This window comes from Apium graveolens, chromosome 4, assembly GCF_009905375.1.
Source record: "Apium graveolens cultivar Ventura chromosome 4, ASM990537v1, whole genome shotgun sequence".
Taxonomy (NCBI): domain Eukaryota; kingdom Viridiplantae; phylum Streptophyta; class Magnoliopsida; order Apiales; family Apiaceae; genus Apium; species Apium graveolens.
Genome location: NC_133650.1, coordinates 295,200,598 through 295,344,776, shown reverse-complemented (window position 1 = coordinate 295,344,776; position 144,179 = coordinate 295,200,598). Strand labels below are relative to the sequence as shown.

Sequence of the window (144,179 nt, the reverse complement as noted above, 5' to 3'; positions counted from 1 at the left end):
CATCCTTCCATGGATAAGTCAAGTCATATATCCCTGATAAGAGTGTCTTATTCAATCATTCCCACCTCGATAGTATATGCCTAATTTCACAATAATATATGTATTCAAAATGAGGTCAATCAATATGTCCTCCAAAAGATAACAACGGTTATCCGCTTTTCTTGCCTGATTCAGTAATGATAACAAGGATGTTCTAGAAGATATTGGTCGTGTTCAACACGAACCTTTTAGTTCTAACTGTCATTTACCTCTTTTATTTATCTCAACAGTCATCTCAATGTTGGGATATCTTTTATACCTGGCGTCTTCCTCTCTGGGTATCAAGTCACAGGTCTTACATACACTTCACCTTCTTAAAGGTCACTTCCTTCATCCCATTTTCCTAATTTCTTGTTATCATGTCTCCTCAGTCCATTCATTTTTTCCTTATTAATCCATCAGTCTACCTCAAAGTTTCATCAAATATTCCCAACTTAAAGGGGGTACAATATATATATCTCTTATGCCTTCAACCATCAACTTTAACTCATGGTGAAACACCCTCATCCTGATGATTACATACTTTTCTATTTGTATTGCTACGAGTCTTTAGGGTTTCCTCATACCCAACTCCCTTATCATTCTTCAAACTCTATTGCCTTTATATTCCTTTCCACTTCAGTTTTTTTTATTTACCTCTCTCTTACAATCATTTCACGAACCCACTAATTATTGACTTCAACCATCACGTCGTTCTGGGATTCTTGTCCTTCAGACGAATCTTGACAACTTTTACAATCTTACATTCATAATTTATCATACTCGTTCGCCTTTATTCTGGCTCTAAAGCTTTTACACTATCTCCATAACCTTGGGAATTACTTTCCCGAAAACAATTGACTGAACTTTAATCAGTTTATCATAACCTCTGGCTCCGTGCCTTCCTTGGCCTTTCACCAGCGGGTGGCCTCTCTCTTAGGAAGGTAAGTGATAAAAACAGTCTTTTGCGCTTCGTCAATCATTTAGAATCTCAAATGATTCCTATATTTCCTTTAGCCAGGCTCTTGCCTCGACTGGGTCAACCTGTTCTTTGGAACTCTGAGAGCTTAGTGACTTAAAGGTCCTGAAAGAATTTTCCACCGCATTGTTTCCTCAAGGTGGTGTTTGGGAATAAAAGTATAATTTTTGTTTAGGCAGGTCCATGAATTGTCCCATAGGAGTACCATCCCGGTTCTCCCTATCTTGCTCGACTTCTGTTTTCTCAGTATGAAATGTTTCATCCTTCTCCCATAATCAGGGTTATCTTATAAGTTAAAATCCTTGTTTTCCATTATGTTATGGGTTCTTTCTTTCTTGATGGTGACCTCCCTGGCTATCACATTCAGGGTTTGCCCTAAATCTTATTCCTCGAACTATGGCTTTCATCTAAGATCTCGTCCTTAAGCTCTTGAACGTTTGGAACCAAAATTCTGTAGGATTACCTCATTATTGCCTTATCATCTTTCTCTATATTAATCTCTTCTCCAGTCATTGGCTCTCTGCCTTCATTCATCACTTTTTCTTGGCATAATATGATTTTCTTTTCCAATAATTCGGGTTGCATTACAATCTCACACAGCTTTTCGGTACCAGCTCCGGTTACCTTCACTTCTATTTCCATTTTCTCGAAATCTCTTATCAACTCTCCCAAATACATTATCATCTTGAGTCTCTCCTTTCTACTAAGGAATTAGCCACCATATTGGCTTTCCCTGGATGATAAAGAATCTCATAATCGTAATCCTTAATTAGCTCTAACCACCTCCTCTGGTGCATGTTGAGCTCTTTCTGCATGAAAATGCACTAGAGCACTTATGGCTTGTGTAAATCTCGTACTTCTCTTCATACAAGTAGTGCCTCCAATCTTTAGGGCAAAACTATTGCCACGAGCCCAAGCTCATGGGTGGAAATATCAAATTTTATATTCCCTTAATTGTCTTGACGCATACGCGATTACCTTGTTGTGCTGTATAAGAAGCACCCTAATTCCTTATGCGAAGCGTCACTACACATAACAAAATCTCCTTTTCCATCCGGCAACGCCATCATAGGGGCCGTCACCAATCTTTGCTTCAGTTCTTAAAAGCTGTTCTCGCATTTCTCTGTCCATTCGAACTTCTCAGTCTTACGAGTAGCCGCGTTAAAGGGGCTACTATCTTTACAAACTTGAACGAACCTCCAGTAGTGACCGGCCAATCCTACCTCTGGTAGTCACCCTAACCATGGTCATCAATTCCTCAGTGGTCCTTTATTCATTCTTGTCAGGATCCTCCATGAGATCCTTCTCAGCAACAATCCCTTCTAGGACAACATCCTCAACCGCTACATCCTCAATATGAACATCATCCGGTCCCTTGTTAGGACGCTCTATCGGATCCACAATCTGATCTCCAATAAGTAATAAAACATCATCGCACTGTTGCTCCTCAACCTCAGGGTTCGGAGTCCCGCTACCATATACGATAACGAACTACGCTTCTATCACGATATTTATAAGGGTTCCCATAAGGGTTTTAACTGTCAGTACTACGTTAGGTAGTCCGACTATGAACTTGGCAAGAGTTCTTATTACCTTAGTGAACTTATTATTTTAACATCACATTATCTCTGAGGTTTATAACGCTTAGCTCTGATACCATTTCTGTAACACCCCCAAATCCGGGGTCGGGGATTCGGGTCGTCATGAGTTCCATTTCCCTTATCAATACTTAATCTTAACATTCAACCAACTACTACGTTCTGTGACCCCATAATATACACACACACACCACAAGTTATAGTCTCAGAGATGAATACCAAAAATAACACAAGTCATTTTATTCCACAATTACAAGTCATTACACCTCAAAAGGGTTTCTGAATAAATTTACATATTCTTTGCCATTATTACAATTCATAATATACATAAGTTTGGTACATCAAAAGTTGAAAGCCTAGCCTATTGGTAATTCCTACCTCAGCCACAACGGCATCAATGCCTACAGGAAATTGCGGAACATTTCCTATCCGCTCACGAATTGGGAGCTTGATCTTGTTCATCTTTTCTATCTGTTGTTGTGTGATGAAAGAAGAAAGCAAGGGTGAGCAACAATCCCACCAAAATAATATGTATAATAATTTACAATATATGAGCATACTCATAATACTCATGAAAGTCTTGGTCAAAAAGAAATGAACCAAGTTTGATCTCTTAATGCGACCAAGTCGCAAAATATTTAGTATATATGTATATATACTTTTCAAAATCTTAAAATCCTCTGCCATGTATAACATACACAGAGTTCCAATTTATAACTGTGTAAAAAATATCGTTGCAAGGTGATCTCATATATCTAACCTTGTCTCAACGTTTTTCTGAAAATCTTTGTCATGCATAAGATAATCATTAACCAGATATAAGTTGAAAAGGTGAAGTTACGAGATAATCCAATATACTTATATCTTTTCCGAATATTGCTTGAACTATCACCGTTCAAGGTATAATTAGTTTCAAAGTTCATCACATAGATGAGACTACAAGAAAAGACTTGAATAGATTCAATATTTGAAATATCATTATAAATAATGAAGTTACGAGATACTTCATTAAGTCCCGATATATATACACCTATATATATATATTTTATACACTCCTTGAAAACCTCTGTTATGAAAATTATAAACAGAGTTGCAATATCCAATGAATTTGGAAAGGAGAAAACCTTGGCATAAACCTGATATCTTGCTGATCAGGCAAAGATACCAATAGGTAACCTTTTCTACTAGTAGATGGACAAATTCCCCACTGGTCATCACCCTGGCCGCATTAGGACCTATGCTGGACTGCCACTCAGCCACTTACGCATTGATGGACTCCCACTGAGCCACTTACACTTTTATGGACGCCCACTGAGCCCATGTTGCTTATGCCGACTCAAATAGATGGACTTACTTCCCGAACGTTGGGCAAGTAATCGAAATGTTTTCTCAAAACAACAACCTTGTTGCGAATATAAAATACACCACAGATCTGGATCCCTCAGGTTTTGAGCGAGTATTTAAATCCCCTTCGAAAGGAAGATCTTAAATCAAAAAAATGAGTTTTGGGATCCGCTCTAACTTTTAAAAATCATTTTAAAGACTCGAAAACATTTTAAAGAATGTTTGGAGTAATGCTGATATTATGAAATAAATCAGTCCCGATATGTTGGAGAATATCTGAATATTATTATTTAAATAATATTCCCATAAAGGATAATCTCTATAAAAATAATTGAAGTAGAAGTTTTTTAAAAACTCATACTTGAAATGAATAATAAATAACCAAAGATATACTTATACGAAAGTACGATCTTTATTTGAATAATAAAAAATAAGTTTGATTATCAAAACATTATTCTTTAATAAAATAAAGAATATTATTTAATAAAATAAGCGGAGTCATAAGTCCTCGAATGAATATTCAAAATAATATTCATTAAATAAAATAAGCGGAGTCATAAGTGCTCGAATGAATATTCAAAATAATATTCATTAAAAAAATAAAGTTATCGAATAAACCTTATTCGATTAATAGTTTTGAAAAATATATCTATATATATACATATATATATATTATACTCGGGAACATCGACTCCCGGTTTAGAAAATGTTCACCTTTGGGTCCCCTATACTAAGGTTATACGCAACACTGCTTATCTCTAGCATAGGTATTATGCAACTTATAAGCAATTGAATCAACAATTAGATATCAAGATTATGAAACAGACATGCATATATACCATATCAGCATGCTCCAATATATCGCAAGATTTGCTAATAACAATCATGCACTTATCACAAGATAATGCATATACATATATTTACATCACAACAACAGTATAATGGGTAGAAAACTTGCCTGAGTGTTTCCGGATAGACTTAAGCTTAGAGTGGGTCCGATAACCTATGAACAATAACATAAGTCGGAATTAAACCCCGGTCGCTTAAGAAACTAGACTTTAACCAATTGAACCCTAACGTTCGCTTATGGTCACTTCTACGCTTAACGAATCACATAAGTCGTTCGAGTACCCTCGGCTCAACTATTTTTAATAAATTAACCATTAAGAATTTTAAGGCGATTCTTTCGCGAGTACCCTACCAACTTCCTAATCCACTTTACATAATTGTTTCATACTCCAATTATCATTTAAGGACCTTAACCAAGGTTTCAAAGTAAGGCGAGGGGTAATGGTTCGTTCACGAAATGCCGTTATTTAAAACGGTCGTTTCTCCTAAACCGTACATTGGATTCAAGTGAACCACATATCAAAACGAAGCTTGTAACATGAACTATCTAAAAATGGCAATGGTCAGAATCTTAAAGTGAGTTCACGGGTCCTGAAGTTAAGAACTAAAACAGTCTAAGGTAAATTGGGCATTACGACGGCTATGTTTACGCGATTACCAAAGTTTTAAACCATTCCAAACAACCACAATCCAACTCACAATCAACAATACACCCAACCCTCATCCAAACCTTACCACATCAGTCCCAACATCTCAAGATTTTCCAATTCATTCAACCCTAAACATGAACTACTAACTATACTTAAGTTTCATTAGCTATAAACAAGATTCAATCATCCAAATCACTACAAACACAACCAAACTTGAAACACACAAGCATCATGCTTCTCATATACTATAACAATCAAAATCACTCCTAAACATTCAAAGTAAAGCTTAGGGTTTGAAGTTTTTTATACCTTCTTGAAGCTTTTAATCAATGAAAGATCCTTGGAATGTCCATGGAAGCCTTGATCTATGCTTAAGCTACCTTGACCTTACAAATAAAATCAAGAATCAAAAGTTTGTTCTTAAAAGTTACTATTCACCCTAAACTAAAATGATTTATTTGAGCTATCAAACCTTGGATTCAAGCACTCAAACTACTTGCTCTTCTTAGTTATGAAATATAGGAGCTATAGAGACTAACCTCTTGATTTATGATGGAGTGAAGCTTGAGTTTTGAAATTTTCCTTCTTGTTTAAAGAAGAAAAGCCGAGGCAATGAAGGAGAAGAAGAAGAAATAGCTTCTTGATTTGTGTTTTGATGATTTGTGTGGTGTTTAGTTTGGTTACATGGAATTTACCATGGTGAAAATGTGTGGCTCACAATCAACCAACCAATCCTTCCCACTTATCATGCTTATGTCATCAAGCTTAGGTCATCTTGTTACACTTGTCTTCTTTTTGTTGGTGTGATGACATCATCATCCACTAACCTCTTTGATTAACCCTTAATTACTTGGCTAATGACCGCTTATCTGTTATACGGTTCGCTTAACTTTCATTCGCGTTTATCATTCGAGGGATCATATCCGGGATCTTATTACTTGGGTTCCCCTAAACCTTTCTCAATATTTTATATTCCTTTTATGATCCTCTCTTATAATCCTTGACTTTAAATCCTTTAAATCATGTTACCTTATACTCAATTCTTTCGATATCTGGTGGATTTTCGGAAAAAATCAAAGTGTTTGAATTTGGATTCTGACGATCTTTACATACACTTATTTACTTTATGGAATACAAATACGATCTTAGAATTTCCATAACAGTACTCCTATATAGTGTGGTCTGATAATTTTCCTTAATCAGCATCATCAGCAAAAGTTACTATTCATCAGGGTTTCAAAATTCCAAAAATTGGGGTTATTACACAAACTAAGAATAGAAGTTGTTCAAAGATTGTTTGATCAAATCAAGTTAAGTCTCTAGACTATTCTTGAAACCCAAAATATCAAGGTACATATACCTATCATCTTTAGAACATATGGTCCAACCGGATATCATTCTCCCATTAATGCAAAAGTATGGTCCCTTATTATTGTCAAATCTTTCTGACGAGCATATCCTTCAAACATCCTTTGAAGGTGCTCAATCATATCATATGCATCATTATGCTCTTGTTGCTTTTAAAGCTCGACACTCATAATTACAAGCATGAGATATGAAACATCAGTTCATAATTAATTTGCTTCTGGTAAGCATTTTGTTCAGCACATGTTTCATTCTCATCTAGAAGAAATAAAAGAGGGGTTTGAGTGACATCCTTGAACTTGAGGACAATCCTCAAGTTTCCATGTCAATTGAGGAAATTATTTTGAGTCAGCTTGTCCTTCTCAAGGACTATTACATAGAGAAGTTATTTGTGTTATTTGTCATTTGATATCTACAATAAGAAAGTGCATAATATGACTTAGTCTACAGATGATCATTAAATTATGTTCAAGTGATTATTCATATATATTTACACAATATATATCTCCCACTATTTTTATCAAATCAATAGCCATAACTATTAATTCGGAAAGAATATCTTATATATCCTTTCTAGTGAGCCGAGATCCATATTTCACCATGCGTTAGGTCAACTTTGGCTTTTCTCCTAAAATATGATTATTTAGGTAGACAACATTTGTCATTTATATCAATTGTATAACTCTTGGATAGCTTGGTGGAACAACATTTGTTCATATTTATCTAATAAATCTCGCCAAACTCTACGACTCTAAGTTCACAATCCTATTGTGGTAACTTAGTTAAGTCAAACTCAATATTCAAAAGTATCAATATACTTCAACACATCTCCCACGATAGATGGTAGTACTTCGCTTTGGCGAACCCACTACTTATCGATCTAGGGTTAACGCATTAGACTTATTGGAAGGCATCCGATCAACTTAATATTAACTCTAGGGTTTTATTAATTTTAAAAAGATCATGATCCCATCATAAAGATATTCCCAATTTTTCCTTGAATAAAATACTTCAAATCAATACTCGTCAATGGTTTACTTTCTAGGTAGTGGAGGAGTCACATCGGTCTCGCTTAAAACCCACAGCCTTACAAGTTTAATGAACCCGTTGTTGACAAAATCGCCCCATGTCAGAAATAAAGAAAATTTGTATTTTATTCCGTGTTTCATAAACACGAGAATCTCATAATCGTTTGTTCATTTTAAAATCTTGAGTCGTTGCAGATTTTATCATGTTTAGCAAGCATGGCATGAGTGTCGTATCTAATACATACATCCTTAATCTATAATTAAGCATACATCTTTATAAACTACTCTACATATACATTCATCATATGTGCATATATATGTAAAGTGCAATAAATAAGCGTGGTTGGTTATGGATTTATCCCATGTGATCTTCATTAAGCTAATGACAAAGATCTAGGTCAATCTAAGTTGAAAAATAAATACAAGCTAACTATGACATGTCTTCTTTCTTGTATTGCTTCCTTAGATGGCCTCCATGTGGGATTACCCTTGATCTTCAAATCCTCATGTCTTCATGTACATTACAAGAATGAAATACAAAAACTAATCTAATGAACTTACAAGAAGAACTCGAGTTACATTCGAGATTTAAAAATTACAAGATTAAACGACATGCAAGCCGTATTTAAAAAAACCAAAACCATTAACCTAAGGTCATAAGAAATAACCATCCACCATGCTCAATTAACACATAAGACCATGTTAAAACACATTATATGATCTTAACATATCATACCCATTATGATCTAATCATAAAAACAAAATATGGAAAAAATCAGAAAAATCATAATCAAATTCTGAAATTATTAAATCGATGATTACAGGATCTAAACGACGTCAAACGCCTTACAAATCATTCGATGATAAATTTAGCTATCAGTTTCGTTCAGACGCTCGATCATTTGCCAAAATCGGACACCAAGCCCAGATTTCAGCAAATCCGCTGCATCCGATTCAGAATCATATCAAATACGATTTATATAATAAGAATAAACATAAAACATGTTTATATCCGTATATATACAGATGATATAATCATCATATGATTATACAACTCTCATGAATATCATATATTCAAAACATATACATACATACGCTTATATAAATATAACAACATGTAAAACATACAAAATCACATATATAACAGTCATGGAATATTGTATACATGTTATCATCATAAAACCAATAAACACATAAATGAATTAAACATTTTTCGCAATTAGCTCTGATGCCATTGAAGGGTTTCGAGCACATAAACGCAATGGAAACAGTAATTAAAAATGTGAAAAATCAGAATTTTTGAAACCCACCGCAGGATCCATGCGAAAAATAGATATTTAATTTATAGATCAGATTTTTTACCTTAAGATGCTTTACAAATTGGTTGACTAATGGAGATCCAAGTCTTGTTCAATCACCATGCATCCCGGTCTCGCGATCTACGCTCTATCGGTATCCATATGAATGCTTGAACGCAAGGATTGAATGTGTACTAGCACAAACTTGTTTCTTCTTGCTCTCTCCATTTTCTCCCTTGGTGGCTAGGGTTTTAGTAAAAGTCTTGCATACAAAATCAGCCACACAAGAGATATTATATAGAGATTATAATAAGAATTATGACTCTTAACTAATTAGGAGTTATTATTAATTCGAAATTCCTATTTGTATAATAATTAAGTCACACTTAATTATTTAACAAATGAATTTCATAATTAATATTAGTGAATTCAAATATCAATATTTATCTAATTAATTAAGTCATACTTAATTACAATTATAAATAATTTGAATTACTTTAATATAATTTAAATCCAATTTAAATTAAATAATCCTTCAAGCATTCTTTGTGTGTGACCCTATAGGTTATTATTACGTTGGAAATGAATTTTAAATCTAATTTAAAATCGTAAACAATGAGTGGCATCTAGTAATACATCATTGCTACCTAAGTAATAATAATTAAATCGGTGATCGATTAAACCTTTCACGAATAATGTACAATGTAATATAATCCCTTTAACCAAATATTATAGACTAAACTACAGGCATGTAATGTGTCATCCTCATCATAGTTTAATCCAAGTTTTCTTGATCAATGGGTAGACTATCATATCAAATCAATATTTGAGCGTGGCCACGCATTTCATAGTCTAGCTCACACAAGAGGCCAATAATATCACTCCTAAAATAGGAGGGTTAAATCCCATCTAGATCATTCATATTTCTCATACGATTCATAATATACCCAATGTCCACTTTTATCATTACCCGATCAAGGATAACTTTTAAAGGAATCATTGTATATTAATTCTTGTATAGAAATATAATGACTTCAGGTCTAAGGACCATTACATTATTATCACTATGAGAATTACTTATTGTTAGAAAATTAGGATTTTAGAGCTTAATTTAATTATGTTCTTGATGTTAATCCTAAAATCTAATGATTGGAAATTGTTCAATGATATTTGAACTTAAATTTTCATGTATGGTTTTAAGAATTTTCTTAATGAAATCCATATGAAATGAGAGATGAAAGTAGCTTGGAAAAGCTTGGAAAATTTGAGAATGTTTGTCCCACATTGAAATAAATAAAGGGGGTTGTGTGCTTTATATGGTATTACCCACATGAGTAGTATACAACTACTAAGGTGTGTGATGGTCCATTGTGTTGTTGTGTGCTTCACGCGCACACACACACACACACGCGCGCCCCGCCCCGCACCGCACCGCACCGGACCGGGTCGGGTCGAAGGGCGATTTGGGCGAATGTCTCGGCGTCTCGCGTACGCGAGGCGACCTGGGCGAGGATTTTATTTATTTGAGAATTATTTTAATTCGAATTTATTTATCGGTGATTGGATTATTGGGCTGGGTTCTGAAATAGGCTAAGTAGTCTAAATATATTGACCCTGCAAATAATCTGATCTGTAACAAGTTCTGATATAAGAATCAGAACTGATGAATAAAATCAGAACTTAACAAGTTCTGATATCAGAATCAGAACTTAAGTACTGATGAGTCGAATCAAAACTTAAGTACTGATGAGTCGAATCAGAACTTAACTTAAGTTCTGATAATAATGTGGGTGTTAATGTGAAAAGCTGTTACAAATAATTTAAATTCAAAAGCTGTTCAGTTTTGATTTTTTTTTATTTATGAATTCAAAATCTGATCAGTTTTGATTTTTTCATTAATGGAGCAGTTTAATTCAGACATTAAGTGTGTGGACAGTTTCATTTTTCCTCTCCTATAAATAGAGGCTAAACTGAATGAATACTACACACTACATTCTCATCTCTTCTCTTCAACCTCTCTGCATTTCTCTCCCATAAGTCCTGAAGTGCTGATATTTTCCGGCGACTGAGGTGCTGGTCGAAGTGGAGGTTTTGTTGCTGCTGTTAACATAAACTCCGAGCTGTTTTATCCTGGTGGAGATATTGCGCACATCCCAAACGCAGCAGGTAGGGGGCAATAATCTCTTCAAGAGCAGCCAGGACTTCGAGCAAGGCCTGGTGACTCAGCTGTGATTATTTTCTTGGCATTTTGTATCTGTAAACCTTTATTTCAGTCACTGTTGAAAGCTATGGTTTCGGGTACATCTTTCTTTCTCTCTTCGTTATTTCAGTTACTGATTTTGTTTACCTGCATGTTTTGTTTTGTTAACTGTGGTCTTGGCCTAAACTTGTTAAATTCTTTATACACTTGCCTCTATGTTGCTATACTTGTTAGTGAGAAGAACAACATTCTTGAAGAGATTATTGGTTATTTAGAATTTAGCATAATGGTTAACGAAAGTGAGGTTATCGTTGGTGGTGGTAGCAGTTCGGGTGTAACTGCTGGGGCCATTGATTGGACCACCTATAGTTTCCCACAGGCTGTTGAACTAACCGGTTTACCGGAAAAATTCAACGGTGGCATTGGCTTTTCTCGCTGACAGAAAAGGATGAAGTTGTGGTTGACTATAAAGGGTCTGTGGCCGGTTGTGGAATATGAGAAACCAGTAGTGGATCAAGAGAAGGCTGACACAGTTAAGGATTTTACGAAGTGGGCTGAGAAGGATGGAGTGGCTAGAGCGGCCATTCTGGCGGCACTAACAAACACTTTGTTTGATGTCTATTCTTCTGATGCCTACTCTGCAAAACTCTTATGGGAGAAGCTGGACCAGACACATAATACTGACTCACAAGGTCTAGAAAAGTATTCTGTGGCAAGGTTCCTCGAGTTCAAGCTGGTGGACAATAAGTCCATGACTGAGCAGGTGCATGAGTTCGAGATGATAGTGCATGCTTTGAAGGAGTCTGGAATGAATCTCCCGGAGAAGTTCAAGGTGATGAGTGTGATTGAAAAGCTCCCGAAGTCTTGGGAAGAGTTCTCTCTCTCCCTGAAAAGACAGAAATGAGAGATCACCTGGACCAACCTTATGCTGGACATCTCGGTGCAAGAACAACACAAGTCCAAACAGGGACATGTGATGCCAACTGAACACGGTACCTCGAAGGTAAACATAGCAACTGTAGGACAAAAGAGGAAGGCTTTTGCTAAGAAAGCTAATAGTAATAAACCTAAGAGTGACAAGGCCAAGGCCAAGAAACCCAAGGCAAACAAACCATGCTGGTCTTGTGGGCAGGTTGGGCACTGGAGTAAGGACTGCCCTACGAAGAAAGCGAAGAAAACCGAGGTAGCACAAGCAAATGTTGTGCTTGGAACCGCAAGTGGGCCTGTAGTGAACATGGTTGTTGGTGAGGCTACGGCTTCTGAAACCAACGTTGACCGGTATGTATCCTACAACCCTGTGATATTTTCTACCTATCTGTCAAATGAATGGTTGATAGATACTGGAGCTAATGTACATATTTGTGCTGATATTAGTTCATTTGTATCTTATCAACAGAGTCATAGCCTGACTGTGAAGATGGGGAATGCTAGTGCTGCTCAAGTACATGGAGTTGGAAACGTGGATCTGAAGTTCCCTTCAGGACGTATTCTATCTCTGACGAGAGTGCATCATGTTCCCGATATGCGTAGAAATATAATAAGTGGAAGCTGTTTAGTTTCTAGTGGTTTTGAAATTTCGTTCAAGTGTAATAAAGTAGTTCTTATTCACACTGGTACATTCTTTGGCAAGGGTTACTTGTCAAATGGTTTATTTGTTATTAATGCGGATCCCGTTTTGGGAAGTTTGAATAATAATGTTATTCCTACTGTTAATTGTATTGAATCCTCAAATATATGGCATGCTAGACTAGGTCATTTAAACTTTGGTGCTCTTAAGAACATGACGAACTTAGAGTTGATTCCAAAATATACCATAGAAAAGAATTCTAAATGTCAAGTATGTGTGTCTGCTAAACAGATAAGGAAACCTTTTCATAACGTTGTTAGGGATTCAGACTTGTTAGATTTAGTACACACTGATATTTGTGAATTTGGTGGTGTGTTGACCAAGGACCAGTTTAGATACTTCATTACTTTTATAGATGATAGTAGTAGATATTGTTATGTTTATTTACTTAGACATAAGGATGAAGCACTTAGTAAATTCATTATATATAAAACTGAAGTAGAAAAACAAACTAGTAAGTTACTTAAAAGATTGAGATCTGATAGAGGTGGTGAGTATACGAGTAATGCTTTTAATGAATTTTGTGCAAACAATGGTATAGTTCATGAAGTTACTCCACCATACACACCTGAGTCTAATGGGGTTGCTGAGCGAAAGAACAGAACATTTAAAGATATGATTAATAGTATGCTTATTAACTCTGGATTGCCTAAATACATGTGGGGAGAGGCTCTAAATACGGCTTGCCATATTTTGAATAGAGTCCCTCTGAAACACATGGATAAAACACCCTTGGAGTTATGGAAAGGTAGGATGACTAGTCTTAAGTATCTTCGTGTGTGGGGGTGCCTTGCTAAGGTGCTTGTTCCTGAACACAAGAGAAAGAAACTAGGTCCAAAGACTGTTGACTGTATCTTTCTGGGCTATCTTGAAACCACTACAGCTATGAGATTTTTAGTGTTAAAATCTGACATAGATGGTATAGTGGCAAACACGATAGTTGAATTTCGAGATGCAACATTCTTTGAGGATGTCTACCCTATGAAGACTGGAATACCTGAAACGACTTCTGAGGAAGATCCTACTCACACATCAAGTTCTATTCCTGATCATGTGGAAAAGATGACAAATGTGGGGGCGGAACCTAGTAGTAGCTCTATTCTTAAGGAATTAGAGGAACCAAGGAGAAGTAAGCGTGCAAAAGTAGTCAAGGATTTTGGAGGTGATTTCATCACTTACAATATCGAGGACGAACCTTTAACTTTCCGGCAAGCTATGGATTCTTCTGAGTCAAGGCACTGGAAGGGCGCTATCAAGAGTGAAATTGATTCTATTGTTTCCAATGGAACATGGGAGTTGGTTGATCTCCCTCCTGGGTGTTCTACTATTGGGTGCAAATGGGTCTTTAAAAGGAAGTTGAACCCTGACGGCTCAATAGATAAGTATAAAGCTAGACTGGTAGCTAAGGGTTTTAAGCAAAAGGAAGGAATTGATTATTTTGATACATACTCTCCGGTTGCAAGAATGGTAACAATCCGAATGCTTATAGCATTGGCTTCAGTCCATGGTCTTATCATTCATCAGATGGATGTAAAGACGGCTTTTCTTCATGGTGAACTTGAGGAAGAGATTTATATGGATCAGCCTGATGGATTTGTTGTATCAGGCAATGAAAGGAAAGTATGTAAGTTGATCAAGTCCATCTATGGCTTGAAACAAGCTCCCAGAGATTGGCATAAAAAAGTTTGATGAAACTATATTACCTTTCAGTTATAAGATTAATGAAAGTGATAAGTGTGTCTACACTAAAGTTAAAGGTAATGAGTGTGTTATCTTGTGCCTATATGTGGATGATATTTTACTGTTTGGAACCAATATTGAGATTATTAACGAGACTAAAGAATTCTTGAAAAGGCATTTTGAAATGAAGGATATGGGTGAGGCAAGTGTGATTCTTGGAATCAAATTGATTCAGTCCACTGAAGGAATAACCTTGAGTCAATCTCATTATATAGAGAAATCTATACTTGAGAAATATGGTTATTCACAGTGTAGAATCGCTAGTACACCTTATGATTCGAAAGTTGCCCTTGTCAAGAATACTTCAGGAGTGCCTGTGTCTCAGTTAAGGTATTCTCAGATTATTGGGAGCTTGCAGTATCTTGCTAACTGTACTAGACCAGATATTTCATATTCTGTGTCTAAATTGGCGAGATATACAAGCTGTCCAAACAGAACTCATTGGGATGCTCTTGATAGAGTACTTAGATATCTAAAAGGCACAATGTACCTTAGTTTACACTACAGGAGATTTCCTGGTGTGCTTGAAGGGTACAGTGATGCAAGTTGGATAGCTAAGAAGTCTGGTTCCAATGGAGTGACTGGATACGTGTTCACCTTGGCTGGTGGAGCAATATCCTGGAAGTCAAGCAGACAGACTATTGTTACTCGGTCTACTTTTGAGGCTGAGTTGTGTGCACTTGATGCCACAGGGACGGAGGCTGAATGGTTACACGGACTTATGTCTGCAATACCTGTAGTAAGCAGACCGCTCCCTGCTATTGCTATTCACTGTGATAGTCGAACAACTATCGACAAGATTAACAGTAAAAAGCATAATGCTAAAACTAAGAGACACATCCAAGTTAGACTCAAGTCTATAAGGGGTTTAGTGACTGATAGGATCATAGCTATAGAGTTCATAGGAACTCAGAATAATATAGCTGATCCTCTTACTAAAGGACTGGAACCTGCAGTGGCCCTTAAGTCAAGGTTGGGGATGGGATTGTCAACCCATCATAATTCATCAACAGTGGGAACCCAATACACATGAGAGGAGATCCCTCGAAGTGTATTCAATGGGTAATAACAAGCTGTAAGGATGAGTTGGTAGTACCTTTGCTACATAGATGATACTATAGTATCTGAGTCTATCCCCTGTAAACCTAGAAGGTACTGACACTGCCAGAAAAGCAAGAGTGTTAAAACTCTGAATGGGATTAAGTCATTTGACGAGATAGAGGCAGTATATCTCTGGAGATGCCCAGCTAAGCGAATGTAATTGTGTGGTCGCAATTAGAGGATAGGGTTAATCCTTGAAGCATTCGACGAACAGGATCGAGACATGACCATTAATGTCTCAAAGCCGTAGATTGGCACCATAACCTTTGACTTGTCGTCGTCTATGGAATATGGTTATACTAAACGGATTAAGATTCAAGGTGAAACATTCCATCTGAGTCCGATAGCCATTGAAGTAGAGGAATTAGGAGGGTTCAAACCCGGAAGGGTACCGACTCTGAAAAACAAGTCATGATGGGAAATTGATCACATTTCTGTATGGATTTGTGGGGGATTGTTAGAAAATTAGGATTTTAGAGCTTAATTTAATTATGTTCTTGATGTTAATCCTAAAATCTAATGATTGGAAATTGTTCAATGATATTTGAACTTAAATTTTCATGTATGATTTTAAGAATTTTCTTAATGAAATCCATATGAAATGAGAGATGAAAGTAGCTTGGAAAAGCTTGGAAAATTTGAGAATGTTTGTCCCACATTGAAATAAATAAAGGGGGTTGTGTGCTTTATATAGTATTACCCACATGAGTAGTATACAACTACTAAGGTGTGTGATGGTCCATTGTGTTGTTGTGTGCTTCACGCGCGCACACACACACACACACACACGCGCGCCCCGCCCCGCACCGCACCGCACCGGACCGGGTCGGGTCGAAGGGCGATTTGGGCGAATGTCTTGGCGTCTCGCGTACGCGAGGCGACCTGGGCGAGGATTTTATTTATTTGAGAATTATTTTAATTCGAATTTATTTATCGGTGATTGGATTATTGGGCTGGGTTCTGAAATAGGCTAAGTAGTCTAAATATATTGAACCTGCAAATAATCTGATCTGTAACAAGTTCTGATATAAGAATCAGAACTTAAGAACTGATGAATAAAATCAGAACTTAACAAGTTCTGATATCAGAATCAGAACTTAAGTACTGATGAGTCGAATCAAAACTTAAGTACTGATGAGTGGAATCAGAACTTAACTTAAGTTCTGATAATAATGTGGGTGTTAATGTGAAAAGCTGTTACAAATAATTTAAATTCAAAAGCTGTTCAGTTTTGATTTTTTTTTATTTATGAATTCAAAATCTGATCAGTTTTGATTTTTTCATTAATGGAGCAGTTTAATTCAGACATTAAGTGTGTGGACAGTTTCATTTTTCCTCTCCTATAAATAGAGGCTAAACTGAATGAATACTACACACTACATTCTCATCTCTTCTCTTCAACCTCTCTGCATTTCTCTCCCATAAGTCCTGAAGTGCTGATATTTTCCGGCGACTGAGGTGCTGGTCGAAGTGGAGGTTTTGTTGCTGCTGTTAACATAAACTCCGAGCTGTTTTATCCTGGTGGAGATATTGCGCACATCCCAAACGCAGCAGGTAGGGGGCAATAATCTCTTCAAGAGCAGCCAGGACTTCGAGCAAGGCCTGGTGACTCAGCTGTGATTATTTTCTTGGCATTTTGTATCTGTAAACCTTTATTTCAGTCACTGTTGAAAGCTATGGTTTCGGGTACATCTTTCTTTCTCTCTTCGTTATTTCAGTTACTGATTTTGTTTACCTGCATGTTTTGTTTTGTTAACTGTGGTCTTGGCCTAAACTTGTTAAATTCTTTATACACTTGCCTCTATGTTGCTATACTTGTTAGTGAGAAGAACAACACTTATGACATAACAGACATGTAGAATCTCACATTGGGTCTGTCCAGCACCATGTACATTTATATATGCCTATGTTTTTTACTTTAGTATCACTATACCCATGATCAATGAGATGTGATCATCAGTCAACAAACACATCAGTATTAATACATTATTATTGTCTCTTAATAATAATACTCGACTAGGGACCTTTAGGAATATTGATACTATTCTCATAATCTCATTTCTAAGTCACGTACTTAGAGATATAGAATTGCATATCATATTCCAAGGATATTTATTAATCTAACATTTATATCGCAGTAAATTAAGAATTAATAAATTATAAAGGGAATAATCGATAGAACATAAACATTAATAATCTAAATGTATTAAACTAAAACATCATAGTTTTGTCTCTAGGGCACAAACACTAACAGGTTATGCATGATGGCCCCGGAAGTTTAGCCAATAACCCCTTAAGGTCTGAGAAGAGAACACAGGAAAAAATAAATTAAAGCATAATCACTAATTTGTGGTATATGGTTGAGTTGCCTACTTGATTGATCCAAAAAACTTGAAATTTCTATCATGCTCCTGTTACCCTCATGTTTAAAACCTCGCACTTGAATCAAAACATCAAATTATCCAGTCACCTAAACATCATCGGTTACAAAACGTAAATTGTCTAATTAAATGTTTCACTTAGAAAAATATAATTTTAAAAATATTGTCATTTTAACATTGTGTGAAAATCTAACCAAGGGGGATTCCTTTGGCTAGATGCATGAAATAATTGAAACTTCTAAAATTTAGAAAAATGCATAATTCCAAAATTTTAACCCAAGTTTTGAAATAGGGTGTTTGTAACACCCCCAATTCCGGGGTCGGGGATTCGGGTTGTCACGGTCTTAATTTCCATTCATTACACTTTACTTTTATTTATTAAACAATTGCACACTGTGAACCCACAATAATACTCAATCCACAACATGTTATAGTCTCAGAGATGAAATCTGAAAAACATTACAAGTCATATTATCCACAACTTATAAGTTATTACACCTCAAAATGGTTTATGAATAAAATTTACATGTTCTTTGCAATTATAACAATTCATAGATATACATAAGTCCGGTACATCAAAAGTTGAAAGCCTAGCTATAGCGGCATCAATGCCTACAGGAAACTGCGGAACATTTCCTATCTGCTCGCGAATTGGGAGCTTGGTCTTGTTCATCTTGTCTAGCTGTTGTTGTGTGATGAAATAATAAAGCAAGGGTAAGCAAAATAACATGTATAATAATTAACAATATATGAGCATTCCCATAGTACTCATGAAAGTCTTGGTCAAGCAGAAATGAACCAAGTTTGATATCTTAACGCGATGAAGTCGCAAAATATTCAGTACATTTATATATATACTTTTCAAAATCTTTGAAATCCTCTGTCATGCATAATATACACAGAGTTCTGGTTTATAACTGTATAAAAATATTGTTGCAAGGTGTTCACATATACTAGATAATCTTTGTCATGCATAAGATAATCATTTACTAGATATAAGTTGAAAAGATGAAGTTACAGGATACTCCAATATACTTATATCTTTTCCGAATACTACTTGAACTACCATCGTTCAAGGTATAATCAGCTTCAAACGTTCATCACATAGATGAGACTACAAGATAAGACTTGAATAGAATCAATCTTTGAAATATCATTTAGAAGAAATGAAGTTACGAGATACTTCATTATGTCCATATATATCTGAATGTATATATATATATATGTCTCTTTCATACACTCCTTGAAAACTTCTGTTATGAAAAGTACAAACAGAGTTGTATTTCCCAATAATTTGGAATGAGGAAAACTTTGGCATAAACCCGATATCTTGTTGATCAGAAATATACCAACTAAGTCACTTTCTCTACTAGTAGATGGATAATTCCTCGCCGGTCATCATCTTGGCGGCATTAGGACCTTGTGCTAGACTGTTACCCGACCACTCACGCATTGATGGGCTATCACCCAGCCTCTTACACCTTGATAGACCGTACCCCGGCCTGTCACTTATGCCGAATCATTTAGATGGACTTACTTCCCGAATATTGGGAAAGTAATCAAAAGCTCTTTTATCAAATCAGCAACTTCGTTGAGAACAAAAATACACCACGGAGCTGGATCCCTGAGGTTTTTGAGCGAGTATTTAAGTCCCCTTCGAAAGGAGGATCTTAAATTTGAAAAAGAGTTTTGGGATCCGCTCTAACTTTTATAAATATTTTGAAGACTCGAAACATTTTTGAAAATGTTTGAAGTAAGGATGATTTAATAAAATAAATCAGTTCCGATATATTAGAAAATATCTGAATATTATTATTTAAATAATATTCCCATAAAGAATAGTCTTTATAAAAGTAAATGAAGTAGAAATTTTGAAACTCATACTTGAAACGAATAATAAATAACAAAAAATATACTTATGCGAAAGTAAGATATTTATTTGAATAATCAAAAATAAAGTTTGATTATTATTCAAAACTATCGAATATACCTTATTCGATTAATAGTTATAGAAAACTGTATAAATATACTCGGGAATCTCGCCTACCGATTTTAGGAAAATGTTGAACTTTGGGTACCCTACACTAAGGGTATACGCAAATAATGCTTATCTCTAGCATAGGTATTATGCATTTATAATCAATTGAATCGATAATGAAATATCAAGATTTTGAAACAGGCATGCATATATATATATAAATATCAACATGCTTTAATATATCACAAGATTTCCTAACAACAATCATGCACTTATCTCAAGATAATGCATATATATATATATATATTTACATCACAACAACAGTATACGGGTAGATAACTTGCTTGAGCGATCTGGGGTGGAAATAGGTCTAGGATGAGTCTGGTAACCTATAAACAACATATAAGCCAGAATTAATCCACGGTCGCTTAAGGAACTAGACTTTATCCATTTAGACCCTAACGTTCATTTTTACGCTTAACGATTTACATTAATCGCTCATGTACCCTCGACTCCACCATTTTTATAAAATTAACCGTTAAATGTTTTAAGGAGACTCTTTCGTGAGGACTTTACCAACTCTATAATCCACTTTACATAAATGTTTCGTAATCAAATTAGTCCTTTAAGAGCCTTAAACAAGGTCACGAAGTTACGCAAGGGGTAAGGGTTTGTTCGCGAAACGTCGTTACTTAAAATGGGCATTTCCCCTAAACCGTAAATCGGATCTAAGCGAAACACATATCAAAACGAAACTTACAACATGATATAGCTAAACAAGGCAATGGTAAGGTTTAACAGTTGGGGTTTCGAGTCCGAATGTTACTCATAAAATAGGGGATTGAAAAATCGGACATTATAACTTTATGTTCACTATGATTCCAAGATTTTCAATCTTTGACATCCATTTAAATAACAACCCAATTATCATCAACTCTAGTTTGTCTTCAAAAATATCTCAGGAACATCATCTAATACTCAGTTTTCATCAATTCAAGATTCCCACTATTAAAACATGCTTAATTATGGTTCGAGGTAATAGATTTAAGCATACATATACTAAAACATAACTATCATCAACCCCAATAATAAACATCAAGCTAAACTAAGAGGTATACCTTCCTTGGATCCCTGAACACACTGAAAAGAGCTTGTAATCCTCGAGAGAGCCTTGATCTATGTTAATCATGTTCAAACTTGCAAAGGAGTTCAAGAAAAAGTTAGAACTTTCGAAGTTACTATTAGTATGCTTGAAAGAACTTGAAAAATTAGGGCCTTACCATGTTTATCTGGACGAGACATGTGAACAAGAGTTGTGGTCCATCTCAATAACTTTCCAACAAGTTATAGAACACAATATGTGAGTGAGAATCGAAGGAGATAGAGCAGTTTGAAGTTGTTGTCTCTGATTTGTCTGAGAGCAAAGTGATGAGGGAGAAATGAAATGCTTTTTGTTTGTGTTTTGTGAAATGTGTGGTGAATTAGCCTTGGTTAAAATTTGAAAGGAAATTCGCGGGGTCGATATAATGTCATCAAACTATCGTCCAGGCTAAACAAAATTATATTATTGATCCAATTTTAAATAAAAAATTATAAAAACTACATATAGTTAGTTGGATTTGAAAAATCGGGCTAAAATAAAATAATAAATATTATTGATCCCGCTAAAAATATTATATTATTGGACTGGAATATCACAAAATAAAAATTTGAAATGAAATTCGTGGGGTCGTCAAACTAAACCAAAATAATACATATTATGCATTCGGTCTAAAATAAAATAATAATCACCCTGGGCTAAAGTTCTATACTTTTATATTAAACATGAAATAATGAAAGTTTGGTTGATAGTCGGTCTGGTCACCGTAATTATAGTAATATTTAAAATAAAACACTCTCACCAATAGGTAAATATTCATAATTATAATATGTCTAATGCTTTTCGGTAAAATAAAATTATATATAAAATTTACTCGGCTGAGATAAACAAAATTATACTTTTGATCCAATTTTAAATAAAAATTAAAAAAATTATATATAGTTACTTGGATTTGTAATATCAGGCTAAATAAAATATTAAATAATATTGATCCCGCTAAAAGTAATATATTATTGGACCATACTATAAAAAAATTGAAAGGAAATTCGTGGGGTCGATATAATCTCATCAAACTACCGGACGGGCTAAACGAAATTATATTATTGATCCAATTTAAAATAAAAAAAATTAAAAAAACTACATATAGTTAGTTGGATTTGAAGAATCGAGCTAAAATAAAATAATAAATATTATTGATGCCGCTAAAAACATTATATTATTGGACCGGACTATTATAAAATAAAAATTTGAAAGGCAATTTGTGGGGTCGTCAAACTAAACCAAAATAATACATATCATCCATTCGGTCTAAAATAAAATAATAATCACCATGGGCTAAACTAAAATTAAACAAAATAGTAAGTATAATTAGCTGGATTTGGTTGATATAATGGGTCTCAACCTAACATAATTTTTTTACGATTGACATATAAAATTTTAGCATTGATTCGGGTTTAAACATGTTAAACTAACATAAATCGGAATATAGTTAGTTGGATTTGGTACTATTAATCTCAGCTAAAATTTATCTTTTAATTAAATATAATAATCTTTCGTAAACACACCTATAAATATCAATAAAAATATAAATTTCAGTCATTACATTATTTATTAAAACTGTAGTATCACTAACTTATACACATATGTGTATATTAATAAGTATTATCAAATTATATTATTAAAATTTCAAATAAATAAGTTTCATACTTAAAATTTTTATTTCAAATTAAATTTAAAAAAATTATGTAATATTAAAAATAATCCGTGCATCACACGGGATTTAAGCTAGTATAAATTATTAAAAAAATTAAAAATCTGATGGACACCATAAGTAATTAACAAAGTAAATGTTAGATTAGTATTAAACCGTCGCCAATGAATGCAGACCTGCTTAACCTAAGTTCATTTTGATTTATATTAAATTCGATCCAAATCAAAAGTAAAGTTCATACTCGAATTTGTAAGATACTCTTAATATCACTATGAGGTTAAGAACATAAATTTTTACGAAAAAGGCCACAAATCTCACAATTTCAATTGAGAAGGCCTAAAACATCACAAACTAGGAAGAAGGCCCAAACTAACACAGAGAAACGTCAAAAAAATATGCGTTTATGTAAATTGACCAATTTAGCCTCGACAGTTATATACACCCTATAATTGTACATTTTACTGAATAGATAAACAACTGGGAGTTCTAATAGGGGGTGTTCGAGAAAAAATTAGGGTTCTTCGATTCAACAAATCTTGTATAATCTATCATGGAAATTCTTGTATGTGTTTTAATTTCTCTTATACATTTATCTATATACATACATATATTGTTGTGTTCATTGTTTGATAACTAAACTGCTTCATTCATGTGTTTTATTAGCTGTTATCTTCATTTTTTAAGTGTTTTACAATAAGAAATATTAATGATTTGTTGTTTAGTAATTCATATATTGTATGTCTGATTGTATTAATGTGTGTTTGTGATTGAAATAAATAGATGCAGAAATTAGATAACCTCGTAAAAATCATTCAATGGAATATATTTAAGTAAATTTTTCTACTTGCGATTGTTTGCATAATTTTGATATTCAGTGTAGTCTTCTTTTCGGAATATCAATTAGATACATCTTCGTAACATATTACAGCTTTGCGTAATCATTTTACAACCCTGACTTAAATTTTGTATAGCAGGTATAACTATTAGATACATAAAATTATAAAATGAATTAAGATGGGAACAATGCACTGCCATATTAAGATGATTTTTAGTTTCATAGTTAATTATACCTGGAACAATGTAATACATAATGCTTGTATATTTGTAGCCATACCACTCTTCTGTATGAATTTATCAGAGCTCTCTAGTTGCATGTATGGTTTCAACACCTTCCTATGTGTGAAATAATTCATATGTCACATTTTCCTACTATGCATATCATATCATACATGGCATTGATAACAGCTAACGTTCTGCATAATTTATATGTTCAATAATGTATTGCGCCATTTATGTATTTATGAATATAATATATATCCATTTCAATTTTATTTAGGATATGGATCCTTGAAAGGCATATATCATATCCTATTTGTATATTCGAGGATTTAACTCAACTCAAATAAGAATGTAACAAGTAAATAGTGGATCTACCGTCAAAAAGATCTCACAAAGTAACATCTGTCAGAGGATTCAGAAACAAGGTTCATCTACAGACTTGAGGAATTAATTCACTGGAAGAAGTTCAAGATATTGATCAAGCCTCAGCGATACAAATCAAGATTATGGATTTAATCAAGTGACAGAGTTCTTGTCAGGGTATCAGAGAATTACAAGGATTTAATCTGAAGAAAATCAAGTTATCAAAGTCAAGACATGAAGAAACATCACGAAAGTTAGTCACTCATGAACCAGACAGTACATCGAGTGTCAACATTGAAGTGGTGGAATTGATTCATAATTCACAGTGATTTTCAGAAGATTTTCAGAAGAATGGTTGCTGTTGAAGAGTAGTATTAATTCTCTATTAATTAATTAAGTCATATAGTTTAATTAAGAAAATAAATTATATCTGCAAAGATAAATTTATTTATTAATTAAATTAATTGATTAATTAATTCTGAATTAATATTAGGAATTTTCAGAATTGATTTTGAATTTATATTCAATATTAAAATCAGCATGACAATTAATTGAACTGGTATGACAATCAGATTGTCATACCGAAAGTCATACCAGCTCAAATAGATTGTCATACCGAAAGTTCTACTAGTTTAACAGATTGTCATGCTAGTTCAATCAATTGTCTTACCGATAGTCTTGCCAGTTCAATCAATTGTCTTGCCGATAGTCTTTCCAGTTCATTCAATTGTCTTGCCGATTCTCTCGCCAGTTCAGTTGATTCTGTTGATTGAATATAAAAAAAAAGCAGCAGATTCATTTCATCCATCCAACAGAATACAAGTCAACCAACCAAGAACAAAAAGAAAAGAAGCAGATAATATTTCATTTTCATCTGCAAACTTCAAGATCATCATTTCTAGTTTTAAAGTTAAATCCAAACAACTAGAAATCATTCTCTTGTTCTTGTGTAACTATCTAGCGGATCAAAATCCCTAGAACTTAATCTCAAATTGCGTTTAGCATTTGAATCTTTTTATTGCAAAAATAGAAAAAGTTCATGTCGAATTTATTCTAGATTTGTGATAATTAATTTGAGATTAAACCCTTGTAATCGATACCGTTGTTGTAACACCTTTCAAGTTTAATAATATTTTTATTTAACTTGAATTTTGTTTCAATTTTTTATTCCGCACTAAATTCGATTATTCGGTATTGTTTGTATTCAACCCCCCTTCTACAAACACATTGGGACCTAACAATTGGTATCAGAGCCTTCTGATTAACGAACAAATCAAGATCCTAGACTTTTGTGAGTTTTCAACTCCTTGAATTTTTATTTTTTCAAAAATTCATAATGACTTCACAAAAAGTTGAAACCATTAAAATTCCACTATTTAATAAAGAAAATTATATCATGTGGAAGAAGAAGATGCTCTTGTTTTTACAAGTTGCAAATCCCAAATATATGAACTTGTTAAAGAAGGGTCCAAAAACTCCGATGGTTATTGAACCAGAGGTGATAGTAGATGATGTTGTGATTACCAAAGCTAGAACCTATCCAAAAAAGCCTGAGGATTTTTCTCCTGCTGAAAAAGAAGAAGCCTCCTTGGATGCCAACCTTCAGTTAATTTTAGTTGATTCCCTCGATCCCTTGATGAACAGACATGTGATGAACTGTAAAAATTCCAAACACATCTGGGAAACTATTGAGGTACTTAATGAAGGTACAGAGGAAGTTAGGGAGAACAAGTTGGAGATCCTAACCTCTGAGTATGAACATTTTAAATCCAATCCAGGAGAAGGAATTACTGAAGTGTTTGAGAGGTACAATGCATTGATCAACAACCTGAACATAAATGGAAAATATTATTCAATCATGGAGGTCAACAAAAAGTTCCTTTTAACACTGCCAACTCATCTTGAACATAGAATCACTGCCATAAGAGAAGCTAGAGATCTGAGTGAGATTTCTTTGGATAGTGTCTATGGTGTGTTAAAAACCTATGAGTTGGAGCAGATTCAGCAGAAGGAAGTCTACGGGAAAGATAGAATGGTCAACACATCTACTGCTCTTGTAGCTGAAGGTCAACAACAACAATAATCTCAACAGTCGGAGAGAATGGTACAGTTTTCCAAGGCTGAGGAAAATGTGTTAGTAGCAGAATATGATCCTCCTACTACAAATCAATCCAGTGATGATTTTTATTCCTTGGAAGAGCTAGAGCAATTGGAAGATGAGTCAATGGCTCAGATTGTCAAGAGATTCTCCAATGTCAGATTCAAGAGAAATCCCAAGTTCAAGTACAAGTCCAACTACAACAGATTCCATACAGATGGATCTTCATACTCTAACACCAGTAGTGGTGGATACAAAACAGGGATGGTTGATCGGAGCACCATTAGATGCTATAACTGCAATGAGTTGGGACACTTTGCCACAGAATGTAGGAAGCCAAAGCAAGTAAGGAAGAACTCTTATGATTCAAATCAGAAGAGTAACTCTGAAAGGGCTTACCTGGCAAAGGGAAGAAGTTGGGATGATACTGATAGTGAAGATGAAGAAGATGAGAATCTTGCTCTTATGGCTATTGATGGAAAAGCTTCATCGTCAAGAAAAGAGGTAAAATTTACTGATGCTGAATTAGTTTATCATCTAGGAGGTTCCTTAGATTGTGCTCGTCGTGATAATGAATTGTTAAGTCAGCAGATCAAAGACCTTGAGAAAGAGGTCAATGAATTAAGACTTGTGCACATTAATCAAGACAAGTTAAAAGAACAAGTATCTTTTCTATAGAATAGAGTTAACTGTTATAGGCAACTCGAAACTATTCTCAAAGACAAGATCACCGGTCTTGAGAATAAGGTTAGAGCCTACTTCAATTCTTGTTCAAAGGCTAAAGAGTTCTACATTAAGAAAGTTGTTAATCAAACATCTGGAATAGGTTATGATTACAATGCTGCTATTGGAGAATTAGGCATAAACTCCCCTCCTCATGTATGTGCTAAAGGTAGGGAAGTACCACATGTGCTTAAGGGTGTTGATGAACCCCTATATAAAAGATCAATTGCTGAATCATTTGATACGACCTCCTCTATTATTCAAGAAAAAATTCGTGCTGAAGATCTTGCTAATGAGAAGGTTGTTTCCAAGTCAAGTGTGTCAAAAGTTCCAGTCAAAGTTGTGAAAGCAACTGAGACTAACTCAGACACACATGAGTTGGATAACAAAACTGCCATGTCTACCATGCATAATTTGCCTGTTGTTAATCCCTCTCATAAAGCATGTGGTGTTGCTAATTATATATCTTGTGCTTTTAATTTGATGTATGCTTATTTTAATGGTAAGCATGTTTCTAGTGATAATACTACTCCTCGTCAGCATGTGAATAATAGGAAGCATGATAGGTCTAAGACTTCTAGTCCTTCTTGAAGGATTTTTAGCAAATAAACGCAGCGAAAATATAAATTTAATCTTAAAAAAAACCGAAACCCTCCGCAGGATCCATGCGAAAAAATAATATTTAATTCGTAGTTCAGTGTGTTTACCTTAAGAAGTTTTACGTTAATGGAAAGATGGAGGTCTTTAATAGCGATCCAAGAACGATGAACGGAGATTCTTAGCAGCTGCTTCTCAAGTGTGAAGCACTCCACCGGTATCCACCAAGAAAATGATGTAATGGAGAAGGAGGAGGTGGAGAGAATTAGGGTTTTATAAATCTTTTTGGTTGAGGCAAAAATAGGGTTTATAATAGTATATTTATAGGCAAAATTTTCAGCTGAAAATTTTCCCATAAAATATTATTATTATTAACCCTTTATTATTCTCATTAATAATTAAAACACCTTTTAATTATTAATCCTTTTTCTAAACACTTTAGAAATAATTCTCTCTCTTGATTTAATTTCCAAAAATTAAATTCTTAATTAATAATATTAAGAACCTTTTCTTAATTAATTTATAATCAATTAAATCTCATATAATCAATTATTATATTTTCCAATTAATTATTTATTTCATAAATAAATAATTATCAGCCATTATTAATTAATTCCTCCACCATTAAATTATTCTCTTTTATGGTGTGACCCTGTAGGTTCAATATTAAGCCGGTAGTAGAAATAAATAATAATAAAACTATTTTATCATTATTTATATAAATTCTTTAATTCATTAAATATGATTAATTAATTAATCATATTTATTCTACATCGTGAGGGATACTTCTCAGCATATCGCGACTATCCGGATAATACGAATTCACTGCTTAGAATACCAAAAACCTATTCAGTGAGTAGTTACCGTACAATTAATTCCTTCTACCCTGCAATGTCATGATTAAATACAAGGTATGGAACTTGTGTCAAGCCTATCTTATTTAATCACTTGCTTTCCCATTCACAATGCTTAGTTCTATTTAATGTAAATTAGAAACTCCTTTCTAATTTCATTCACTCTGGCCAGAGATTCCTGAACTAACATAAGTGGATCAGCATTGAACATTCTCTTCCTTCATTGGAAGGGGTAGATCCTTTATTGATCATACACCATCTTCGTGTACAAATTCCTATACCCAGTAGAGCCCTTATAATTGTCTCTGGAGACTAAGAACTAAACCAAAGCATAGTTCAGTGTACACAAGATGACTATGATGACCTCAAGTCTAAGGATACTTGTACAACTATCACTATGTGAACAACTGTTGACACATGAGTGAACTCCATCAGTTGTTCAGCTGTGTGAGTCATGTTCAGTGAACTTATTCTATAATAAGCACCTACATACTAGCTATAGTGGCACCACACAAATGTCTATGAGAACAGACATCCTTCATAATGAAGCAAGCATAGTATGTACCGATCTTTGCGGATTACTAATTACCAGTTAGTAATCCTATGACCAGGAACTATTTAAGTTTAGAGTTATCATCTTTTAGGTCTTATTATTATGATCTAATCACAATCCATAAAAAGCTTTACTCTAAACTATGATATATCTTATTTAAACATTTAAATAGATAGAGTCCGCAATAAAAAAAAAAACAAGTCTTTTATTAATATCAATGAAATCAAAACAGATTACATAAAAGTTATTCCTAAATCATCATACATGATTGGACTTAGGACATATCTCTTTCAATCTCCCACTTGTATTAAAGCCAATCACTCTGGTATCTAATACCCATCTTGTCTTTATGACGATCAAAGTGACTTTGAGAAAGTGGCTTTGTGGGTGGGTCTGCTACATTGTTATGTGTGTCAACTCTCTTGACGTCTCCTCTTTCAATACAATACAAGAAATGTTACGGCGCTCCCACTAACTCTTTTGTAGACACATGGTTCATCTATGTTTTTGATAAAACCAAACTCTTTGATTGTCTCATCAAAACGGATGTTCCATCTACGAGAAGCTTGCCTTAAACCATATATGGTTCGCAGCAGCTTACACACTATGTGTTCATTTCCCTTGGAAAGAAAACCCTCTGGCTATGTCATATACACTTCCTCCTCAAGTTCCCCATTGAGAAAGGCCGTTTTCACGGCCATTTGCTAGATCTCATAGTCGTAGTAAGCAGCAATCGCAAGCAAAATCCGAATTGATTTTAACAGGGCTAGAGGCGAAAAAGTTCCATCAAAGCCAATCCCTTGCCTTTGTTTGAATCCTTTTGCCACGAGCCTGGCCTTATAGGTCTCCACCTGGCCATCTGCTCCAATCTTTCTTTTGTATACCCACTTGCACCCAATAGGCTTAACACAATCAGGCGCCTCAACTAGAGTCTATACTTGGTTGGTATACATAGATTCCATTTCGGATTTCATGGCACTATGCCATTTCTCTGAGTCAACACTACTCATAGCCTCATTATAGGTCACAGGGTCATCATCATCAATGATTGACAACTCATTGTCATTCTCAATGACAAGGCCATAATACCTCTCAGGTTGGCGAGACACTCTCCCTGTCCTACGAATGGGTTGTTCCACAGAAGGTTGTTCAGTCTGAACAGGTGTTTCCACTTGATCCGTAGTAGTTTGTGCTTCTTGAACTTCATCAAGTTCAATTTTGCTCCCACTGTTTCCTTCAAGGATAAACTCCTTTTCCAAGAAGGTAGCATGTCTGGATTCAAACACCCGATGATCGGTGTACAAGTAATACCCCAAAGTCTCTTTAGGATATCCCACAAAATTATATTTTACGGATCGAGATTCCAGCTTATCTGGGTCAACTTTCTTGACATAAGTTGGACATCCCCAAATCTTAACGTGTTTAAGACTCAGTTTCCTTTCTTTCCATATCTCATATGGTGTTTGAGGAACATATTTGGAAGGCACCTTATTCAGTAAATATGTTGAGGTTTCCAATGCATAACCCCATAGGAATACTGGAAGATTCGTATAGCTCATCATGGACCGAACCATGTCTAACAAATTTCAGTTTCTCCTTTCAGATACCCCATTTAACTGTGGAGTATATGGAGGAGTCCACTGGGAGACTATACCGTTTTCTTTGAGATAATCTAGAAACTCTCCATTCAAGTATTCACCGCCTCGATCTGATCGAAGAGTTATAATACTGTGTTTGGTTTGTTTCTTTACTTCATATTTATATTCTTTGAACCTTTCAAAGGCTTCAGACTTGTGTTTCATCAAATACACATATCCGAATCTAAATCTATCATCTATGAAAGTAATGAAGTACGAAAATCCACCCAAGGCTTGCGTAGACATTGGTCCACATACATCTGTGTGTACCAATCCTAGCAAATCTGCAGCCCTCTCTCCGTGTCCACTAAATGGAGATTTGGTCATTTTACCCAATAGACAAGACTCGCATGTAGGATATGATTCAAAATCAAAGGGGTCAAGTAACCCTTCCTTATGCAATGTCCGCAGTCTATTTTCACTAATATGACCTAGCCTACAGTGCCATAAATAGGTCAGATTTTCATCATCTCGTTTTCTTTTATTAGTTTGTTCAATCTGAAGTAAATCAAGCTCTACATCACATACATACAGACCATTATTTAAAATGCCACGTCCAAAAAGAACATTATCTCTAAGGATAGAATATTCATTATTCTTAATAATAAATGAAAAACCATCCACATCCAATATAGGAATAGAAATAATATTCCTCACAATAGAGGGAATGTAATAACAATTATTCAAAATAATAGTCTTGCCCGTAGGCATATGTAAACTAAATGATCCTACAGATATGGCCGCAACCCTTGCTCCATTGCCCCATACGTAGAATCACCTCATCTTTTTCAAGAGTCCTACTTCCCTTTAGTCCTTGCAACGAATTGCAAATATGAGAACCACAGGCGGTATATAATACCCAAGTAGAAATTTGACTTAGTGACATATTAACTTCGATCATGAACATACCTGAATTAGAAGCGGTAGTCTCACTACCCTTCTTCTTCTTCAATTCTGCAAGGTAAACCTTACAGTTCCTCTTCAAGTGCCCCACCTTGTTACAGTAAAAGCAAACAGCTTTGCTCTTGGGGTCTTCAGTTTTTGGTGGAACCGGCTTTTTCTCACCTACTTTCTTCTTCTTGGAAGGGTTCTTCTTCCTTTTCTTAGGATTGGAACCTTCACCAATTAGAAGAACATAACTCTTCTTAGGGGGGGAAATTCGATTCCACGGTCTTCAACATGTTGTGGAGTTCAGGCAGGCTGACATCCAGCTTATTCATGTGAAAGTTCACAACAAACTGCGAGAACGAACTCGGAAGTGATTGCAAGACCAAGTCTTGGCTCAGCTCCCCATCCATGGCAAAACCAAGTTGTCCAAGACGTTCAATCAAATTGATCATCTTAAGTACATGGTCATTCACAGATGATCCCTCAGACATCCTACAACCGAACAACTGCTTCGATATCTCATATTGAGCTGTCCTCCCTGCGACATCATACAACTCTTGTGGATGCATAAGGATAGTGTGAGCATCCATATGCTCATGTTGCTTCTGTAGCTCAATGTTCATTGAAGCTAGCATGATGCATTGAGCAACATTTGCATCATCTATCCACTTACGATACACAACATGTTCATCATTATGTGCATCGCTAGCAGGTTCAGTAGGCTTAGGTGAGTCAAGCACATATTCCAGCTTCTCAACCCTGAGACCAATTCTCAAGTTTCGAAGCCAGTCGGAAAAATTAGGACCAGTCAACTTATGAGCATCTAGTATACCCCGGAGTGATAGTGCAGAAGACATGACGAATATAGTAAATCTGTAAATGATAAACACATAACAACACTTAGCAAATATTTAATTTTATTTCAAAATACTATATGAATCGGGTCTTTATTAATAAGTGTCTTCCACTAGTTTATCTAATTTTTCCAACCCCCTAAGTGAAAATTAAGCATTCATAATGCTAGTGGGAATAGGGATCCTACATTCCATCACACAACCTCGGCTGTGGCACAAAACGTCATGTGATGTTCAATAGGCAGACAACTCTTGTCAATTACATCTTATGTTATTCCCTAATATAAGTTTAGCCTCTTGAATAATTGAGTCACGGCTGTGGCACCACAAACTCAATATTCTAAGTCAAGTTTAACCCAATATTTCGTACAATTGAATCAGTCTCCAACGGCCCACGGCTGTAGCACGTACCGACATTTAGATTCTAATTCAATGTACACATCTCTATGTAATAGACAGGTATTTCTTATTTCGAAATCAAAGCCCTCGGCTGTAGCACAAAACGACAATGATTTAAAAATAAGAACCACTTTCTACCATGTTGGAAGGCTATGACCGACACAAGCCCGTTGTGTCATTGGCCAATTACTACTTGATATTATGTAATTTTAAAGGGATTATATTACGTTACAATCATAATCATATTATAAAGAGATTCTTCCTTTTAAATTAAATATTCCAAATCAATAATCGATAATTAGATGATCCCAGATCGGGTGGAGCATTGTCAAGAGGCGTCACTTAATAACCCTTTCTTACAGATAGAAATCTGTTGTTGACAGAATCATCCTTTCTCTCAATATTGAAAATTCATATTCAATTACGTGTTTCATAAACACAAGAATCTCATGATCGTATTCATAATATTTATTGTTAAGGCAAGAAACGATTCCTATTTTAGATTTTGTAGAGCACGCCTTATATTAATTTAAGTTCACCTAAATCTATCATCGCATGGTAAACATAGGCATATATCTCATATATAAAATTAAATAAACAAGTAAATGTAAAGTGCAATAAAGTAAATGTGTTGGGTTATGGCCCCATCCTATGTGATCTTTATCAAGCTCATGATAAAGATCAAGGTCAATCTAATATGGTGATGGAAATAAATACAACTACTTATTACATAAGTCTTCTTCTTTGTTTAGACTTCTTGTATGCCTCATCTTCTTCTTTGTATCACCTCCATTGGATAGCCTTCTTGAGTCTTCAATTACATTACATAGATTGAAAGTAAAACTAATCTAATGAACTTACAAGAATAACTCGAGTTACATTCGAGATTTATAATCACAAAGATTGACGACATGCAAGTCGTATTTAAAACCAAAACCAAAACCATTACACTAAGGTTGAAAGGCCATAACCATCCACCATGCTCATATAACACATAAAAGCATGTTAAAACACATAATCTGATCTTAACATATCATATTATCCATGATTTAATTATAAAAAGAAAATATGATAAAAATCAGAATCAAATCAGAAAAACAAGAATCACTGTTTACGGGTAGTAAACGACGTCAAACGCCTTACGGACGAGTCGTTGATAGCTTTAGCTATCAGTTTTGTTCAGACACTCGTTTACCTATGGAATAGGGTATTCGTTTGCGTAAATTGGATACCAGACCCAAATTTCAGCAAATCTGCAGCAGCCAATTCAGAATCCGTATCTAATATGATTATCATAATTAGAACAAACATAAATCATGTATATATCAGTATATATATACAGATTACATAATCATCTTATGATTATATAACTCACATGAATATCATATATTCAAAACCATACATATATAAGCATATTATATCAACATCAAATCATGGTGAATCACGTACATGCTCATATATCGAAAACAGTTAAACACATAAACGAATTAAAAACTTTTCACAAGTAGCTCTGATGCCATTGAAGGGTTTTTAGCACATAAACGCAGCGAAAATGTAAATTTAATCTTAAAAAAAACCGAAACCCTCTGCAGGATCCATGCGAAAAATAATATTTAATTAGTAGTTCAGTGTGTTTACCTTAAGAAACTTTACGTTAATGGAAAAATGGAGGTCTTTAATAGCGATCCAAGAACGATGAACGGAGATCCTTAGCAGCTGCTCCTCAAGTGTGAAGCACTCCACCGGTATCCACCAAGAAAACGATGTAATGGAGAAGGAGGAGGTGGAGAGAATTAGGGTTTTGTAAATCTTTTTGGTTGAGGCAAAAATAGGGTTTATAATAGTATATTTATAGGCAAAATTTTCAGCTAAAAATTTTTCCATAAAATATTATTATTATTAACCCTTTATTATTCTCATTAATAATTAAAACACCTTTTAATTATTAATCCTTTTTCTAAACACTTTAGAAATAATTCTCTCTCTTGATTTAATTTCCAAAAATTAAATTCTTAATTAATAATATTAAAAACCTTTTCTTAATTAATTTATAATCAATTATATCTCATTTAATCAATTATTAAATTTTCCAATTAATTATTTATTTCACAAATAAATAATTATCAGCCATTATTAATTAATTCCTCCACCATTAAATCATTCTCTTTATGGTGTGACCCTGTAGGTTCAATATTAAGTCGGTAGTAGAAATAAATAATAATAAAACTATTTTATCATTATTTATATAAATTCTCTAATTCATTAAATATGATTAATTAATTAATCATATTTATTCTACATCGTGAGGGATACTTCTCAGCATATCGTGACTATCCGGATAATACGAATTCACTGCTTAGAATACTAAGAACCTATTCAGTGAGTAGTTACCGTACAATTAATTCCTTCTATCCTGCAATGTCACGATTAAATACAAGGCATGGAACTTGTGTCAAGCCTATCTTATTTAATCACTTGTTTTTCCATTCACTATGCTTAGTTCTATTTAATGTAAATTAGAAACTCCTTTCTAATTTCATTCACTCTGGCCAGAGATTCCTGAACGAACATAAGTGGATCAGCATTGAACATTCCCTTCCTTCACTGGAAGGGGTAGATCCTTTATTGATCATACACTATCTTCGTGTACAAATTCCTATACCCAGTAGAGCCCTTATAATTGTCTCTGGAGACTAAGAACTAAACCAAAGCATAGTTCAGTGTACACAAGATGACTATGATGACCTCAAGTCTAAGGATACTTGTACAACTATCACTATGTGAACAACTGCTGACACGTGAGTGAACTCCATCAGTTGTTTAGCTGTGTGAGTCATGTTCAGTGAACTTATTCTATAATAAGCACCTACATACTAGCTATAGTGTCACCACACAAATGTCTATGAGAATAGACATCCGTCATAATGAAGCAAGCATAGTATGTACCGATCTTTGCGGATTACTAATTACCAGTTAGTAATCCTACGACCAGGAACTATTTAAGTTTAGAGTTATCATCTTTTAGGTCTCATTATTAAGATCTCATCACAATCCATAAAAAGATTTACTCTAAACTATGGTATATCTTATTTAAACATTTAAATAGATAGAGCCCGCAATAAAAAATAAAACAAGTCTTTTATTAATATCAATGAAATCAAAACAGATTACATAAAAGTTATTCCTAAATCATCATACATGATTGGACTTAGGACATATCTCTTTCACTTCTAAGGCTAGAAATGAGACATTTGTGCCTAAGTCTAAACAGAAATTTGTTAAGGTTGTTTACAAGGTCAAATGTTAAGTCATTGAGAAAGTTGAGACCATTAAAGTTAAGAATGTTGTTTTGCCTGACAAAGGTCAATTCTACAAGTATGATGGGCCCAACCAAGTTTGGGTTCCGAAGAAGGTCTAATCCATTTGAAGTGCAGGGCAGTAAACAGGTGGAACCGGTAGTGTGGATTCTTGACAGTGGATCGTCAAGACATATGACCGGAGATAGAGCCCTGCTATCAAATATGGTTGAGAAAGCTGGCCCACTGGTTACCTTTGGAGAAAACAGCAAAGGTTTATCTGAGGGATATGGCTGTTTGCAAGCTGAAAATGTTATCATTGTAAATTTGTATATTGTGCTAGGTTATTATCAGGAAGCAGTATCTAACATATAGCACCAGTGACGAGACTTGAGAATATTACGACATATCAGGCACCTGATGCACATTACACTTGGAATTGGACTCTAGTAAGATGTGTACAAGTGTACTCCTGGTTGGTGAGTCAAAAGAGGAAGTCAATGCACCACAGTTCATGGACTTTACAGTTGCAGATATATTGGACTATGCAATCTCTTCTTCACAATCTCACTTCAGGTTGGTATGAACTAGTGTACTACTCAAGCAATCGTCAAGAACATGGTATGACACTCTAACTGAAGTTACAGTTTAATATGAACTAGTAGAGTCGTCATATTAATAACTCTCTTATTACTAGGCACAAATATATTATTTTATATGTCCAGTGAGTTTTAGGAGAAAATCAAACTTCTTTCTACATTAGTGATTTCTTATTTCATTAAAAAATTTTGAAATCACTAGTGTACATCATTTCTCTCAAAAGATTAAATGTATAATTTTCATTCCTTATAGATCTTAAGTACATTTTATCTCTATATTGCCATATATTCTGTGATACAGGTTCAGTCTCCAATGGCTTTCTTTCATTGACAATCATAAGGTTGAAAACCCACAACTTCTATCCCAGACTGTAAAGACAAACACAAAATCAGAACCAACCAACACTCTCTTACCACTAAAATAAAGTATGAGTGAGCGTGAGGGAGATAGTGCCATAGTGCACCACATAAGGAAGGTTCTGAAGTCAACCCAGCAGCTCTGTTTCCTACAAAGATGAGTAGTATTTAAACCAAGACAACTGCTAGCCCCCATACATCTTCTCAAAAAGATGTAATGGTTGAAAATGCTCAAAAACAGTTACTAGATTCATTCTCTCAAAAGGGTGTGTCTATTGAAATTTGCTTGTCGTCCAGGGTCTCCGATGTAGTGTCACCACCTCAAACATAAACAATTCTTGATGCATAAGGAAAGGTTACACACACAAAGGATGAGTTAATGGAAACAAGAGTTTCGACCATTTTAAGGTCAGATTCGATTGTTCAAGGTTCTTTCATGGACCAATTGCCTTTACAGGTGTTAGGAGAGGATACTGATCTAAAATCCATATGTCAGTGGTCAGTGTCTACCTCCCCAGGCTTATATCCCCTGGATGCATCTGCGGATAGTGGATCTGACATAGGAGCAGATCGGCAACTTGTTGACAATGATTCAGATATTACCTGATGAGTCACAAGGAAATGTCTTCACAGACATTAGAAGGGAAATTTCATCTTTATGCTAAATTCGTTGGATCATTGTTTACCTTCCCAGAATTCAAATCTGGAACCCTAAAAGGGAAGCTAGCAACTTGTAGATTATGACTCAGATTCATCTAACGAGTTTAACAAGGATGGGGATTTGCGAACTCCCATTGCACCACTTGTGACCTCCTTAAGGATGGCTAAGGTGATTTTCCTTGCAGGTACAGCTGAATGATGGAGCTATGAGAGGAGTGATACACTTCTGAGAATGAGTGTAAACACGAGTGAAGAGAAGAGTGAAACACATGTGAGGTACATTAAACAGAATCACACACTCACAGTGAGGAAGAAAGAGAAACTACTTGTTATTTCTTTTCCAACCAAGTGAAATATGAGAACTCCTTCAGACAACGGCATACATTCCTTCTCTAAGGGGGAGATAAAAGCTTAAGTAATAGTTTGGAGGATTCCTCAACTAAGGGGGAGAAATAGTAGGGAGGAAGAAAAAGATCCTACATATGTACACTACACTACACCATTGTTGTTTGTAACTACAGATCCTATTGTACGGGAGAGGTGGTAAATACAAGGTGATTTCCTAGTAAGGGAAGAAGCTGTTTTCCAAAAGGGGAGTACCATTGGTTTTTATCTGCGGATCCTATTGTACGGGAGATGTGGTAAAGAAGGTGATCTTCTTTAAGAAGTTGATTCTCATAGGGGGAGAAGCAAGAGAGATATGCGCTTCTCAACAGGAAATGTGGTTGTACAAAAGAAGATGAAACTACTTGAAGATATGTTCAGTCTAGAGGAACATCTATTTGGAATCTGGAAAATGTTAAATGTTATCCAGAACTTTTCTGCTATTTACTTTGCATTTCTGTTTATATCTTTTTCTTATTTGTTAGTTGAGTTATCCTCTAGGTATTTGTTGTTATTGTCTAACAAACAAATAGGGGGAGATTGAAAGGCATATGTCATAGCCTATTTATATATTCGAGTATTTAACTCAACTCAAATAAGAATGTAACACGTAAATAGTGGATCTACCGTCAAAAAGATCTCACAAAGTAACATCTATCAGAGGATTCAGAAATAAGGTTCATCTACAGACTTGAGGAATTAATTCACTGGAAGAAGTTCAAGATATTGATCAAGCCTCAGTGATACAAATCAAGATTGTGGATTTAATCAAGTGACAGAGATCTTGTCAGGGTATCAGAGAATTACAAGGATTTAATCTGAAGCAAATCAAGTTATCAAAGTCAAGACATGAAGAAACGTCACAAAAGTTAGTCACTCATGAACCAGATAGTACATCGAGTGTTAACATTGAAATGGTGGAATTGATTCATAATTGACAGTGATTTTCAGAAGATTTTTAGAAGAATGGTTGTTGTTGAAGAGTAGTATTAATTCTCTATTAATTAATTAAGTCATATAGTTTAATTAAAAAAATAAATTATATCTGCAAAGATAAATTTATTTATTAATTAAATTAATTGATTAATTAATTCTGAATTAATATTAGGAATTTTCAGAATTGATTTTGAATTTATATTCAATATTAATTCACCATGACAATCAATTGAACTGGTATGACAATCAGATTGTCATACCGAAAGTCATACCAGCTCAAATATATTGTCATACCGAAAGTTCTACTAGTTCAACAGATTGTCATGCTAGTTCAATCAATTGTCTTGCCAATAGTCTTGCCAGTTCAATCAATTGTTTTGCCGATAGTCTTGCCAGTTCATTCAATTGTCTTGCCGATTGTCTCGCCAGTTCAGTTGATTCTGTTGATTGAATATAAAAAAAAGCAGCAGATTCATTTCATCCATCCAACAGAATACAAGTCAACCAACCAAGAACAAAAAGAAAAGAAGCAGAAAATATTTCATTTTCATCTGCAAACTTCAAGATCATCATTTCTAGTTTTAAAGTTAAATCCAAACAACTAGAAATCATTCTCTTGTTCTTGTGTAACTATCTAGCGGATCAAAATCCCTAGAACTTAATCTCAAATTACGTTTAGCATTTGAATCTTTTTATTGCAAAAATAGAAAAAGTTCATGTCGAATTTATTCTAGATTTGTGATAATTAATTTGAGATTAAACCCTTGTAATTGATACCGTTGTTGTAACACCTTTCAAGTTTAATAATATTTTTATTTAACTTAAATTTTGTTTCAATTTTTTATTCCGCACTAAATTCGATTATTCGGTATTGTTTGTATTCAATCCCCCCTTCTACAAACACATTGGGACCTAACAATCCTGGACCTCGTGATCCTGGTCTCCTGCATTTACAGTCTGAGCATAGATCTACAGAGGTTTGGAGACTCGATGGTGGTAATGCTCAGCGATGTCGTCGTTCCAATCCAAATAAGGCTCGACTTCCTGAATTACACCGTAATATGCTTCCATTATTACTATCAACTGGTTTCTATAGAATTGCAAGGGTTTCTTCCCTACAACTGGATTGGGGTATCATTTCAGCCTTGGTAGAAAGATGGCGACCATAAACTCATACTTTTCATCTACCAGTGGGAGAGTGTTCTATCACACTTTAGGATGTTGGAGTTCTTACAGGCTTGGCTGTTGACGGTGATCTTGTTATTGGTGCCACTCTTAGTGCTGATGAGGCGTGGCCTAATATTGTTGGATCAATTTTCGGACATTTTCCTCCAAGCGATCGATTTAATGGTAGTAGGTTGCAACTGAGTTGGTTTAACATTTTTATTCCAAAGAAGTTGGGCCCATCTGATGAAGAAATTAGATATTATACTAGATCATATTTGTTACAGCTGATTGTGGGTTCAATGTTTATATATCATTCTGGGGGTCTAGTACATTGTATGTGGATACATCTTCGGGATCTCAATGTGTGTGGTAAGTATGCTTGGGGTGCTGTTGTTCTTGTTTTCCTATACAGAGGGTTGTGAAAATGTTGCAAGTTAGATAGAGATGAGATGGCTGGTTGTTTGAGATTGCTTCAACTATGGGCTTGGGAGCGATTTCCAACTATAACACCATTACGTACTAACCATTCTTTGGTTGATGATCAGTTTTGGGCTGGACAGCTTGTTTGCCCACTTGGATTGAGGTAATTAATTTTATTTAGCTACTTTTAGTTATCTGATTTGTCTAGTAAATATTGTAGTTTGCTATTTTCGTTTAAAGTTTATATTGCACTGTAATTTGGTTTATTTTTTTATGATAACTTTTATATTATATTTTATGTTTTGTGTAGGTGGCTTGCACGTCCTTCTTTTTTCAGAGAAGAATGGACGTACTCTTCCTGTCTATCGGGTAATTTTGGATGATATCGGGTCATCACATTTTATATGAAATCCTTACCTTGTAAATTTCTTGGACTCCCTACCTGTCTATTATTTGAGCGGGAGAAAAATATGGCGCTATTGTGACCGCTAATTTGTATTTTCATTGTGGAACCTCATCAGCCTAATAGAGTTTTGAGGCAGTTTGGAATGTTTCAGCATATTCCAGATAATCCTGAATATTCGAGTGACCTGCATAGATTGACATTACAAGGTAATGTATATGTCAATTGGGTCCAAAAGCATCAACCATCTATTGATGTTTGGATATCTCGATTGAATAATATTTGCAAGTCAGATATGATTGATGGTGCTAGTGAAGATGTTGAGTATTATAATTGGTATATTCACAGGACTCGGAGATTTCATTCTCGGATTGGTGCACTTCACGTCTATGTTGTAAGTATTATTTAAACTCTATCCCTTTTCTTTAAACTCTTCCAATAAGAACACAAGTTTTAAATGTTATTATGACCTGTCATTCTGGTGCATGTTGGTTTGTGGGTTTTAGTGAGCCTGATAAAGGTCATTAGCATTCAACATATGTGATGTCATAGACGAAATATATACTTTATGTTATAGGAACCTTTGTTTAAAAGAAATTGACTTGCAGTTCTGTAACAACCAAATCCCGTATTTGCTTGTCAGCCCAAGGAACACAAATCATTTCTCATTAAACAAATCAGTTGATTTATCTAATAAATAATATGAAGCTTTAATATGTCATTTCCCCTTATTAGGAGTCCCATCTTTGTCCTAAATTAAAGTTTATGTATTGTGTTAACATCGTAGTTTATTTAGAAGTTGGACCTGTTTGGGCATCTTATATATATATATATATATATATATATTCGGAGAGAAGTTGTAGCAGGTGTGGAAGTATTATTGCACGCTAAGTGGTACAAGAAAAGCAAACTGATCTGAAATTACTATGACTTTTATGGGTATAATATACTTATAGATCAATCTATGTTCTAAATCAAAATGGTTGACAGGCTTTGATTAGAACTACACCACTTGAACCCGCTAAGATATGAACAAAATAAGTACTCAATCTAATACAGCTTGCTACTATTGGGCAATAAGGGAACATGCTTTCAGTGGCCTCCATTATCTGGCTTCTGACTGTTTGAATAATGTGTATATCTTACTCAACGCATATATATTCCGAGACAAGTTGTGGAAGAGTAATGGGTATGAAAATATTACTGTTACACGGAGTTGTATAGAATTATATCCAAAAAGAGAAAAGCACATTGAGCCGAAATTAGTATACACATAAAGCTTAGTCCATACTCTAAATTAAAATGATTGGGATTCGGTTGAAATAGTAAATTTGCATTTATTCTCTTCACTGCTCATACCTGCAAATATATTAACAAAACAAGTACACAATAGGTAATAAGGTGATGTGCTTTAAGTGACCTCTATCTTCCATTCATCCTATTGCCTTTCATGGTTCTGCCTCTATTTATATCAATACATCATTCTGACTCTACTATATTGATTATTCTAATCTCCAGTTATCCTTTCTGTGTTGCTGCATCTCTTTTCAGTTTATGGGTGGTTGATTATGACAGTCGTTTAACTAGTTTATTTTCAGTTTACGTTCTGTCTTATACATTTTTTATCATGTATTCTAAATGCAATATTAAACTAAATAGAATTATTTGAGAAACTAATATAAAGTATTGGTTTCTTCTCAGGGAGAATTATTCAAATCTATAGCAAGACGTACTGACAATGTACTACCAGAGGTCAACGAATTAGCTACTCTCAGATGGCATAATGTTCAACAACGTTCGGATCATGGGTTTTTTGAGGCTTTACCACTGGAAGAACGCCGGGATAAAGAAAAAGTTGCAAGAAAGGTTCCTGGTCGACGCCCTAAACAGGGCGGTCATGGTGGAGGTCATGGAGGTGTGCATTCGGTCCGACATCGAGTAGCTGGTGAGGCTACTATTGATGTAGTTGTACCAACAGCTTTAGGGGATGATGAATATGATCCTGATGAAGCGGTATTTGGAGATAATCAGCCAAATCTTGAGGAAGAAACTGATGGTCAAAATATAAGCGCTTCTCAATTAGCTGCAGAGCCACCTCATTGTAATCAAGGAGATTTGTTATATCCTATCCAACATCATGTTCAACAGCCAGCTAATTATTGTCCAAGCTTTAATCTCGGCCTAACACCTGGTGGTTCATTACTGCCTACGCATGATGATGTTCAAGAAATTTAAGAACCTGCTCAGCCGGATGTTATTCAGCATGTTTAGAAGCCAACTGATTATTGTCCAACTTTTAATCTTGGCCTCACACCCAGTGGTTCATTAATTCCTACACAAGATGATGTTCAAGAAGTTCAAGAACTTGCTCAGCTGGATGTTGTTCAACATGTCCAGCAATCAACTGATTATTGTCCAAGCTTTAATATTGGCCTAACACCCGGTGGTTCATTACTGTCTACGCAGGACGTTGTTGAAGAGCTTGTTCAACATGAGGTAATTTATTATGACCCTCTAGTGAATTTATTTAATGTAACTATCTGTATAAAGTGGCTCTAGCATGATATATTTATAATCCCTTGTTTTTTTGTCATGTAAATTGGCAATCTGATCAGCATGTTGAAGAATTTGTTCAGCAGGCTGTTAATGCAAATGTTCTAGGCGCAACCCCAGATAATGATGGTATCTCCTCGCAACCTACTATTTCACCAGATGTCACGGAGGCACAACTCTTTATTTTTGTGAATCAAACACCTGTTTCTGCAATATTTGGTCAGACTTATGAGTTAAGGCGTTCCAAAAAGGTGAAAAAAGCCCAAATGTGCTATTGATGGTCACAAATGCGTAAAGCATTATTGATCTAGTACGTCACTTTTATTAATATTGATCATTGTATAAATCTTAATTTATTCATTTTTGATTTAGTTTTATTCTTGTTTAATATTTTTTTTCCTTTTTTGCAGCATCTTAGTGGTTTTGCTGCTTTTGGAGCGCGGACATGTTTTGACGCTCAACCCTCGGAAATCTTTTCCTTTGAACTAGTTGTATTTCTGATTGAACTAGTTATCATTCTGATGGTTTAAAAAATTATAATAGTTGGAGACATTATTCTGATGGTTTTTATGGTGTTAATTTGTGATTGTTTCCACTGTTAAAGGATTTATTTTTTGGATATTTGTATGGTCTACAACAATCTTGTTTTTGTTTAGTTTTTGTTGTGTGAATCAATTGGTTGTTATGTAATTGTATTTGTTAAACAGGGTAGTTTACAAAATAATATTATCCCAAAACAAACTGAAAAGGAAACACTATTTTTACATGCGTTTTTGTCTCCAGTGCATATTTAGGATTCATTATACCCTTCTAAACGTCGGCTTTTTATGCGCTGATGCATAAAACATAATTCTTAAATGCATTTTCCTGCGCAAACGCAAACGTTACCTACGTTTCCTGTTTAGACAGACTGTGTTAATTAGCCTACACTCTGTATCACTTTTGCAAAACCGTAACTTATTTAATCTAATTTCACAACAATATAATGACAGTATAGACATTATCTAATATACAAAGACTATAAATAGGCATAAAATTTGCAAATTTGCAAATTACAAAGTTCAGAATAACATTCTAAAAATTTTATAGTGGTTCCAATTCTTTCAAATATATAACATCATTCGTTCCAATTCTTCCGAATATAGATAACAATATCATTCATAATAATTTAAACTTTAAATAAAAATTCAAGGAGCCGAGTTGGTTTTCTTTCCCCGTGGCGCTTGAAAATCCATTTCATTTCTAAACCTTGTTGATATCCTTCTCCCCTTCTTCTTTTAAATATCCCCATCATGAACAAGCTTTGGAAAACTAATTGTCATTGGCCAACGTGGATCACCCTTGTTAGGAAATTAGTTCAAACATAACACTATAAACTTTTGAGACATTTTCCAACTTAAAACAATTGTCAACAAGATTATTATGTCTCATTTTCACATATATGCAACAAGCTATGACATGAGAATAAGGGATATGATAGTTTTGCCACTTTCCACATGTACAAGTATATTCATGTATGCGAATAGTATGGTCATTTTCTCCCTTTAGTCCATCTTTTTTGTAGTTACTTGAAATAGCCACGTGTCACGATCAAATAATTTAACTTGATGTCCACTTGAACGCACTATAGCACGTTTCAATTTCATGGTTACAAACTTGGTGAAAATACCTTCATTGAGAGATTGTGTTGCTATCTCCACACGCCTTGCATTAAAATAATGAACGACCTTTTCAAACAATGATATAACTAAAGAAGTGATAGAAAGATTTCTTGCATCAATTATTGCATTGTTCCAACTCTCGGCGTGGTTTGTGGTCATGATTCCAAACATTTTCCCCATCATGTGCTAGACTCCACTTCTCCAAAGCTTTGTCTTCAAACCATTCTATTGTCCCTGGCTCTATTGCAACTAATTAGTTCCTGAATAATTCTAATTTTTTGGTTGCACTTGAGAAGCCAATTTAATCAAATCTTTCTTCAATCCCTTCTTCCTATGTGCATTAACGAGGTTTGTAGCGAGGTGCCTGATACAGAATCTGTGGTGGTCAAGGGGCTCACACCATCCAGTTTGTTGCATAAATGCCATGATCCCAACATGCCTTTCAGAAATGATACAAATACAATGCCTCCTACCTGCTACAAATTTCCTCACTCGATCCATGAACCACCCCCAACTAGATAAGTTCTCAGCTTCCACAATCGCAAATGCCAATGGGAGAATGTGACCGAAGCCGTCTACAGCCGTGGCACTCAAAAGTACACCGGGATACAATGCTCAAATCTATCAATACATGGTTTAAAAGCCCAAAACACTCTCTTGAATGTCATCACCTGTTGAAAAATGTAAATTACATTCATTAGTCATTAGTTAAATTATGAGGGTTAAATATATCATTTTTGGATTTTAGAAGATATGTACACCGATTTAGAGTTTAGAGGCCCTAAACCCTATAGCCTAAACCCTATTAGATTCTAGGATTTAGGGCTTTACGCCCTAAACCCTAGGAACTGAAACGAATGATTTAATATTTTTTCTTTTAGGGTTTAACAATTAACTTCTAGGGTTCAATATATTATTTTTTGATTTTAGAAGATAGGTACACCGATTGAACATTATAAAGAGTAAAATTTACTTGAGTGCATTATAAGGTGTGAAAACCACTTGCATATTAACACCAAAGCATTAAATAAATTCAAAAAATATACCTCTCCCATCTCATCCTCTTTGAAGTCCCAATTAGTCTTTGTACCAATGTTGAATGATTGTAGTGCTTCCATTAAATGTGGAAGGTCACTATATGACCCTTCCCAAGATTCATGAACATCTTCAATAACTAGCTTATTTGCGTTTCTAATCTTTTTTTCTATTTGGATGGTATCCAAATATATCTTTGGCCGTTGATAATAGTACCTTTTTCTTGATGTTTGGATCGGCAAGTATTTGAGCTCTAATCGCTTCGGCAATGTTCGAAGATTTCAAATTAGAATGATCTTGTGTGATAGTTGTGTTCATACATGTGTGTGCACTTGAAGTCTCCATTATCTTAAAATGATTATGCACACTACGCTTTCTAGCCTTCAACTTCCAATTACAACCACTTTACTTCATTTTACAACAAACATGCCAATTTAGAGGGTCGGATCTTGTCATTGAAATTTCTTGATGGTTCCGGATATGAAATTGCCTTACCACACGTGCCAACTCCTTTTTCGATTTAAATACCATTCTTTTCCTCAATTCCATTGGTATCATAACATCATCTCCACTTTTTAAAATAGAATCATCAATAGAAGTTAACATTTTTGAGCTACTAGAACTTTGGAATGATGATTTTTCACTTGATGCCCTACTCTCAACAATTGCATCAACTTCCAAACATCGACTAGAACTCGATTCGCCTACTCGCTCAACAAAATTATTTTCAAAAGTAACCCCAACACGTGGATTTTCAATCGAATTTTTTTCGAACCAATTAATAACTTTTCCACATAAAATTCCACAAACAATGAATTTCCCTTTAAAACCATTACTCCAAACATCAATTCTACATCTTCATCATCATCAATTGGTATAATGCCAAATTTCAAATCATCCGAATTTTTAAATCTATATTTCAATTTCAAACCATATTTATCTCTATTGATTTTAAGTTTCGAGAATAAAACATCACATAAATCATCATATTTCATACCAATATTAAGCTTAACATGCTTCCAACAAGCTTATCATAAATAACACCATCTAATTGAGTTTTTAGAATATTACCATCAATGCATATCCATCCAAGTACGGAACTTGTTGAATCGGTTGCCATCCTCAAACCCTTGCTTTAATATAAAAGATAAAATCAAATAAATTGATAGGAGTTTGATACATTATGGAATTGGGGGGCAAAAAGTTTTTCGGGGAGAAAGAAGCAGAAGAGTTTTAGCAGAACAGTTTTCCAAAGAGCAAAAGCGGGTTATATTTTGTAAGACACAAACGCAGTAAACATATGTGTTTTCTGTGTAACGCATTTTTCAAGTCCGTTGACAAATGTTTAATTAAAAGTTTTTATGTTAAATTGATAACATATATAATGAATGCGTTTTGAGTGTAACACAATTTTTCTCTTCGTTTAAAGCCACAGTTATTTTAAATGTGTTCTGTCATTTTAAGAGTAACGAACATATTATATGCGTTTGCATATAAATTATATTAACTTTCCAGGAAACGCAAAAAATACATGCGTTGTCTTTTCGAAAATGGAATCACAAAAAAACAGAGATAAAAAAACACATAGATAACGCAAAAAATAAATGTGTTATCTTGGAAAAATCCAAAACGTAAAAAATAATTACGTTTCTGTGTGATAAAAAAGGCCATTATTCGCACATGTGAGATTTTGGGCATTTCCTTTGAATAGTGTGATACTAAGGGCCATCATTTAATTTATATGTACCACCACACATTAAATCATCCTATTATCAAGTTGCATTATTGTATTCATATTTTTAATCATCATCAATGATCCTCTAAATTAAATAGGGCAAATACACCAACTAAAATTGGATTAAACACCCGTACAAATTAGGCAAGCTATGAATCACTTGCACTTGTATTAATGTACTTTCAAGCAGAAGTTATATTAAGTGACGAGATTATATAGTAGAGCAAGAAGTAGAACATAAGTGTTATCTATTTTTTCAGTTATTTGTTTTGAAAATTTTGTATTTGAACATGTTTATAATTTTTTTTAATTTTCTTCAAAAACAATTTTAAAAAACAGTTAAAATAAACTTGCCCTTAATTTTGTATGGAATTTCTTACTCTGGATTTTGCTATTTAACTTGCCGAATGTTCTGAAAAGTGAAAATCCCTCTTTACTCTTTAGTCTTTAGACAACCCTTGCTAGATGCCTTCCCAGTCAAAAACACGCGGTTAGAGACTCAAAGTTAGGTCGGTTCGGTCAATTGTGATAATGACAAATATACCCCTTATTATCTCAAAATAAAGTGAACAAGCACCATCCTCTCACTTTCCTTCCAAATCACGATAATACCCCTGGAACACTTCTCCATTGCTTCTTCGAAAAAGACAAACCTTTGCTAACAACTAAACAGTTGTCTCCATAGTCCACGCTCTTTCTCCGAAACCCAACTGCACTTTCCTTTTTCATCAACTCTTCTATATATAGATACATACATTCTTTCACAATACTCATTCAATCTTCACTTCTATCTCTACTTTCTTAAATCTTCAACTACAAAACATACAAGTCTTTGTTTATATAATGGCAGCAACAAATAGTGCAACACAGTTCGAAGATTCTTTACCTATCATGGCTGAAAAGCTTGGTGGGGATGGTTTGATTGGAGAGTTATGTAATGGGTTTCAGTTATTAATGGACGCTGACAAAGGTGTCATCACTTTTGAGAGTCTCAAGCGAAACGCTGTCGTTTTGGGCTTGCAAGACTTTAATGATGAGGACTTGATGAGTATGTTGAAAGAAGGTGATTTTGATGGTGATGGTGCTTTGAATCAGATGGAGTTTTGTGTTCTTATGTTTAGATTAAGCCCTGATCTTATGGAGCAATCTCAGTTTTTATTAGAAGATGCTCTTCAACAAGAATTTAGTCAGTTTTATTGATTCTTATGACCTTGTAACATTTTTTGTTGTTGATAATATTGAAGATTAATGGAGTTTATCGAATGCTATGCGCACAAATTTATATCGATTCTTTGGCTGCTTCATTGCTTATAACTTAAGTTATTGCCGCTTTTTTATTAACTAAAAATTTCCTTGATTAAAAATCGAAACCATTCCTGACAAAAAATATCGAAACAACTTTGTAATTGTGTTACATCAAGCAGGATTGTTTGTCGGGGAGGCAAGATTTATATAGCTCCTTTATTCTTGCGATTTCTGTAATTTCTCTTGTATGATTGTATGTTATGATGAGACATTTTGCAGCTGCAAATAAAACACCTATTAACTTGAATGAGATCGTAAAAATCTAAGGTATGTCTTTTAACACCTGGAATTATGTTCTTTTAACAGCGGATTTAGGAATACAATTTGTGTTGCCCGTGACGTGAATCGGTGATGTACTCATGTTCATTGGCGGAGAGGAGTGTACTAAGAGACACTAAGGAGTATTTAACGATATTTTAAAAAAGATATGTTTTTCTTGTACTTTTAAGCCAAGTTTAACACAAAAAAATGCAAAAAGAAAGTTAAACACGTGAAGTCCGGGGCACCGATTCTAATTTTTTGTGTTAAATAATTTAAAATTTGCTGGTATTGTACAGAAAAAAATAATAATTAATTTTTAAAATATTGACTCTGTCAATACTCGTGTCACTGGCATATACATTACAATTATATACTCTCTCCTTCCTATCTGTGATGCTTGACTTTTTGCGGTTAAATTGATCAATTTTTGACTGAAAATTACATATAGTACATAATTGAAAAAAATCATAAAAATTATATCATTAGAAATTACACATAATCTACTTTAATACGTATTTTTCGGTTTTTCAAAATAATGAAAAATTAATGTTTAATTTATGATCAAAATTGAGTCAATTTGACCATAAAAAATCAAATATAACAGATAAATTGGGACGGAGGAAGTATTCTTTATTTGTCATCTTCGTGATTAAACGGTTTTTAACAACATCATTATCTTAAGAATTTTGAATTATAAAAGCACTAAACACACAGGTATGAAGATACTATTAACCCCCACGTGGTATAGAAGACAGAATATGAATTTGGAAAGGATTTGAACTCTAACCAGTAACCGTATTCTATTAAACATATTTTTATCAAATGTGGTATAGGATCTTCGACCCGGCAACTACGAAGTTGACACATGTTTTATGCATAGTGTCCCGCAATCGCGAGTGGCGACTCAGCCATTTAAGCTCCATTTTGCCATTCTCTCAGCCAAACAAATGGGACATACATATTTTAAATATTGCTTATTTCATTTACTCTGGTTTACAGTGTGCATTTGATCTCAAAATACTTAAAAAGTGTATCATAAGTCAAGAGTAGATTTCAAAGTAAAGGTTGTCAAACACCACCACCACCGCGCCCCACCCTCTGACGAGCATTGTTTTGCAGAAATTTTAGAATAATATTTATAAAAAGAATAATAAAAAAGTATTAAAACTTGATAAAGATTAAGTATTAAAATTGGAATTGATTTACGGGCCTAAAATTTGGATCAGACTTGAAATCAAATAACTTGTAGGTTAATAATTAGGATTTTGCAATATTATAAATACGTCATATTCGTTTTCCTTATTTTTATTATCAAAATTTATAGGAATTTTATATATATAACTCCGCAGTCTGGTAAAATTCCTAAAAAATTCATTCTAATTCCGAATTTGTTAATTCTAGACTTTTCATAAAGGTTTTTTCGTTCTTTACACCTTTCTTATTTTGAGTTTCCCAAGAAAATTTTCTCGTCTCGACCCTTCCCAAAATACTAACCACAATTGACATGACGGACTACAACATCATCCCGGACATGGGCGAAGAACGGCAAAGATGTAGAAGCAAAAAAAGCGGCATACAAGAAAGCGAGAATAAAATATAAAAACGCGGACCAACGAAAGAAGTCCTCTGATAAACAACTAGATATCGGGCACTAAAATATTTTCAACAGTGAAATGCTAAACATCATCTTAGACTCAAAAGGAAGATTAAGGGAATTGAACCCCTATGTCTTCGAATCTTCATTTTCAAAAAGATTTGAGGCTAATTAAATGCAATGACACATCAATCACTTCAGTTTAATTCCTTTGATGGACTCCTAGACCCGGAAGTGCATCAGAACTACTTTGTTCAATTGGCCTTTCACTATGAATACAATAACCTCACAAGGCGTCGATTGTTCATCGCGACCTTTTGAGGAGACGCACAACGATGGTTTTGTCGCTTGTCCGCTAGATCGATCGACTCCTGACATGATTTCCGAAAACTCTTCCTCACCAAATTCTTAGTCTACCAAGTGCATGAGGTACATAATGTCTTCTTGAAAACCGTAACTCAGTATAATGAAAAATCCTCTCAAGCATTTATCTACTTGTTCAAAAAAAACGGGCGACAGAGTTGTATGTGTAAACGAGACTTAAGCACTTGTCCATCTCATGAAGGGTCTGAATCCGTATGAATGTGAGAAATATATGTTCAAACTCATGAAAGTGTAGTCTACCATCTTAGTAAAAGCATACGATTTGGCATCGGAAACAATCAACAAAATGGAATCACTCAATGTCCTTAAACAATCAATAACTCCGCCATCTCAACTGTAACTGTACTTTCAAAGAGAAAGGATGATGACTTACCAAAGAACAACTCCTTCTAAGTTCTAATAACTTAAAGGCCCCCACCACCGCCAACTCCTAAATTGGAACCAATAGTGTTAGAAAAAGATAGATTTGGTCTACCAAACACTCCAATAAGCGAAAAACCTCCCATATTCCATCACATTAAACAAAATAAAGAGCAAGTGGTTCTGCATCCCACCTTCTCCGATGCATACGACATTAAGACAAACTATTTGTTGTGCATATGTTGCGTGCTTGATGATTTCATGAACAAAATACATTAGTAAATTTTACTTAGTGAAATAATGTAGCACTCGACAGATAAGAATTATAGTCCCGACGGATAACTCATATAGTCCCGACGGATGATGACATATTATCCATCGAGTGAGTAGCTTATGTAATAATGAGTCTGTAGCACATTTCTGCATACACCTATGTATAGATTCTGTAGTAGCATATAAGTCATGTTGACTTTAACTAGATATGCAGAATAGGTTGATTAATTGTACATAGATGATGTCTTGTAATTCTGCATAAATGAAATGAAATCAAGTGCCAAAATAGATACCGACGGATGATTAACAAAGCCATCGACGGATGATCAAATGGCTATCAACGGATGATCAATATAGCAATCAACAGATGATCAATAAATCCATCAACGGATGATCATAAACTCGACGGATGATCATGTACTCATTGGATAAAGAATTCAAATATCCGTTGACAGTGACAACATAGTCACATGCGTCGAAGTGTATGCAAATGGAATGAGGAAGCCTATTAACTGGGTAATAGAGAACAAAGTAGCAAAGTATTAGACTCGATGGTTTTTATGATGATCCTGTCTTTTGATTTTGTAATCTTGGTAATATATAAATCAAGAAGTAGCAAATAGAAATAGAAATTTGGGAACACAACAAGAGCAACATTTGTAAGCAGAATTATAAGCATTTCTCTATATTCTCAGTAGTTCAATATTTGTAAGCAGCTGTGAGCATTCTTGCACACAGGGTTCTCTCGATATATAATATATATCTCTGGTGGAATCATTCAAATCCACCAGAAAGTTTTTAAAGACTCTTATTTTTAATTACTTGTATTTTGATTCACTTAAGTTTTATTCCGCATTGTGCTAATCAATACACTTATATTTATATTTGAGTTAGAACATTTTATTTCAAGAAAAAGTTTCAAGAATTCCATTCAACCCCCCTTCTGTAATTCTTGTCATATTGTTAAGGGACTAACAATTGGTATCAGAGTAAGCTCTTAACTTACAAAGAGTTTAAAGATCAAAACAATACAGCAAGATGAGCAAGAAGGATGTTGGAGTCAAGATCCCTTTTCTGGATAATGATAATTACCATCATTGGAAGGTAAAGATGCATCTTCATATGCTTTCTCAAGATGAAGCCTATGTGGACTGCATAGAAATAGGCCCTCATGTTCCAATGAGAGCTGCAACAGGAAACGAGCCATCAGTTCCCAAGCCAAGGCATGAATGGTCTGATCCTGACATTGAACAAGTCAGGAAGGATAAAAAGGCCATGAATATCCTGTTTAATAGAGTTGATGGAGATATGTTTGACAACATTATCAACTGCAAAACTGCCAAGGAAGTTTGGGATAAAATACAGATCATCTGTGATGGCACTGAGCAAGTTAGAGAAAACAAGATGCAGCTCCTGATTAAGCAATATGAGCATTTCCATAATGAAGAAAGTGAGTCTCTCACTGACATCTTTAGTAGGTTTCAGAAACTACTAAATGCTCTAAAGTTGCATGGAAGGGTCTATCAAACTAAAGATTCCAATATGAAATTCCTTAGATCTCTTCCAAAGGAATGGAAACCAATGACAGTCTCATTAAGAAACTCACAAGATTATAAGGAGTTTACTTTGGAGAGACTGTATGACATCCTGAAAAACTATGAGCTTGAAATAGAGCATGATGAAAGGATGGAGAGAGGAAAGAAGAAAGGAGGATCCATTGCACTAGTTGTTGAGTTGGAAAAGGAGAAGGTAGTGAAGATGGAAACTGTTGAATCAACTTCAAGGGTCTGTGAGAACAAGGGCAAGGGGCTTGCAATAGAAAGTGAAGATTCATTGAGCCAAGATGACATGGAGGACATTGATGAGCACCTAGATTTTCTTTCCAGGAGATTTTCCAAGCTCAAGTTCAAGAAGAATTTTGGAGCAGCCAAGCCAAATAGAAACATGGTGGATAAATCAAAATTCAAATGTTTCAAATGTGGCTTGGCAGGGCATTTTGCCAATAAGTGTAGGAAGTCAGATTCCAGTAAGAAAAAGTTTGAGTCTGTGAATTATAAGCAAAAATACTTTGATCTACTCAAGCAAAAGGAAAGGGCTTTTATTACACAAGAAAATGACTGGGCAGCAGATGGTCTGGATGAAGATGAAGATGTCAGCTATGTCAATCTAGCCCTAATGGCCAAGTCTGATGAGACAGAAATAAGTTCCTCAAGCAATCAGGTAATTACAACAAACCTTGCATATTTATCTAAAGCTGGGTGTAATGATGCCATTAATGACATGTCTACAGAGTTATATCATTTGCGTGTTACACTTAAGTCTCTTACTAAAGAAAATGCTAAAATCAAAGAAAACAATTTATTTTTAAGTGAGAGGAATAATGTGCTTGAGTCTCAGTTTATTGATTTTGAGAAATTAAAAATTGAGTGTAAGATTGCCAAGGAGGAATTAACTGAGTCCTTAAAAAGGAAGAAATTTTGAAGAAGCAGCTTGAGCGTGAACAAGAGGTGATTAAGGCATGGAAAATATCCAGGGATGTCCATGCTCAAATCACCAAAGTTCAAGGAATCGAGTCCTTCTGTGATGAAGCCTGGAAAAAGAACAAAGAGAAACTAGAACTTAATTTGGTAGATGGACTGCTAACAGATGTAGACTCGACGGATGATGAGGATCATCAGTCGGATAACAAAAAGTGTTATCCGTCGAATGATGAAAATCATCATCCGTCGGCTGTGAGCAAGCCCATCAGTAAAGCCAAACTAGTTAAGCTGAATGAGAAGTATGGGTCTGTTTCCAAGAACTTTGTTTCAGGAGAATCAAGTCAAGTTAAGAAAGGGAAAAAGGCTAATGTTGGTCACATGACTGTCAAACAATTAAGTGATAGACTTGAAAAGATTAAGGTAAGAACAGAGACTAAAAAGAAAAACAATAGGAATGGTAAAGTAGGGATTAACAAACACAATAACTACACACCTGATAAATATGCTCCTAGAAAAATCTGTGTCAAGTGTGGTAGTGTAAATCATCTGTCTGTTAATTACAAATCTGCCATGCCTACTTCCATGTCTGTGCAACCTCAATTTCCTAACATGAATGTGAAACGCATATGTCATAGCCTACTTGTTTATTCGAGTATTTAACTCAACTCAAATAAGAATGTAATAAGTAAATAGTGGATCTATCATCAGAGAGATCTCACAAAGTAACATCTGTCAAAGAATAAAGAAACATTGTTCATCTGCAGACTTGAAGATTCACTGGAAGAAGTTCAAGAATTTGATCATGCCTCAGTGATATAAATCAAGATCGTGGATTTAATCAAGTGACAGAGATCTCGTCAAGGTATCATTTATTACAAGGATTCAATCAGAACAACAAAGTCAAGACATGAAGAAACGTCACGAAAGTTAGTCACTCATGAACCAGACAGTACATCGAGTGTCAGCATTGAAGTGGCGGAATTGATTCATAAGTCTCAGTGACTTTCAGAAGATTGTCAGAAGAATGGATGCTGCTCAGGGTTAGTATTAATTCTCTATTAATTAATTAAGTCATATAATTTAATTAAGAAAATAAATTATATCTGTAAGGATTAATTTATTGATTAATTGAATTAAATTGATTAATTAATTTAGAATTAATATTAAGGATTTTCAGAATTTTAATTGGTTAAAATCTGTTTTAATTCTAAAAAGACAACTGATTGTACTAGTATGACAATCGGTATGACAATTGATAGTCATACCGAAAGTCATGCTAATTCAGTTGATTGTCTTGATAGAATTATTATTTAGATTAAAATCACTTATTAATTCAGTAAAACAATTTCATTTGAACTAATATGACAATCGGTATGACAATCAATAGTCATACCGAAAGTCTTGCTAGTTCATTTTAATTGTCTTGCTAGCTCTAAAAATTGTCACACCGAAAGTATTATTGGACAAAGGATTGTCATACCAGTTCATGAATCTCGGCTGTGTTGATTAAAAAGCAGCAGAAGCATCCAATTAACTAACACACATACAGAGAGCAATCAAACAGAAGCCAAGAACAAAAAGAGAACAAGCAGCCAAATATTTCATCTTATCTGCTAATTCAAGATTACAATTTCTAGCTTGTAAAGTTAAATCCAATCAACTAGAAATCACTCTCTTGTTCTTGTGTATCAATCTAGCGGATTAAAATCCCTAGAACTTAATCTCAAATCGCATTTAGCATTTGATCTTTTAATTACAAAAATAGAAAAAGTTCATGTCGAATTTATTCTAGATTTGTAATAATTGATTTGAGATTAATCCCTTGTAACCGATACCGTAGTTGTAACACCTTTCAAGTTTAATAAAAGTTTTATTTAACTTGAATTTTGTTTCACAATTTTATTCCGCATTTTATTCGACTAAACGGTATTGTTTGCATTCAACCCCCCCTTCTACAAACAAATTGGGACCTAACAGAATGCCATGCCTCCCATGCCTGTCAACGCTATGTCTACACAGAACATGAATGTACAGTTTGCTAATATGCCATTTGCACCTAATCCTTATTATGCTGCATATAGTATGCCACAAATGCCATTTAGCATGCCTTACTGGAATAACATGTTTACACACAGCATGCCATTTCCTGTTAGTCATAATATGCATGATAATTCTGTTGCAATGAATGGTTTCAAAGGCCCAACTCAAATGACTAAGGATAAATCTGAAATTCCTAAGCCAAATGAGATAAAGCCTAAGAAATACTAAAAGAAAGCTAACAAGGCAGGACCCAAGGAAACTTGGGTACCAAAATCAACTTGATTTGATTTTGATGTGTACAGGGAAACAGAAAGAATCTTTGGTACTTGGATAGTGGTTGTTCAAGACACATGACTGGTGATTCTACCCTGCTCACAGAGTTTAAGGAGAGAGCTGGCCCAAGTATTACTTTTGGAGATGACAGCAAGGGTTATACTGTGGGATATGGCTTGATTTCAAAGGACAATATCATCATTGAGGAGGTTGCTTTAGTGGAAGGTCTCAAACACAATCTGTTGAGTATCAGCCAGCTTTGTGATAAAGGCAACTCAGTAACCTTCAATTCAGAAGCCTGTGTTGTGACTAATAAAAGAAGCAACAAAGTGGTTCTCACTGGTGTGAGAAAAGGAAATGTGTACCTAGCTGATTTCAACTCATCTAATGCAGAATCTGTAACTTGTCTTCTCAGTAAAGCAAGTCAGGATGAAAGTTGGCTATGGCACAAGAAGCTATCCCATTTAAACTTCAAGACCATGAATGAGCTAGTAAAGAAAGAACTGGTCAGAGGCATTCCCCTAGTGGAATTTTCTAAGGATGGACTGTGTGATGCCTACCAAAAGGGGAAGCAGATTAAAGCATCATTCAGGAAGAAACTTGATTCAACAATTGAAGAGCCTTTGCAACTGCTTCACATGGATTTGTTTGGACCAGTCAATGTATTGTCAATCTCAAGGAAAAGATTTTGCCTAGTAATTGTAGATGATTTCTCAAAGTACTCTTGGACATATTTCCTAAAGTCTAAAGATGAGGCTAGTGAAATCATCATCAATCACATAAAGCAAGTCAATAATCATCCTGATTTCAAGGTTAGAAGAATCAGGAGTGACAATGGAACTGAGTTCAAGAATTCTGTCATGAGAGCATTTTGTGAGGAAAATAGGATTCTGCATGAGTTCTCAGCAGCAAGGACTCCACAACAGAATGAAGTAGTGGAAAGGAAGAACAGATCACTTATTGAAGCTGCAAGGACAATGCTCGAAGAATCTAAGTTACCAACATATTTCTGGGTTGAAGCTGTAAATACTGCATGTTACACTCAGAATATTTCTCTGGTTAATCAAGCAAGATGCATGACTCCCTATCAATTGTTCAAGAACAAGAAGCCAACTCTAAACTTTCTTCATGTCTTTGGCTGCAAATGCTATATTCTGAGAAATCAAACTGATCAAAATGGGAAGTTTGATGCTAAAGCAGATGAAGAAATTTTTGTTGGATATGCTGTTGGTAAAGCATATAGAGTCTATAATCTGAGAACCAACATTGTTGTGGAATCAATACATGTTGTGTTTGATGATAAAAAGATTGAAGGACTGAAATATGGAGATTACCATGAGAGCCTCAAATTCGACAATGTGGAGATGGTTAGTGATGACAGTGATGATGAAAGTGATCAAGAGAATGTATCTGAGGATAATGCAGATAAATCTACAACCAATGAAGCACAAAACTCAACATCTATCGAGTTGTATAATGCTTCATCCGTCGGAAGGCAATCTGCGTTATCCGTCGGGAGACAACCAGCTTTATCCGTCGGTACTAAAAATTCACCATCCGTCGGGTTATCAAAAGGAGCAGGGAGTCAAGATAGATCACCTATAGAAAGTTCCCATTTCTCAAATCAAAGATCCACAAACTCAGGGGGAGTTTCTAACAATCAAAACTCAATCACACATCAAGACAACAATGAGGTTTCTTCATCTAGAGCTAATCTACCTCAACAAAGGAAATGGACAAAAGATCACCCCTTTGAGCTTATTATTGGTGATGTTTCTTCTAGATTTTAAATAAGAAGAGCAACTCAGGAAGAATGTCTATACAACAGCTTTCTTTCCAAGGAAGAACCAAAGAAGGTAGAAGAAGCTTTGCTGGATCCTGATTGGATTTTAGCTATGCAGGAGGAGCTAAACCAATTTGAAAGGAATAATGTATGGAAGCTGGTGCCCAAGCCTAAAGGAAAGAATCCAATAGACACCAAGTGGGTATTCAGAAACAAGATGGATAAAAATGGCATAGTTATCAGGAACAAAGCTAGATTGGTTGCTAAGGGCTATAGTCAGCAAGAAGGAATAGATTTTGATGAAACATTTGCTCCTGTTGCAAGACTTGAAGCCATCAGAATCTTCTTACACTATGCAGCCCATGCCAATTTCAAAGTCTATCAAATGGAAGTTAAAAGTGTCTTTCTGAATGGAGATTTGGAGGAAGAAGTTTATGTCAGTCAACCTCCTGGTTTTGAAGATCCAAATTTTCCAGAATATGTCTATTATCTTTTGAAAGCACTTTATGGACTGAAGCAAGCACCTAGAGCCTGTTATGACACTTTATCATAGTTCTTTTTGGAAAATCACTTCACAAGAGGTACTGTAGATAAAACTTTATTTTTCAGAAATGTTAATGGCTCTAGTATACTTGTTCAAATTTATGTAGATGATATTATTTTTGGCTCTACAGATGAGAAACTTTGCAAAAAGTTTGCCAAATTGATGCAAACTAAGTATGAAATGAGTATGATGGGAGAACTAACTTACTTTCTTGGTTTACAAGTTAAGTAAGTTAGTGATGGAATATTCATTGGTCAAACTAAATATATTTTTGATCTTTTAAAGAAGTTTGATCTAATGGATTGCACATCTGCAAAAACTCCCATGGCCACTGCAACTAAGCTTGAATTAAACACTACTGAAAAGTCTGTGGATATTTCAAGTTATAGAGGCATGGTTGGCTCACTTCTATACTTAACAGCTAGTAGGCCAGATATAATGTTTGCTACATTTTTATGTGCTAGATTTCAGGCTGATCCTAGAGAATCTCACTTAATAGCTATCAAGAGAATTTTCAGATATCTCAAGGGAACACCAAACCTTGGCATTTGGTACCCTAGAGATTCTGGTTTTGATCTAACTGGTTATTCAGATGCAGATTATGCAGGTTGTAGAATTGATAGAAAGAGTATAACAGGAATCTGTCAATTTCTAGGAAACAAGCTTGTGTCCTGGTTCAGTAAAAAGCAAAATTCAGTTTCTACTTCTACAGCTGAAGCTGAATATATTGCTGCTGGCAGTTGCTGTGCACAGATTTTATGGATGAGAAATCAATTGCTAGACTATAGTTTGCAAGTTGAGAGGATTCCTATTTTCTGTGATAACACAAGTACAATTGCCATCACTGAAAATCCAGTACAACATTCAAGGACAAAGCACATAGATATCAAGTACCATTTCATAAGGGAACATGTAATGAATGGTACTGTGGAACTACATTTTGTTCCCAGTGAGAAGCAGCTTGCAGATATATTTACCAAGCCACTGGATGAATCCACCTTTTCAAGGTTGGTAAGTGAGTTAGGTATGCTTAATTATTCTTAAATCTATCTGAGTTAATTTGCAAGTTGAAATGCAGCCAGAAATTTAATTGATTTTTCAGTCTTGGATGAAATTTTGGCTAAGTCGAAATTTACATCTCGACAGATGACCATTATCCATCGAGTTTGGTCATCCGTCGAAATATAATTTGCTAATAAAAATTAATTACTTTTATGGAATATTTTATATTTCGACGGATAACAGTTTACCCTCATCCGTCAAATTGTCTTAATCTCAGCCGTTAATTTCCTGAACATTATCCATCGAGTATACTTATAGTTTGTAAGCATTACACGACGGATAATGGATGGAATTTTTACAGTTTATTTTTAAACAGCTATTTTAGGCAATTTCTATTGGTTACTTTATTTTACTTTATTATTTTTATCAGTTATTTTTGAGATAGTATAAAAACTTATTTCTTTGCAATTGCTTTTCTTTTATCATTCTCAATTCAACTGCTCTAATTTCATTCTCTCTCAAAGCACTTACTCTCTTTCTCTCCAAGCTCTTATTCTCTAACAATGGCACCTGTTGTAAAGATTATGTCTCAAACTGGGTTCATTTATGAGAAGAACAATTTCACTGCATTAGTAAACAAGGGTATTCAACAATCAGATGACTATCACAAGATGATGGACTTTGTGAAGAATTGCAAGCTCAATTATGCCATGCTGGAATCACCCACAATCTTCTGTGAAGTTGTTGAAGAGATGTGGATCACTGCTACCTACAACTCTACAGATAAGACCATCACTCTAACCATTAAAGGTAAAGAATTCTGTATAAATAGTAATATGATAGAAGCATGTTTCAAAATTCCTGATAACAATGTGACTTCACCACACACTGACACTGATATTATCAATATGCTCAATTCCATGCACTATGCACTTCCTACTTCTAAACTGAGTGATATTAGAAGAATGGGTCTTAGGAAAGAGTGGAGTTTCTTGTGTGATGTAGTTACAAAGGTTTTCTCAGGAAAGATCAGTAATTTTGATTCAGTGAATATTTCCATGCTTAACATGCTATACATGCTAGTTCAGATAAATTTTATAATTTCAGTGACCTTGTCTTGTTTGAGTTAGGTTTTAAATTAGGGGAGTTAAATAAAAGAGGTAAAAATATGTATTATGCTAGATTTCTTATGTTATTAGCTAACCACCTCTGTGAAGAGATTGTGCTTGAGAACCCTAACAACAAACTGGATTGTTGGGTTCAAGAGAGAAGGCTCATTGCAGATTTGAACAGGGCCAATCATCACAAGGATGTGCCAATGTTCTACTTTCCTGTAATGCAAGCACCTCAGGTAAGTGAGGTAAGTTCATCCATCCCTACAACTATTCCAACCTCCACACTTTCTTTGAGTTCAAGAGTAGCTATGGCAACTGTGCCAATGACCAAACAGTTGCCTACCAAAGCTGCCAAACCTAATATTATTTCAAAATCCAAATCAAAGAAAACCCCCTCTGGTATCTCCCAAAAGATGCCAGTTGAAAAATCCACTAAAGCCAAAGAGGGGAGTGTGAAGGAGGGTAAGTTAGGTGAGGGAAGGGGTGAACATAAAAGAAACCTGTTAGGTCCCAATGTGTTTGTAGAAGGGGGGGGGTTGAATACAAACTATACTGAATAATTGAATTAAATGCGGAATAAAAATGTGAAACAAAATTCAAGTTAAATAAAAATATTATTAAACTTGAAAGGTGTTACAACAACTGTATCGATTACAAGGAATTAATCTCAGATTAATTATCACAAATCTAGAATAAATTTGACATGAACTTTTTCTATTTTTGCAATAAAAAGATTCAAATGCTAAACGCAATTTGAGATTAAGTTCTAGGGATTTTGATCCGCTAGATAGTTACACAAGAACAAGAGAATAATTTCTAGTTGATTGGATTTAACTTTATAAACTAGAAATTATGATCTTGAAGTATGCAGATGAAGGATGAAATATTGTCTTCTTTTTCTTTTCTGCTGTGTTCTTGTTTTTGACTTGTGTTCTATGTGAATGATAGTCTGCTGCTTCTTCTTTTCTTTTTAAATCAATCAACAGACTCTCATTGAACTGGCAAGACAATCCTGAGATCAGCAAGACAATCGGTAGGACTATTGATTGTACTAGCAAGACAATCTGATTGAACTAGAAAGACTTTCGGTGAGACAATCAGTTGAACTAGCAAGACAATCTCCTTCCCAGTAGAACTTTCGGTATGACTATTGAAATGACTTAGCATGACAATCGGTATGACAATCCAGATTGTCATGCTAGTTCATTTTCAATTGTCTTGCTGATTTAAGACTGTTTTTAATCCAATTAAACTTCTGAAAATTCTTAATATTAATTCTGAATTAATTAATCAATTAATTCAATTAATAAATAAATTAATCTTTGCAGATATAATTTATTTTCTTAATTAAATTATATGACTTAATTAATTAATAGAGAATTAACACTAATCCTGAGCAGCAATCATTCTTCTGAAAATTTTCTGAAAATCACTGAAAATTATGAATCATTTCCACCACTTCAACGTTGACACTCGATATACTGTCTGGTTCATGAGTGACTAACTTCCGTGACGTTTCTTCATGTCTTGACTTATAACTAGGGGCCAAGTGATGAAATTGACATCCGTAACTTGGAAGTGCCTCAGGTTTTGTATCTAGAAGCTCCACCAACTCAAATCACTCCACCAACAACACCAATTCTAGATGCTAATTTTAATGAAGATATTCCTTCTACACCAATTCTGAATCTGGATGATGAAAATCAGAATTTAGGTGGGCATCAAGGTTTGGCTGTTGATCAGAACTTAGTTGGAGATCAGCACTTAGAGGATGATGTTGAAGTCTCAATAGCCTCTCATACTGTTCTTTTATCAGAGGATGCTGATGATGCTGATTCTATAAGTTCTGATGATGCTAATATTAAACTTACTGGTGAAGCTGCTGTCAATGTAGATGTTGATGCAGTTGGTCCATCAGGACATACACCTCAACAAACTGTTCATAAAGCTGACTTAGTCAAGAAGTTTGTTACAGGGGAAGCAGTATTACCTTGGAGTGAAACTCCCAGAGGAAGGGAGTGGACTAAGGAATGGAACAAAGTTACTTTTGTTCCTTCTTCAACTATACTTGCTGAGCACTTGGCAAAAGCTGATGAGATGCTAGTCAATGATGATTTCAAGACACAGCTAAGAGTTACTGCACTTAGTACAAGACACCTTCAAGGTCAACAATCTGTAACTCAGAACAAGGTGGAGAAAATTCAAGAATCTATCAATCAGCAAGATATGGTTGCCAAGCTGGACAAGAAAAGGTTTTTCAAACGTACTTTTGACAGAATTGAGTACATTGAGAAAACCCAAGAGAAGCAACAATCTCAGTTTGATGAAATTTTGAAGAATCAAGCTTCTCATCAAAATCAACTCAATGAGATCCAATCCTCAGTGGAATTGCTTCTCTCTCTTCTTTTACCTGCTGATGCCAAAAAGGGGGAGAAAGTAATTAAGTCTAAATGCAAAACTGTTAAGACACTGAAGGGAAAGGATGATGAAAAAGATGACCAGGGAAACTCTAAAATGGGTGGAGGTCATGGTCAAGGTAAAGGTCTTTCATCAAGCAAAACTGGAACTACAAGTCGACGAACAAGTTCTGATACTGGGAGAAAAATAAGTTCTGATACTGGTAAAGGGATAAGTTCTGATGAACATCTGAAACTTGATGAGGAAATTTCAAGACAGTTATTTCTGAAAGAAAATCCAGGAATGGACTTTGAGAGTCTAAAGGAAGAAGAAGCTAGACTTAAGTTAGAAAAAGTCAACTCCAAATCTAAAGCTTTTGTTGGTGAAAATAAACTTCCTAAGGCTAAAGGCATTGTGATAAAAGAAAGGACAAATCCTGAGGCAACCAAGGCCAAATCACAAATGGAGATAGATCCAAGGTCCAAGGGCAAGGAAAAAGTTGATGAACCTGTAAAGGTTTATGTGCCATTTATGGATGAAGAAATATCTGATGAATATGCTAGTCTTACTCTGATACAAAGGAAGATTTCTCAAACAACCTCTGACATGGCTCAAGTTATTCAGAGTCAAGATATAGTAAGTTCTGATATGACAATGAAGCAAGCAACCTCTGTCATAGCTCAAGTTGGCTTGATATTAGAATATAAGGAAAAGGAAACCTCTGACATTATTCATGTTAAACCTTCAAAGTTACTCCTACCAGGATTCACCAAAGCTAAACAGACTCAACCTTTGAAGACTGTAATAAGTGGTTTCGAAGCAAGAGTGGTTACCGGAAAAGAAGCAAGAGATAAATCTAGATTGGGTAGTGCTGATGAAAGAAGAATACAGAACACAACCAATGATCCAACTTCTTTATGTGAACCAGGTGTTGGAGCAACTCCTGAAAGATTGAATCAGCTTGAATCTGTACAGATGGTTTACCATACCTTCTTGAAAGAACACATCTTGTTATATTTTATGACAGATGGAAGGGTATACCATATTAGGCAGAATGCTATACCACTGAAGTATTATGAGGAACTAGAACATGTTCTATTCTTACTTCAAGTGAAGAACAGATTAATAGATAGTGCTGTAAATTATTTGAAGACTCAAATTCAGAGACAAAAGAAGCTTTATTCTGTAAATTCTGAAAGCACATACTGTCCCAAGTACAGAGATCACAAGGGTGATATTGTCGAGATGAAGCCTAACTCTGCTAAGATTATAACTACCTTTCTGGGTTATAAAGCTGTGGAATTCAATCTTGAGTCTGATAAGGCATATTTGATCAGACTAGATCAGGACATAAGAAAAGCTAGAATAAATGATCTCAGGGCTGCTATCTTTCAAATTGGTGAAGATACAGTTGAATTGAAGAATGCTAAAAGGAAGATGGTTAATGAACTTGAATATGCTGAGAGATGTTTGTTAAAGAACTATCTCAGAAAAAATCCTGATATCAAAGAGATCAGTAATTGAAGCCAAGTCAAAGATCTACAAATGATTAAATTCTGATGTGTATACAGACTGAAGCTGTTATCAGACCTTGAGGATGGTAAAGCTACAAGGACTGTAAGTTGTAGTTATCTAGTCAAATTTTCATGCATTTGTACTTAATGTTTTTGACATCATCAAATATCTGTTAAACTTGTATATTATGCTAATTTACAAGTTGGGGGAGATTGTTAGATATATTTGATAATGTCATGACTAATATGATTTGTGTTTAGTTTTCAGATCTTACTTAATAGGACAAATCAGTACTTAATTGAAAATCAGCATTTATACTGAAGTCAGAACTTAAGTTGTCAGAACTTAAGTTATCAGGAGATATTTATCAGAAGATAATATCAGGACTTAAGGAGACTTTCAGATAAGGAAGGCGGCTGATTGAAAGGAAAGAAGATCAAGATAAACGCAAGAAGAAATATGCATGAAGAAGGAATTCTATGAAGAATAGAATACTTGGAAGAAAAGATAACTAGTTGATATATTTTAGGAAGCGGAATTATATTCCATATAAATTAGAGACTATCTTGTAATTGTGTAGTATATAAACACAGACATAGGGTTTACACTATATGTGTTATCATAATCGAAGTTATTATTTATTGTAACCCTAGCAGCTCTCGTGATAATTTGTTCATCACTGAGAGAGGACAGTTCCATATTGTAACAGAGTTTAATAAAGCTTGTTTTCTGTTACTTGTGTTCTTTAATTCGAGTTGATTGTGATAAACACTGTATTCAACCCCCTTCTACAGTGTGTGTGACCTAACACACCTTTTTCAGAATTTTGTTGAATTGGGCAGGGGCAAAACTGGAAATTTAGTAATATACTTTATTAAAATAAATTTTTCTTTTTCAAATACTATTTAAATTTGAAGTTTTTTTTATACCAACTGTTGGTTATAGGCCCAACAGGGCCCATCGAACGAAGGCCCAATATGAGATTAAGCTACTGGGCCGAAGGACCTTTAGGCCCGCGAGACGAAGGCCCACGGAAGTCCCAGACCAAGGCTCACCCTTATTCCAGACCGTTGGAAAGAACAAGGGATATAACGCCCCCTTTTCACTCCCTCCATAATGATAAGTAATGGACGAGCAGTTATGGCAGAATTGGATATAAAAACCCTTGAAAAGTAAGACAAAGGAGACACACACATTCTCGCATACACTCTGCTTTTCTTGTATTATTACCACACCCTTACAACCAGATTCTTATTCTCACATCGGAGGTGAATCGGGGGTACAAACCCTCGCATTCTCTTCACTTTCAGGTATCAGCCGAAGCCACCTTCAAGGTACCGAAGCCTGTTCAAGCTTCCGAAGGAATCTGGACGTAACATTTGGCGCCGTCTGTGGGAATACGAGAGTTACAAGATGAGAACGAGAACATGACAGAAATAATTCATGAACATTCACCGCTGCCTGGTTTTACCGACAAAGGACAACTATCCTCCCTAGTGGACGAGGACGGGGTCATCACATTGACTCCTGAAGAAGAGGCCTTGCTCCTAAAGATCCGGGCAGAAAAGGCCGCGGAGAAGGGCAAGGCCAAAATGGATCAAGTTGAAAAAGAAGCGGAAGCGCGAGCGAATAAAAGAGAGGCTGATGCGCTCCGGCTAAAGGCCCTACAACTCCAAAGGGAGGAGATTGAACTGCAAGAACAAGCCTTGCGCGAAGCAATGCGGGCCGATAAGCATGGTAGAATGAATAAGGATAGAAGAGAACGTCGGGTACATGACGAAGAAGATGAGTCAGACTCTAATTCGCATTCCTGAAGGAAAAGGACCAAGCAACCCTTTTCTTCTGATTCGGATGAGGAGCCCGACGGATCCAGCCTCAGGCTCAATCGCCTAGAGAAGGCCCTGTTCGGTGATAGAAGGCCCGATCGAGAACCGGTCATGATACAAGAAATTGAGAAGTACCGACCCCCCGGGCGAAGAGAGGCAATTCCCTAAGATGAGCGAGTTCAATGGAAAAGGAGACCCCGAGGACCACTGCGAAAAATATGAACTCCTGATGGTTGGGATTGGTCACAATGATATTATGTTGTGCAAAATATTCAAGACTTATCTCAAGGGGTCAGCTTCGATGTGGTATAAATCCCTCAAGCCCCGGTCTATTGGGTCCTACGATCAGTTGAAGATGAAGTTTTTGAAGTACTACTCCCATCTATGCCGAAAGGCGAAGGATACTGAAGTCCTGGTCCACTGCAGACAAAGGGAGAACGAATAGCTGGGGGATTATCTCGCCCGGTTCAAGGAAGAAGCTGGGATGGTCACTAATCTGGACAAAATCAAAGCAATGGGCTTCCTAACGGCGGGGCTGGACCCCTATAAAGGTAAAAAGCTGCTCTCATCTCTTTACGATTTTCCCCTGAAATCCCTGAATAATATATATGTAAGAGGCGAGAACATTCGCCGAAAGATGGAAAGTATTGGGGGGTATAAAGATTCAAGAAGGGACGACCGATCAAAGCGAGCCGACAGATATGATGGCTCAAGATCGGGATCTGACCGAAGGGATAGTAGGAAAGAAGGAAGGAAAGAAATGGATCATGGGGCCGAACGGCGACGAGATAGAGATTCGACCGTATTCACCCCTTTGAATGCGCCGATCTCCAAGATTCTCCATGAGATCAAGGGCAAACCAGGATTCGTCTGCCCCGCCAAAATGAAGGTCCCAAACCACAAGAAGAACCCTGATAAATACTGTGACTATCACAGGGACAAGGGGCATAACACCGATGAGTGCTATCATCTCAAAAAGCTCATTGAGCGCATGATCAAAGACGGTGAGCTTAATCAGTTCGTCCGAGATCTAAGAGATAGGTTGGGGCCGAAGGAGAACCAAGAGGAGGAAGTAGAGGCCGAGGAGCCAGAGCGAAGGGACAGGATAAGGGGCGAAGTAAAAACTATATTTGGGGGTAGCATCATGGACAAGGATAGCAAGACAACAAAGAAGAAGTATGCCCGACAAGTGTACAATTGGTATCAGTTCGGACAGGCAAAGGTTCATATGCCCATGACCTTCAGCACTGAGGACTATGAGGATGTCATTCGCCCGTACGAGGAACCTCTAATCATCAATCCTATCATCGGGAAAAATAAGATATGGAAGGTAATGGTGGATACAGGCAGCTCGGCCAACATACTGTTCCACGAAACCTATTGTAAGATGAACTTGGCTGGAGAGCAACTAGAGCCCTGCAACGAGGCTCCCCTTTATGCCATTGGAGGGCATCCCATTCAGTTCGAAGGGATAATTACTCTACCGGTCCTCCTAGGTAAATTGTCGTATACCGCCGAGAAGCTGGTAAAGTTCTATGTAGTTCGGATCGAAAGCCCGTACAATACAATATTTGGCAGACCCTTCTTATCAACCTTTGAAGCGGTGGAGTCTATACCCCATCTTAAACTCAAGTTCCCCACTGAGAAAGGGGTAGGAGAAATGAGAGGCGATCAGAAAACCGCCCGAATCATAATGCTGGAAGATCTTGAAAAGGATCAGGAATATGAAGGACCGGATGGAACCGGAAAGAGAAAGCGGGCTGAGTCCGAGCCCAGCGGAAGCCGATAAATATTGAACATTGAGTTGGAGAAATTTGGGGCCGATCTCTCGAGCCCGATTGCCGAACCCGCGGAAACCGAAGAAGTGGAATTGTACGCGGGCCATTCGGGAAAGATGGTTCGGATTGAAAAAATATGGGTGCAGATCTGAAGACGAAGGTAATAGCTGTCATTCGGTAATATCATGACGTGTTCGCCTGGGGGCCGGAAGACATGCCCAGATTGGACCCCAAGACGGCAAAGCACTGCTTGAATGTGCAGCCCGAGGCCAAACCGGTGAAGCAGAAGAAGAGAACATTTATAGTCGAACGACAGAAGGTCATAGAGGCCGGAGTGGAAAAATTGTTGGAAGCCAAATTTATCGAAGAAATTGAATATCCCGACTGGCTAGCCAATGTGATGGTTGTCAAGAAGTCAAATGGGAAGTGGCAGGATGTGCGTGGATTACACGGATCTCAATAAAGCCTGTCCGAAGGATCACTATCCCTTGCCCAACATCGACCAACTGATAGACGCCACGGCAGGATATGAGGTACTTAGTTTTTTGGATGCTTTTTTCTGGTTATCATCAAATTTCTATGAATGATGAGGATGTGCCCAAGACAGCGTTCATAACTCCGAAGGGGACTTATGCTTACATTAAGATGCCCTTCGGACTGAAGAACGCTGGAGCCACATTCCAGCGAATGGTGAACAAGGTCTTTAAAGAGCAGATCGGAAGGAACATGGAGGCATATGTGGATGATATGATTGTAAAATCACTGTTCCAAGATCATGCCGAAGACTTAAAAGAATGCTTCGAAACGCTCCGAGAGAACAAAATGAGAATCAGTCCGAACAAATGTACCTTCGGAGTCTCTAGTGGAAAGTTTCTTGGTTATATGGTCAGTGCCCGGGGGATAGAGGCGAATCCAGAGAAAATCGAGGCAGTCATCAATATGGAACCTCCCAAATGCATCAGAGACATCTAGAAATTGACAGGCCGGCTCGCCGCGCTTCAGCGTTTCATTTCCCGGTCAACCGAGAAGGCACTCCCCTTCTTCTCCGTGCTCAAAGGGACAAAGAATTTTGAATGGGGGCCTGAATCTCAAAGGGCATTCGAAGAAGTAAAAGAATATCTTACAAAGGCATCACTCTTAATGAGGCCTGATCCGAAGGAAACCCTTCAGCTTTATCTAGCCATGCCCGACAGAACTCTGGGGGAGATACTTGTAAAAAACTACGAGAGAAATCAGCATCCCGTGTTCTACGTGTCCCATATCCTCAAGGATGTAGAGACAAGGCACCCCAATTTTGAAAAATTCGCATATGGGTTGGTTATGGCCTCCCGAAAATTGCGATATTATTTCCAAGGCCGAATGATTCAAATTTTTACCAGCCAACCTCTGAAGAAGATTTTAACAAGGCCTGAAGCCTCTGGAAGAGTCGTAACATGGTCCATCGAACTCGGGGAATTTGATCTCGAGTACGTCCCCCGAACGACAATTAAGGCTCAGGCTTTGGCCGACTTCATGGTTGAATGCACATTCTCGGGTCCGCAGGATCTTTCACCCGACGCACAACTAATCCGGATCCCAGGGAAGTGGAAACTTTTTGTAGATGGGTCGTTAGCAGGAAAAAAGTGTGGGGCCGGCTTAATTCTCTCCAGCCCCAAAGGATTCGAGATATGCCAAGCCATAAGATTTGACTTTCCTTTGACGAACAACGAAGCCGAGTACGAGGCGCTCCTCGCAGGGATGGAGCTGGCCCGAAGCCTTGAGGCGAAGCATCTAAGGGCCTTCAGCGACTCCATGCTGGTTGTGAAACACTTCACGGGGGAATATGAGCAAAGAGATCCCCGAATGAAAGCCTATGCTGCCAAGGTACGAGATGTTTCTTTATCATTTGAAACCTTTGAACTAAGTCAAATTGGCAGAGAAAATAATGCTAGGGCAGACACCCTTTCCAGGCTAGCTTCGGCCGAGACACAGAACCTAACTAGTTTTATTTACCTCACCGAAGCCAAGACGCCTTCGATCGAGAAGAAAGAATGTCTGGAGATTCACCAGGGGAACGATTGGATGACCCCCCTCAGGAGCTTTCTGGAGAAAGGCATTCTACCTCCAGACCGAAGAGAAGCGCTAAAAATTAAATATAGAGCATCGAGCTACACAATCATTAATGGGTGGATGTATCGCCGGTCAGTCAGTCAGCCCCTTCTGTGATGTTTAAACACCGAAGAACAGTGACAGGCTCTGGAGGCGGTGCATGAGGGAATTTGCGGCGAGCACCTGGCTGGTCGGTCCCTCGTCTTTAAAATTCTCCGACAGGGATTCTTCTGGCCCACTCTAAAGGCCGACGCCAGCAACTATGCAAAAAGGTGTGTGCAGTGCCAGCTGTTAGCCATTGTCCTAAAACAGCCCCCAGAAGAGATGACTTTGGTACTAAGTCCCATTCCGTTCGCCGTATGGGCCGTGGATATCGTGGGCATTCTCCCAAAAAGCACGAGGCAAACAAAATACTGCATAATTGCCCTCGACTATGCATCTCTGACAATAGGACCCAGTTTATTGGAAACAAATTTTGTAAGTTCCTGCACCACTTCGGAATTGAACAGAAGTTTAGCTCAGTCGCCCACCCGCAAGGAAATGGGGCGGTGGAAGCGGCGAATAAAGTAATCTTTCAAGGAATCAAGAAGAGGCTGGGAGAAGCTAAAGGAAGATGGGCGGAAGAACTCCCTTGGATTTTATGGGCCTACCGAACGACCCCTAGGACATCAACGGGAGAAACTCCCTTTAGAATGGCCTATGGAACCGAAGCCCTAGTTCCAGTCGAAGTAGGCTTGGAATCATATCGAACTGAGACCTACAATGTAGAAACTAATAGCTTCGGGCTGAGGGCAAATGTAGACTTATTGGAGGAGGAAAGAGAAGCCGCCCACCAAAGAAATATGAAATACTTGCTACAAGCGGCACAACATTATGACTCCAATGTCAAGAAGAGGTCCTTCGGAGTCGGAGACCTAGTCCTAAGGGAGCTAGCCGCATCTATGCCAGCCAAACAGGGAAAGCTTCAACCTAACTGGGAGGGGCCCTATAAGGTGATCGAGGTCGTTCGTCCCGGAACATACAAGCTTGAAACCCTATCGGGCAAAGCAATTAAAAACACTTGGCACGCCAGCCGCCTTCGGAAATTTTATCAATAAGAAACTTCTTTAAAGTTAGTAGTTAAATTCTATATGAAGAATTAAGCAATTCGATTATAAATAAAGATGCATTTTCTGTCACATTTCTTTACTTACCAAAGTCGCGGCCGCATGAGTATTATCTGAGGGAGATCCCGAAGAAGATAAACTCTTCGGCCGCCGCCCTTGTCTAATTTGTTAACGAAGCATGTAACATAAGAGGCAATCACCTAAAACTTAAACATCCTTCACTACACTATTATAATTCAATTCACACATGGCAAACACGAGTTAAGGGCCTTAAGGGGCAATCCTAAAATAATGCCCTATCCTTCGTCTTTCCCTTGTTCGTGCGGTATTAAAGAACGCCGAAGGAAACCCTGTCCAGGGGCAATCTTAGAAAGGGACACGCTCTCTCGGCCTCAATCACGATTGTATCTACCAAAGAATACAAAATAAAGACGACCTGGTCCACGGGCAATCCCGAAGAAGACCAGCTGAAACTTCTTACTGACCGAACGAACAATGACATGCTGGTCCAAGGGCAATCACTGAACGATCAGCATCCCTGTTCCTTCGGATAAGAGTAGCAGAAGCATTAACAGCCCGAAGTCCCCTTCGGCCTTTAACCCTTGGAGCCATAGAGGGTAGTAAGGCATTATTAAAATTGCTAAGGCAAAAGCCGAAGATGCGATTCATTTTATTAAAATTGTTGAAATTGCTAAGGCAAAAGCCGAAGATGCGATTCATTTTATTAAACTTAAAATTGCTAAGGCAAAAGCCGAAGACACGATTCATTTTATTAAAATTGTTAAGGCAAATGAAGCCGAAGATACAATTCATTTTATCAAACTTAAAACTGTTAAAGCAGAATGATAAGGCCGAAGAGGCGATTCATTTTATTAAAATTGTTAAGGCAAACGAAGCCGAAGATACAATTACTAAAATCGTTGAAAAAAAAACAATGCTGACGAAAGATGAAAGATGCATTAAAATATAAAAGACCGAAGGCTAGTTAAATTACAAAAGCTCGAAGGCAGAAGTACCAATTATAAAAAATAAAATTACAAGTCAAAAAGTTGAACGAAGAAAGCCTCTGCAAGAGTTGGGTATGACCATGGAAACACCAACGGCAAACTTCGCAACAAGATCATTTTCCGTCATATCAAGCACCTCAGTGCTGAAAGCTTAGGCCTGAGGATCTTCATCCGAGAGCTCTTCGTCTTCACCGGAGGAGACATGAGGGGCTTCAATTGCTGGCCGTCCGATAGGATCCTCCAGGCTGTCGTCCAACAACTGCTTATAGTCCCAGTTCAGGTCGTGGGCCTTCTCCAGGACATAGTCTGCGCCGAACTGGAAGCAGCGCTCCTCCGTACAGTCCAGCTGCTTCTGCTTCTTCCGAAGCTCCTTTCAGGACCTCTTCAGCTGGACGTTCCGGTGGGAGATCCTCCGGTTCGCCTTCTCCAATTCATTCTCCAGCCACTTGTCCTCCTTCAGAACGGTGGCCTCGCCGTCCAGGACCTCGTTCTGGGCTTTCACCCTTACAAGTTCCTCCTCGGCCGCCGTGGCCCTCCTCTCCAGCTCCTTCACCTCGGCCATCTGAGTCTCCATATCCTGAACTTTGTCCTCCACGGCTGCGGCCCAAGGAACAGCCTGCAAAAAAGACAAGACAAAAGCATTACTAAAAGGTGCCGAAGGAAAAAAGACGAGCAAAAGAAAAAAATGGAGAAAAATTAAAAATATACCAGGGACAGGAAGGACAGAAGCTCCGTACAGGCCTCGGTAGCAGAGGCCGAAGCGAAGGTCGGAAGATCAACCAGAAGCTGGAGGCCATGGCACAAGTCCGAAGCCACCTCCTTTGTGGATTGCCGGGCCGTGGCCATAGAAGATAGGAACGCACGATCCCCTCCTGGTTCCGGGTCCGCTTGAAAGGGTTCCCCTCTCCCATATACTCCAGATCGTCCCCTTCCTCGGCCTCAAAAGCCGCACGAGATTGGCGGGGCGGCGAAGCCCTCTCGGTCTGAGCCCTCTCCCCCGTCTCCTCCGAAGGATCCGGCGTAGCCCTCTGTTCGGCGGCCTTCTTCGCCGCCTCCTCGGCAGCCCTCTTCTCCGCCGCCCTGACCTTTTTCCTCTCAATCAAAGCCTCTCTTGAAGACACTGAAATGTAAAAAGGAAGCAAGTCAGTCCAAGCATATATAACCGAATGCATAACAAGGACAAACAATTATACAGGTGATGGAACAAAACTAATGAAAGAAAAAATGAAGGAAGAAGTTTTGTTACCCCCACCCCACAAGCTGAAGAGCCAGTCCTTGTCCCGAAACTCTTCGGGACCCAACTTCTTCACACAGACGTCCACCAACGCCGTGTAATTCTCCTTCTCCTCCAAGGTCAGGCTCGATATAAGAAGCAGCGATGGATTCACATCGCGCCAAACCGACATGGCAGCCAACCGCGGACCACTCACATAACACCAATGAGTGTGAGTGGCTTTGTTGCTCGAGTTGGTCGCCGTCCAATCAGGTCGCCTTGCTCGCCGAGCGATGGTGTAAAAACCGGGACTATTCGGGTTCTTCCGAAAGTCATAATGATACCAGAATAGACGAGTGTTGGGTGCGATCCCGGCGTGGAGGCATCTGTTCTGGAAACAGTTAATATGGATGACCCCATTTGGGTCCATCTTTCCGAGGGCGATGCCCATCTGGAAGAAAAGATGCTTTATTAGCTTCAACGGGGGCACCCTTCGGCCACACTTAAAGGCCGCTTCCGAAATCCCTACGGCGCAGCCTCCGTATCCCTCCGGCACCCCGGGAGTATCGTAGATCCTTTTGTCCTCCCTCGGCGCATACAGCCAACAAGACCCCCGAGGGACGGAATAATCATCGTACATCTGAATCACGCGCCCCTTCGACAGCTCTAATCGATTGTTGGCCGCCGGATAGTCAGCGGCCGAACCAAAAAGGGCCCGCCACGTTCGCTCGGGGTGAATAGAAGACGTTCCCGCCAAGCTGTTCGACAAGGGGTCCCAAGAATCTGGAGGGCGGTTCGCGCGGTCCATGTCCCTGTATTCGGAAATAGAGAGACATTAGTCCATGTACTCGGATTAGCAGACAGAAGAGAAAAAATAAAAAACCGAGTACATGTCCCAGGACCGAACGAACAAAAAACCCGGAGGTGGTTTCCGAAGGTTGTTCCTGGGGCAAGCGAGCCCGAAGGGTGTTCTTGCCCACAAAGAACCCTTCACAAGTATCTCAAACTCTGGGCCACATGTTTACGCCCTGGGTCGGCTCCCGAATGACGTTCTAAAACCAAGAAACCCTGAAGGACGTTCTTGTCCAGAAAACGCCTCACATGCCATCTTTAAACATGTGGGGCCCCTCAAATTGGTAAAACCCAGACAAATTCCTATTACCTACCCAGAAATACCCAGCAACTGGAAAACCCCAAAACATGCAACAAAATACATTTCAGTCCCAGTTACATCCCTAAACCCAGTGCCACAGGAGCCGCATGCAAAGCCTAGTAAACTCCAAAAACCCGCATGCAAAATAAAAGTAATGCTCAAAAGCAAAAGAAAACTTACTAATTTGAAGATGCTCCTGGACTGTAATGGGGTGATCTGGAAAAACGGAGTTGATGTTACCCGTAATTAGAAAGCTCGCCGGAGTTTGTTGCTGTGTAGAGAAAATAAAAATGGTGAAAGGAAAGGCACAAATGAGCTTTATATAGGCGTCCAAAATGAATTTGGAAAGGCGACGTTTGGGGGTTTTTAAAATAGACGTTCCAGATTAAAACGGTTGAGATTCAACGGCTGAGATTGAGCCATGGAACGACGTGCCAACAGCTGTCGCGTTAATGCACTACAAGTTCCTACCAGCTTGCCACGTGTACGATCGAAGATCGAGGCGGAACTGAAGCAGTCGCCCTAGGGTTTCTCCTCCCCAATATGGGCCGAGATAGGTGTCCGTCGGCCGGCCCGAAGGCCCAACTGAAGGACAGAGACATGTTGGTTATAGGCCCAACATGGCCCATCGAACGAAGGCCCAATATGAGATTAAGCTACTGGGCCAAAGGACCTTTAGGCCAGCGAGACGAAGGCCCACGGAAGTCCCAGACCAAGGCCCACCCTTCTTCCATACCGTTGGAAAGAATAAGGGACATAACGCCCCCTTTTCACTCCCCCCATAATGATAAGTAACGGACGAGCAGTCATTGCAGAATTGGGTATAAAAACCCTTGAAAAGTAAGACAAAGGAGACACACACATTCTCGCATACACTCTACTTTTCTTGTATTATTACCACACCCTTACAACCAGATTTTTATTCTCACACCGGAGGTGAATCGGGGGTACAAACCCTCGCATTCTCTTCACTTTCAGGTATCAGCCGAAGCCACCTTCAAGGTACCGAAGCCTGTTCAAGATTCCGAAAGAATCTGGACGTAACACCAACTATAAAATAATAAAATTTTTAATGCTATTAATTTCAATTTTGATTTTCATTTTTGTAGTATTAATTTCAAAATGTTACAACTCTACTACAAATAAATTTAAATATATATTCAAAACTAATTATTAAAATTGTTGTATTAGAATTATAAAATATTAGCATTAATACTATAAAATGAAAATCAAAACTGAAATTACTAGTATTATTTAAAAATTTAAATTTTAAAATTTTGTATTGAAATTTAATTTTTAGTATTATTTGATGTAAATTTTAGTTTATTTATTTTTTTTGCTGAATTTTCGATTTTGCCCTAGATCAAGTCAAGGAAATTATAAAAAAGGGTGCATAATAAACGTCAAAAAAAAAATAAGTGAAGAGTGCAATCTATTTTTATCAAACTTTTAGTTTATATTTATTTTTTCATTAAAATTGAGCAATACAAAGTGCAATTACTCTAAAAATATATATGAAGAATATATGACAACAAACAAATAAGGCGGCAGATTAACATGTGACGGGAAGAATTCTTGTTGCTCTATAGACTCTATTGGTAAACTATTCTTTTTCTCCTCCCAGGTATATGCTGGACGGTCTGATGTATGAATTATGATCATTAACTAAATTTTATTCTACTTTTTACAAGAATTTTCATTCTTTTTTTTTGCTCAATAATATTTATTCTTTTTAATATGTGCTAGCAGGAAAAATTAGCAAATAGAGTACACATGTGAGTTTTACATCGAAAAATAATTTAAATGTTACATTTTATTACAACTATTTTTTTAAATATGATGAAACTAATATAAATCTGTATACAATCAAGTTATAAAAGTGGAAGGTGAACGGCTAAACACTTGAATTGAAAATCCTAAATTAGCTAACATATTCAGCCTGAGCTTACCGTCTTTACATTTTTATTTAGGATATTAATTTAAATAAAATAGTATTAGATGTACAGAATTTTGTATAAAATATTTATATATAATGACATAATTTTTGATATGTAATATTTTAATTAATTTTGTTAATATAAATATATGGGACCATTCCAATTAAAACTTATATAAAAAATTTTGTACAACCATACACCAAACATTAGCAATTTCCATCATGAATTCCTGATCTGAGTTCGGACACCATTTAGCGGATACCTTTCTGTACCTAAACCTTAATTAACAACTATTAACCCTTAAAACAGCCGTCAGAATGCAGCAATCATTTCCATTAAATTAGTCAATCATAGTTTAAAAAAAACCCACATGATCTACACGAGGATCTAGTATTCAACGGCAAGAAAAAAAAAATATTTTACTTGCACACCGTTCACAACTTTTGTCGTCCTAATTACTTATTTCACACAGTAAATTTACACTTTTTCACCTTTCTTCGTACCTTCGATATAAAGCTACTTGCTACTTCCGTACTCAACTTCTCTACTACTTTATCTCTAGAGTTGAAACACAAACACAAAATCTAACATATAAAAACATAAAATATCTAAACACACAGAACTGATCTGAATAAACATGAAGAAGCTCACATCTGTTCTATTCATTTCATCTCTAGCAACAATATGTTGTGCACTCGATGACACCATGACTGCAACTCAAAGTTTAAAAGATGGTGACACTATTGTTTCATCTGGTGGAATATTTGAGCTGGGATTTTTCAAACCAGGTGAATCCAAGAATCGATATCTGGGTATTTGGTACAAGACAGTTTCTGTACAAACTGTTGTTTGGGTTGCTAATAGAGAGGCTGGAGTCAACGATACTACTAGTGTTCTAAAGTTGACTAGTTTAGGAACACTTAATCTCCATAACAGTACTAGTGGTTTCATCATTTGGTCTTCTGATAACAAAAGGTTAGGTGTTAATCCTGTATTGCAGCTTTTCGATAATGGGAATTTAGTTGTGAGGGAGGAAAATGATAATAGCCCTGATCATTATTTGTGGCAGAGTTTTGATTATCCTACTGATACGCATTTGCCTGGAATGAAACTTGGGATGGATTTAAGAAGTGGTTTTGAGAGGTTTCTTAGTTCTTGGAAGAGTAATGATGATCCAGCACCGGGAGTTTATAATTATCACTTGGATCCTGCTGGATATCCGCATCTTGTTTTGAGGAATGTTAAGACTGAAATGTATCAAACAGGGCCATGGAATGGTGCTCGGTTTACTGGAAGGCCGAAGACGAGTAATAATAGAATTTATAACCATAGTTTGATTTATACGAAAGAGGAGGTTTATTACACGTTTGAGTTGCTTAAAAGCTCGGTTTTCTCAAGGTTTGTGTTGAGTCAAAGCGGGGAAGGGCAGCGTTGGACATGGGTTGATAGGAACCAAAGATGGGAGCTTTTCTTGAAACTACCGACTGATAATTGTGATGCGTTTAAACGCTGCGGTGCTTATGGTATTTGTAACATTGATAGTGGTCCTATTTGTGGTTGTTTGGATAAATTTGTGCCTAGAAATGGAGATGATTGGGTGAAAGCAGATTGGTCTAGTGGATGTGTTAGGGGGAAACCGCTGAATTGCAAAAAGGGTGATGGTTTTAAAATGTATTCTCGCGTTAAAGTACCAGATACAGATTCGTCCTTGTTTAATGACAGCATGGATCTTCTGGAATGTGAAACAGCCTGTTTGAAGAACTGCTCTTGTATGGCCTATTCAATTCTGGACATTAAAGGTGATGGAAGAGGGTGTTTGCAATGGTATGGGGATTTGATCGATATTAGAGAACTCTCTGGAGGAGGTCAAGATTTGTACGTAAGGGTAGCCTTCTCAGATTCAGGTAACAATATTTTGAAAAATATGTTGCCTTTTAAACATAATGATCAAGAAAATTAGTACTCTAATGTCCTATGTACCATTTCCAAATTTAGATTCTTTTGCTTTGCTGTGATCACTGAAATCCTTTAGGCTTCTTATGGTTAATTCTACTGATATCTGTTTAGATGAATCTAAAGGGAAACATGGAAGTAAACTACTGATTATCATAGCGGTGTTGGTGCCATCAGTTTTAGTGTTTCTAATTCTGGCATTTTGTCTGTGGAAGAAGAGAAATAACACACTGCTGACGAGACCAAAAGGTAAATGAATCAACTAGTTTTGTTGTAAAGTTGTGTAATTATACACATATCATTGTCATCTACATGAATCCCCTGATAAATTTGTTGTCTTAGGGAGTCTGGAAAGCAATTCCACAAAAGAATTCAATTCCGAGAGCCACAAAGAAGACCTAGATCTACCCTTCTTTCGCTTATCCACCCTAGCTGAGGCTACAAACCACTTTGCAATCAGTAACAAGCTCGGACAAGGTGGATTCGGGCCAGTTTTTAAGGTAACTTTCAAGTTGTTTTGTAGACTGCACTGATGACTGACGTATTCATGTAATGTTGATCACTTATTCATGTGATGTGATTTTAACATGAACATGCTTCTCATTTAGTTAGTGAACCAGCTGAGCCATTAACTTCCTTTTCTATCATTGTAGACTTGTAGTCTTGTTTACATGGACAGGGTAATTGATTTCATCACACTTGTCTTCAGAGGAAAGTGTTTGATTTCACAAATGAGAATATTGTACTGGTCACTACACGAATACAAGCCAAATTAATCTGACTATTATAAAAGCCATGTAATTTGTTGTGGAGGTTCAATAGAAACATCTTACACTTTTTCTATGCACATTACTCTCAGGGAGTATTGCAAGATGGACAAGAGATAGCCGTGAAGTGTCTTTCAGAAACTTCCAAGCAAGGAATCAGTGAGTTTATGAATGAAGTGAAATGTATTGCAAAACTTCAACATCGGAATCTTGTAAGGCTGTTAGGATATTGTGTTCAAGGGGAAGAGAAGATGTTAATCTATGAATACATGCCTAACAAAAGCTTGGACTGGCACATATTTGGTTTGGCTCTATACCATTTTATCTACTTCGCCTGCAAAAATGCAACGACAGTACATCCTATATATAATCCTCTGACATCAAATCTTGCTGTCAACAGATGAAAAACAAAGCATGTTTCTTGACTGGCCACGACGTTTCCACATTATTGATGGAATTGCTCGTGGCCTTCTGTATCTTCATCAAGATTCCCGACTAAGAATTATCCACAGAGATCTCAAAGCAGGCAATATACTGCTAGACAAAGACATGAACCCAAAAATTTCAGATTTTGGCCTGGCTAGAAGTTTTAGAGAAAATGAGAATGAGGCAAACACAAACAGAGTCGTCGGTACATAGTAAGTAGATATTATATATACCTTTTGACATATTTTAGTGATTGGTGCTAATTTTGTGATGCTTGGACGACATTATGTTGCAGTGGCTACATGCCCCCAGAGTATGCAGTAGATGGACTTTTTTCTGTGAAATCAGATGTCTTTAGCTTCGGAGTTTTAGTATTGGAAATTGTCAGTGGCAGAAGAAACCGAGGATTCATTCATAGAGACCACCGGCATAATCTACTTGGGCATGTAAGTTATTCCATGTTTACAATCGTTGACTCCGATCGATCATGCATCCACCGTTTTTCTTAAGAATTTGTTTGACAGTATTTGACTCCACAATACTGTTCAGGCATGGAGATTACATCAAGAAGGCAGGTCTATTGAACTAATCGAAGAAGAAATAATTCAGGACTCATGCTATATACAAGAAGTCCTACGATCAATTCATATTGGTCTTTTGTGTGTGCAACAATCTCCTGACGATAGGCCAAACATGTCATCAGTGGTTCTTATGCTCGGTAGTGAGGGGGAATTGCCAATGCCTACACAACCTGGTTTTTTTACAGAAAGAAATATAGCCGAAAGTGAATATTTCTCGAGTACACGTCCGAATTATTCAGCTGAAGCCACCACAAGCACACTGTTAGAAGGTCGATAGAACATAATGCAGAGATTGTAGGAGGAAATTTGTCATTCAACTTAGCTAGGGTACTGCTTCTATTCTTCGTTTGAATTCCAGGTTCTAACCAATTTCATGTACACGGGAAACTTTGTCATTTAACATTTTGATGATCGTACATAAATTCAATTCAGTATAAAATATATAATAAAAGAATAAAATTGTACATAGTGTCCTCTTTTAAATGTGGATTTCATGCTCCTCAGGTTGACCTCGGTTAATTACAACGCCACATCGTATTTAAACTACAAAATCTAAGATCTCATGTAATTCCCTTGTGGTCAAGCTTGGAGCTTTTTTCTCTTTAACAGATACTTCAGATTAGCACGTTAGCAAGGATTGAAGAAATCAATTTCAAGTTTTTAAACCTCCACCACAAGATGAAAATGTTATTTTTGCTAAGTTTGGTAAACAGAATGTACAGAGTTTAATGGGGGAAGGACATGGAAATTTCAAGTCAAGCAGAAATATAATCGGAGATGTCACAACTGATTGAGAGGTGTGTGCTAAATGCTAAAAGTATGTCACTCTGAGAACCTTAAAAATATTCGACGTGCAGAGTAAGTCTTTTAATACAAGAAAGACTTGAACATTTCGTAAGATGGAAACTCATGTCGATATTCCAAATGATGATGGAAACGTGTGTGGTACTAACATGCACATACATAACCTCAACGGCTGGGTAGGAAAGTTATATTTTAAAACAAAGATTTGTTTTTTAAAATACATGCTCTTCAATTCTCAGTGAGCAACTCACAAAATATTGCAAAGTTCATGGAAGGCTGCAGTTTTACAAATTTTTTGATTTATTTGTTATTCTGCAGTTTCTTGTTCCATGTTTCATTAAACTCTCAAGTAGCAGCGCCAGCAGCTATAGACATTATAAAAGCCAACCAAATACTTAGAGATGGAAGCACTATTGTTTCATCTGGTGGCCATTTCGAGCTTGGTTTCGTTAGTGTGGGAAGTTCCACCAATCAATACGTGGGCATATGGTATAAGAAGATATCGCAAAAGACAATTGTGTGGATTGCCAACAGAGAAACTCCTCTTAGTGCTACATCTGGTCTCCTAAAACTTAACAGCAACGGAAATCTTGTCATTCTCAATGCTTCTGATGATGTAGTTTGGTCATCAAACTCCTCGACATCTCTGAATGATCCTGTGTTGCAGCTGTTGGATTCTGGAAATCTTGTCATTAGAGATGGCACTGACAGTGACCCTGATCATTTCCTCTGGCAAAGTTTTGATAAACCTGGAAATACTCAATTACCGGGTGCTAAGATTGGGTGGAATTTTGAAACCGGGTTCGAAAGATATCTCACTTCTTGGAAAAATGAGGATGATCCATCTCCAGGTATATACACAAATCGTGTTACTCGTAATGGATTTCCACAGCTTATCGTACGTAAAGGTTCTGATATATTTACACGAGGTGGGTCTTGGAATGGTGTTCGATTTTCTGGCACGCCTAACTTCAATCCCAACCAAATCTTTACGTCCGATTTTGTTTCTAACGATAAGGAGTTGTATTACCGTTATGAAGTTGTTAATAGTTCTGTCGTTATGAGGAAGATAGTGAATTCATTTGGCTATATACAAAGATTGGTCTGGATTGAAAAAACTCAAACTTGGCAGATTTATTTTTCTGCTCCGATAGATAATTGTGATCGTTACGGGGTATGTGGAGCTTATGGGAGCTGTAACGTTAACGATTCTCCTGTATGCAAGTGCTTTAATGGATTTCAGCCAAAAGATAAAAAAGAATGGGATGCTACAGATTGGTCTAGTGGATGTGCAAGAAAAGTTCCATTGAGTTGTGCGAATGGAGAGGGATTTGTGAAACACTCGGGGTTGAAATTACCAGATACTCAGCGTTCTTGGTTTGATACTAATATGGCCTTGATGAATGTAAGAGAGCATGCTTGAAAAATTGCTCGTGTACAGCTTATGCTAATACAGATGTAAGAGGCCGCGGAAGCGGATGCTTGTTATGGTTTAATGAGCTTATTGATATTACAGATGGGAAAGAAAGTGGGCAAGACCTTTACATAGGAATGGTTGCATCTGAATTAGGTAAAATCATTTGTCTTCATTTACTACTGAAGTCAATAGTACTTTTAACATATTTGATTTGAGATAGCTAGTGAACTGATAATACTTTCTGGCTTAATATGAAGAAAAAAATGGGGATCAAAGTTATGGTTCATATGTACAGTAGGTTGACTATAACAGTGATGTGTGATAATCCCATATCACCCCGGGACCTTCTCCTTGTAGGGCCCGAACTCAAACTCCTTTTTAGGCTGTGACGACGGCCGTGTGCGGTGTAGCTGTAGGGTGGGAACCTACAAAACAGAACCGGAGGGGGGTGGCGTCCCCGCGGCACCTCCGGCGTGAGGATGAGAAAGGGTTTTGAGAAGAAGAAGGGCAAAGTTGGGATTATGCAGATATGTTTGTGTGGAGTACGTGTGTGCATGTAAGTATATGTGGGAGAGAGAGAGTATATCAGCTTGTAACCTGTAACCTTCCTTCTGTTCTACCTTTTATAGGCCTCCTACTAGGGTTTAGGGGTTTGTCCCTTTTCATCTGAACCGTAGGTTGGCCTTTTGGACTGTAGGGCATCTGGACGCCTGGGATGCGTCAGAGTACTATCGGATCCGGACCGTAGGAACGTCCTTGATCCCGGGTACCTGGACGGTGGTGATGTTGCCACGTGTCCTGGGCTCCTCAAGGTCAACGCTGAATGCGTCAGAGTACTATCAGATCCAGACCGTAGGAACGTTCTGGATCCCGGGAACCTGGACGGTGGTGATGCCGCCACGTGTCCTGGGATCTTATGTTTGGGCCCTGGGCCTCTCCAATTGGGTCTGACTTATTATGGGCTATCATTTGCCCCCCACTCCCTTATGCGGGTTTATCCGGATGGGGGAGTAGAGTAATTGCCTTTGTGTTGCGGCGCCTTTGCAAAGCTTGGGGGTTGTTTGATTCGCTGCCCCCTAACCCGGGGTCAAATGGGGATGAGACTCCGGGGTTAACTTGGTTAGTCATTTGATTTTAGTTCAAGGTGGGATTCCTTGAAATACTTTGGAAAATTTTGGGGGTTTGATTTGTTGCCCCCTAACCCCGGGGTCAAATTGGGCTGAGACTCCGGGGTTGACTTGGTTAGTAATTTAATTTTAGTTCAAGGTGGGATTCCTTGAAATACTTTGGAAAATTTTGGGGGTTTGATTTGTTGCCCCCTAACCCCGGGGTCAAATTGGGCTGAGACTCCGGGGTTGACTTGGTGGGATTCCTTGAAATACTTAGAAAGGTTTTGGGGCTTTGATTTGTTTTGCTGCCCCCTAACCCCGGGGTCAAATGGGGATGAGGCTCCGGGGTTGACTTGGTTAGTCATTTGATTTTAGTTCAAGGTGGGATTCCTTGAAATACTTTGGAAAATTTTGGGGGTTTGATTTGTTGCCCCCTAACCCCGGGGTCAAATTGGGCTGAGACTCCGGGGTTGACTTGGTTAGTCATTTGATTTTAGTTCAAGGTTGGATTCCTTAAAATACTTTGGAAAATTTTGGGGGTTTGATTTGTTGCCCCCTAACCCCGGGGTCAAATTGGGATGAGACTCCGGGGTTGACTTGGTTAGTCATTTGATTTTGGATTTGAATTTTGGGCACGGTTTGGTGGGCAAGTACACTCCTGACATTTGATTTGACCGGGGCTCTGAAAAGTTGTTGCTGAGAATCCGGGATGTCAGACGACTGTTGGGATTCTAGCTGGGGTCAAAGATATACACGTTTTATTCGTATCTTTTGAGTGTACAGTTTTTAATTTCCTCCCCTTTTTTGCCTAAAAAGACGCGCCGTGACATGATTGTGGTAGTGGTAATAACTGCTGCAGTTATTAATCTGTCGCCAATCAATTGGTGCCACGTGGCCCCGACGGTTTCTTTAACCCAAAAACCGCTCACATCTTCTTTCTTCCTTCTATAAATACCACCCTCTCCTTTTCTTTTTTCATTTACGCAAACACTTCTGCATAGAGAGATAAGAGCATTTTACAGAGGTTTTTGGAGCATTCGGTGTTGAAGCCGCATTTCCTTCTCCTGCTACTTTGTAAGCATCTTGATTTCTCACCTCTCTCCTTTACTTCTTTTCCATTCGTTATCTCCATGCATGTAACCATGTTGTGAGAGTTTTGCTTCGCTCTTTCATATTCCTTGTTCGAATTTCATGACTGTCTTGTTCATTCGACCTTTAATCTCTGTAGTTTGTAGATTTTGCATGGCCTTTGCAATGGTTTTGTGCTTGATTTGCGTATTTAACACGGATTTTGGTAGTATTGTATGCGAATAAGTGGGTTTTTGTAGTGTAAATAGTTGTAGAGCCCGGGGCGTGTTCTTGTTATATGCTTTTTGTTATATATGTATGTATATGTTGTAGATCTTATTTTTGGGGTAAGATACGTACATGATTTGTTTCTAAACTTGTTCTGTTTTTTGTCTTGTTTTATTGTTGGGTTCGGGTTTGGCATTGACTCCGGGGTGCGTTTACATAGACACGTGTAGTATATGCCAGGTAGTCGTTTTAAGCGTATTGCTACTCTTAGGAATCGGTATCCCGAGCGTCCTGTCGGGTTAGGTGAACTTAACTCCTTCTACCCCTCTTCCTCTTCCAGCTGCAGTTCAGTAGAAATGCCTCCCCGGGTTGACCCGCCTCAACAAGTTTTAGCTCAGACCCTAGTATTAGGTCCCGGGAGTACCTTATCGAATTCGGATGGGTCGTGGGAGGATGTAGATGAATATTTTGTCCAGTGCCGAGTGAACCCCAAGCCCATGAGCTTTTATTACAGAGATTTATCCGAGGCATATGGGGGCCCGGATGGTTTGGGAGGCCGGGAGCCTTATAATGAGGATGAGATGGATAGGAAGTTCTTCACCGCCCCGGGTACTAGGTATGAGTGTGGGGCAGTTCATAGAGAGGTTCAGGAGAAATACACAGACGCCGAGGTAGATGGTGCCCTTAGGCTTGCCTTTAACCTTGATGACACATACCAGTGGAGATGGCCTGAGGAGCATGAAAGGGTATACCACCGACCGGAGGGGGGATGGGTTGGAATTCCACTTGAGCATCTCCGGGGCATACGCCTCGGATTACATCAGTTCACCAAATCCCTATGTCGGGATGTTTATGGTATCCCTTTTACTCAGCTAGCCCCGAACTCGGTGAAATGGATCAGCTGGTTTTTAGCTTGCTGTCATACCAAAAATTACCTCCCCACCTTCAAACTTTTTCATCATATTTTTAAAATTAAGAGATCCACCGCTCGGCCGATTTACGAGTTCATGTTTAGGATAGAGGATTGTGGGTATCCCTCTGATAAGATGGTGCTCCCGATTAGTATGTTGACGTCGCTTAAGGGATGGCACCGGGAGTTCATTTTTGTCCGGAGTGGGGATCTGGAGTTCATGCCACTCCATAAACTTGAAATTAAAACAGATAGGTTTCCGGTCCAGCGGCTCGGGCAAGCAGCTCTCGCGATGGTTTATGCCTTCTGTGGGGCACTTGGAACGCAGTGAACCCGGGACTATTTTACTAGCAATGAGAACATGCATGCTGCCGGATGTAAGTCTATTGCCTTTGTTTTATTTTGATGCTGTATCTTTTATTGATTGCTTGTATCCGGGACTGATATCTTGTTGTTTTCCTTTTCAGGTATTCCGAAGTTGATTCCCTACCCCCCAAATATGTCTGCCCAACTTAAAGATCTGTCGGCCAAGCTGCGAAGGACTGGGGGAATGACTAGCGTGGATGTTGGGAAGAAGAAGGTTGTAGAGGGTGATGATGCGGCCCGGAAGATGGCGCCGTCTCGCCCGGGGAGGACAACAATCGTGATCGACGAGCCCCGGTCCGAAGACGTGCAGCAGGGGGATGTGATAAGAGTTCCAGTACCTCGAAAGAGGAAGGGTGCCCCTCCGAGTTCCGGGGATAAAAGTGGCGATGTTTCTGAGGGACCGGTTTCAAAGAAGGCTGCTATTGATCTGGCTCCGGACACTCCAGAGACTCTGAAGGCCCTGCTTGCTAGTTTTTCCCCGGAGGCTCGCCGGAGGGAGTTGTTTGAGAATTATGCCAGCACGGCGGAGAGGAAGAAATACAGGAAGGAGCCCCTCGACGACTTCCTGGTCGGGCTTCAGGAGGATATCACTGCTGTAAGCCTTTTTCTTATTTGCCTTCTTCTTTGCTCTTGTATTTGTGTTGCCTAATCACGATCTATAATGTTTTCAGGCTAACTCCCGGGTTGCTGGACTAGTTTGTATAACCCGGAGCCTTCAGGCGAAGGCTGATGCTGCCGAAGTTTACCAAGTTGAATCCGAGCGGCTAACCCGGGAGATTCAGGAGTTGAAGGAGGCCAGTGCAAGGGAGGCTGCTGCTCATAAGAAGATTATAGATGAGATCCGGGAGAGGCAGGACCGGGCTGAGGCTTCTGTCCGGGAGATGAGGGCTGAAAATCAGAAGTTGAAAGATGATCTTGCCGCCCGGCCCACCCCCGAGGAGGTTCTGGCAGGGTTCCGGGGGACTCCCGCGTATTTCGAAGAGCTGAATGACAAAGCGCTGGAGAAGATCCAGATCTGCTGGAATGTTGCTTCGAAGTATCTCGGCGAGGAGCCTCAAGGTACAATAGACGTCTCCCTGGAGAAGTATATAGAAGAGGAGACCCGATTGGAGCAGGAAAAGGAAGCTGTCCGGGAAATGGAGTCTGGTGTTGGGACGTCCAGCAATGTTCCCTTCTTCTTCGGGTCGCCACTTGCTGAGCAGCCTCCCCTACCAGAGGGCAATCCGGAGCAGCCTCCTTCGCCTCCCGCCGACTCTGCCGCTAAAGCTTAAAGATTCTGCCATGTCTTGGCATGTAATTTTTATTTCCTTATTTTTAGTTTGAGCAATTTCGAACTGAGCCTTTTGGCTTTTTTAACTTGTCTGTAATCTGAATGATTTCGATTTGCCCCCCGGGGTGTGGTTCCCCGGGGTAGTTTAACATGATTGTGCTTTTCTTTCTTTCCTTATTGATTTGTTAGGAAATTTTTTGGAGTACGCATGGGTTGTGTTTCTGCGGACCCCGGGTTGGGGTAAAAATATTTGACTTTGAGAAATTTTATAAGTACTAATGGGTTGAGTTTTTATAGGACCCCGGGCAGGGGTAAATCTCCATTTCATAAAAAAATTCAAAGTACACATGGGCTGTGTTTTTGCAGACCCCGGGTTGGGGTAAAAATATTTAACTTTGAGAAATTGTATAAGTACTCATGGGTTGAGTTTTTATAGGACCTCGGGCAGGGGTAAATCTCCATAGAAATTTTCCAAGTACATATAGGCTGGTTTTTTTTTTTAAAATCTGATGTTAAATAAATAAGCGACATAATGAAATTGATTCAAACTATGGAACGCTTAAAGTAGAGTTTTTCATTCATATTGAGAGCAAAAATTACATTCTGGGGTGAATGAGGACAGTGCTTACATCAAAATATCATAATATAGATGTAGATGTGTTTCCAGGGTGTGCACCTTTTCCTTATTGGTAGAATTTCCTTAGGCGGGTTCCATGCTAGGTATTGGGGACCTCGGTTCCGCTGAGGTAGCTTAGCTTGTAAGTTCCCGGACAGATCACTTCTTTGACTATATAAGGGCCTTCCCAGTTTGGCTGCAGTTTTCCCTGGTTAGTTGGGTCCGAGGCTTCAGTGTCCCGGAGTACTAGATCTCCTGCGACATATTCCCGTATTCTGGCTTTCTTCGCAAAGTAAAGCTTTGTTTTTTCCTTGTAGCTTTCCATTTTTTCTACGGCCCGATCTCTTACCTCATCCAGGAGTTCGAGGTTGGTCCTGAGGCCTTCTATGTTGGAGACCTCGTCAAAGTTGGTCACTCTATGAGAAGGGGATCCGGTCTCTACCGGTAACCGGGCTTCAGTACCGTAGGCGAGCTTGAATGGAGTCTCCCCGATTCCCGTCCGGGGGGTAGTTCTGTATGACCATAAAACCTTCGGGAGTTCATCCGGCCAGTTCTTTTTAGAGTCTTCCAGTCTCTTTTCCAGGCCTCGGAGTATAGTTCTGTTTGTGACCTCAACTTGTCCATTCCCTTGTGGATGGGCAACATATTCTTTTTTGTGTCTAATCCCGAGTTGTTTCAGATAGGTCTCAAAATATGAACCCACGAACTGCGGACCATTGTCCGAGATTAAGACCATCGGGATCCCGAACCTCATTACAATCATGTCCACAAACTTGATGCAGTCTTGCTGGTTAATGGTTCTCATAGCTTTGGCCTCCGCCCACTTAGTCATATAATCTATTGCTACCAGGACATAACGGAGATCCCCTTTTGCTCGAGGAAAAGGACCCATGATGTCAATTCCCCAGACAGCGAATGGGATCGGTGAGAGAACGGATCCCGGGAGGCTTGAATCCTGTTTTGGTACGTTGCTGAACTTCTGGCACTTACTGCATTTTTTGACATAGGCGACTGAATCAGCGTGGATTGTTGGCCAGTAGTAGCCTTGTCTGATGACTTTGTAGGCTAGAGCTTTAGCCGCTAGGTGATCCCCGCAGATCCCTTTATGAACCTCCCGGAGGCAGTAATCCGCTTCCTCCGGGTCAACGCACTTTAGAGTTGGTGCAGAGAAGGTTCTCCGGTATAACTGATTATCTTCTAGAAAGAAGCGTGCAGCTTTATACTTGAGGTACCAGGCTTTGTTCTGATCTTCCGGAAGGATACCGTCCTTGAGGTAGGCTATGTAGGGCGTCATCCAGCTCTCCGGGTTGCTAACACATAATACTTCTTGTCGGTCGGTGCTGGGGGCTCCGAGCTCCTCGAAGTAAACCGAGCTGCTTAAATCTGAAGTATTCTGGACGAGCTTGGATGTGCTCTGAGATTGTGACCGACTTGGCGATCATATCATCAACGTAAGATTCCATGTTCCTGCCCAGTTGCTCTTTAAAGATGGTATTCATCATTTTTTGGTATGTTGCTCCGGCGTTGATTAACCCAAACGGCATCATAACAAAAGCGTAGACGGCCCGGTGTGTGATGAATGCCGTTTTTGTAATGTCTATCGGATTCATCTTGACCTGATTGTAACCCGAGAAGGCATCCATAAAACTTAACATGACATGGCCCGAGGTCGCATCTATTAGCTGGTCGATGTTGGGCAGGGGGTAAGAATCTTTAGGACATGCTGAATTGAGGTTTGTATAATCCACGCACATTCGCCACTTGCCATTGGGTTTTTTGACCAGCACAACGTTTGCTAGCCAGTCCGGGTACTTAATTTCACAGATTATGTCTGCCTTTAACAACTTCTCGACTTCTTGGTCGATTGCCTGTTGCCTTTCCGGGGCGAAGTTCCCTCGCTTTTGTTTGATTGGTTTTTGCTTTGGATCTACATCCAGACTGTGCATGGCCACGGATTCATCAATCCCTGGCATGTCTTCCGGGGACCAGGCGAATACGTCAGCGTGTTCTTTTAGTAGATCGATAAGCTCCTTTTGGAATGTGGTTTCCAAGCCTTTTCCGATTTTGATCTTTCGGGTGGGGTTCCCGGGTTCCAAATCTACCTCGATTGTCTGTTGGGCCGATTCTACCTTCGTCTTCTCCTTGCTTTCTACAAACTTTTGAATTCGGGCATCCGCGTTGGTTACGCTGTATCCGGAGTCTTCGATCATGTTTACATCCAAACGGGCCCTTTTACTAAGGTGTTCTCGATGCTTCTTTCTGCTTTGTCCCTTGGGCAGGGACATTATTCTCTTCCGTTTTTCCGGTTCCGTTTCTGCCATGACAAGTGCTTGACCATAGCATTTACCAGCCATTTCCCTATCTCCTTTCAGTTCTCCAGTGCCTCCTGGGGTGGGGAACTTGAGTTTTAAGTGAATAGTTGAGGGGATCGCCCTGAGCTTGGTGATAGTGGGCCTACCAAGGATCATATTGTATGAGGAGGTTGCGCTTATCACATAGAATTTCATCATATGGGAGACCTGTCGGGGTGCGGTTCCAAATATGATGGGAAGATAGATGATACCCCGGATTGGAATCATGGTATTCCCGAATCCGTACAAAGGGTCTTCAAGACAGGGATCCATTCTGAGGTGTCCGAGCTCCATCCTGTTAAGCGTGTGCTCGAATACGATATTAGCAGATGAACCATTATCAACTAGAATTCTTTTTACCTCGTTGTTCGCGACGTCGAGGGTCACCACTAATGCCAAGTTGTGATCCGGATCGAGGCCCTCATAATCAGAATAAGAGAAGCAAATTGGTTCGTCCTCCCGAGTCTGGATCATCATCACATCATTCTCCCGATCCGGGCTCCGCGGTGGAGAGGCTGTGCCACCGAAGACAACATTCACCACATTTTTGCCTCTTCCCGGGGCTCTGTCTTTGTCATTCGAGCCCCTTTGAAGATACTGGTTCATGTTTCCTTTCTTGATTTGGTCTTCTATGAATATCTTGAGGGAGAAACAATTTTCAGTAGTATGGCCGTGATCTTCGTGATAGCCACAATGCTTGTCCCGGGCCCTGTTTTCGGGCAGCGCTAGCAAGGGTTTTGGCGGATAATAAAACGGTTTGCCCTTGACTTCACGCAAAACGTCGGCCCGGGGCCTGTTGAGGGGTGTCCACTCTGGTTCCGGCTTGGGTTCCTTCTTGGCCTTTTGTTTCCTTTCATTTTTTCTTGATTCGGGGTACGTTTCCCGGGGTGGGGTTCCCCGGGACTGCTGAATGTAGTTTGCTTGCCTGTCAAGCTTGTATCACTTGTCTCTCCGGGACGACGAGCGTCGCTCCGGAGACTCGTCGTCATCATGTATTCTTCTGTTCATCTTCATTGATTTGAGGAAATCATTTTCCTTTATGAATTTTGATGCCAACGCATATGCTGACGCCAGGCTTTGGGGCTTCCTGTGAATCAGGTCTTTGACATAGCCTTCACAAGATATCGGGTGCAAGTTTCTTCGAAAGATGTTTACTGCCTCCTTTTCTTCTAAGTTGGAGAGTTGGTTGATTGCTTCCTGGAATCTTTTGATGAATTCCGGAAGGGGCTCCTTGCTTCTTTGTTGGATTGTTTCTAGATGACACATCTGCAGCTCGTTCATCCGGTTGGCCCTGAATCTTTTCAAAAATATCTCGCGGAAGTCTTTCCAGGAGTCCACACTCCGGGACGGTATGCGGCTAAACCATTTCTGAGCGCCCCCCTTCAGTGTTGATGCGAAGAATCAGCATCTAGTCAGGTCGCTGTAATCATAAATATTGGATATTTGCTCAAAATAGTTCAGATGCTCTTCAGGGTCAGCCAGCCCGTCAAAAGAGTCGAAATTGAAGTGCTTCAGCCCCGACTCTCTAGGGGTGGCTTCCAGGCTCTTTGTGAACGGGGTCGCTGCTGCCCCTACTTCCATGTCGCCCTCCACTTTCCTTTTAAGGTCTCGAAGGGCCCGGGCCATTTGTTCTTGCTTGGACTCCTTCTCCAGTTCTGAGTATGAGGAAACATGAATCCGGTGGGCCTTTCTCTTTAGCTTGGCCTCCTCCTCCCGGATCCTCCTTTCTATAGATTCTTGGGCTTTAGCCTCTTCTTCCTTCCGGATTCTCTCCCGGAGGGCAGCTTTTCTTATTTCATCTCTGGCGTCCTCTGGTGGCTTTTTTAAATTCTTCGCAATCCGGTCGAAGACGGATCCCCGAGATTCTCCGGACTGTTCTTTAGACCGCTCTCGCTGATCCCCTGGGCGGGGCTCCGGCTCGGCGTTCTGCTTTTCCTTCCACAAGTCCATAGCCGCCTGTATCTGTTCCGGGGTCATGCTTCCCCATGGGTTCGTGGTGATCCCTGTGTGTTTGTGGGCAGCTTTTTCAATGACTATTCTCTGGTCTCCTGGTTGGAGATTTTGAGAGGGAGTCTGGGTTATGGGGAACCCTTCGTCCAGGTCTTCCATGTCTCCCTCCCTGGGTTGGGGAGGAGGCGGTAGGAAAGAGGCGGAAACTGCTGCTTTGCTTTTTCTCGTAGTCATGGTTACTTGGAAATGCTATGAATTTACAATAATAAACCTTGTAGCAACGGGTCTGAGAGATGGGTATCAGCGTTCTTACTGGGAGATGGTGTTTCACGTTTCTGGGAGGTTCGCCCCTCCTTCTAGCGCCAATGATAATCCCAGATCACCCCGGGACCTTCTCATTGTAGGGACCGAACTCAAACTCCTTTTTAGGCTGTGACGACGGCCGTGTGCGGTGTAGCTGTAGGGTGGGAACCTACAAAACAGAACCGGAGGGGGGTGGCGTCCCCGCGGCACCTCCGGCGTGAGGATGAGAAAGGGTTTTGAGAAGAAGAAGGGCAAAGTTGGGATTATGCAGATATGTTTGTGTGGAGTACGTGTGTGCATGTAAGTATATGTGGGAGAGAGAGTATATCAGCTTGTAACCTGTAACCTTCCTTCTGTTCTACCTTTTATAGGCCTCCTACTAGGGTTTAGGGGTTTGTCCCTTTTCATCTGGACTGTAGGTTGGCCTTTTGGACTGTAGGGCATCTGGACGCCTGGGATGCGTCAGAGTACTATCGGATCCGGACCGTAGGAACGTTCTTGATCCCGGGTACCTGGACGGTGGTGATGTTGCCACGTGTCCTGGGCTCCTCAAGGTCAACACTGAATGCGTCAGAGTACTATCAGATCCTGACCGTAGGAACGTTCTGGATCCCGAGAACCTGGACGGTGGTGATGCCGCCACGTGTCCTGGGATCTTATGTTTGGGTCCTGGGTCTCTCCAATTGGGTCTGACTTATTATGGACTATCAATGTGCGTATGCCTGTGGGTAATTAAGAAGAAGAAAAAGAAGAAGAAGCGCATAAAAGGTATTTAAGAACTCAGTGTTTTCTTTCATAATTTCCAATTATATACTTTTCTTTCACTGTATCCGTTTGCACGTGGACTAGTCTTTTCTTTCACTGCATTTGTTTGCACATTGAAATTGCAGAGATAACAAGACTGTCTTTTGAAACGTTTGGGGGCAATGGGAATGGTGACGAGGATTTAGAGTTGCCACTGTTTGACATCACAACCTTGACTACTGCAACGAATGGTTTCTCAAAGAACTGTATGCTCGGAGAAGGTGGCTTTGGGCCTGTCTATAAGGTAATTATCATGGCTGCACTTGATCAAGGTTAAAAGTGTGGACAACTTACATGTCCAGAAACACTGAAGTCAGCAGATAAAATTACTGTTTACATGTTTGAAACATAATTATAATTTGTATTGAGTTGAACACATATGTTCTTTCCCCTAAAAGCAATATATTAAAATTTTGTTCATGTACATGATCCATTTTATGCCATTGAAGAATATGACAGTCAAACTGATGAATTGCAGGGTCTGCACGACGAGGGAAAAGAAATAGCTGTAAAGAGGCTTTCAAAAGATTCGAGGCAAGGATTGGGGGAGTTTAAAAATGAAGTTTCATGCATTGCTCAACTTCAACACCGAAACCTTGTGAAGCTTCTTGGCTGCTCTGTGCAGGAAGGAGAAAGAATACCGGTGTACGAATACATGCCCAATAGAAGCCTGGACTTGTACATATTTGGTATACTCATTCTGTCATTCTGTTTTCTTTTTCAAATCATATACTCTCCCGACTATTTCCATATTCTTCACTTTGGCTGCATTACCTGTTATGGCCATTTGATTAGATAAAAAACAAAGTGACAAGCTTGGCTGGCCTCTGCGGTATAACATCATAAATGGCATCGCAAGGGGACTTCTTTATCTTCATCAGGATTCAAGATTGCGGATCATTCACAGGGATCTTAAAGCCAGCAATGTTTTGCTTGATCTTGAGATGAACCCAAAAATTTCAGACTTTGGCACAGCAAGGATCTGTGGAGAGACTGAAACTGGAGCCAGTACAACTAGAGTAGTGGGAACATAGTAAGATTATCCACCATTCTCACAAATAATGATTCCATTAGCAAAATCTGATACATTAAATGTTCTTGCAGTGGTTATATGTCCCCCGAATATGCAACGGATGGCATATTCTCGGTGAAATCTGATGTCTATAGCTTTGGGGTACTGTTGTTAGAGATAGTGAGTGGGAAGAGAAACAAAAATTTTACTCATCTGGATCACAATCTTAACCTTCTCGGACATGTAAGTTTTCAGGCCATTATATTAAATGTTCCTGAATAGTCATTATCTTCTGGTTAACTTATTAAATTCGTCACCAAATTGTTTAGGCATGGAGAACCTATACAGATGGCAATGTGTTGGACCTACTAGACGAGGTTATTGAAAAATCAAGCCATATACATCAGTTTGAAGTGTTCCGAGCTATTCAAATAGGGTTGTTATGTGTGCAACAATATCCTGCAGATAGGCCAACCATGGCAACGGTAGTATTAATGTTAACCAGCGAAATTCCCCTGCCTCAACCTAAACAACCTGGATTCTTCATCGAGAGGAAACTGCACGAAGGAGACTCCTCATCTTCTTCATCCAACTATTGTAGTGTCACAACTATAGCTCCTAGATGAATGCATCATATCTTGTCTTTATCTGTTTCAAAATTAAAACTTTTAACATTTAGAGTCCAATAGAAAATAAGAAATTTGTGTAGGACACTACTACACAAGGGAAACTATTTAAGTGGCCTCATAATTCAGAATATAAATTTTATGTATTGTGTTTGTGTAAAAGGTTGATATTGGCCCGTGCCTCAGTAATGCCGATGTTGTGAGATTGAACTTTACTTAAAGGACCCTGAATCCTTGTATATGTTTTACAGACTAAAATTATGATGTACTATGTGTTGTAAATCTCACTAACAAATATAGCAACATAGAAGCAAGTGTATAAAGAATTTAGCAAGTTTAGGTCAAGACCACAGTTAACAAAACAAAACATGCAGGTAAACAAAATCAGTAACTGAAATAACGAAGAGAGAAAGAAAGATGTACCCGAAACCATAACTTTTAACAGTGACTGAAATAAAGGTTCACAGATACAAAATGTCAAGAAAAATGATCACAGCTGAGTCACCAGGCCTTGCTCGAAGTCCTGGCTGTTCTTGAAGAGAATATTGCCCCTACCTGCCGCGTTTGGGATGCGCACAATATCTCCATCAGGATAAAACAGCTCAGAGTTTATGTTAACAGCAGCAACAAAAGCTCCACTTCGACCAGCACCTCAGTCGCCGGAAAATATCAGCACTTCAGGACTTTTGGGAGAGAAATGCAGAGAGGTTGAAGAGAAGAGAATGTAGTGTATGTAATACATTCACTTTAACCTCTATTTATAGGAGAGGAAAAAAATGAAACTGTCCACACACTTAATGTCTGAATTAAACTGCTTCATTAATAAAAAATCAAAACTGATCAGATTTTGAATTACTTGTAACAGCTTTTCACATTAACACCCACATTATTATCAGAACTTAAGTTAATTTCTGATCTGATATCAGATATCATATCAGAACTTAAGTTCTGATTTTAATCATCAGTTACAGATCAGATTATATTATTTGTCCAGGTTCAAGGTAATTCTCAAATAAATAAAATCCTCGCCCAGGTCACCTCGCGTATGCGAGACGCCGAGACATTCGCCCAAATCGCCCTTGGACCCGGTGCGGTGCGTGGCGGGGCGGCGGCGGCGCGTGTGTGTGCGCGTGAAGCACATAACAACACAATGGACCATCACACACCTTAGTAGTTGTATACTACTCATGTGGGTAATACCATATAAAACACACAACCCCCTTTATTTATTTCAATGTGGGACAAACATTCTCAAATTTTTCCAAGCTTTTCCAAGCTACTTTCAACTCTCATTTCATATGGATTTCATTAAGAAAATTCTTAAAACCATACATGAAAATTTAAGTTCAAATATCATTGAATAATTTCCAATCATTAGATTTTAGGATTAACATCAAGAACATAATTAAATTAAGCTCTAAAATCCTAATTTTCTAACAATCCCCCACAAATCCATACAGAAATGCGATCAATTTCCCATCATGACTTGTTTTTCAGAGTCGGTACCCTTCCGGGTTTGAACCCTCCTAATTCCTTTACTTCAATGGCTATCGGACTCAGATGGAATGTTTCACCTTGAATCTTAATCCGTTTAGTATAACCATATTCCATAGACGACGACAAGTCAAAGGTTATGGTGTCAATCTACGGCTTTGAGACATTAATGGTCATGTCTCGATCCTGTTCGTCGAATGCTTCAAGGATTAACCCTATCCTCTAATTGCGACCACACAATTACATTCGCTTAGCTGGGCATCTCCAGAGATATACTGCCTCTATCTCGTCAAATGACTTGATCCCATTCAGAGTTTTAACACTCTTGCTTTTCTGGCAGTGTCAGTACCTTCTAGGTTTACAGGGGATAGACTCAGATACTATAGTATCAACTATGTAGCAAAGGTACTTCCAATTCATCCTTACAGCTTGTTATTACCCATTGAATACACTTTGAGGGATCTCCTCTCATGTGTATTGGGTTCCCACTGTTGATGAATTATGATGGGTTGACAGTCCCATCCCCAACCTTGACTTAAGGACCACTGCAGGTTCCAGTCCTTTAGTAAGAGGATCAGCTATATTATTCTGAGTTCCTATGAACTCTATAGCTATGATCCTATCAGTCACTAAACCCCTTATAGACTTGAGTCTAACTTGGATGTGTCTCTTAGTTTTAGCATTATGCTTTTTACAGTTAATCTTGTCGATAGTTGTTCGACTATCACAGTGAATAGCAATAGCAGGAAGCGGTTTGCTTACTACAGGTATTGCAGACATAAGTCCGTGTAACCATTCAGCCTCCGTCCCTGTGGCATCAAGTGCACACAACTCAGCCTCAAAAGTAGACCGAGTAACTATAGTCTGTCTGCTTGACTTCCAGGATATTGCTCCACCAGCCAAGGTGAACACGTATCCAGTCACTCCATTGGAACCAGACTTCTTAGCTATCCAACTTGCATCACTGTACCCTTCAAGCACACCAGGAAATCTCCTGTAGTGTAAACTAAGGTACATTGTGCCTTTTACATATCTAAGTACTCTATCAAGAGCATCCCAATGAGTTCTGTTTGGACAACTTGTATATCTAGCTAATTTAGACACAGAATATGAAATATCTGGTCTAGTACAGTTAGCAAGATACTGCAAGCTCCCAATAATCTGAGAATACCTTAACTGAGACACAGACACTCCTGAAGTATTCTTGACAAGGGCAACTTTCGAATCATAAGGTGTACTAGCGATTCTACACTGTGAATAACCATATTTCTCAAATATAGATTTCTCTATATAATGAGATTGAGTCAAGGTTATTCCTTCAGTGGACTGAATCAGTTTGATTCCAAGAATCACACTTGCCTCACCCATATCCTTCATTTCAAAATGCCTTTTCAAGAATTCTTTAGTCTCGTTAATAATCTCAATATTGGTTCCAAACAGTAAAATGTCATCCACATATAGGCACAAAATAACACACTCATTACCTTTAACTTTAGTGTAGACACACTTATCACTTTCATTAATCTTATAACTGAAAGGCAATATAGTTTCATCAAACTTTTTATGCCAATCTCTGGGAGCTTGTTTCAAGCCATAGATGGACTTGATCAACTTACATACTTTCCTTTCATTGCCTGATGCAACAAATCCATCAGGCTGATCCATATAAATCTCTTCCTCAAGTTCACCATGAAGAAAAGCCGTCTTTACATCCATCTGATGGATGATAAGACCATGGACTGAAGCCAATGCTATAAGCATTCGGATTGTTACCATTCTTGCAACCGGAGAGTATGTATCAAAATAATCAATTCCTTCCTTTTGCTTAAAACCCTTAGCTACCAGTCTAGCTTTGTACTTATCTATTGAGCCGTCAGGGTTCAACTTCCTTTTAAAGACCCATTTGCACCCAATAGTAGAACACCCAGGAGGGAGATCAACCAACTCCCATGTTCCATTAGAAACAATAGAGTCAATTTCACTCTTGACAGCGCCCGTCCAGTGCCTTGACTCAGAAGAATCCATAGCTTGCCGGAAAGTTAAAGGTTCGTCCTCGATATTGTAAGTGATGAAATCACCTCCAAAATCCTTGACTACCTTTGCACGCTTACTTCTCCTTGGTTCATCTAGTTCCTTAGGACTAGAGCTACTACTAGGTTCCGCCCCCACATTTGTCATCTTTTCCACTTGATCAGGAATAGAACTTGATGTGTGAGTAGGATCTTCCTCAGAAGTCGTTTCAGGTATTTCAGTCTTCATAGGGTAGACATCCTCAAAGAATGTCGCATCTCGAAATTCAACTATCGTGTTTGCCACTATACCATCTATGTCAGATTTTAACACTAAAAATCTCATAGCTGTAGTGGTTTCAAGATAGCCCAGAAAGATACAGTCAACAGTCTTTGGACCTAGTTTCTTTCTCTTGTGTTCAGGAACAAGCACCTTAGCAAGGCACCCCCACACACGAAGATACTTAAGACTAGTCATCCTGCCTTTCCATAACTCCAAAGGTGTTTTATCCATGTGTTTCAGAGGAACTCTATTCAAAATATGGCAAGCCGTATTTAGAGCCTCCCCCCACATGTATTTAGGCAACCCAGAGTTAATAAGCATACTATTAATCATGTCTTTAAATGTTCTGTTCTTTCGCTCTGCAACCCCATTAGACTCAGGTGTGTATGGTGGAGTAACTTCATGAACTATACCATTGTTTGCACAAAATTCATTAAAAGCATTACTCGTATACTCACCACCTCTATCAGATCTCAATCTTTTAAGTAGCTTACTAGTTTGTTTTTCTACTTCAGTTTTATATATAATGAATTTACTAAGTGCTTCATCCTTATGTCTAAGTAAATAAACATAATAGTATCTACTACTATCATCTATAAAAGTAATGAAGTATCTAAACTGGTCCTTGGTCAACACACCACCAAATTCACAAATATCAGTGTGAACTAAATCTAACAAGTCTGAACCCCTAACAACGTTATGAAAAGGTTTCCTTATCTGTTTAGCAGACACACATACTTGACATTTAGAATTCTTTTCTATGGTATATTTTGGAATCAACTCTAAGTTCATCATGTTCTTAAGAGCACCAAAGTTTAAATGACCTAGTCTAGCATGCCATATATTTGAGGATTCAATACAGTTAACAGTAGGAATAACATTATTATTCAAATTTCCCAAAACGGGATCTGCATTAATAACAAATAAACCATTTGACAAGTAACCCTTGCCAAAGAATGTACCAGTGTGAATAAGAACTACTTTATTACACTTGAACGAAATTTCAAAACCACTAGAAACTAAACAGCTTCCACTTATTATATTTCTACACATGTTTGGAACATGATGCACTCTCGTCAGAGATAGAATACGTCCTGAAGGGAACTTCAGATCCACTTTTCCAACTCCATGTACTTAAGCAACACTAGCATTCCCCATCTTCACAGTCAGGCTATGACTCTGTTGATAAGATATAAATAAACTAATATCAGCACAAATATGTACATTAGCTCCAGTATCTATCAACCATTCATTTGACAGATAGGTAGAAAATATCACAGGGTTGTAGGATACATACCGGTCAACGTCGGTTTCAGAAGCCGTAGCCTCACCAACAACCATGTTCACTACAGGCCCACTTGCGGTTCCAAGCACAACATTTGTTTGCGCTACCTCGGTTTTCTTCGCTTTCTTCGTAGGGCAGTCCTTACTCCAGTGCCCAACCTGCCCACAAGACCAGCATGGTTTCTTTTCCTTGGGTTTCTTGGCCTTGTCCTTGTCACTCTTAGGTTTATTACTATTAGCTTTCTTAGCAAAAGCCTTCCTCTTCTGTCCTACAGTTGCTATGTTTACCTTCGAGGTACCGTGTTCAGTTGGCATCACATGTCCCTGTTTGGACTTGTGTTGTTCTTGTACCGAGATGTCCAGCATAAGGTTGGTCCAGATGATCTCTCCTTTCTGTCTTTTCAGGGAGAGAGAGAACTCTTCCCAAGACTTCGGGAGTTTTTCAATCACACTCATCACCTTGAACTTCTCCGGGAGATTCATTTCAGACTCCTTCAAAGCATGCACTATCATCTCGAACTCATGCACCTGCTCAGTCATGGACTTATTGTCCACCAGCTTGAACTCGAGGAACCTTGCCACAGAATACTTTTCTAGACCTTGTGAGTCAGTATTATGTGTCTGGTCCAGCTTCTCCCATAAGAGTTTTGCAGAGTAGGCATCAGAAGAATAGACATCAAACAAAGTGTTTGTTAGTGCCGCCAGAATGGCCGCTCTAGCCACTCCATCCTTCTCAGCCCACTTCGCAAAAGCCTTAACTGTGTCAGCCTTCTCTTGATCCACTACTGGTTTCTCATATTCCACAACCAGCCACAGACCCTTTATAGTCAGCCACAACTTCATCCTTTTCTGCCAGCGAGAAAAGCCAATGCCACCGTTGAATTTCTCCGGTAAACCGGTTAGTTCAACAGCTTGTGGGAAACTATAGGTGGTCCAATCAATGGCCCCAGCAGTTGCACCCGAACTGCTACCACCACCAACGATAACCTCACTTTCGTTAACCATTATGCTAAATTCTATATAACTAATATTCTCTTCAAGAATGTTGTAAATCTCACTAACAAATATAGCAACATAGAAGCAAGTGTATAAAGAATTTAGCAAGTTTAGGCCAAGACCACAGTTAACAAAACAAAACATGCAGGTAAACAAAATCAGTAACTGAAATTACGAAGAGAGAAAGAAAGATGTACCCGAAACCATAACTTTTAACAGTGACTGAAATAAAGGTTCACATATACAAAATGCCAAGAAAAATGATCACAGCTGAGTCACCAGGCCTTGCTCGAAGTCCTGGCTGTTCTTGAAGAGAATATTGCCCCTACCTGCTGCGTTTGGGATGCGCACAATATCTCCACCAGGATAAAACAGCTCAGAGTTTATGTTAACAGCAGCAACAAAAGCTCCACTTCGACCAGCACCTCAGTCGCCGGAAAATATCAGCACTTCAGGACTTTTGGGAGAGAAATGCAGAGAGGTTGAAGAGAAGAGAAGAGAATGTAGTGTATGTAATACATTCACTTTAACCTCTATTTATAGGAGAGGAAAAAAATGAAACTGTCCACACACTTAATGTCTGAATACATTATTATCAGAACTTAAGTTAAGTTCTGAGATATCATATCAGAACTTAAGTTCTGATTTTAATCATCAGTTACAGATCAGATTATATTATTTGGTACTAAGCCCAACAATTCTCAAATAAATAAAATCCTCGCCCAGGTCACCTCGCGTACGCGAGACGCCGAGACATTCGCCCAAATCGCCCTTCGACCCGAAAACAGAATGGATGTCGGGTCAAGAGCACCTTCATTCATAGAAAAGATGGCGGATATAAGAATAAAAATCCACACCGGATCATGTCCTTCAAGTCGCACGTTACTTTCTACCACAGCGTTTCAAACGAAGTTTTACCATAACAAAAAATTCCTCTAATTTGGAACCCATATGAAATTGATTCAATTATGAAATCATGAATAGTCACTGGTTCTGTCGATACATAAACATATTAATCTATACCCCTTTTTTCTTCTATACAAATTCTTCTATACAAAGATAAGATGTAAAAAAATTTTTTGAAGCAGTCTTAGCAAGACCCCACCTATTATTGTATGACTGCAACACTTTAACTTTACAAAATGGCAGCAACATACCCCTTTTGGGATTTCTTTCTATTAAAGAATCATATAAACGCTCGATTAAAAAGCGCGAGACGCCGAGACATTCGCCCAAATCGCCCTTCGACACATAACAACACAATGGACCATCACACACCTTAGTAGTTGTATACTACTCATGTGGGTAATACCATATAAAGCACACAACCCCCTTCATTTATTTCAATGTGGGACAAACATTCTCAAATTTTTCCAAGCTTTTCCAAGCTACTTTCAACTCTCATTTCATATGGATTTCATTAAGAAAATTCTTAAAACCATACATGAAAATTTAAGTTCAAATATCATTGAACAATTTCCAATCATTAGATTTTAGGATTAACATCAAGAACATAATTAAATTAAGCTCTAAAATCCTAATTTTCTAACACTATGCTCCTTGAAACACATATATTGATCATGGTCTAGTTTTACAGACTAAAAAGCGCGTGTTCAGTAGTGGATGTGGTAAAGTATCGTTAGTTAGAATGTATTGGAACAAATGAAGGAATCATGGTAGTTTGAGAAGTTTGAATTTAAATTAGGGTAAACAGGTAAAGGAACCATGTTGTGGCCATCTCGATGAATGTATTAAAATTTCAATGGCAGGACTTGCAAGTCATGTAGATGTTACAACTGATGAAGAGGTGTGTGGTAATAGAATGTTACCGAAGCCATAGGGAATCATGACGTGTTGGATCGTAGTGCCTGAAACAACACGCATATCAAATACTTGCAATTAAATTCATTTTGTGTTCAAGGATACTATAAAAATCAAAATGAATACTCATGACATGAAATAGTTTACTGGGAAAGACTTTGAAAATTTCAAAGATAGAAGTCATGTTAATGGGTACATGCAACGACTAATGACAGAAATGTGTGAGCCAGCAGGGTCACCTGTAGTAGTTAAGTTAGTAATTGTTGGATTTTGATGTAATCCACCTGTCTTTACATTTATAAATTTAAGTAATTATGAAGTATCTTCCTCGCTTTTTTATGAACACTCATTTCATTCTTTCATAGCAACTCAAACAGACAATTAAAAAGTTCAATGGAGTGTGGCAATTTTACCACTGTCTTGATCACTCTGTTATTCTCCATCACATTATTTTGTTTCTCACTACACTCAACAGCAGCTGTAGACATTATAAAAGCTAACCAAAACATAAGTGATGGACTCACCATTGTTTCAGCTGGCGGTCATTTCGAGCTTGGTTTCGCTAACCCTGGAAATTCCACAAATCGATACGTCAGTATTTGGTACAAAAACATACCTAAGAAGACAATTGTTTGGGTTGCCAATAGAGAAACTCCTCTGAATACTACTTCTGGTCACTTAAAACTTAACAGAGACGGAAAGCTTGTCATTCTCAATGCTTCTGATCAGGTAGTTTGGTCATCAAACTCTTCAACGTCTGTGAATAATCCTATTGTGCAGTTGTTAGATTCTGGAAATCTTGTTATCAGGGATGAAACTGACAGTTCCCCTGAAAATTACCTGTGGCAAAGTTTTAATAAGCCAGGAAGTACTCTTTTATCGGGCAGCAAGCTCGGGTGGGATTTGGAAACTGGGCTTGAAACTTATCTTAATTCTTGGAAAAGTGAGGATGATCCATCTCCCGGTGAATATACATATCATATCAATCGTAATGGATTTCCACAGTCATTCATTTTGAAGGGCTCTGCTGTTCAGACTCGCGCTGGTCCTTGGAATGGTGTTCAGTTTTCTGGCAGGGCAAACTTGAAGCCAAATCCAATCTACAAGTACGAATTGGTTTCTAATGATAAAGAGTTGTATTATCAATACGAAGTTAATAATGGTTCAGTTGTTACGAGGTTAATATTGCATCCACTTGGTTATGTACAAAGATTGGTATGGCTTGAAAAATCTCAAATTTGGCAGATTTATCTTACTGGTCAGATGGATGACTGTGATCGTTACGCACTGTGCGGATCATATGGGAGTTGTAACATTAACAGGTCTCCTGTGTGCAGCTGTTTCGATGGATTTGAGCCAAAATCTGAACAAGAATGGGATGTTGCAGATTGGTCTAGTGGATGTGTAAGAAAAGTAAAATTGAGTTGCATGAAAGGGGAGGGATTTGTAAAGCATTCGGGCTTGAAATTGCCAGATACTCAACGTTCTTGGTATAATCGGAATATGAGTCTTGATGAGTGTAAGAGGGTGTGCTTGAAGAATTGCTCATGCACTGCTTATGCAAATATAGATGTTAGAGGTAGTGGAAGCGGATGCTTGTTATGGTTTAATGAACTTATGGATATAAGAGAGGAAAATGAAAATGGGCAAGATCTTTACATAAGAATGGCTGCTTCCGAGTTAGGTAAACTTATTTTCTCTGTATTTACTACTGAATCTAGTTCAACTGATTGAAGCCATGGATCTGTATGGTCTTTCCTGTTGTGGTAACTGACATTTTTTTTTTCTGGATATATGTGAAGATAAAGATGGGAGATCCAAAATAAGATTTATAATCATCCCTATTCTGTTGATTGTAACAATGACACTCGGCGCATGCATGTGGATAATGAGGAAGAAAAAGAAGCACACAGAAGGTATTCAACAATTTTGAAAACTAAGATTTTCTTTTAGAATTTTGGCCAAGTTTTTACTGTTTCCCTTTGAATGTGAAAATTGCAGGGATAAGAAGGATGTACTATGATCATGATGGTGGTCATAAGAAAGGTGATGAGGATTTAGAGTTGCCATTGTTTGACTTCACAACCCTAGCAAATGCAACTAATGGCTTCTCTACGCACTCTAAGCTCGGAGAAGGTGGCTTTGGGACTGTCTATAAGGTAATTATCACGCTGTTGCACTTGAACGAAGTCAAAAGTTTACGTTACTCACAGAAATCAACAGAGATGGAATTACAGTTTTTACCCTTGGATTAGAGATATACAGTAATATTTAATGTCATTTGATATGATAGTATATGACACTGTCAACCTTTTACTCTTAAGGGCACACTAGATGAGGGAAAGGACATTGCAGTAAAGAGGCTTTCGAAGGACTCGAGGCAAGGGTTGAAGGAGTTTAAAAATGAAGTTTCATGCATTGCTCAACTTCAACACCGAAACCTTGTGAAGCTTCTTGGTTGCTCCGTGCAGGAAGGAGAAAGAATACTGGTGTATGAATACATGCCCAATAAAAGCTTAGACTCATTCATCTTCGGTATGCTTTTCCTCTGCAGTAATGTTGAATTTGAGATAATCTACGACTGCATGTTCTTCACCTTGTTTTTCTAGCTGAATTAGCTTTATTGACTCGTTGAACAGAAAAAAAACAAAGCAGCACGCTTGATTGGCCTATGAGATATAATATTATAAATGGCATTGCAAGGGGACTTCTCTATCTCCATCAGGATTCTAGACTAAGAATCATTCATAGGGATCTCAAAGCCAGTAATGTTCTACTTGATCATGAGATGAACCCAAAAATTTCGGATTTTGGCACGGCAAGGATTTGCGGGGACTCTGAAACTGGAGCCAATACGACTAGAGTAGTTGGAACATAGTAAGAATCTGTAAATTTCCTTAAACTGGAGTGCTTTCAGTAGACAAATCTGATAATTAATTCTATATATATGTTCTTGCAGTGGTTACATGTCCCCGGAGTATGCAACTGATGGCATTTTTTCCGTGAAATCTGATGTCTATAGCTTTGGGGTAATGTTGTTAGAGATTGTGAGCGGGAAGAGAAACAAAAACTTTACCCATCCAGATCACAATCTTAACCTTCTTGGACATGCAAGTGCTGAGGTTATTTACTAATAAAGTTTCTTAAATGTATTTATGTTGAGGTTAACTAAATCATATTTGAATAACTGATTGTATAGGTTTGGATACACTATAGAGATGGCAATGTGTTGGAGCTAGTAGATGAGGCAATTGCAAAGTCATGCCATGAACATCAAGTTGAAGTGTTTCGCGCCATCCATATAGGGTTGTTATGCGTGCAACAATATCCATCAGATAGGCCAACCATGGCAACTGTGGTACTAATGTTAACTAGTGAAATTCTCTTGCCCGTGCCTAAGGAACCCGGATTTTTCACTCTGAGGAAATTGCACGAAGAAGACTCTACATCATTGTCATCCAACCATTTAAGTGTCACAACTATGGTTCCTAGATAAATTTCAATTTTTTTTTGTTTTAATCATCTCTAAACTGGTAAATTATGAATGCAACTTTTGCTACTACAGTAATTACACCAGCTTGTCAAGTTGAGTAATCAGGCAAAAGCAATAATACTTCAGTGATGTACAAAGATAAATATGCTTGAATTTTATTAAATGTCAGATTCAGTCATTGTACAAGGAAGTAGCTGATGCCCTTGCTAGCTATATATGCTTTGCATGCTAGATCTGATGCTATTTGTATGTTGACACAAATAGCATGTGAACTGGATTCAAGTTTTTTTTTGTATGTCTGGCCAACCTAATCATATTTGGAGAAGTCAAGACAGATTTTAGAACTTTGTGTTCACATGACTTTTCTTTTCTTTTTTTAATATAAATCTCCACCACAACTTGGAAACTTGTTTGTACTAGCGAGTAATCATCCCATTAAATCAAACAAAAAATTGACAGATTTAATCTTCCGAAAATTCTTGGTAAAACAGTTTACATATTCGGAACTGTATCACAGTGCTTAATATATTTGACCATGAAAATGTGTGTTGTAATAGTACTATAACAAAGTTGAAATCTATACAACTCTTCATCTTCAATTCATTGCGATTCAAACTAAGAGAGAGTACATGGAAGTTGATGGAAGGGGGTAGTTATACAACTGCTTTAGTTACTGTGTTATACTCTATCTTATTTTTCTCTCTTTCACTAAACATTATAGCAGCTGTAGACATTTTAAGGGCCGACCAAACAATTACAGATGGAAGCACCATTGTTTCAGCTGGTGGTCATTTCGAGCTTGGCTTCACTGATATTGGCAGTACCACAAATCGATATGTAGGTATATGGTACACGAACATTTCTATAAAGACAATTGTATGGATTGCCAACAGAGAAACTCCACTTCATACTACATCTGGCCTTATAAAACTTAACACCAATGGAAATCTTGTTATTTTCAATGGTTCTGATTATGAAGTTTGGTCATCTAACTCTTCAATATCTGTCGATAATCCGGTGGCACAGCTGTTGGATTCTGGAAATCTTGTCATTAGAGACGAAACTGATGGTGACCCTGATAATTACCTGTGGCAAAGTTTTGATATACCTGGAAATACTCTTTTACCAGGTGCTAAACTCGGGTGGAACTTGGAAACTGGGCTTGAAAGATACCTCAGTTCTTGGAAAAGTGACGATGATCCATCTACAGGTGAATATACAAATCGTATTGACCGTTCTGGATTTCCACAGCTAATGGTGAAGAAAGGTTCTGTCATACAATCACGTGGTGGGTTTTGGAATGGTGCTAGCTTTTCAGGCACCCCTAACTTAAAACCAAACCCGATTTATAAGTACAAATTTGTTTCCAACGATAAGGAGTTGTATTATCGTTATGAAGTTGTTAATGGCTCAGTCGTGACAAGGAGAGTATTGAATCCGCTTGGTTATATTCAAAGATGGATATGGCTTGAAAAATCTCAAACTTGGCAGCTTTATCATTCTGGTGCAGTAGATGATTGTGATCATTATGCGGTATGTGGAGCTTATGGTAGTTGTAATGTTAACGACTCCCCCACGTGTGAGTGTTTGGATGGATTTGAGCCAAAATCTCAAAAAGAATGGGATACTGCAGATTGGTCCAGTGGCTGTGTAAGGAAAGTACAATTGAGTTGTGCAGATGGAGAGGGATTTGTGAAGTACTCGGGACTGATATTACCAGATACTCAACGTTCTTGGTTTGATAAAAATATGAGTCTCGATGAGTGTAAGAGGGAATGCTTGAAGAATTGCGCATGTACAGCTTATGCAAATATGGATATTAGAGGTAGTGGAAGCGGATGCTTGTTATGGTTTAATGAGCTTATTGATATTAGAGATCAGAAAGAAAGTGGTCAAGATTTATACGTCAGAATTGCTGCATCTGAATTAGGTAAACTCAATTTATTTTTGCTTGCAACTGATCACAAATTCATACTTTACCCTGTTTTGTTGGAAGCTGTGAACTAACGTTACGATCTGGCTAAATATGAAGCTAAAAAGGGGAGATCCAAATTGAGGTTCATAGTTATCCCGATTCTGTTGACTCTAACAATGACTGTTGGCATAAGCTTCTTTGTTATCAGAAATAAAAGAAAGCACAGAGAAGGTAATTTAATAACCACATATTTTTCTTTGACAAATTTGTTTTTAGTTAATATTGTATGCCTTTGCATGTGGAAATTGCAGGAGTGACAAAACAATATTTTGAAGATGATGGGGGCAACGGGAAGGGGGGCGAGGATATAGAGTTACCATTATTCGAATTCACCACATTAGCTCGTGCAACTAATGGCTTCTCTACAACCTCTAAGCTTGGAGAAGGTGGCTTTGGGCCTGTCTACAAGGTAATTGTCATGCTGCTAAACTTGATCTGGAGATTAGACAATTCACAAGTACAGAATTTAAAAGAAATAAAAGTAGTATTTTGACACTTGAAATAGAGATATATAATTTGTATGAGTAGAATGCAGATGTTCAGCATTTTAAGTGCATTTTCATCTCCCTCAGCTTTGTGATGGAAGTTTGTTGCTTCGTTGAGTGATTCACCATTGAATCTATGTCATTTGATAATACTGTAGAGAATGACACAGTCACATGTATGCTTTTTAGGGTATGCTTGACAATGGAAAAGAAATAGCGGTTAAGAGGCTTTCAAAGGATTCGAGGCAAGGATTGGAAGAGTTTAAAAATGAAGTTTTATGCATTGCTCAACTTCAGCACCGCAACCTTGTGAAGCTCCTTGGCTGCTCTATGCAGGAAGGAGAAAGAATGTTGGTGTATGAATACATGCCTAATAAAAGCTTAGACTCGTTTATATTTGGTATATTTTTCATCTTCAGTAATGATGCCTTCTTTTTCAAAAAGATACTCAAGTAGTATGTTCATCAACTTTGGTTCTTTGAACAGATAAAAAGCAAAGCAAGGCACTTGACTGGCCTATGTGCTATAACATCATAAAAGGTGTCGCAAGGGGACTTCTCTATCTTCATCAGGATTCTAGACTGCGGATCATTCATAGAGATCTCAAAGCCAGCAACGTTCTACTTGATCATGAGATGAATCCAAAGATTTCAGATTTTGGTACTGCAAGGATCTGTGGAGAGACTGAAACCGGAGCCAATACAACCAGAGTAGTTGGAACATAGTAAGACTCTTGAAATTTCCTAAAATATAGTGCTTCAATCACCCAGATTCTGATTCACTATAAAATAAATTCTTGCAGTGGCTACATGTCCCCTGAGTATGCAATTGACGGAAAATTCTCAGTGAAATCTGATGTCTATAGCTTTGGAGTATTGCTCTTAGAAATAATCAGTGGCAAGAGAAACACAAATTTTACTCATCCAGAGCACAATCTTAACCTTCTTGGACATGTAAGTGCCTAAGCCATTAAATTATGAACTTGTATAATTAAGACTTTATGGTACGGTTAACCAACTATACGGGTGTCAATTGATTTAGGCATGGAGAACTTATACAAATGGTGAGGTGTTGGACATAGTAGACGATGTTATTCAAAATTCAAGCCATGAACATGAAATAGAAGTTTTGCGAGCTATCATTATTGGGTTGTTATGCGTGCAACAATATCCAGCAGATAGGCCAACTATGTCCTCTGTGGTACTAATGCTAACTAGTGAAATTCCCCTGCCTCAGCCTAAACAACCTGGATTTTTTACTGAGAGGAGACTCCACGAAGAAGACACAATGTCATATTCATCCAACTATATAAGTGTCACTACTATGGCTCCCAGATAAACATTTATTCAAATTTTAATGTATTTAAAACCTGTATAAAATGATCATAGCTTTTACACTTCACTAGTCAGGAAAGAAAAAGAAATAACGATCTTATGATATCAACTGTCTTTTAGTACTGGTCCCGGATAATTGCAATTGCAACTGCCCTCATTGTGGGCATATCTATTATGGCAAATATTTGTAATGATCTGAAGACTAATTCCTGGAGTTAAGTTGGTATAGATCCCCATATATGGGTTCCGCAACTTGAGAAAGGACCGGATATGAGTTAATCCACCTAAACTCTGCCCATCCAAGGTTTCTTAGACTCAATTTATGTACAACACTTGTTTCATCTTTTCAACTGCATAACATTTGTAAGCTATATCAGAGTTAAGAACTTTTTTTTAATACTTGTACATTCTTTTCTCAGCAGAAGCCTCATTAACCAATTTACATTGGTGAACAAATATTGTACAGTATATGTTACTAACTTGGATGTTGGACATGGCCTGAAAGGTGGATCACCGCTAGGGTGCATGTCACAGCGGCACGGACATGTCATGACGTCAATTAGCTAAATATGCCTTTTCATGATTTAGCATGCCTTTTTACTATTTTTTTTATTTTTTAATAATTATTTTAATATTTGAAATATCCGGAAATGTAAATGAGTATTATAATAGTGTCTTTATCCAAACCAGGGTGTAAGGGTTTGAATGCTTCTCAACCTTTTGTGTTTATGCCTATAATATTCTCCATGCTACTACTATCAATCACAACTGTAAAAATATGCCCATTAATAGTGCACATGGTAAGAAAAACTGATGTCGTTGAGATTTCCCTTCATGTTTTTGGGCAAACATCATCCTTCGAACAAAAAAAGTTGTTTCATCTTACACATAATCCTCAAATTCACCATTTTCACCATCCGACCATACTGATACCCTTTTTCATCTTCCTATGCTTCTCGTGCAATCATATTTACCGTCTCTTTGAGGACATTCATTCGACCTATGACCAGGAAGATTACACCTATAGCACTTCCTAGTCATGGGTTTAGCATAAGAAGTTAGTAATGTAAATGACTATTATGATGGTATTCGGTTGTTATTATCAACTAAGTTTAATTTTACATTCAAGTTCACTATATATTAGTATAATAAATATGTTTTATATTTTATTATATTTAATTGATAAATGGCATGCCATTTGGACATGCCTTTTGGCAAAAAGCATGCCTAGAGGCATGCCTTCGCGGAGTCTCGTGACAGGTACCCTAATCACCACGCTAAACAACGATCACTCACGTACGTACTGAGGTTTGACAAACCTATTTCATGGTATCACTATAATTTGAGCCGAACCGAGCCAGATATCCAAAAGAAGTTCGAAAAATGGTCTTTTTAAACTAGATGAGTTGCTTATATAAGCTAAAAGATCTCATACCTCGAACCGAACTCAACTTGTTTCTAGTTTAAATAAACGAATCAAGTTTAACTGAATCAAGCCAAATTTACTCGGGAGCTTAGTAATTAACATGTACTCTTAAATACAAGCAAACTTAGCTAATCTTAATTTTTTGGTAATGTTTCTTATGTAATTATAATTAATGGAATAAGTAAAACCTATTAAAAATTGGTTTAATTATAACTTAACCCTTAAGATATGTACACATAAACCCCTCAACAAAAAAACCGTACATTTCAATCCTTCAGTTATGAGATTTGTATATTTTAACCCTTTTCTTAAATATTTTACCGAAATCACCCTTGAGGGTTATAATGTTCGCATTGTATACTTCAAGGGTAACATATCATTTTCTTGTTCCTTTTTATTTATCATATAATATAATTTTAAAAAAAAAATTGAATTGTGTATTATATATTAATTAAATATTTATATTTTTGAAACTAATTAATATGATAAATAATATTACAATATTATGATAAACTTATTAAAGGGTTAAAGTGTACAAAACTAATAGTTAAGGGGCAAAAATATACAAAATTCGTAGTTAAGGGGCAAAAATATACAACTGTGAGGGTAATATTGAAAAATATTTTAGCAAAAGGCTTGAAGTGTACAAAACCTATAGTTAAGGGGTTAAAATATACAACTTTCTTATTTAAGCGTTCATGTGTATAATGTGTTATATTTTAAGGGCTAGATTATAATTAAGCCTTCAAAATGTGAAGTGGTGTCTTGCATTGGAGACGATTGTCCACTTCTTTATAAAATCATGTGGCATGTAAGTTGACTCAAATGTATGAGGGAAGTGAGACATCCATTGTAATAACCCCAATTTTTAAAATTTTTGAAACCCTTATGAATAGTGTTTTGCTGATTATGCTGATTAAGAAAATTTTTCAAGCCACACTATGAAGGGGTTCTTTTATTAATCTTCTGGGATATTATTAGTACTCTATGTGGTATATAAGTGTATGTAAAGATCGTCAGAATCCAAATCCGAACACTTTGACTTTTCCCGAAAATCCACCAGATATCGAAAGAATTGAGTATAAGGTAACAAGATAAAAAGGATTTAAATTCAAGGATTGTAAGAGAGGATCATAAAAAGAATATAATGTATTGAGAAAAGTTAAGGGAACCCAAGTAATAAGATCCCGGGTATGATCCCTCAAACGATAAACGAAAACGAAAGTTAAGCGAACCGTATAACAGATCAGCGGTCATTGGCCAAGTAATTAGAAGCTAATCAAAGAGATTAGTGGGGATGATGTCATCAAACCAATGAGAAGAGGACAAAGGAGGGAGGGTGACATCACATGGTGACATAAGCACGACCAAGCAAAGTGTGTTGTTGGTTGAATTAGAACCACACAAAAAATTACCATGGTAAAAAGGTAACAAAACAAATCAAAAGCAATCAACCAAGCCAAAACAATTCATTTCATCAAAATTAGAAGTTGACTTCTCTTCTTCAAGAACAAAAGCTCTCGGCTTTTTCTTCTTAAACCAAGGAAGAAATTTCAAAACCCTAGCTACACACCTTCAAAAATCAAGAGGTTTGTTTCTTTAGCTTCCATAATTCATAACTTAGATGAGACATAAGTTAAAGCTCAAGATTCCATGATTTACATAGCTAATCAATTCATCAAAGTTCTTGGTGAATAGTGTTTTCAAGAACTAACTTTGTGTTTTCTTATGTTTTCTTCAAGATTCAAGCTTTATAAAGATAACTAGTGGTTAATTAAAGCTTCCTTATTGATTCTCCACTCTCTAAGGAAGGTATAACCCCTCCAAACCCTAACTTTATTTGAGTAATTAGGTTTAGTTTTGTTGTTATAATTCATGAGAGGCTTGCTTGTTGTGAATGTAGAGATTAGTTGGCTTTGTAAAGTTTTTGGAGTGGTAGTTCTTGGATTGTTGATTAATGAACTTAAGTGTAGTTTAAATTCATGTTTAAGAATAGTATAAATTGATAATGTGAAGTTGTTGGGGCTGTTATGATGTAGTATGAATGGAGTTTTGGTTGGGATGTTGATTGTGAGATGATTGTGAGGTGATTTGGAGTGGTTTAAATTTGGGTAATCGCGTAAACATAGCCGTCGTAATGTCCGATTTACTTTAGGCTGTTTTTGTTCTTAACATTAGGACTCGTGAACTCACTGTTAGGTTTTGACCATTGCCATGATTAAATAGTTCATGTTACGAGCTTCGTTTTGATATGTAGTTCGTTTGAATCCGATGAACGGTTCAGGAGAAATGACCGTTTTAAGTAACGGCGTTTCGCGAACGAATCATTACCCCTCGTCTTACTTTGAAATATAGGTTAAAGACCTAAAATGACTAATTGGAGTATGAAACATTTATGTAAAGTGTGTTAGGCAGTTGGTAAGGTACTCGCGAAAGAATCGCCTTAAAACTCGTAATGGTTAATTTATTAAAAATGGTGGAGTCGAGGGTACTCGAGCGACTTAAGAGAATAAATAAGCGCAAAGCGAGCGTTAGAGTCTAAATTGGTTAAAGTATAGGTTTATAAGTGACTTTGGTTTAATTCCAACTTATATGTTGTTTATAGGTTACCGGACTCGTCCCAAGCCATTTGTAACCCCCAGTCGCTCATGCAAGTTTTCTACTCGTTATACTGTTGTTGTGATGTATACATTTGTATATGCATTATCTTGCGATAGATTCATATTGGTTAATTAGCAAATTCTTGAGATATATTGTAGCATGTGATATGGTATATATGCATGCCTGTTTCTTATTCTTGACACATATATCTGTTGATTCAGTTGATAATACGTATGCTAGAGATAAGCGGTAATTTGCATATACCCTTAGTATAGGGGACCCAAAGGTGAACTTTTTTCTAAAACCGGGAGTCGATACTCCCGAGTATAATATATATATTTATATATATATATGAATAGTTTTTAAAACTATGAATCAAATAAGGTTTATTCGATAACTTTATTTTATTAATGAATATTATTTTGAATATTCATTCGAGGACATATGACTCCGTTTATTTTATTAATGAATATTAATTTGAATATTCATTCGAGGGCTTATGATCCCGTTTATTTTATTATTGAATATTATTTTGAATATTCATTCGAGGGCTTATGATCCCGTTTATTTTATTATTGAATATTATTTTGAATATTCATTCGAGGACATATGACTCTTCTTAATTTATTAATGAATATTATTTTGAATATTCATTCGAGAACTTATGACTCTGATTATTTACTAATTATTATTCTTTATTTTATTAAAGAATAATGTGTCGATAATCAAACTTACTTTTGATTATTCAAATAAAGATAGTACTTTCGTATAAGTATATCTTTGGTTATTTAATATTCATTTCAAGTATAAGTTTTACAACTTCTACTTCAATTATTTTTATAAAGATTATTCTTTATGGGAATATTATTTAAATAATAATATTCAGATATTTTCTAATATATTGGGACTGATTTATTTTATTAAATCAACATCACTCCAAACATTCTTAAATATATTTTGCGAGTCTTAAAAATGATTTTAAAAGTTAGAGCGGATCCCAAAACTCATTTTTTTATATGTAAGATCCTCCTTTCGAAGGGGATTTAAATACTCGCTCAAAACCTGAGGGATCCGGCTCTGTGGTATGTTTTATATTCGCAACAAGGTTGTTGTCTTGATAAACGAGTTTTTGATTACTTACCCAATACTCGGGAAGTAAAATTCTTGGAACAAGTTAATCCATTAACAGGCATCGCCTTGGAAATGTCGGTGAGTTTTCCTTTCCAACTAGATATGACTTCTTGGTGGAGCCGTATCAACAAGTTTCTACTTGGGGAAAGTGGGGACAGGCTTTACGTTTCAGAGTCATGGATTTCATCTGAACTAGGAGTAGCGTAAGTGGTCGAGTGGTGCCGGCCCAGCCTGATTATATTGGCCCAAATGGCCTGGAAGTTCCGCTAAGACGGTCCATTCCTTAGGAGTCCAGTGTTCGGTTGACTAGTAAATCCGACAGGTTCTCCTCTACATGTAGAAAATGGTGGGGTTGTACTACTGCGACTGATCATCGTAAGTGGTCTTCCTGGCGCGACAAACTCCCGTTATGAGTTCATCATCCAGTTGGATATTTCTGCAACACTACCCAGAGCACCTCGATAGAAAGGCTACGGCTGGGCGATTGTTGAGTATTGGCAGGGTCAAGCTTTCAAAATGATGTTTGCATCAAATGAAGTATCTCGTAACTTCATTTTATTTTGATGATATTTTAAAGATTGATTCTATACAAGTTTTGTCTTGTAGCTTAATCTTTGGGATGAACTAATTATAACTTGAACGGTGGTAGTTCAAGTAGTATTCGGAAAATATATAAGTATATTGGAGTATCTTGTAACTTAATCTTTTAAACTTATATCTAGTAAATGATTATCTTATGCATGACAAAGATTTTCAGAAAAACGTTGAGACAAGGTTAGATTAAGTGTTGTTAAGGGATATGGAACTCGTGACAACCCGAATCCCCGACCCCGGATTTGGGGGTGTTACGGAAATGGTATCAGAGCCAAGCGTTATAAACCTCAGAGATGATGTGACGTTAAGATAATAAGTTCACTCAGATAATAAGAACTCTTGCCAAGTTCATGGTCGGACTACTTAACGTAGTACTGACAGTTAAAACCCTTACGGGAACCCTTATAAATATTATGATAGTAACATAGTTCGTTCTCGTATAGGGCAGCTGGGCACCGAACCCTGAGGTTCAGGAGCATCAGCATGGGGATGTTTTATTACATGTTGGAGATCAAATTGTGAATCTGATAGAGTACCTTAACGAGGGACCAGATGAGATTTATATTGAGAATGTTGCAGTTGAAGATGTTATCCCAAAAGGGATTGTTGCCGAGGAGGATCTCGTGGAAGATCCTGACGAGAATGAAGAGAGGACCGCTGAGGAATTGATGACCGTAGTCAGGGCGACTACCAGAGCAAGAATGGCCGCGAGGGTGGCACTAGAGGATGAAGAGTTACCAAGGGCACAAAGGTTAATGAGGGCAGAAGGAGTGGGGCCTTCCACGACACCAATTATACCAATATCAGACCCTCTTCCCGAGGTTCCTGAAGACATCCATGAGGTTCCACCAATTCATGTTCCCTCCCCTGTACAGAGCCAGCACCTACTGAGGAAATGCCACCTTTATCTCCTGCACCATTGTCACCTGATACCGTGCTTGGTTATCCATTTGGATCCCCTGGGCCTGCACCACCTGCACCCCATGGACTGCTAGATGCAACCACTCAGGCTTCTCTTATCGCCGATTATTACATGACTTTGGGTGGCCTGTCTGAGGCCCATAATGTTAGGAGTGATCTGTTGGATCGACTTACTGCACCAAGGATTGAGGGCGGGGTACTTCCGGCAGGATTAGCTCATAGCATGGAAAGGATTGAGGCTACCACCCGTGTTACAGCTAGAGGCCATCTTGAGGGTCAGATTGATCCAGCTCTACTTGCAACTATCTTAGACATCATCACCTCTGTGATGGAGCAGGTTAGGGATGTCGTGCATGCCCGTATTTCTTGATCCATGGTAGTGTGCAGAGCCAGAGCGATCAGACAAGGGTTTCATGTAGCACCGCTTTTGGAGGATTAGCCTAAGTTATGAATGATTAGTTTTAATGACTAGATGATTATCTATGGTATTACTTTTGGGATAGAAGCGATCAGATCAAATGATGTAATTCTCTTTAATGTGTTCAGTTGTTGTACCCTCGAACAAATGGTTATATATATATTCATTAATTTCAGTTCAGATCAGTCTGTTTGTGATAAGTTCATATTGTTAATTGCACTATTAACTCTTAAGAGAGTGTCATGAAGTTTATAGAACTTGAGAATTCATAATTTGCAATTATGCAAGGACGGAACGAGGGAAAGACTTAAGCAAAGCAAATAAGACAAATATCCAGAGATTCTCAATTTTTTTTTCCAAGCATTATGCCCCCATGAGGAATAAGATTAGGGGCAAACCTTGAATGTGATAATCAGGGAAGTCGTAATTAAGCTATAAGGAACCCAGAATATAATGAAGTGGAAAATGAGGATTTTAAATTAAAAGATGACCCCAATTATGGGGAGTAGGAAGAAATATTTAGACTGAGAAAACAGAAGTTGAGTAAGATAGGAAGAACCAGGATGGTACTCCTATTGGGCAATCCATGGACCTGCCTAAAACAAAACTTATACTTTTACCCCTAACCACCACCTTGAGGAAACAATGTGGTGTGAAATTCTTTCAGGACCTTTAAGTCGCTAAGCCCTTAGAGTTCCAAGGAACAAGCTGACCCGGTCGAGGCAAGAGCCTGGCTAAAGGAAATATAGGAATCATTTGAGATTCTAAATGATGGACGAATCACAAAAGACTATTTTTGTCACTTACCCTCCTAAGAGAAGGGCCACCACTGGTGAAAGACCAAGAAAGGCACGGAGCAAGAGGTTATGATAAACTGATAAAAGTTCAATCAATTGTTTTCGGGAAAGTAATTCTCAAGGTTATGGAGATAGTGTAAAAGCTTTAGAGCCAGAACAAAGGCGGACGAGTATGATGAATTATGAATCTAAGATTGTAAAAGTTGTAAAGATTCATTCGGAGGACAAGAATCCCAGAACGACGTGATGTTTGAAGTAAATAATTAGTGGGTTCATTAAATAATGATAAGAGAAAGGAAAATAAAAAGAAATTGAAGTGAAAAGGAATATAAAGGCAATAGAGTTTGAGGAATGATAAGGGAGTTGGGTATGAGGAAACCCTAAAGACTCGTAGCAATAGAAATAGAAAAGTATGTAATCGTCAGGATGAGGGTGATTCACCATGAGTTAAAAATTGATGGTTGAAGGCATAAGAGATACATATATTTTATTCCCTGTAAGTTGGGAGGATTCGAGGAAACCTTGAGATAGTTGGAAGGATAAATAATGAGACGCGGATAGACTAAGGAGACGAGAAAGTAAGAAATTAGGAAAATTGGATGAAGGGAGTGACCTTCAAGAATGTGAAGTGTAAGACTGGTGGCTTGATACCCAGAAAGGGAGACGCCAGGTATGAAAGATATCCCAGCATTGAGGTGACTGTTGAGATAAACAACAAAAGTAAATAAGGAATTATTAAGAAGAAGTTCACGTTGAACACGACCAATATCTTCCAGAACATCCTTGTTATCGTTACCAAATTAGGCAAGAAAAGCGGATAACCGTTGTTATCTTTTGGAGGCCATATTGATTGACCTCATTTTGAATACAGATGTTATTGTGAAATTAGGCATATACTATCGAGGTGGAAATGATTGAATAAGACACCCTTATCAGGAATATATGACTTGATTTATCCATGGAAGGATGCATGTACCTTTTTAAAGGTGGAATTAAGGATAGAACATCGGTAACTTAAAATGAATCCTAGGGAAATGCATAAAGGTTGGCATTTCACCCTTAATAGGGATAATATGAGTTTTGACAGTATGAATTGGAAAGGATTAAGGTAATAACAACCTTTAGGAATCAGTGGAGAAATTTTTCAGAAGTATATAGACAATGATTCTGGTATTAATAAATGGTATCTTGATATGCCCTGTATCTAGGGAATACAGGAGGAACGATTCAAGGATAACCTTAGAGGTTTTACAAGGAGAAAGGTAATACTCAAAATTCTCAAGAATAGAAATGTTGATAAAGGAAATATGATGTAATTATAATGATGCCAAGTGGGGCACGTGTTAAACCACGAGAAAGTATGGATCGAACCAGTAAAGGTCGAAATTGTTCAGGGAAATTAGGACCTAAGATAAAAGATGTTCTAAGTATGATTGAGAGTCAGCCGTGACAGTGATTAACCTCTAAAGACTGAGGCAATAACTTATGGAAAAATGGTGATATTTTTTTTTTACTCATCAGATTTTAAGGAAAACATCTTCACATAAGCAGTGATTGAAATGAGGTAGAAAATTTATTTGGAGGTGGTTAAAATGACATTGACTGTAAGGAAATTTTACTATCAGGAAAGGCCAAAGAGGTGGCCGACACCTTAAAGGTAAGAGGATAATTATAGGCGCTTGTGCCAAAGGAATACAGTGATGATGGTTAAAGCTGTGAAGGTTGTATATGGTTTGGAAGATTGACATTCCTTCTGATGACTGTGCAATACCCAACCGTAATAGTAGTTGGTAAAGGTTTAATTCATGTAATCGCCATGAGTGGGCTATCTATCTCAGAAGGTACTATCTTGAGATAAGCCAGGACCATTTTTCAAAAAGGACTAGACGAACCTTTGAGTTAAGTCTTCTATTTAAGGCATATGATTAAGAATGGTATTAACCTGCTATCGTTGCTTTGATTGAAACTCTTTTGCAATTTTATCTGCTTCATGTCATGAAAGTACGTCAGAATTTGGAGTGTTCTTCATGAATTATGAATGGTGATTATGTTAACTCCTTAGAAGAATTCTATACGACATGTATGGACTCCGTATGGTTAGATATTAAGATTTCATGGAAAGTGAATGACGACAGTAGGTCAGTGGTGGACCATAGTAATGCAACAATGATTCTGCGAGTAATGAGTCGATTACAACCGTGAGAGTTGTATTGGAATGGATGTTGAGATTGAGTACCACTAATCGGGTCGTGTTGACGTATAAGTTATCTTTGATAGAAAAACTAGGTCGATTATTTACCTATTGAATATTTATTCCTTCTATCAATAGAGAGTCGTATTACTATACGAGGAAGGTTGTAGTGCAAGCATAAAATTCTAGTAACGATGATGTCTAGAATGAGGTCCCAGATTCGAGTTTCGATATCGAGGGAGTTTCAAAGGTGATTGTGTATAAGCTCGAGGAACAGCATGGGTCCATAGAATGATGGACGGAATAGCGAATACCTGATGTTGATATATATACGTATATGTTTTGTTCTCCTATGACAAACCTCTATAGTTCAGAGGTAAATTCCAAGCCAGATATTTTGTGGCAACATAATTTATATATATACAATTCTCTTCAATTCATTCTTTTCTCTCCTTTTCATTTTGTATAAGCTGAGAAGAACAACCCTTCCAGAAGGGGAGGTATTGCCGAATGACTATCTATCTGTGTGATAGAAGCCTAGTAGGATACCACATGTTGTTTAATTGCTTGTCAAGTACTAAAGGCTGGCCACCTTCTGTACTAACTATGCAATGTAACAAGTGTTCATGATCATAATGATCTCTCAATAAATTCTTTTACTTCTATATGAAGGACCAAACTTTCGAAGATGGAGGCAACTAGAGAGGAGGTGGTACCAAGTATGGTGGTATTCCGATTCTAACGCGTTCGTGATACTAAGGTTGACGCGATTATTAAAAGGTTATAGAATGCTAACGAGCAAAGGTGTAACCAGTATAATATTAGGAACGGAAGGTAGTAGCGATTACGAACTGGAAATGAATGGGTATTGAGAAGCAAAAGCTCTAATGCTAAAAGCTATAATAAGAGTCTGTGCAATAGACTTGGAAGAATTTGGAATGATCACTTAACGCGGATGAGTCTTCTCACGATAATAGATCGTATGTCAGGTATCGAGATGTCGTCTTATGAGATCTTTGATGGAAGACAATGTCGATCTCCCTTATGTTAGGATGAAGTAGTAGAGCGCAAGATGCTCGGACCAGCAGTGATTCAAAGGACCAAGGATATAATAGATTTAATCAGAGGATGGCTGGTAGTAGCCCAAGATGGACATAAAAAGTATGTTGATTCGACACAAAAGGACAAAGAATAGGAAATTGGGGACCTAGTAATGTTAAAGGTATCCCTTGGAAAGGATTGATGAGGTTCAAAAAGAAAGGAAAGCTAAGCCTACGAATTGTTGGACCCTTTGTGGTATTAAGTCGTATTGGAAAGTTAGCATATGAGCTAGCCCTACCCCCGAACATGTAGCAAGTTCATAACGTGTTCCACGTATCAATGTTAAGGAAGTGTAATTCGGATGCCAGATAAATAGGGGCATATGAGCACATAGACATGCAACCAGACGTAACCTACATGGAGCAACCAGGAAGGGTTATAGATCAAAAATGGACAAATGCTTAGGAGAAGAGTTATCAAACTAGTCAGAGTTTGATGGTAGAACCACAATGTGGGAAAATTATGTAAGAGTTAGAAGTGCAATTCTAAGAAAGTATCCCTACTCATTTTCTATCTGATTCCGGGACGGAATCCTTTTAAGGAGGGGAGACTGTAATAACCCCAATTTTTGGAATTTTTGAAACCCTTATGAATAGTATTTTGCTGATTATGCTGATTAAGAAAATTTTTCATGCCACACTATGAAGAGGTTCTTTTATTGATCTTCTGGGATATTATTAGTACTCTATGTGGTATATAAGTGTATGTATAGATCGTCAGAATCCAAATCCGAATACTTTGATTTTTCCCGAAAATCCACCAGATATCGAAAGAATTGAGTATAAGGTAACAGGATAAAAAGGATTTAAATTCAAAAATTGTAAGAGAGGATCATCAAAGGAATATAATGTATTGAGAAAAGTTAAGGGAACCCAAGTAATAAGATCCCGGGTATGATCCCTCAAACGATAAACGAAAACGAAAGTTAAGCGAACTGTATAACAGATCAACGGTCATTAGCCAAGTAATTAGAAGCTAATCAAAGAGATTAGTGGGGATGATGTCATTAAACCAATGAGAAGAGGACAAATGAGGGAGGGTGACATCACATGGTGACATAAGCATGACCAAGCAAAGTGTGTTGTTGGTTGAATTAGAACCACACAAAAAATTACCATGGTAAAAAGGTAACAAAACAAATCAAAAGCAATCAACCAAGCCAAAACAATTCATTTCATCAAAATTAGAAGTTGACTTCTCTTCTTCAAGAACAAAAGCTCTCGGCTTTTTCTTCTTAAACCAAGGAAGAAATTTCAAAACCCTAGCTACACACCTTCAAAAATCAAGAGGTTTGTTTCTTTAGCTTCCATAATTCATAACTTAGATGAGCCATAAGTTAAAGCTCAAGATTCCATGATTTACATAGCTAATCAATTCATCAAAGTTCTTGATGAATAGTGTTTTCAAGAACTAACTTTGTGTTTTCTTATGTTTTCTTCAAGATTCAAGCTTAGTAAAGATAACTAGTGGTTAATTAAAGCTTCCTTATTGATTCTCCACTCTCCAAGGAAGGTATAACCCCTCCAAACCCTAACTTTATTTGAGTAATTAGGTTTAGTTTTGTTGTTATAATTCATGAGAGGCTTGCTTGTTGTGAATGTAGAGATTAGTTGGTTTTGTAAAGTTTTTGGAGTGGTAGTTCTTGGATTTTGATTAATGAACTTAAGTGTAGTTTAAATTCATGTTTAAGAATAGTATAAATTGATAATGTGAAGTTGTTGGGGCTGTTATGATGTAGTATGAATGGAGTTTTGGTTGGGATGTTGATTGTGAGATGATTTGGAGTGGTTTAAATTTGGGTAATCGCGTAAACATAGCCGTCGTAATGTCCGATTTACTTTAGGCTGATTTTGTTCTTAACATTAGGACCCGTGAACTCACTGTTAGGTTTTGACCATTGCCATTATTAGATAGTTCATGTTACGAGCTTCGTTTTGATATGTAGTTCGTTTGAATCTGATGAACGGTTTAGGAGAAACGACCGTTTTAAGTAACGGCGTTTCGCGAACGAATCATTACCCCTCGCCTTACTTTGAAATATAGGTTAAAGACCTAAAAGGACTAATTGGAGTATGAAACATTTATGTAAAGTGTGTTAGGCAGTTGGTAAGGCACTCGCGAAAGAATTGCCTTAAAGCTCGTAATGGTTAATTTATTAAAAATGGTGGAGCCGAGGGTACTCGAGCGACTTAAGAGAATCAGTAAGCGCAAAGCGAGCGTTAGAGTCTAAATTGGTTAAAGTATAGGTTTATAAGTGACTTTGGTTTAATTCCAACTTATATTTTGTTTATAGGTTACCAGACTCGTCTCAAGCCATTTGTAACCCCCAGTCGCTCAGGCAAGTTTTCTACAAGCTATACTATTGTTGTGATGTATATATTTGTATATGCATTATCTTGCGATAGATGCATGTTGGTTAATTAGCAAATTCTTGCGATATATTGTAGCATGTGATATGGTATATATGCATGCCTGTTTCGTATTCTTGACACACATATCTGTTGATTCAGTTGATAATACCTATGCTAGAGATAAGCGGTAATTTGCATATACCCTTAGTATAGGGGACCCAAAGGTGAACTTTTTTCTAAAACCGGGAGTCGATGCTCCCGAGTATAATATATATATTTATATATATATATATGAATAGTTTTTAAAATTATGAATCAAATAAGGTTTATTCGATAACTTTCTTTTATTAATGAATATTATTTTGAATATTCATTCGAGGACATATGACTCCGTTTATTTTATTAATGAATATTAATTTGAATATTCATTCGAGGGCTTATGATCCCGTTTATTTTATTATTGAATATTATTTTGAATATTCATTCGAGGGCTTATGATCCCGTTTATTTTATTATTGAATATTATTTTGAATATTCATTCGAGGACATATGACTCCTCTTAATTTATTAATGAATATTATTTTGAATATTCATTCGATGACTTATGACTCTGATTATTTACTAATTATTATTATTTATTTTATTAAAGAATAATGTATCGATAATCAAACTTACTTTTGATTATTCAAATAAAGATAGTACTTTCGTATAAGTATATCTTTGGTTATTTAATATTCATTTCAAGTATAAGTTTTACAACTTCTACTTCAATTATTTTTATAAAGATTATTCTTTATGGGAATATTATTTAAATAATAATATTCAGATATTTTCTAATATATTGGGACTGATTTATTTTATTAAATGAACATCACTCCAAACATTCTTAAAAATGTTTTGCGAGTCTTAAAAATGATTTTAAAAGTTAGAGCGGATCCCAAAACTCATTTTTTTATATGTAAGATCCTCCTTTCGAATGGGATTTAAATACTCGCTCAAAACCTGAGGGATCCGACTCTGTGGTATGTTTTATATTCGCAACAAGGTTGTTGTCTTGATAAAAGAGTTTTTGATTACTTACCCAATACTCGGGAAGTAAAATTCTTGGAACAAGTTAATCCATTAACAGGCATCGCCTGGGAAATGTCGGTGAGTTTTCCTTTCCAACTAGATACGACTTCTTGGTGGAGCCGTATCGACAAGTTTCTACTTGGGGAAAGTGGGGACAGGCTTTACGTTTCAGAGTCATGGATTTCATCTGAACTAGGAGTGGCGTAAGTGGTCGAGTGGTGCCGGCCCAGCCTGATTATATTGGCCAAAATGGCCTGGAAGTTCCGCTAAGACGGTCCATTCCTTAGGAGTCCAGTGTTCGGTTGACAAGTAAATCCGACAGGTTCTCCTCTACATGTAGAAAATGGTGGGGTTGTACTACTGCGACTGATCATCGTAAGTGGTCTTCCTGGCGCGACAAACTCCCGTAATGAGTTCATCATCTAGTTGGATATTTCTGCAACACTACCCAGAGCACCTCGATAGAAAGGCTACGGTTGGGCGATTGTTGAGTGTTGGCAGGGTCAAGCTTTCAAAATGATGTTTGCATCAAATGAAGTATCTCGTAACTTCATTTTATTTTAATGATATTTTAAAATTGATTCTATACAAGTTTTGTCTTGTAGCTTAATCTATGGGATGAACTAATTATAACTTGAACGGTGGTAGTTCAAGTAGTATTCGGAAAATATATAAGTATATTGGAGTATCTTGTAACTTCATCTTTTAAACTTATATCTAGTAAATGATTATCTTATGCATGACAAAGATTTTCAGAAAAACGTTGAGACAAGGTTAGATATATGAGATCACCTTGCAACGATATTTTTATACAGTTATAAACTGGAACTCTGTGTATATTATGCATGGAAGAGGACTTCCAAGATTTTGAAAAGTATATATACATATATACTGAATATTTTGCGACTTGGTCACGGTAAGATATCAAACTTGGTTCATTTCTTCTTGACCAAGACTTTTATGAGTACTATGAGAATGCTCATATATTCTAAATCATTATACATATTATTTTGGTGGGCTTGTTGCTCACCCTTGCTTTCTTCTTTCATCACACAACATCAGATAGACAAGATGAACAGGATCAAGCTTCCAATTCGCAAGCGGTTAGAAAATGTTCCGCAGTTTTCTGGAAGCGTTGATGCCGTCGTAGCTGAGGTAGGAGCTACCAATAGGCTAGGTTTTCAACTATTGATAAACCAGACTTATGTATAATATGAATTGTAATAATGGCAAAGAAATGTAAATTTATTCAGAACTTTCTTGAGGTGTAATGGCTTATTATGTGGAATAAAATGACTTGTGTTACTTTTTTGGGTATTCATCTCTGAGACTATAACTTGCTGTGTGTGTATATTGTGGGGTCACAGTACGCAGTAATTGGTTGATTGTTAAGATTAAGTGTTGTTAAGGGATATGAAACTCGTGACAACCCGAATCCCTGACCCCGGATTTGGGGGTGTTACATCCACACTGCAGATCCTCTAACTATCATCATGATCTTCTATAAAAAAGTGAAATTTTTTTACAAAACCTTGCTGACTTTAAGAAAATTGCTTGGCGCATGCCAGTTAGCAAGCAGGAACAAAAGGAAGCACATGCTGGTTATAGTATAATCTAACAAATTCTAGGGTTTTCTCACAACTTTGTGTTTAGGATATACTGCGTGCCTTTGGTTGTCAAAGTTGCAGGGACAACAACTCAACAAAGCTTTATTTGAAAATGATGGGGACAATAGGGATGGTAATGAGGGCATGGAGGTTCCATTGTTTGACTTCACAACCTTGGCTGATGCATCCAATGGCTTCATTCCAATCTATGCTAGTTAAGGTAATTACCATTCCGCTGCTTTGATCCAGGGTGACTGGTATCTGCAGAAATCAAGAGGCTGATAGAATAATGTGTAAACACTTAGTTTCAACATGTTGATAGAAATCCTGTTGACAGGATTCAAACTGGTAGACTCAATGAGTTGGTGTTACATAACAGAATAAATAATTCCATTGCAGAATACGACACTGTCACATTGACATTTTCTAGGGTATGCTCGAAGAGAGCTAATTAGTAGATGTAAACAGGCTTTTAAAGAATTAATGGTAAGGGTTGGAAGACTTTTAATTGAAGTTTCATGTTTTGCTCTTCTTCTGCACTGGAACCTTGTGAAGCATCTTGACTATTTTGTACAGAATGGAAAAGAATGTTGGTGCATGAGTACATGTCTAATAAAAGCTTAGACCAGTTTATCTTTGGTAAATTATCCTATTCAATAAGCTATATGTCTTCTTTTAATCAGATATTCAAGCAGTTTGTTCATCCTTTTGTTTCTTAAACAGTGATTTTACTACAATGAATTAATGACCAATCTATTAAGTATAAACAAAGCAACGCAGTTTGGCCCTATGCTCTATAACATCATTAACAGCATAGTAAGAGGCTTCTCTAAAACCAACAATGTTCTCCTTGAACAATATATGAATAAAAAATTTCAAATCTTAGCGCCGCAAGGATCTTCAGGGAGAGGGGATCTGGAGCCAACTCAACTAGAGCTGTCGAAACATAATAAGAATCTCTACCTTTCTTAAAACTTAGTTCTTCCATTAGCCAAAATCTGAAATTCTTCGGAATGTCCTTGCAGTGGCTACTTGTCCCCTAAATATGTTATTGATGGCAGATTTTAAATTAAACATAAATGTAGTGCTGTTAGAGATAGTGAGCAGGAAGAGAAACAAAATTTTTACTCATCCCAGTCATAAATATCAACCTTCTCGACTTATAGTTAAATTTGTGTTACTGCTCTAGTTTTCACCCAAGTATGAGAGAAACAAATCATAACACATCTCTACTGGCTTGCTATATTCATGAAGAAGGTGACATTAAGTTTTTTTCGCGGAAAAAAATAATTTATGTATAATAAAGCTATACATAATTCATTAGAGGAGATACAATACGAAAACCATCTGCAGCTTTTGTTGACATGCTTGTTTAGCTACGTTAAAATTTTAGTGCAGTTGAAGAGTTGACAATAAGATTGCTACTAGTACATTGTCGAAGATGGAGACACTATTGTTTCATCTGTAGAAAAAATCAGGATTGGGACTTTTCAGCCTGGTTAATTCCAAGAACCGACTTGCAAGAATTTTCGTGTGATAATAGATATTTGATTACTGCATTCTATTTTCAAACTGACAGTGCTAGAATGTTACTATCCAGGGGCCATCTTGACTCACCATTCTTCTTCACAATCTGGGTGTATTCAAGCAAGTGCTTGCAGGATTTTTAAAAAAAAAATTTAAATGTCAACAATATTCAAATTTTGATTATGAATTTGGTAAGATATTAATATCTGTTATTTTCTCAAACAAATTGCAAAATTACGGAATGTAATTGATTTATTTTTCAAAGTACCAAATTAGCCTGGTCCAACATCAACCACATCACACATAATTTGCACCTTGAATCAAATCAGTAAAGTGCAGCATGTATTAAAACTGAAATATGTGGACAATAATCTACAGAAGACCCTGATATTCTAAAGACAAGTCATTTAGACTTTAGATGTTGCAACTGTGTGATGATGGAAAGGTGTCTGGTAATGTTCTTTACATCCATAAATTTATGTTTTTTGAGGTGATGTTATGTCCCTCATTTATAAGATTCTATAGTCCAAAATTAGTAATTTCATGATCAACATCTTAAATCTACTTAATTCCACTGACATTTACAAATAATTGTAACTATTTTAAAAATCAGTTAATATTATTGACTGTTGACATTAGAATCTGAGGTCTTGCATCTTTCTTGTAACCAATATAATTTTCCTTGATCATTTATAGAACTCTTATTTTTCACTTCTTTTTGGTTAACCCAAAGAGAGACAATAAAGAAAGAAAATGGAAAGCCATAGTTCTACAGCTGCTTTGGTTACATTAACATTCTACATTCTATTTTTCTCTCAGTCACTAAACTCTATAGCACAAGTAGATATTATAAAAGCCAACCAAAACATTAGAGATGGTAGTACCATTGTTTCAAAAGGTAGATATTTCGAGCTTGGTTTCTTTAATCTTGGAAGTTCTACAAATCGATACGTGGGTATATGGTACAAGAAAATACCGCAGAAGACAATTGTATGGATTGCTAATAGAGAAACTCCTCTTAAAACTACTTCTGGTCTCTTGAAACTTAATAGCAATGGAAATCTTGTTGTTCTCAATGGTTCTGATTATGTAGTTTGGTCATCAAACTCTTCAACTTCTGTAAATGTTCCTGTGGTGCAGCTGTTAGATTCTGGTAATCTTATTATTAGAGATGAAACTGACAGTGACCCTGAAAATTACCTGTGGCAAAGTTTTGATATACCTGGAAATACATTTTTACCGGGTGCTAAGCTCGGGTGGAATTTGGAAACTGGGCTTGAAAGATACCTCAGTTCTTGGAAAAGTGAGGATGATCCATCTGTAGGCGAATATACATTTCATATTGATCGTAATGGATTTCCACAGGAAATACTCAGAAAAGGAAATGTCATACAATCCCGAGGAGGGCCTTGGAATGGTGTAAGGTTTTCTGGCACGCCTAACTTGAAACCCAATCCAATTTATAAGTTTGATTTTGTTTCTAATGATAAGGAGTTGTACTATCATTACGAACTTATTAATGCTTCAGTTGCATCGAGGATGATATTACATCCACTGGGTTATTTGCAAAGATGGACATGGATTGAAAAATTTCAACTCTGGAAACTTTATCTTACTGCTCAGATAGATGATTGCGATCGTTATGCACTGTGTGGACCTTATGGAAGTTGCAACATTGACAGTTCTCCTGCATGTGAATGCTTAAGTAAATTTCAGCCAAAGAATAAAAACGAATGGGATATTGCAGATTGGTCCGGTGGATGTGAAAGGAAAGTACAACTGAGTTGTGGGGATGGAGAGGGATTCGTGATGCATTCGGGGTTGAAATTACCCGATCCTCAGCGTTCTTGGTTTGCTAGTAATGTGAGTCTTGATGAATGTAAGAAGGTATGCATGAAGAATTGCTCTTGTACAGCTTATGCAAATACCGATATTAGAGGTAGTGGAAGCGGATGCTTGTTATGGTTCAATGAGCTTATTGATATTAGAGAGCTTAAAGAAAACGGGCAAGATCTATACATAAGAATGGCTGCTTCTGAGTTACCTGCTCCTCCATCAGGTAAAATTAATGTCTTGAACTAGTACCATATTTGTACAACTGATTGCATCCATGGATTAGCTAGCACTTTGATGGTGTTGGTAATACCGAGTCCCATTGTCACTTTTTTTTGCTAAGCCATTGTCACTTATTTGTTGTAACTAGTGAACTAACTATACTTTCTGGCAAACTATTAAGGTAAAAATGGAAGATTCAAAGTACAGTTGGTAATCATCCCTATCATGTCGATCATTATGATAGGACTTGGCGTACTGTGGGTAGTTTGGAAGAGAAGGAAGAAGCGGGCAGAAGGTAATTTGATAATCTAGAAAATCCTTGTACTTGTTTTTTTTTAAAACTTTTGTTTTTAGCTTTTACTCTGCCCTTAGATGCAGGCCTAAGGGTACGCCTACTTTTTATCCATGTTTCTCCGGACCCTCTTTCTTTCTAGTGGTATATACTGTTAAGTTGAGTTTAGGTTGATTTGCTTTAACTGTAGAAATTGCAGGGATTAGAAGACTGTATTCTGAGGGCAATGGGAATCGTGAAGATGATTTGGAGTTGCCTTTGTTTGACTTCATAACTTTAGCTAATGCCACCAATGGCTTTTCTAAAGACTCCAAGCTTGGAGAAGGTGGCTTTGGGCCAGTGTATAAGGTAAGTACCATGGTGCTGCACCTGATTAAGGAAAAAAGTTTAGGCCACTCACTGAACATATGTAACCATACTGGTACCATTACTCTCTTCTTGAAGAGATATATTGCAAATGTTCAACAGTGCAATTGCTATGCATTTTCTTTGAAGCGTAATAAAAGAGTTAGTTGGTGTGTTATCCTCACTCCTGACCCATAGAGTTGCTTTTTATTATTTGATTTTTAGGGTATACTTGACAAGAGAAATGAAATAGCTGTAAAGAGGCTGTCAAAGGATTCCACACAAGGGCCAAAAGAATTTAAAAATGAAGTTTCATGCATTGCTCAACTTCAGCATCGAAACCTTGTGAAGCTTCTTGGATGTTCTGTGCAGGAAGGAGAAAGATTGTTGGTGTATGAATACATGCCTAACAAAAGCTTAGACTTGTTCATTTTTGGTATGTATGTCCTTCTCAATATTGCTGTCTTCTTTTACAAATTAGGAACCGGATTATTACATTCATCATTGCTGTTTCCTTAAAATAGTGGATTAAGTTAATGACCAATTGAATAGATAAAAATCAAAGCAAGGCACTTGACTGGCCTATGCGTTACAACATCATAAACGGCATCGCACGGGGACTTCTCTAGCTTCATCAAGATTCCAGACTGCGGATCATTCATAGGGATCTCAAAGCCAGCAATGTTTTACTCGATCATGAGATGAATCCTAAAATTTCAGACTTTGGCACAGCAAGGATCTGTGGAGAGACTGAAACTGGAGCCAATACAACTAGAGTAGTTGGAACATAGTAAGAATCTATTGTTTCCTGAAGAGATAATGCTTTAGGAACCAAAATCTGATACATTGTTTGTTATATTGTTGCAGCGGTTACATGTCCCCTGAGTATGCACTTGATGGCATATTCTCGGTGAAATCTGATGTCTATAGTTTTGGGGTATTGCTGTTAGAGATAGTGAGCGGGAAGAGAAACAAAAATGTATCTCAACAGGATCACAATCTTAACCTTCTTCGGCATGTAAGTCCCTAGGTCATTAAACAATAAAGTTTCTCAAATTTCTTATATTATGGTTATTAAATATACTAATTTTACCAAATTGTTCAGGCATGGAGAAGCTATGCAATTGGAAGTGTGTTTGACCTAGTCGATAAGGTTGTTGCAAAGTCAAGCCATCACCCTCAGTTTGATGTGTTTAGAGCTGTCCAAATAGGGTTGCTATGCGTGCAACAGTATCCAGAGGATAGGCCAACAATGGCGACCGTGGTACAAATGCTAACTAGTGAAAATGCCCTACCTGAGCCTACACAACCTGGATTTTTTACAGAGACGAAAATGCAGCAAGGAGACTCTTCTACTTCTTCATCCAATTATATAAGTGTTACCGATATGGCCCCTAGATAAATTATGAGTTCAACGTCAAGCTCAAGTGATCAACAGTTTATTGAACTGATATACATAACAGACAGAGAAGAGGCATTTCAATACCAAAATCATAATTGTTGATAGAGCTGAGAGCCTCTTATTGATAGGGTAATGTTCACCTAACTATTGCTGTTACACATGGTAACAAATTTGGATACAGTTTGTCTAAAAATAGCTTTAATTTGCGATTTCATTACAAATTAAATTCTGTGCAGCTTCTCATGATCATATTGAATCAAAATCGGTTTAGATAGATCGAGATGAAAGAAACGAGATTACTTGTAGCCCATTTATTTTAGTGCATAGTATCTTACTGCAATTTAAACGGTGCTCTTGTTAATGTCTTACATAGTTACATGCTTCTGTGTTTCACTATTCAAGCTGTGTCTTTGCAAACAAAGTTTCTCAACTCTGAAGGGTTTACATACGTTTTACATACATCTTATACACTTAACTACTTCATACTCTGTTTTTGCCAAATTCATGTACATATATATTTCATTTGCAAATTGCAATCACATCTTTCTGCATCTAAACTGGCATCTAAACTGGTGTAAATAGGTGAGAGGGCAATTGTTTAAGGTGACTTTTATATACATGAATATCGATCCGGTCTTCCCCATTATTTTTTTACATTATATACGTATTGTTGCAAATAACGTGTTGTAAATCCGTGTTGTAAATCTTGAATTACTTGATTATGAATAACTTAATAATATCACGTAGAGAGAATAGAAGTTGAAGAAAGAATTGTATTTCAATATGTTTCAGTATATCCGATTTCAATTACTGAAGTTCCTATTTATTGAGGTTTGGTTGACAAGTCTTACTAGGGCCGTAAACGAACCCAGTCGAGACGAGTTTTTCCTTAACGAGTTCGAGTTCGAGTTTTTTCTTAACGAGTCGAGTCGAGTTCGAAAAGTTTAACGATCAGATTTTCATATTTGAACTCGAGTTTGTTAACAACCGAGTCGAGTTCGAGTTGTTCACGAACTTTTCGAGTCGAGTCGAGTTCGAGTTGGTCATTAATTTTTAAATTTTTTTTGGTCTTTTGTCCCAATTAGAGTCCAAATAAGACCCAGCCCAAATAAAATAAAATTTAAGTCCAATCCAATTAGGAAAATACGGGTAGAGATAGAACATGCTCATGTATATATTTAGATTTTTTTTATTCATATTACTTATCGAGTCGAGTTCGAGTCGAGTTTAACGAGTCGAGTCGATCTCGAGTCAATCTCGAGTCGAGTTCGAGACGACCACTTGTAAAATTCGGATCGACTCGATAAGCTAAACGAACATATTTTCTTATTCGAACTCGAGCTCGATTACTTAACGAGTCGAGTCGAGTTAAACGAGTCGAGTCGAGTCGAGCCTAACGATCAGCTCGGTTCGTTTACAGCCCTAAGTCTTACTAAGGAAGTTATATAAATCTTCTTTGATAAGTATCGTAGTTCTTCACTAGTAAGTTTCGTAAGTCTTCCTTAATAAGTTTACAATTCTTTCTTACTAAGTTTCTTCTCTAAGAAGTTGTGCAAGTCTTCCTCGATAAGTTTTGAGAGGCTTCCTCGATAAGTTTTATGAGTCTTCTTGATTAAGTTTTGACAATCAATGTTATATTATAACACTCCCCCATGATTGTCAAATGCGAGTTTACTTCAGAGATTAACTGCCTCGTTAAAACCTTGCAAGGAAAAACCTAGTGGGATAAAAATCTTGACGAAAGAAAAAGAGTACAGTCTCCCCCTGAATTTAACATCTCACACTTTGACATCTTGTTATAATAAGTTTCTCAATCTCCGCATGCCAATATTATTCTGTAACTTTTCAAATATCGATGTGGGTAGTGACTGTGTAAGTAAATCAACAAGATTATCACATGAGCGCACTTGTTGTACATCAATATCACCATTTTCCTGTAGTTCATGCGTATAGAAGAATTTTGGTAAGATATGTTTGGTTCAATCCCTTTTGATATATCCTTCCTTTAACTGTCTGATACAAGATGTATTATCTTAGCCAAATACATTCCCTACTTGGTTCATGAATTGCAAGTAATTCTGCGTGATTTGATGAAGTTGCTGCCATAGTCTGTTTTGTAGACTTCCAAAGATAACAGTGCCACAATATGTGAATATATAACCTGTTTTTGATCGTCCAAAATGATGATCTGACATGTACTTGATCAGCATCTGCATATCCAGTCAATTGTGACTTTGAACTATGTGGAAAGAATAACACGAGATCAATTGTCCCACGAAGATATCTGAATATGTGTTTGATTTCATCCCAATTCCTTTTAATTGTATTAGAACTGAATCTTGCCAACAGGTTTACTGAAAAAGCAATATCGGGTCTTGTGTTATTTGCAAGATACATAAGAGCTCCAATAGCACTAAGATATGGAACTTTAGGTCCAAGTGCATTTTCATCTTCTTTTCTGGGTCGGAATGGATCATTTTCAACTTCGAGTGATCGAGCAACCATTGGTGTCGTTAATGGATGAGCTTTGTCCATGTAGAACCGATCAATAATCTTTTCTGTATAAGTGGACTGATGAACAAGTATACCCGAAGATAAGTGTTCCACTTGTATTCCTAAAAAAAATCTTGTCTTTCCAAGATCTTTCATTTCAAACTCAGTTTTCAAATAAGCAGCAATGTTAGTAATATCTTCGAAAGTACCTACAATATTCAAATTATCCACATATACAACAATAATAATAAAAATAATTGATGACCTTTTGATAAACATACATGGACACACCTGATTATTGACATACCCATCATTTAATTAATATTCACTAAGCCTCTTGTAGCACATACGACCAAACTATTTTAATCCATATAATGATCGTTGTAATTTAACTGAGTATAAATGTCGAGGCTTAGTTTCATATATCTATAATCCTTCAAGGATTTTCATATAAATATCTTTCCATACAAGTCATACCTATCAAAAAACGAAAAATGACTCCATCCATCACAGGAGAGTAAGTTTTCTGGTAATCAAATCCAGGCCTTTGAGAGAATCCATGGGCTACCATGTTAGTGTAGGTGCCCTAGAGGCAATATATTATTCTTTTATAATCTTTATGTCAGTTGATCATTCAATAAATGTATTTATTATGACCTTAATTACTGTGATATTTTGTTAGCATAATAAATATCCTTAGAATCATGATACAAATTGTATAGTTTAAGTACATGACTTGAACTTGAGATTATATAATATATCATATTCTTAAAGGTCCCTAGTCGAGTATTATTATATAGGACAATAATAATACATAGATAGACTAGTATGTTGTTTGACAAGATAACCACATCTCATTGGTTATAAGTATGGGGATACTAAAGTCAATACATAGGTACATGTGAGAGTACATGGTACTGGATAGACCCACAGTGAGATTCTTCATGTTTAATAAAGTCATAAGAAAGACTCACAGTGATAATGGTGTAACGATTCTTTGACTTGAAATCATTATATTTCTATACGAGGATTAATATACTTTGACTACATTAAAAGTTACTTTTGATCGGGTGATGATAAAAGTGGACATCGGGTATATCATGAGTTGTATGAGAAATATGAATGATAGATTAAGGATTTAACCCTCCTATAATTAGGAGAGATATTATTGGCCTCTTGATTGAGTGAGATTATAAAAGCATGGCCATGCTCAAATAATGATTTGTCTCGATAATCTACTCATGGATCAAGTAAACCCGGATTAAATGTTGAAGAGGATGACTAAATACATGCCTTGAGTTTAATCTATAATATGTATGGTTAAAGGGATTATATTACACGAAAAACATTAATCACGAAAGGTTTTATCTAATCACGATTTAATTATTGTTTAATTGGGTAACAATGATGTATTACTAGATACCGCTCATTGTTTATAATTTTATTAGAGAATAAAATTATTGCCAATTAAATAATAGCCTATAGGGTCGCACAAATAGAGCACTTAATGGAATAGTTAATTTAAATTATGGATTTAAATTAATTGATGATTATTTGAATTTCATTATAATTAAATAAGACTTAATTGAGATAATATAAATTCGAATTAAAAGGAATGTTTTTTGCCCATAATAATTAAGTATGACTTAGTTATTAATTAAATAATAGAAATTCGTTTTTATTATTTAATCCAATACCTACTAGGGTTGGGCTTTGCTGTTATGGGCCTTTTTAATCAGCCATTATAAATACATAATGATAGGTTAAAGAGGCTTGTACGTTTTTGAGAAAACCCTAGCAGCAAAGAGAGGTAGAGGCAATTCAGATCGTCAAGAAGGAGGCTAGTACATCCATTCCGTAGTCAAGTTCGTGAGACGTTCTTGAAGGTGTTCGTGTGGATACCATAGAGGTGTTTCTCCGAGAGGTAGACACAAAGCGTGATAGCTAGGATCTCCGTTGAGTTCGTGAAAGTTAAGCTCTTGAAAGGTATGATTCGTTATCTCCATAATCTGCCCATAATTATACATGGATCCTGTTTTTGGGTTTCAAAATTTTTGTTTTATTTACGTTTATCCGCTGCATTTTATGCCTTCGAAACCCAACATACCAGTCGGGCCTTATATCTCACAATTTCATTTCTCTCATTTCATTTTCCTATAAACACCCATTTATTCCCGATGGGGATCAGACCAACTGGGGTTTGGATTGCAGGTCCAAATACATTTCTCTTGCGCAAGGATTGCAATTATTCATGTATTGCAAATTTCCATCTTGGCCAATCATCTCTTTTGTCGACATTCTTCCACACTTTGTGGTTCAGGATCGGAGTTCATAATAATATCACATGCCACGAAAAAAACATATACATCATCAACCTCAATACTCCCACGATTCAATAATTTCTTGTTATGTATATAACTCAGTGAGATCTCATGATTTTCAGGTACCTTTGCTTCTATTGAAGCATGTGTCACTTCTGGGGCAATATCCTCTTCCGGAGGCAATACCACTTTTAGTGGTTTTGTCACATCCACTTCAGGGGTTTTAACTTCTTCGGGAGGTGATACCGCTTCTGGGGTATTTGATATAGCCACTTCAGGAGCTCGAACCTCTTCGGGAGGTAATACCGTTTCTGGGGTATTTTCTGGAACACTTGCCACTTCAGTGGCATGTCCAATCAATTTCCATTTTCGTGGTACAACATCTTTTACACCAACAGGTCTACCACGCTTCTGGCGTGGTTTTGAATTACCAATTAATTCTTCAGGAATTACTTTATAAATAAGGATTTCAACCCTTTCCGGTGCATTAACAGCAGGTATATGTGATTTTATTACATGTCTAAAATCATTAAAAGCATCTGGCATTTGATTAGCAATATTTTGCATATGAATGATTCTTATAACCTCAGATTCACATTGTTTAGTACGTGGATCCATGGAACTTAATCCTGATATATTCCATGATAGTTCAGAATTCAACTTATGCAAAATATTATCTCCCCCTAATAGAGGGAATACAGACTCATCAAAATGACAATCAGCATATCGAGCAGTAAAGACATCACCAGTTAATGGTTCAAGATATCTTATAATAGACGGTGAATCAAAACCAACACATACACCTACTCTTCTTTGCGGTCCCATTTTAGATCTTTGTGGAGGTGCAATTGGAATATATACGTCACTACCAAAGATCTTCAAATGTGAAATATTAGGGGTTTGACCAAGAACTAATTCATGAGAAGATTGTTTTGTTAGTGTTTGTGCCCTAGAGACAACACTATTATGTTTATGTTATGAAACATTTGGATTATTAATTATGATTCTAAGAGTTATTCTTTAGTAATTTATTATATCTTTATTTTCTGCGATAAAATGTTAAATTAATGAATGTGCATGGAATATGATATGTAAATCTATATCTCTAAGTACGTGACTTAGAAATGAGATTATGAGAATAATATTGATATTCCTAAAGGTCCCTAGTCAAGTATTATTATTAAGGGACGATAATTAACATTGAGACTAGTGTGTTTGTTGACTGATGATCACATCTCATTGATCATAGGTATGGTGATACTAAAGTCAAAAACACAGGCACATGTATTAAATACATGGTGCTGGATTGACCCGTTGTGAGATACTACATGTTTAATGTGTCATAAGTTAATCTCACAGTGATAATGATGTATTGGTCCTTAGACCTGAAATCATTATATTTCTATACGAGAATTAATATACTTTGATACTATTGAAAGTTATCCTTGACCGGGTAATCATAAAAGTAGACATTGGGTATATTATGAATCATATGAGAAATATGAATGATCTAGATGGGATTTAGCCCTCGCATATTAAAGGAGTGATATTATTGGCCTCTTGATTGAGTAAGACTATAAAATGCATGGTCGTGCTCAAATACTGATTTGTTTATTAGTTTACTCATTGATTAAGGAAAGAATGATTAAACGTTAACAGAGGATGACACAATGCATGCCTCGAGTTTGATCTATAATATAAAGCTAAAGGGATTACATTACATTGTACATTATTCACGAAAGGTTTAATTGAGTCACCAATTATTATTATTACTTGGGGAGCAATGATGTATTACTAGATATCACTCATTGTTTATAATTTTATTATTAGAAAATAAAATTATTGCCAACGTAATAATAACCTAAAGGGTCACACACAAAGAATATTTAAAACGGAGTGTTATTTAAATTATGAATTTAAATATTTTATTGTTGTTAATTCAAATTTAATTATTAAATTAATTAAGTGAGACTTGATAATTGTATATATATATATTAGAATTTGAATTTAATAATAATATAAATCCAAAATCAGAATGAGTTCTTTTAGAAGCCCGTTATGATTAGGGTTAGACCCGAATCTCCTCTCTCCCTATATATACATTAAGATGCACATTTTTTGGGTTAAGAAGTTAATCACGGTTTTGAGAAAAAACCCTAGCAGCTCTACATGATAGAGAGGCTAGAGAGAGAGAGAGAGAGAGAAGGAGGTAACCAAATTGGCTAGTACCGGTTCCGGTGATCATTGAACGGTCGGACGTTCGTGTGGATACCTTTGAAGAGCAGAACTTTGAAAGGAGGGTTGCTGTGTTGGTTCATCAAGATCAGAACGCCCATTACATTCAGAAGGAAAGCTTTATTAAGGTAAACATCTATTCTCCATAATTATCCAGTCATTATACATAGATCCTGCGGTAGGGATTTGAAATTTTAATTTTTCCGTTGCGTTTTAATGTTCGAATCCCTAAAAATGGCATCAGAGCTATGTGTATAATGGGATGATTTGGTTACTTGTTTGACAATTTTTCAATATATTAAGCATGAATCAGATTTGCCATGTATGTATATTGATACCGTTTTTGTGTGAGATTTTATATGCATGCTGTTATGTTGATTAATGTTCAAATAATTATATAGAGTTTTCTGTATATTCACGTGATGTTTACGTATATGATGATACTAGCACGCAATATTTTGCCATGACTGATCAGTATGTGATTTGTATGCTATGCTTGATGTCTGGTTTAAAAATAGTGATATAAACTGTTGGACAGATGGTGTATTGACATGATCTGTTTTTCGGGGAATGATTAGTGTGGATATGATACATACTTCTGAAACTACATATGATGCAATAGGGGTAGAGACGGTTTAGATATGATCTGTAGTTCTGAAATTGAGATTTCTGTACTAGAATGGTCTTCCGTTGATGCACAGAACTGATTATCTGTTGATGGATTTATCCATTGATGGATTTATCAGTTGATGGATTTATCCGTTGATGGATTTATCCGTTGAAGGATTTATCTGTTGATGGATTTGTACATTATCAGTTGAAACTGCATTTGATGCAGTAGTGGCAGAAGCTGGTTAAGATATGATCTTTAGTTCTGAAATTGAGATTTCTGTACAAGACTTTTCTTCTGAAATAAAAATTTCTTTTCCGAGCTAACCTGGAAGCTCGACCCCAGTCGGGGGCCGCCGCCCCCGGACCCCCGCTATATTTTGTTTTTCTCAACTTCTTTATTTGTTTACTTGAGCATGGTGGTGGTTATGGCCTTAAGACCTTTAGATTAAATTTTATGGTTTTGGTTTTATAAATACGACTTGCATGTCATTTTTATTATTCTAGTAACTATTTTACCTCGAATGCAACTCGAGTTTTCTTATGTAAGTACATTAGTATAGGTTGTTTTTATGTAATGTACTTCAAGAAGGCATGATCCAAGAGGAGAAGCAACTATCGAGACAAGATGAATGAAGACTTGTAATTGTAATTGTATTTATATTATTCACCATAGATTGACCTTGATCCTTTCATTAGCTTGAAAGGATCACATAGGATAAAGGCCATAACCAAGCACGTTTACATACCTCACTTTACATATTGATGTATGAATGTATGTATAGAATAGTTAATGATGCATGCTTTAATTAGATTAATCATGCATGAATATATGTATTAGATACGTCACCCATGCCATGCTTGCTAAACAAGATAAAATCTGTAACGACTCAAGATTTTAAAATTTACAAACGATTATGAGATTCTCGTGTTTATGAAACACGGAATAAAATACGAATCTTCTTTATTTCCGACATGGGGCGATTTTATCAACAACGGGTTCATTAAACTTGTAAGGCTGTGGGTTTTAAGCGAGACAGATGTGACTCCTCCACTACCTAGAAAGTAAACCATTGACGAGTATTGATTTGAAGTATTTTATTCAAGGAAAAATTGGGAATCTCTTTATGATGGGATCATGATCGTTATAATACTAACAAAACCCTAATGTTTATATTAAGTTGTTTAGATGCCTTCCAATATGTCCAACACGTTAACCCCTAGATCGATAAGGAGTGGGTTCGCCAGAGCGAAGTACTCCCATCTATCGTGGGACGGCGTGTTGAAGTATATGATACTTTTGAACCTTTGGGTTAGACTTAACTAAGTTACAACAATAGGATTGTGAACTTAGAGGCATAGAGTTTGGTGAGATTTATTGGATAAATATGAATAAATATTGTTCAACTAAACTATCCAAGAGTTATATAGTTGATATAATTGATAAATGTTGTCTACCTTATTGAATCATGTTTTAGGAGTAAAGCCAAAGCTGAACTAAAACGTTGTGAAATTTGGATCTTGGCTCACTAGAAAGTATATAGAAGATATTCTTTTTGAATTAATAGTTAGGGCTATTAGTTTGATAAAAATAGTGGGAGATATATATTTTGAATATATATGAATAATCACCTGAACATAATTTAATAATTATCTGTAGACTAATTTATCTTATGCACTTAAACATTGTAGATATCAAATGGCAAACAATTCAAACAACTTCTCTGTGCGATCAGTCCTTGAGAAGGACAAGCTGACAGGAACAAACTTCCTTGACTGGAAGTGGAACTTAAGGATTGTCCTTAAACAAGAGCGCAAGCTCTATGTAACAGATATTCCTCGCCATGCACCTCTCCCCGAAGGAGAATCCCGTGCTCAACATAATGTTTATCAGAAACATATCGATGATGACACAAATGTTCAATGTCTCATGCTAGCGACCATGAGTGCTGAACTTTAGAAACAACATGAGATTATGGATTCTTATGATATGATTGAGCATTTTAAACATATATTTGAAGGTCAGGCTCGTCAGGAGAGGTTTGATACTTTCAAATCGTTGCATGCATGTAAGCAGGGAGAACGTGATCTGGTTGGACCGCATATTCTAAGAATGATAGGGTATATGGAGTACCTTGCCAAATTAGGTGCCCCGATTGCTATGGAGCACCAAATTGATCTAATTTTGCAATTCTTAAACAACAGCTATTCTCAATTTGTGATGAATTACAATATGGATGAGATAGATAAGAACCCCACCAAATTGTTGGCTATGTTGAAAACTGCTGAGACCAACATTCAGAAGGCGTCCCCTGCTCCCATGTTGATGGTGAATAAGGGGAAGGCCAAATGAAAGGTTAAATGGAAAGGCAAGAGGAAGATGGGATCTAAATCTAATGCCAATTCGAAACTGATCCGACCAAGGCTTTGAAGCCCAAATGTGGTACTTATCGTTTATCGTTTATCGTTGCCCACTGGGCTTGTTTTAGAACTAGATAACTATTTTTACGTGCCTGCAATTTGCAGAAACATTATTTCGATTTCTTGTTTGGACAAGAAAGGTTTTTCATTTTTGATTCAGAACAACAGTTGTTCCTTTTCATTCAATAATGTTACCTATGAGGTTACACATTTGTTAAATGGTTTATATGTTCTTGATTTAGATACTCCTGTCTATAACATAAATAATGATAATAAACGTATTAAGATAAAAGACTCAAATCAAACATACCTTTGGCATTGTCATTTAGGTCACATAAATGATAAACGCATTTCCAAATTACATCAAGATGGTTACTTGGATAAGTTTGATTTTGAATCATACGAAGAATGCAAATCTTGTCTCATTGGCAAAATGGCTAAAGCTCCTTTTACCGGACAAGGTGAAAGGGCCACCGAATGATTAGGACTTATACATAGTGATGTATGTGGTCCAATGCATATGATGGAAAAAGGTGGTTTTTACTACTTCATTACATTTACTGATGATTTCAATAGATATGGATATGTGTATCTTTTGAAGAACAAATTCGATTCATTTGAAAAGTTCAAAGAATACAAGGCCGAAGTGGAAAAGCAAACATGGGAAAGTATAAAAGTTCTACGATCAGATCGTGGAGGAGAATACTTCAGCCTCGAGTTTAAAGGTTTCTTGAAGGAGTGTGGTATCATATCACATCTTACTCCTCCTGGAACGCCTCAATGGAATGGAGTTTCTGAGAGGAGAAATCGTACCTTGTTGGACATGGTACGATCGATGATGAGTCTAGCAGATCTTCCAATAAGTTTCTAGGGTTATGCTCTAGAAACGGCTGCATATACACTA

At 37.2% G+C, this 144,179-nt stretch overlaps 9 protein-coding genes, 1 long non-coding RNA gene and 1 pseudogene across 12 annotated transcripts; 10 read left to right on the top strand and 1 right to left on the bottom strand.

Moving 5' to 3' along the window:
• The first annotated feature begins 48,960 nt into the window (after positions 1–48,960).
• LOC141721256 (calcium-binding protein KRP1-like) lies at positions 48,961–49,483 on the top strand. The gene has a single exon (XM_074524083.1). It carries the CDS (start codon positions 49,041–49,043, stop codon positions 49,395–49,397), a length of 357 nt encoding a protein of 118 aa, XP_074380184.1. The 5' UTR covers positions 48,961–49,040; the 3' UTR covers positions 49,398–49,483.
• Positions 49,484–70,267: 20,784 nt separating this feature from the next.
• On the top strand, positions 70,268–72,312 carry LOC141719853 (uncharacterized). Its single transcript, XM_074522218.1, has 2 exons — positions 70,268–71,315; positions 71,438–72,312. Exons 1-2 carry the CDS (start codon positions 70,268–70,270, stop codon positions 72,310–72,312), a joined length of 1,923 nt encoding a protein of 640 aa, XP_074378319.1.
• A 5,863-nt stretch (positions 72,313–78,175) lies between these two features.
• LOC141721254 (G-type lectin S-receptor-like serine/threonine-protein kinase At4g27290) lies at positions 78,176–81,738 on the top strand. Of its 2 annotated transcripts, none has more exons than XM_074524081.1 (7): positions 78,176–79,535; positions 79,711–79,833; positions 79,927–80,084; positions 80,444–80,654; positions 80,752–80,989; positions 81,073–81,223; positions 81,327–81,738. In XM_074524081.1, exons 1-7 carry the CDS (start codon positions 78,269–78,271, stop codon positions 81,633–81,635), a joined length of 2,457 nt encoding a protein of 818 aa, XP_074380182.1. In that variant the 5' UTR covers positions 78,176–78,268; the 3' UTR covers positions 81,636–81,738. The 2 variants fall into 2 exon arrangements, with proteins under 2 accessions (XP_074380182.1, XP_074380181.1); XM_074524080.1 differs by having other exon boundaries at positions 79,699–79,833.
• Positions 81,739–82,257: 519 nt separating this feature from the next.
• Positions 82,258–83,585, top strand: LOC141719852 (G-type lectin S-receptor-like serine/threonine-protein kinase At4g27290). The gene is made up of 2 exons (XM_074522217.1): positions 82,258–82,298; positions 82,481–83,585. The coding sequence occupies exons 1-2, from the start codon at positions 82,258–82,260 to the stop codon at positions 83,583–83,585; spliced, it is 1,146 nt and encodes a 381-aa protein (XP_074378318.1).
• Positions 83,586–87,023: 3,438 nt separating this feature from the next.
• Positions 87,024–88,642, top strand: LOC141721255 (uncharacterized). Its single transcript, XM_074524082.1, has 3 exons — positions 87,024–87,271; positions 87,362–87,855; positions 87,932–88,642. The coding sequence occupies exons 1-3, from the start codon at positions 87,256–87,258 to the stop codon at positions 88,529–88,531; spliced, it is 1,110 nt and encodes a 369-aa protein (XP_074380183.1). The 5' UTR covers positions 87,024–87,255; the 3' UTR covers positions 88,532–88,642.
• Positions 88,643–93,679: 5,037 nt separating this feature from the next.
• LOC141719850 (G-type lectin S-receptor-like serine/threonine-protein kinase At4g27290) lies at positions 93,680–96,397 on the top strand. Its single transcript, XM_074522216.1, has 7 exons — positions 93,680–93,847; positions 94,170–94,518; positions 94,641–94,798; positions 95,033–95,243; positions 95,350–95,587; positions 95,659–95,809; positions 95,896–96,397. Exons 1-7 carry the CDS (start codon positions 93,680–93,682, stop codon positions 96,190–96,192), a joined length of 1,572 nt encoding a protein of 523 aa, XP_074378317.1. The 3' UTR covers positions 96,193–96,397.
• Positions 96,398–104,220: 7,823 nt separating this feature from the next.
• Positions 104,221–107,927, top strand: LOC141721252 (G-type lectin S-receptor-like serine/threonine-protein kinase At4g27290). Of its 2 annotated transcripts, none has more exons than XM_074524077.1 (7): positions 104,221–105,763; positions 105,882–105,995; positions 106,081–106,238; positions 106,404–106,614; positions 106,719–106,956; positions 107,039–107,189; positions 107,279–107,927. In XM_074524077.1, exons 1-7 carry the CDS (start codon positions 104,473–104,475, stop codon positions 107,573–107,575), a joined length of 2,460 nt encoding a protein of 819 aa, XP_074380178.1. In that variant the 5' UTR covers positions 104,221–104,472; the 3' UTR covers positions 107,576–107,927. The 2 variants fall into 2 exon arrangements, with proteins under 2 accessions (XP_074380178.1, XP_074380177.1); XM_074524076.1 differs by having other exon boundaries at positions 104,222–105,763; positions 107,039–107,201.
• A 109-nt stretch (positions 107,928–108,036) lies between these two features.
• Positions 108,037–111,748, top strand: LOC141721253 (G-type lectin S-receptor-like serine/threonine-protein kinase At4g27290). The gene is made up of 7 exons (XM_074524079.1): positions 108,037–109,502; positions 109,605–109,718; positions 109,799–109,956; positions 110,222–110,432; positions 110,519–110,756; positions 110,835–110,985; positions 111,074–111,748. Exons 1-7 carry the CDS (start codon positions 108,212–108,214, stop codon positions 111,368–111,370), a joined length of 2,460 nt encoding a protein of 819 aa, XP_074380180.1. The 5' UTR covers positions 108,037–108,211; the 3' UTR covers positions 111,371–111,748.
• Positions 111,749–123,736: 11,988 nt separating this feature from the next.
• LOC141721251 (uncharacterized) lies at positions 123,737–124,983 on the top strand. Its single transcript, XR_012574679.1, has 3 exons — positions 123,737–123,835; positions 123,989–124,058; positions 124,840–124,983. It is a non-coding gene; the product is annotated as an uncharacterized LOC141721251 (long non-coding RNA).
• A 4,563-nt stretch (positions 124,984–129,546) lies between these two features.
• On the top strand, positions 129,547–133,515 carry LOC141721250 (G-type lectin S-receptor-like serine/threonine-protein kinase At4g27290; annotated as a pseudogene).
• Positions 133,516–135,224: 1,709 nt separating this feature from the next.
• Positions 135,225–136,000, bottom strand: LOC141719849 (secreted RxLR effector protein 161-like). The gene is made up of 3 exons (XM_074522215.1): positions 135,997–136,000; positions 135,396–135,898; positions 135,225–135,305 (listed from the first exon to the last, which is right to left on the bottom strand). The coding sequence occupies exons 1-3, from the start codon at positions 135,998–136,000 to the stop codon at positions 135,225–135,227; spliced, it is 588 nt and encodes a 195-aa protein (XP_074378316.1).
• Positions 136,001–144,179: the final 8,179 nt, after the last annotated feature.

Excerpts from the sequence above, each read along its gene's own strand:
- LOC141721256 (XM_074524083.1), top strand. The coding sequence starts at position 49,041 with ATGGCAGCAACAAATAGTGCAACACAGTTCGAAGATTCTTTACCTATC.
- LOC141721253 (XM_074524079.1), top strand. The coding sequence starts at position 108,212 with ATGGAAGGGGGTAGTTATACAACTGCTTTAGTTACTGTGTTATACTCT. Across the intron at positions 109,503-109,604 it reads AATTGCTGCATCTGAATTAG|CTAAAAAGGGGAGATCCAAA; the intron begins GTAAACTCAATT and ends CTAAATATGAAG. Across the intron at positions 109,719-109,798 it reads TAAAAGAAAGCACAGAGAAG|GAGTGACAAAACAATATTTT; the intron begins GTAATTTAATAA and ends TGGAAATTGCAG.
- LOC141719852 (XM_074522217.1), top strand. The coding sequence starts at position 82,258 with ATGGAAACTCATGTCGATATTCCAAATGATGATGGAAACGT. Across the intron at positions 82,299-82,480 it reads CCAAATGATGATGGAAACGT|TTTCTTGTTCCATGTTTCAT; the intron begins GTGTGGTACTAA and ends GTTATTCTGCAG.
- LOC141721255 (XM_074524082.1), top strand. Across the intron at positions 87,856-87,931 it reads TTCAGGAGGATATCACTGCT|GCTAACTCCCGGGTTGCTGG; the intron begins GTAAGCCTTTTT and ends TAATGTTTTCAG.
- LOC141721252 (XM_074524076.1), top strand. The coding sequence starts at position 104,473 with ATGGAGTGTGGCAATTTTACCACTGTCTTGATCACTCTGTTATTCTCC. Across the intron at positions 106,239-106,403 it reads GCTTTGGGACTGTCTATAAG|GGCACACTAGATGAGGGAAA; the intron begins GTAATTATCACG and ends TTTACTCTTAAG. Across the intron at positions 107,202-107,278 it reads TTGGACATGCAAGTGCTGAG|GTTTGGATACACTATAGAGA; the intron begins GTTATTTACTAA and ends CTGATTGTATAG.
- LOC141719850 (XM_074522216.1), top strand. The coding sequence starts at position 93,680 with ATGGTTACTTGGAAATGCTATGAATTTACAATAATAAACCTTGTAGCA. Across the intron at positions 94,519-94,640 it reads GAAGAAGAAGCGCATAAAAG|AGATAACAAGACTGTCTTTT; the intron begins GTATTTAAGAAC and ends TTGAAATTGCAG. Across the intron at positions 95,244-95,349 it reads CCTGGACTTGTACATATTTG|ATAAAAAACAAAGTGACAAG; the intron begins GTATACTCATTC and ends CCATTTGATTAG.
- LOC141721254 (XM_074524080.1), top strand. The coding sequence starts at position 78,269 with ATGAAGAAGCTCACATCTGTTCTATTCATTTCATCTCTAGCAACAATA. Across the intron at positions 79,536-79,698 it reads GGTAGCCTTCTCAGATTCAG|ATGAATCTAAAGGGAAACAT; the intron begins GTAACAATATTT and ends ATATCTGTTTAG. Across the intron at positions 79,834-79,926 it reads ACTGCTGACGAGACCAAAAG|GGAGTCTGGAAAGCAATTCC; the intron begins GTAAATGAATCA and ends TTGTTGTCTTAG.
- LOC141719853 (XM_074522218.1), top strand. The coding sequence starts at position 70,268 with ATGAGGCCTGATCCGAAGGAAACCCTTCAGCTTTATCTAGCCATGCCC. Across the intron at positions 71,316-71,437 it reads GATGTATCGCCGGTCAGTCA|GGATTCTTCTGGCCCACTCT; the intron begins GTCAGCCCCTTC and ends ATTCTCCGACAG.
- LOC141719849 (XM_074522215.1), bottom strand. Across the intron at positions 135,306-135,395 it reads GATATGCAGATGCTGATCAA|ACTATGGCAGCAACTTCATC; the intron begins GTACATGTCAGA and ends TCTACAAAACAG.